This window comes from Schistocerca americana, chromosome 2, assembly GCF_021461395.2.
Source record: "Schistocerca americana isolate TAMUIC-IGC-003095 chromosome 2, iqSchAmer2.1, whole genome shotgun sequence".
In the NCBI taxonomy this organism is placed as follows: domain Eukaryota; kingdom Metazoa; phylum Arthropoda; class Insecta; order Orthoptera; family Acrididae; genus Schistocerca; species Schistocerca americana.
Genome location: NC_060120.1, coordinates 77079497 through 77223675, shown reverse-complemented (window position 1 = coordinate 77223675; position 144179 = coordinate 77079497).

The following is a 144179-nucleotide window of genomic DNA, read 5'->3' as shown; positions in this document are numbered from 1 at the left end:
AAGATTTCTCATATTTCACACACATTTCAAATGGGAACCCCCATTTTTTATTGCAGAATCAGATTCTACATAAAAAACTGCGTACATTTTATCTGAAACATTTTGTTTAGATACTTGGTAGTTGGCGCTGTAATCAAAGAAAATCCATGTTCTCATTATTGCGTGGAAAATGGTTACGGATGGATAAAAAATACTTATTTACTTCGTAGGGTTTCTCCTGTTTGGGAGCTATTATAAGACACTATGGCCAAAGGGAAAAAGATATTGGTGCTAGATTTTTGAGGGTGCAGAGAGCCATGTAACATAAGAGATCAGTTATTGATATGAAACAGTGGAATAAGCTACTGAAAGTGTATGTCTGAAGAACATGAAACGATAACTGCTAGAAACCTGGAGAAGAAGAATATGGAGGCATTCAGGAATAGCAACTTTCCGCTAGACAGGATAGTAAAGGGGAAAATTTATAAAAGCAACAACCACTAGATTGTGCAAAGCAGATTCTAGGGGAGGTAGGGTGTAATTGTTACTCAGAGATGAAGACATTAATGGAGAACAATATAATCAGTTCTCTGTGCAAAATGTACTAACTATTCTGTTCAACGTGTCTTCTAAGTCTCTCTCATTTTCATCAAGACGACTGTATCTCTCGCGCATCTTAGCAATGGTATCTGATCGTGACTTAATCCAGGACACGGTATATTAAACGTACCATCTGCTACGCCTGTTACTTTCTCAAGATGCAAATACAAAAAGAGAAAAATGAGCTAAGCAGTATGTGTTAAGTGAAAGTTACTAAGATGTTGTAAATAGTTTTCGAAAATACAGTTAATTGTAAACAGCTGTATTCTCATTTTATTATTTAAGCAACAATTCTTCACTCACTGTATTCGTAGCAGACATGCTGCTGTTTATTGTCCATTTCATTGTTTAGAACTTGCCTTCGGCATTTTCGAAGGCATTTCGGCTTGGACAGACATATGACACAAGTTTCACCGGAGGATGCTGTTACTAAATTGTTCTAGCATACTTCGTTACAACGTTTAGAAAATGACAAATCCTTTGGCATAGTTGCTAGACCGAAGCTAAACAGGGTACTTCCACGAGAAATATTCAGAAGGAGCATTGAAAATAAACATATAGGATAGTCAAATTAAAACGAGGCAGAGGGAAAAAAGTAAGTAAACTGTTCATTATCTCAAAAGTAATCATAACTGTGAGACAAGACGTCAAGGCTTTCGTGGAAAAATGTTGTGGTTGTCTACGGAGCTGTAACTGTACCCAGGCGTGCTCCTCTTCGTCCGAAGCAAGTCGACGCCCACGAATGTCTTTCTTCAGGGCTCCAAAAATATATAAATCGCGTGAGGAGGTACTGGGGCTGAGTGTAGAGTGTTTAAGGGCTTCCCAGCGAAACGTAGCAGCGTAGTTAAAACAATCTTGACAGCATGTGGGCGGCTGTAATCTTGCAACAGAATAATGCCTTCCGTCAACATTCCTGGGCGTCTGTACTCGATGGCGCACTTAAATTTTTGCTAAGTGTCTACGTACCGCAGTGCGTTAATTGCAGCGCGGCGTCCCAGGAACTCAATGAGCGGCGGGCACTTGCAGCCAAAGAAAGAAGAGATCATCATGACTTTCAAGGAGACGGGGAGTCTGTTGTTTCGACTACGTCGCGGAAGCTCCTCTAGGAAACCCTTGCACATGCTCCGTAAAGACCCGATCTCTGCTCAGCGATTTCCATAATTTTGGAGCCCTAAAGAAAGATACTCGTGGCCGTCGACTCACTTCGGACGAGCAGCTGCACTGCTAGTTGCAATCATGGCTCGGCAGGCAATAGCAACCATTGTTGCATGAAGGCATCGAACGTCTTTTCTCACAGTATTATAAGTATGTTAACGGTGATGGGGGTTACTTTTGAAATAGCAAAAGTTCACTTTTTCCCATCTGCCTCGTTTTAATTTTACTGCCCCTCATAAATTTCGTAGCATTTCATGATGTCGGATTGTTACGTACCAAGATAACGATTATTGTACCTGTGCAGCAAGTATATATATATACTTGTAGATAAAAGGCAAGCTGCATTTGGGGAAGGAAATTGGCCGTACCCTTTCAATTTTAAATGAGACAACCAAACATTTGCATTAAGTACAATGGTCAAAATAAATGTTGCATAATGCTGAAACTATAATACTGAACGTTGTGATAAGGAATACAAATTCTTCCAATCCATATGTGGCATACAACAAACCAGTGCTTAACAGTACTGGTTAAAAACAGTCTTGGTTGCAATTTTAGTTTTTTATTTTTCAACGACTCGTTTCGCCCTATTTAGGCATCTTCAGGTTATCTTTTCTAGATGGACGCGAGAGGCACCAACATCTGCATAACGCGTTCCCATTCACAGGCGCGAGTAACAGAGTAAGATGGGGGCTCAGGTAGTCACTACCTGACAACCAAGACTGTTTTTAACCAATACTGATACGGAATACGTTATTATATCGACACTTTGTTCTGCTTGTAATGTACTTCTAGCAAAAATAATCTATATTTGTAACGTGAGGGGGCAGTATGTGCAGTCTACGGCAAACGTGTCACCTTTAAACTTTGCAGTACCTCTGATGTGTCACATAACGAGAGTTGTGTTGCTTCAGTATCGATTCGACATGAATAATGTACGATCATAGGCACCATAAGTCACTCTAATGGAGTAGGGAATGAGGCAGGTGGACGCCGCAGAGACGTTCACTGCTGCTCTAAGTGATGTCTCTCGAGAATGAAACATGTGTCCAGTTACGGGATCAGTTAAGGGTAGTCACAGAAGTGGCAGCGGAAGAGAAAACCGGGTGTGGAGACCGATATCTGCGCATAAAAGCAAGCTAAAGCCCCCGCAGCACAATGCTTCACATGTACAACTGGAATTCCAAAAAGTTGCATGTGAGCAGGTGTCAAAACAGAAAATACGAATTAAGTTCCATGAACAGAAATTACGTGCCAGAAGACCTCTCAAGGCTCTGAATCGGATTTGGAGAGGGGCCCGCGGCAAAAAAATGGTTCAAATGGCTCTAAGCACTATGGGACTTAACATCTGTGGTTATCAGTCCCCTAGACTTAGAACTACGTAAACCTAACTAACCTAAGGACATCACACACATCCATGCAAGAGGCAGGATTCGAACCTGCGACCGTAGCAGCAGCGCGGTTCCGGACTGAAGCGCCTACAACCGCTGGGCCACATCGACCGGCTGGGCTCGTGACATATGGGCACGAAACCAATCTTTGTGCACTAGGCAGCAGTGGGACACAGCACTCTTTTCTGATGAGATCCGTATCAGTCTCCACCCTGACAATACCGATATTCGTGTGGAAGCAACGAGAATAACGTTTGCTGCGCAATGTGACCGAGCGGTTGGGGGCGCCATGTCGCGGATTGCACGGCCCCTCTCGCCAGAGGTTCGAGTCCTCCCTCGGGCATGGCTGAGTGTGTTGTTCCTAGCATAAGTTATTTTAAGAAGTGTGTAAATCTAGGGGCCGGTGACCTCAGCAGTTTGGCCCTTAGGAATTTACACACATTTGAACATTTTTTGAATAACGTTTACACTGTTACTGTATTATAGATTGCCACGCTTAACAATGCAGTTGATTCGTGTTTCGGGGTGGAACCACGTATGGCCGTAGGAGACCTCTTGTCTTGTGACAATACATGTGACGTCATCCTCCCATTCATTGTTGTTCCATTTGGTGAACATATTGGAGTGGGATTCACACTGATGGACAACAATGCACGTCCGCATCGTTACAACATTGTGAACACATTCCTAGGGGAGCGTAGTATCATTGGGATGGCAAGGCCTCCACATTCTTCACATCTTAACTGCATTAAGAATGCATGAGCCATGCTAAAATGAACTGTTTGCAATCGTGCTGTCCTGCCAGAAACCGTAAAGGGCATCATAGGAGATGTTGTGGAGGAATGGAATGATGCCCCACAGACGTGTTAGAAAAATTTGGTGAGGAGTGTGCCTAGCCACATTCAAAAGTGTCTCCATTTACGGGGAGGGCCAATTGGTTCATAACCAATGCGTTATTCAAAAGGGCAGTAAAAAGAAATCGTAGTTTTTGCCGCGAAATCTTTGCAAGATTTTGTTTACTTTGTTTGTTTGTGTTTATTACGTGGAAATTTTTTTCTCTTCTATTTTTGTTTACTTATGACTATACCTGTCAAATGGTTCAAATGGCTCTGAGCACTATGGGACTTAACATCTACGGACATCAGTCCCCTAGAACTTAGAACTACTTAAACCTAACTAACCTAAGGACATCACACACATCCATGCCCGAGGCATAATTCGATCCTGCAACCGTACGGTCGCGCGGTTCCAGACTGAAGCGCCTAGAACCGCTCGGCCACTCCGGCCGGCACTATACCTGTCAGATCAAAAACAGTTTTGTTTCCTGTTATTTCCAGTTTTGACAACAGAGTAATATGCATCATTATTTTGACCACTGTTTTACAAGGAAATGACGGAAAACAGAACGAGTAGTCATCAGATTCTTTCTCTTATTGCAAGTTCGTACATTATACACAACTGGCCACTAAAATTGTTACACCACGAAGATAACGTGCGACAGACGCGAAATTTAACCGCCAGGAAAAAGATGCTGTGATATGCAAGTGATTAGCTTTTCAGAGCAGTCACACAAGGTTGGCGCCGGTGGCGACACCTGCAACGTGCTGACATGAGGAAAGTTTGCAACCGATTTCTCATACAGAAACAGCAGTTGGCCGGCGTTGCCTGGTGAAACGTTGTTGTGATGCCTTGTGTAAGCAGGAGAAATACGTACCATCATGTTACCGACTTTGATAAAGGTCGTATTGTAGCCTATCGCGACTGCGGTTTATCGTATCGCGACATGGTTGCTCCTTCGAGATCCAATGACTGTTAGCAGAATATGGAATCGGTGGGTTCAGGAGGGTAATACGGAACGCCGTGCTGGATCCCAAAGCCTCGTATCACTAGCAGTCGAGATGACAGGCATCTTATCCTCATGGCTGTAACGGATCGTGTAGCCATGTCTCGATCCCTGAGTCTACAGATGGGGACGTTTGCAACACAACAACCATCTCCACCAATAGTTCGACGAAGTTTGCAAGAGCATGGCCTATCAGCTCGGAGACCATTGCTGCGGTTACCCTTGACGCTGCACCAGAGACAGGAGCGCCTGCGATGGTGTACTCAACGACGAAGCTGGGTGCACGAATGGCAAAACGTCCACGTTCTGTTTACAGCATCATGATGCTCGCATCCGTGTTTGGCGACACCGCGGTGAACGCACATTGGAAGCGTGTATTCGTCATCGCCATACCGGAATATCACCCGGCGTGATGGTGTGGGATTCTTTGGTTACACGTCTCGGTCACCTCTTGTTCGCACTGACGGCACTTTGAACAGTGGACGGTACATTTCAGATTTGTTACGACCCGTGGCTCTACCCTTCATTCGATCCCTGCGAAACCCTACATTTCACCAGGATAATGCACGACCGCATGTTGCAGGTCCTGTACGGGCCTTTCTAGATACAGAAAATGTTCGACTGCTGGCCTAGCCAGGTCATTCTGCAGATCTCTCCCCAACTGAAAACGTCTGGTCAATGGTGGCCGAGCAACTGGCTCGTCACAATACGCCAGTCGCTACTCTTGATGAACTGTGGAATCGTGTTGAAGCTGCATGGGCAGCCCATCGAAGCTCTGTTTGACTCAATGCCCAGGCGTATCATGGCCGTTATTACGGCCAGAGGTGGTTGTTCTGGGTACTGGTTTCTCAGGATCTACGCACCCACATTGCGTGAAAATGTAATCACACGTCGGTTCTAGGATAATACATTTGTCCAACGAATACCCATTTACCATCTGCATTTCTTCTTGCTGTAGCAATTTTAATGGCCAGTAGTGTAGAAAAAAGGAATAAGTATTTCTTCTCGAATCCTACAATTCCATTATTAACAGTCAAAGAGATCACTTCTGACAGTCATGTTCCTGCACATATGAAATTCTAAAATACCGACTTCTCAAATTTTATGCTGTTCCTGCACAAATGCAAAATTAAAATACCGTTAGCTACTATTTCATGCGGATTGAAAATAAAGATTTATCTTGTCTTTAAAGATATTTAAGAAATAAAGGAAGAAGAGGAAACCTTATACTAATTCGACTGTGGAAGTAAGTAGAAACAGCAGGGAGATAGAGAGGACAACGATTTTACAAGGACGTTCCCCTCTCTGGGGGAGGGCGAATTCAGGAAGCACTGGAATAAAGAACGAGCGTCCGGAAGGCAGGGCGGCAGGTGTAATGGAGACATTCTACGGGATTACGCGGGTTCAAGACGCAGGGGGAGGAAGAGCGCCGCTCCGAAAAGAGGAAACGAGGTATCAATTCAGTGCGCCGAGGGCTCGATGCGGCTCAGGGCCTGCACAGGCGAGTCGCTGGCAGCAGTCCCCTATTCCTAGGGCTAATGGCATCTCCAGCCGAAGGAGTCCACTTTTTCTTCATTTCATTTCATCTCGCCGTTTCCTGACGAACTTGCGTCCGCCACAGAAGATAGAAGTATGTTCGTATCACATTAATTATAAACTCATGCGGAAAAAATGAAATGATCGTATGGCATTGTTGGCCGGGACGCCCCATGCTGGGGAGTTCGTTCGCTGTATTGCAAGTCCTCTTTAGTTGACGCCACATCGGCGACTTGCGAGTCAATTATGATGAAGGACACACAACACCCAGTCCCCTGCCGGGAATCGAACTCGGGCCCCCTGGGTGGTAGACGGTAACGCTTCCAGTACGCTACAGATGAATTACTTTAACATGAAATGAGGGCACTGTGGCATAACTTTTGAAATATAGAAAGGTTTTGACCACAAAATCATTTACTAATAGTTACAGGTTTCGAAATTTCATAGTTACACTGAAGCTGTGGAATAGAGTGTACAAGAAATTTAACGATATCAAATATGTACACACCAACATAAGTATACACTTAGTAATCCATATCCAAAAATTTCAGTTAGTATCGTACTTACATTTAAATAAAACTTTAGGAAAAGTCTGACGAAACCGAGGACATAGACTGAATATAATATTGATCTCATCTCATACAGGCAAATTTGACTGCGCTGCTGTCGGCACTAAGAGAACCAGTGAAAAACTGACTGTGATGTCTGAGCTATCCAAAAAGTAAACGAAGGCCCTTATTAATCACAGAAATTACGTCAAAGAGTAACTTTACAAACAACCGTACACTATGATGAACTACGTGTCAGAACATCATGGCCGGCCGCTGTAGCCGAGCGGTTCCGGGCGCTTCAGCCCGGAACCGCGCTGCTGCTACGGTCTCAGGTTCGAATCCTGCCTCGGGCATGGATGTGTGTGATGCCCTTAGGTTAGTTAGGTTTCAGTAGTTCTAACTCTAGGGGACTGATGACCTCAGATGCTAAGTCCCATAGTGCTTAGAGCCATTTGAATCATTTTTGAACCAGAACATCATGAACAACTTGGCAAAGACACATTTACGCTGACTTGTATATTGATAACATGAAATGTGCGTCGTTAGAAATAGTGCGTCGTTATAGAAATAGTCGCTACTCAATAGCCAAAACAGAAGGAATATTTTCCACCAATAATTGGTGTGGTTCGATATAGACCTATAACTGGTACAGACAAGTAATAAAATATATGTTGGGAACGAATAAGTTTACAACCATCGTTAAATGAAATGTTACATCAGTATCACCAAATGTAGTCATACTACAGTAGTTCAAAATATAAGTGATTGTACCGATATACTGTACAAAATATTAAAACGTTCCACGAAAAGTCAGACACAAAACAGAGTAAAATGAAAATAGTAAAAAACGCTGAAAATGCGCATGCAATTAGCTCTCATAATGGTAATTTATAATAAAATGAAATAATAATGCTACAAACAGACCGTATAAGATAACTGTATAGGATATCTGTATTAATTATTCTTTTACTCGCTGGCGAAAGAAACGAAAAAGACCAGCGGTATTACTCTGTGTTCTAGTCTCGAAGCTAACACACGCTACGGCGGCCATTTCACATAGTAACTGTAAATTTTTAAGTAATATATGTTAATTTATGCTAATTGTGGATATTTTCTTTCGTATGCTTAGTGACCTTCATGCAGAAATAAAAATATCATTTCTTAGATATCCTGCACGCTAGATAAACGACAAGGATGGTGGAACAGTCGCCCATTCTTGGCAGACATCTTGCATAGAAAGAATTTCATTCGAATTTCTTTGCGTTCCGTCGTCGGAAGACTTGCACTTAATTATCGAGAGAAGGAAACGTGAACATTCAAATTTGTGTTCTATTTAAAGTAAAAACTAAGAACATTACGTTCAGATCAGATATTAGCCGCTTCTCGGCAAGACGAAGAATAATATTATGTTAAAAAAAAAAAGAAGAAATGCTTTCTTTCATTACAAGGTTAACTTTACTTATTTTCTCTACAGCAAGGATATCATGCAGCAATATTTTAATATGCTGAGACGAGATACAATCCCTGAGATTATGTTTACGTTTTCTTTCTTTTTGGTATAAGCGCTTCACGTGGACATCAGACAGACACGTAGACAATTCTGAAAGCGCCTCACGCAGCACTATATTAACAAGGCGGTGAGTCGTGCGCTGTTAAATAATCAAAGAATTATATTACGAAAGTATTGATTCAGGTCCCACATATTATCAAGATTCTTTCTTGTGTCCGCCAAATAAGTGCTTCACTCACGCTCTCATCGGGCGTAATTATCAGTAAAGTACACTACTGGCCATTAAAATTGCTACACCAAGGCAGACCGCTTGCCTGGTGCAAGTCTTTCCATTTGACGCCACTTCGGCGTCTTTCGCGTCGATGGGGATGAAATGATGATGATTAGTACAACACAACACCCAGTCCCTGAGCGAAGAAAATCTCCGACCCAGCGGAGAATCGAACCCGGGTCTTTAGGATTGACAGTCTGTCGCGCTAACCACTTTTTTTTGTTTTCTTTTTAAAGACGCTACCCTTTTTTTTTTTTTTCAAAAGAAAACAAAGACTCCAATTATACTGGTTTCCCCTTCCAGTAAACAAAAATGAGTCTCCTTCGTCTTGTTGGCGAAGAAGCAATCTTTTGGAACAAAAAAAAGTTTCTCAAATCCAAAATCAAATTTCTTTTTCCTTTAAGAACAAATTTGTTGTTGTTGTGCTCTTCAGTCCTGAGACTGGTTTGATGCAGCTCTCCATGCTACTCTATCCTGTGCAAGCTTCTTCATCTCCCAGCACCTACTGCAACCTACATCCTTCTGAATCTGCTTAGTGTATTCATCTCTTGGTCTCCCTCTACGATTTTTACCCTCCACGCTGCCCTCCAATGCTAAATTTGTGATCCCTTGATGCCTCAAAACATGTCCTACCAACCGATCCCTTCTTCTACTCAAGTTGTGCCACAAACTTCTCTTCTCCCCAATCCTATTCAATACCTCCTCATTAGTTATGTGATCTACGCATTCAATCTTCAGCATACTTCTGTAGCACCATATTTCGAAAGCTTATATTCTCTTCTAGTCTAAACTATTTATCGTTCATGTTTCACTTTCATACATGGCTACACTCCATACAAATACTTTCAGAAACGACTGCTTTCCTTGCTATTGCCAGTCTACATTTTATATCCCCTCTACTTCGACCATCATCAGTTATTATGCTCCCCAAATAGCAAAACTCCTTTACTACTTTAAGTGTATCATTTCCTAATCTAATTCCCTCAGCATCACCCGACTTAATTTGACTACATTCCATTATCCTCGTTTTGCTTTTGTTGATGTTCATCTTATATCCTCCTTTCAGGACACTGTCCATTCCGTTCAACTGCTCCTCCAAGTCCTTTGCTGTCTCTGACAGAATTTACAATGTCATCGGCAAACCTCAAAGTTTTTTTTTCTTCTCCATGAATTTTAATACCTACTCCGAATTTTTCTTTTGTTTCCTTTACTGCTTGCTCAATATACAGATTGAATAACATCGGGGACCGGCTACAACCCTGTCTCACTCCTTTCCCAACCACTGCTTCCCTTTCATGTCCCTCGACTCTTAAAACTGCCGTCTGGTTTCTGTACAAATTGTAAATAGCCTTTCGCTCCCTGTATTTTACCCCTGCCACCTTCAGAATTCGAAAGAGAGTATTCCAGTTAACACTGTCAAAAGCTTTCTCTAAGTCTACAAATGCTAGAAACGTAGGTTTGCCTTTTCTTAATCTTTCTTCTAAGATAAGTCGTAAGGTTAGTATTGCCTCACGTGTTCCAACGTTTCTGCGGAATCCAAACTGATCTTCCCCGAGGTCCGCTTCTACCAGTTTTTCCATTCGTCTGTAAAGATTTCGCGTTAGTATTTTGCAGCTGTGACTTATTAAAGTGATAGTTCGGTAATTTTCACATCTGTCAACACCTGCTTTCTTTGGGATTGGAATTATTATATTCTTCTTGAAGTCTGAGGGTATTTCGCCTGTCTCATACATCTTGCTCACCAGATGGTATAGTTTTGTCATGACTGGCTCTCCCAAGGCCATCAGTAAATCTAATGGAATGTTGTCTATTCCCGGGGCCTTGTTTCGACTCAAGTCTTTCAGTGCTCTGTCAAACTCTTCACGCAGTATCTTATCTCCCATTTCGTCTTCATCTTCATCCTCTTCCATTTCCAAAATATTGTCGTCAAGTACATCGTCCTTGTATAAACCCTCTATATACTCCTTCCACCTTTCTGCCTTCCCTTCTTTGCTTAGAACTGGGTTGCCATCTGAGCTCTTGATATTCATACAAGTGGTTCTCTTCTCATCAAAGGTCTCTTTAATTTTCCTGTAGGCAGTATCTATCTTACCCCTAGTGAGACAAGCCTCTATATCCTTACATTTGTCCTCTAGCCATCCCTGCTTAGCCATTTTGCACTTCCTCTCAATCTCATTTTTGAGACGTTTGTATTCCTTTTTGCCTGCTTCATTTACTGCATTTTTATATTTTCTCCTTTCATCAATTAAATTCAATATTTCTTCTGTTACCCAAGGATTTCTATTAGCCCTCGTCTTTTTACCTACTTGATCGTCTGCTGCCTTCACTACTTCATCCCTCAGAGCTACCAGGAATAAATAAGGAAAAGCTTTTTAAGTCGTCGTGCGACTTGTAGTTCTTACAGGGGCTCCTGAAGTGTATTCGCCTACAGCATGCCAGCTCGCCCAAAGGTGTCTTCTCATGGCGTAGGCGTGGGTTCTGGGTAGCAGATCATTTCGGTTCGGTTTATACAGTTTTCAGCTTCTCAGGGCTTGGACGTTCCAGCTACTAGGTGGGTCATCGAAAGTGCTCCGTAAGAAATTGGAAAAATATTGTTTATAGCGTGGGTTGCGTATCAGGACGCAGTGTCGTTCGTTAAGTCCAATATCCTAGCGTAGACTTGTCGCCAGAAGTAAAAAGATAGCGGATCGTGTGGCCACAGATCCAATTCACAGAGTTAGTTTTGGCGGAGGGTTAGAAAGTCTTATCGGGGTACAAAAGCATGTGGACGTCGATCTGAGCCGGTGTCTGGCGAGTAAGAAACGCCAAAATTCGCCGCGCAAGTTTCCAGACGTCTAGCGCTGTGCCACAGTGGAACCGGTGGACATCCGTGTCATCCACTCCACAGTGGGTGCAGAGGGATGAATCGGCGAGATGGATGCGGTGCAGACGATCTCGGTTAACTTGTTTGCCATTCACGGTGATGGTGATGTACCACGCTGATTGAACGTCTGATTCGAGAAAACGCGCATGGATCGCCTTCCATATGTGTCGCCACACGTACTGTGGATACTTACGTTCGATTGGGTTGGACAGGCGGCACTGTTGTAACAATTCTGAGACTGTTTTCGTGAGGTACAAACGTGTAAGTGGTAAGGACCGGTAGATTTAACTGAACTCCAGGAAAAATCGTTGGATGTAATAAAAGGGGGTTGGAATGGTCGATACCAGTACTGGGGCGGACAAGGAGGCCGGTGCAAAGTTGTGAAGCAGGAGGCTAGTAAGGCTCTGCGGGCAACGATGCCAAAGTTTGAGTTGGGAGCTGACGTATAGTGCCTTGACACGAGTCGGCACGTGGATGAGTCCCACCCCGTCACGATCTCGTGGCAGTGCAAGGGATTCATACTGCACCTTGAATAACATCCCCGAGCTGACGAAGGAGCCGAAAGCCATCAACAGTCGTCGCGCCAGGAGATTTGGGACTGGTAGTACTTGAGCCACGTGTGGTATACGGGAAGCATGATACATGTTCACGTATTGCGCGCGTTGGATAACGTCGAGAGCTCGTAACCGGTGATCTGCGAGATTTGCTCTGATTGTCTGTAGCAAGCGTCTACCATTGATAGTCGCTGAGCGGCGCAGGTCTGCTGTGAAATCAAGTCCAAGACACCGTATGGTGGCGGCGACACTAAGGGGGGCAGCGCATCTCTCCGGCAAGCCCTCACCAATGACCAGGACCTTGGATTTTGACACGTTGAGGCAGCTCCCCGACGCTTCGCCGTAAGTCGCCACCCATGTCAGTGTTGCTCGTACTTCATCTTCACTGCGCAGATATAGTACTATGTCGTCTGCGTAGGCTGTACAACAAAAACGGTGGCCTTGCACAGCCATGCCTTCCAAACGTTGGCGCATGCCCTGGAGCAGGGGTTCCAAGTCGAAAGCATACAAAATCGTGGAAAGAGGGCATCCTTGTCGTACAGATCGTGCGATGACCAGGGAAGGTGTAAGACGACCATTGCACAAGATTTTAGAGGTTGCACTACTCAACAGGCGCATAACCACTGTGACAATACCGCCAGGAAAACCCATATGCTGAAGAACTGTCCGTAAATAGAAGTGGTCAACACGGTCGAAAGCCTGGCTAAAGTCCAGTGAAGCCAAGGCGCCAGGGAGACGCTGATGATGCGCTAATGCTATCATGTCTCTGTAGCGGCAAAGGGCAGTACGGATGTTGTTGTCGCCTCCTAGGGAAGTCTGGTCGCAGGATGTGACGTAACGGGCGACCTTCTTGAGTCGCGATGCCAGTGGCCGTGTGAATATTTTCATGTCGCTGTTGAGCAAAGTAATTGGTCGATAGTCCTGAACCCTCGATAACCCGCGCGGTTTATGTATGGGGATAATAATTCCTTATAGAAAGGCTCTCGGGACCACTGTCATCGGTGACATCAGCTCTTGTGCGATTGCCGTCCACGTGGAAGCCAACAAATAGTGAAAACTTTTATAAAATGCGATGGGTATACCGTGAGGTCCAGGACATCTGTTATCGGAAGCCGCCTTAATAGCGTCTAGCACTTCATCTGTGGTTACGTCGTCTTGTAGGTCATGCACTGATCCTCTGGAAGAGTGTTCGTAGTAAGCTGAGCGACTTCTGTGATCAGTGCTGCAGAATGCGGTACGGCTGCGTATAGCCCGGCAAAATGAGCATGGAGAGCACGACCGATGCTTTGTTGGGTGTCGTGCCGGCGCCCTTCCACATTGGATCAGAGCTCGTCGTCGTCGTTGTCTTTCCTGAAGGAGGTGGTACATCGACGGACGTTCTTGAGGGATTCGATTAGAAGCTCAAGAACGGACTACAGTGCCTTCCAAGTTACGCCGCATGATCAAGGAGATCTGCGCCTTCGTGCGATGGACGATCGACTGCCGGGCTGGCGAGAAAGGCGTCGTCGCACAGTCACGTAGAATGGTGTAGTAGAAGTGCAGGGTATTAGTTTGCCACGCCTTTAATTCCTTCCCAAAACTCATCAGAGTCTTCCTGAGGGTCGGCTTTGCACAGGAGAGCCACCATGATAAGGTGGAGTCATAGGCTTCTCGACGATGGTGGCAGCGTGCCCACGCTTCTTCGACCATACGGCGACAGTCTGAGGAGGTCAGATGAGCGACATTGAGTTTCCACAGACCACGACTATGCCACACTTGCTGTCGGGCGAGAGTGACGTCACAGAGGTACGCATCATGGTCTGAAAAGGCCAAGGGCCAGACTTCCGCATGACGTGTGCCATCAGCAAGGGAGCGGGTAACGTAGATGCGATCTATGCGACTTGACGAGTGAGAGGTGTAGAATGTACAGCCCAGTTGAATTCCGTGGAGCTTCTTCCATGTGTCAACAAGTCGGAGACGGTCGATGACCACTGAGAGAGATGCACAAGGGGAATGTCGCGGGAGTTGGTCCGCGGGCTCTTGTGTCGAGTTAAAATCCCCACCGAATACCAAATCGCCCTGTGGACCGGTGAAGAGGGGTGTGACGCTTTCGGCAAAAAAAGTTTGTCGGTCATGACGGCGGCCAGTGCCGGACGGAGTGTAGATATTTATAATACGCACGCCGAACAGTGTGAGGGCCATATCTCGCGCAGTGGGGAGGTAGATGACGTCCTCTGCAGGGAGTCCGTCGCGTAGCAGAATGGCGACGCCGCTACCGGTATCGGATGCGGGGGAAAAATGGGCGATGTATCCGGTGGGAACTAGGAAGTCAGCCACAAACACCTCTTGTAAGAGTGCTATATCCACATCCGCAGAGTAAATAGTGTCTCTGAACATGGCCAGTTTATGGGGGGCACGAATGGTGACAAGATTCATCGTGGCGATACGATATTGCTGTGTACGGCCATCCTTAGTATTTACAGAACGTGCGGTAGAAGTAGACGGCAGGTGGAGACCCGCCGGTGGTCCCGCCGTGGTGATAGTTACTGGCGGGGCGCCAGCCCCAGTGTCACCGAGGTGGACTCCTGTGCAGACACGCTGACGACGTACTTCCGGAACGGGTGTTGTGGATTCCGCAACATGAGTGGCAGGGGGACCACCGTCATCATTCGTTGACAACGGCGAGGACACGTCCCTGGCTGGGAGAGTAGGCGTCACAGGAGGGGCGCCTGTTGCTGCCACATCGCGTGACTGGATGCAATGTGGGAGATCACCGTCAGACATCAGGTCGACATCTCGTGGGGCCGTCTGAGAAAGGGCGTCATCGGAAGGCGTTCGTCGTCGTTTCCTGTGTTTGCGAGGCGACCGCTGTTTTCTGATGTGGCCTTCTGAATCAGAATGTGGTCACCCGTCGTCTGACGCCGAACCCGTCTGGACAAAGGCAGACGTCGGCACGACACCGAGGTCGACGTCCATGGTTCCAACAGGATCATCGGTTTCGGTCTGCAAACCGGACGGTCCTGAAGCGAGCACTGGAGGTGACGCCGTGCTTGTGTCCTCGGCGCGTTGTGCTGCGGCGGGTGGCGTTGACGATGCTGCTGGCGCAATCGAGATTGGTACGACGGGGTCCTGTGCAACCTTGGCGTAGGTGATGGGTAAGGACGTAACCGTCGAAGCCTGGGTCTCTTCGCGTAACGGCGTCTGTATTAAACGGCGGTGTAAGCATTCGGAACGTACATGTCCCTCCTGGCCACATCCTGCGCACGTTCGTGGCTGTCCATCATACATGACGATGGCCCTCACACCGCCAATCAGCAGGTACTATGGGACATGTTTCGTCAGCTCAATTTTTATTTGCCGGACGCCATTTAATACGGGGTAGGTCGTAAATGTTTGCCACTTCTCCGCGACGTGATCCAAGACGGTGCCATATGGTTGAAAAGCGGCAATGACCACAACCTGAGGCACCTCGAACGGGAGCTCAAACACCCGCAATGTCCGGAGACCGAATTCAGCATGGGCGACTGTCGCAGCACCCATATGTCCATCAGAGTGTTTAAATTTCAGTCCGGTGGCATGACGGTGAATTATGTCATTGCAAAGTTCCTCCGTCGACATCTTGATGTAGACAACACTTCCAGTGATGGAAAAATGTATGCCTGGGGGTTCAAACGTAGATCCTCACGTATGAACTGTTTGACTACGAAAGCTCTGGGTCGTGGATGTTCGGCCTGAAACGTTACTTTGATCGTTGCACGGCGGTACGAGTGCGCCATGGTGTACGTTAGTACTGGACTCGATAGACACAAACACCGCGACGCGGAAGTAAACACCGCCGAGAGCGGAGCGTCACACGGCGCGCGGAGCAGCTCCGCACGCTAGCACGGCTGCGAGCCGACCTACTACTCAGCTACTGGGGGGCGGACTAGAACTGAAATGTGATTACATTTTCACGCAATTTGGGTGCATAGATCCAGAGAAACCAATACCCAGAACAACCAACTCTGACCATCATAACGGCCTTGATACACCTGGGCATTGAGTCAAACAGAGCTTGGATGGTGTGTACAGGTACAGCTGCCCATGCAGCTTCAACACGATACCACAGTTCATCAAGAGTAGTGACTGGCGTATTATGACGAGCCAGTTACTCGGCCACCATTGACCAGACGTTTTCAATTGGTGAGAGATCTGGAGAATGTGCTGGCCAGGGCAGCAGTCGAACATTATATGTATCCAGAAAGGCTCGTACAGGACCTGCAATATGCGGTAGTGCATTATCCTGCAGAAATGTACGGTTTCGCAGGGATCGAATGAAGGATAGAGCCACGGGTCGTATCAAATCTGAAATGTAACGTCCACCGTTCGAAGTGCCTTCAATGCGAACAAGAGGTGACCGAGACGTATAACTAATACCATCATGCCGGATGCTACGCCAGTATGGCGATGACGAATACACGCTTCCAATGTGCGTTCACCGCGATGTCGCCAAACACGGATGCGAGCATCATGATGCTGTCAACAGATCCTGGATTCATCCGAAGAAATGACGTTTTGCCATTCGTGCACCCAGGTTCGTCGTTGAGTACACCATCGCAGGTGCTCCTGTCTGTGAGGCACCGTCAAGGGTAACCGCAGCCACGGTCTCCGAGCTGATAGTCCATGCTGCTGTAAACGTCGTCGAACTGTTCGTGCAGATTGTTGTTGTCTTGCAGACGTCCCCGTCTGTCGACTCAGGGATAGAGACGTGGCTGCACGATCCGTTACAACCATGCAGATAAATGCATGTCATCTCGACTGCTAGTGATACGAGGCCGTTGGGATCCAGCACGGCGTTCCGTTTTACCCTCCTGAACCCACCGATTCCATGTTCTGCTAACAGTCATTGGATCTCGACCAACGCGAGCAGCAATGTCGCGTTACGATAAACCGCAATCGCGATAGGCTATAATCCGACTTTTATCAAAGTCGGAAACGTGATGGTACGCATTTCTCCTCCTTACACGAGGCATCACAACAACGTTTCACCATGCAACGCCGCCCAACTGCTGTTTGTGTATGAGAAATCGGTTGGAAACTTTCCTAATGCCACCACGTTGTAGGTGTCGCCACCGGCACCAGCCTTGTGTGAATGCTCTGAAAAGCTAATCATTAGCATATCACAGCATCTTCTTCCTGTTGGTTAAATTTCGCGTCTGTAACACGTCGTCTTCGTGGTGTAGCAATTTTAATGGTCAGTAGTGTATACTTACGGCGGTGTCCGGACCTTGTCGGCAGCGGCACATGATGACATACAACAGAGTCATTTAGATGAGCCTAGATTCGTGGCAATAAGTTGAAACAAGCTTTTTTAATTTTTTGAAAATACTTAATGGTATCGTCTTAGATCGTAAAAACAGTCCGACTGACATGTAGTTCACCGTAATGTATAGTTGTCTGAAAAGTTACTCTTTGACTTCATTTCTATGACTGGTGCTAGTGGCAGCTACGGGCCTTTGTTTAATCCTTAGATAGCTCAGTCGCCCCAGTCAGTATGACAATGCTTCTTTTCGAGTAGACAAAAAAATGTTCAAATGTGTGTGAAATCTTATGGGACTTAACTGCTTAGGTCATCAGTCCCTAAGCTTACACACTACTTAACCTAAATTATCCTAAGGACAAAAACACACAACCATACCCGAGAGAGGATTCTAACCTCCGCCGGGATCAGCCTCACAGTCCATGACTGCAGCGCCTTAGGCCGCTCGGCTAATCCCGCGCGGCACTCGGGTAGACAACGGCACTGTCAAAAATGCCTACATGAGATGAGATCAGTATCGCATTCAGTCTACGTCCTCACTTTCGTCAGACTTTAACTAAAGTTTGATTTAACATAGTACGATATTAATTGAAATTTTTGTAAATGGACTACAAAGATGTATACTTATGTTGCTACGTACATATTTGCTATCGTAATTCCGCATCCTCAGTCTGACGATGAAATTTTGAAGAACTTGACGATCAATACATTTCGATATTTTGAAGTTGTGCCAAAGCTGAGTGGTCGCTTGCTTCTACCACGGATGTATTTGTCTATCAAATAATGAAGGTTGTTTTGGCCGTTGGAGGAGATTGGTGAGATTGATATCTAGACAAACCATAGACTTCAGAGTGCTGAATGCCTTTTAACCATTTGAAGAGATAACCTGTTTCGAGAATGAACGTTTCTCTCCGCAGAATTTTTCACTATGCAACGTAGTGTGCACTACTTTGCAATTTCCTGAAATATTAAAACTGTGTGACTATTTCACCCGTAATTCTTGTGTAGGGCCATGCTAACCCAGTCAATACTAATTAGAATCACTATAGATGTACTGATACGCGCTCAATGGAGAGAAGTCTTCCGAAGTAAGTGTGATTTCAGGTGTGCCACAGGGGAGTGTCATGGGACCGTTGCTGTTCACAATATACATAAATGACCTGGTAGATGACATCGGAAGTTCACTGAGGCTTTTTGCAGATGATGCTGTGGTGTATCGAGAGGTTGTAACAATGGAAAATTGTACTGACATGCAGGAGGATCTGCAGCGAATTGACGCATGGTGCAGGGAATGGCAATTGAATCTCAGTGTAGACAAGTTAATATGCTGCGAATACATAGAAAGATAGATCCCTTATCATTTGGCTACAAAATAGCAGGACAGCAACTGGAAGCAGTTAATTCCATAAATTATCTGGGAGTACGCATTAGGAGTGATTTAAAATGGAATGATCATATAAAGTTGATCGTCGGTAAAGCAGATGCCAGACTGAGATTCATTGGAAGAATCCTAAGGAAATGCAATCCGAAAACAAAGGAAGTAGGTTACAGTACGCTTGTTCGCCCACTGCTTGAATACTGCTCAGCAGTGTGGGATCCGTACCAGATAGGGTTGATAGAAGAGATAGAGAAGATACAACGGAGAGTAGCGCGCTTCGTTACAGGATCATTTAGTAATCGCGAAAGCGTTACAGAGATGATAGATAAACTCCAGTGGAAGACTCTACAGGAGAGACGCTCAGTAGCTCGGTACGGGCTCTTGTTAAAGTTTCGAGAACATACCTTCACCGAAGAGTCATGCAGTATATTGCTCCCTGCTACGTATATCTCGCGAAGAGACCATGAGGATAAAATCAGAGAGATTAGAGCCCACACAGAAGCATACAGACAATCCTTCTTTCCACGAACAATACGAGACTGGAATAGTAGGGAGAACCGATAGAGGTACTCAGGGTACCCTCCGCCACACACCGTCAGGTGGCTTGCGGAGTATGGATTTAGATGTAGATGTTAGTGTGTCGCGACTGATTTCGACGCATGGAACATCATCAAGGTACCTGCAGTGGAACAAAACAAAAACTGCGCTAAAAGCTGTAGAAACTTACACTCATAAATCATGTGCAACTCTCTTTGCCAGTAGTCTTCATAAAATCTTCTTGTTGTGCTCTTTTGTGTCTACGCACTTTTTGCAAATTTTTTGAACTACTCTGTAGTGCCTTTTACACTTGAATGTAATTTCGTCTTTATTGGTAAGGATTGTGACATTCCGCAAACGATGAAACCCACTCAAGACAGGTCAGCCATTATACTGTACAAACCAGACCACGCTATTATTGCTCTCGGCCTCCCGCGACCGTCATCGGAAACGCGCGGTTGCGTCAGAGTAAAATGGTATATTCGATACTGAGGGAAACGCATCACATTGCGAATTATTCCAAGACAACGTGAGACCTGAGTTTCTGTCGGCGTATACAATGTTCAAATAGCTTACGGGAACGCAGCCGGGTGACGTAGTCGACAACGGCCGATATTTCGACTGGAGCACACCCTGCCATTTTCAGGATAGCACCGTTCTGCCTTGGCGTCGAAATATTAACTGTTGTTGGCGACGTCACCCGGCTGCGTTCCCATAAGTTATTTGAAGGTATCAAGACAGATGCGCTTTATAATGTCAAGGTGACCAGCGTGTCCTCGTGAAATACCTGTATCACACCTCACAATAAGCCCACCAAAATGCCCTCACTCCCAGGTACAATAATATTGTGGTCGTTTAATACAGAGCATGCCTTGAGACTTCCAGTCGCTGCCCACCGTCCTTCTGATTGGGGGTCGACGGAGTGTTAATACTCGTAGAGGTAGGGGTGTAAATGTGGAAACGTCTAGTATCTGGCCTGCACTCTAGTGGGGCAGCCAGAAATTGTTGCTATAGTTCCTATTTGTCGCGGTAGATGGTTATCAGTCAGTTGAGCAACACACGGCGTGACAGTGACGCAGTTTAGGTTCGAGCATTTTCTAAACATTTTTTGAGGTAAGTTGTGGTATTATATTTATCTACATACTGTGTAGTTATCTTTATTTACGTCTGATAGCTTATAAAAGGAGGTGCATAGAAAGTGTCAACCTTAAATGAATAGTTGCTTAATGTAATCTATCGAAATTTAAAATGGCCATTGTGTAGGTATTGTGGAAGCACACATATGATGGCATTGTGGAAACGTTCCCACAATATCAACATCAAATACATTATTTCTAATACGTTTTGCGTCTGTTTCTATATGCCACTAAAGCTAACTGATAGGAAACCAAGAGCTATTGTGAAGAAGTGGGATGCTGAAAACATGATTAAGGCTATAATAGCCTTAAGCCAAGGGAAAAGCAGATGGGGTTAACAAGAGCAGTAAAAGCTTTCAGTGTACCTCAGACGACACTTCAAAGCTTTGTGCATAGTGATATGTCACCTGAAGAATGTGTTTCTTTGAGACTTGGACAGAAGCCTGTACTACCTGATGCTATTCAGAAACAGTTGGTACAGTATATCATTGAAATAGATAATCGCTCCAGTGGCCTTATCAGATTAGATGTCAAGAGAGTGGCGTATCAGCTAGCGGAAAGAAATAATATTAATCATCCTTTTACTTCAAATGCTGCAGGTAGAGCTTGGTTTGACCTTTTTCTTAGACGACACAGAAATAAACTCACAATCCACAAACCAATCCAGAGCACAATACCACATGCAATTGGACTGAAAGGTAAACGTCAAGCAGGTGCTCTCACATCAGCAGAGCGAGAATTCCTGGTGACTGTCATATGCTGTATGAGTGCTGGCGACCTTTCATACCACCAATGATTACCTTCCCCAGAAAGAGCTGGACTGATACTCTACTGAAAGGAGCACCACCTGGAACAATTGGTAAATGCAGTCCTTCAGGCTGGATTCAAACTGAGCTCTTCTCCGAGTGGTTTAACCACTTCATTTATAAGGCACATCCCTCAAAAGAATTTCCTGTGTTGTTAATCCTTTATGGGCATAACAGTCATGCCAGAAACCTTCAAGTTATAGAACGTGCAAGGGAGAACCATGTTACAATCGTGAGCATCCCGCCTCACAACTTCATAAAACTCAGCGACTTGATAAGACCTTCATGGGCACTCTAAAAACCTATTACGCTGAGTATGATCGCCAATAGTTGCGGTACAGCAGCCGGCCCTTAGGACAATATGACATATCTAAGTGGTTTGGTAACGTTTACCTAAAGTGCCAGCCTGGCTCTATTTCTGCAAAAGGATTTTTGGAGACTGGAATTTTCCTGCGTGACAGGACTGTTTTTGCAGAAATCGACTTTATAGCTGCCACATCGGCATTAGATGAGGCCAGAAGTCTGAGAGGAACTTGTGAGAATCCAGCATCTCCAGGTGGAAGTAGTGACCTCAGACAAGAAGACACTCAGAACGTATTCAGACCTGTGACAACTGACAGCCCAAGTGAAGATGGCCAAAGAGAAATCAGAAGGTCAACATCGCTGTCAAATACCTCATCAAATATGTGTGTGTCTCCACAATTTATCATGCCAATCCCTCCTCTAAAGAGGAAGGTTTTCAACAGAGGTCGTAAGCCAGATTCATCAGCAGTTTGACATCTTCGCCTTATAAAACACGCCTTGAAAACTCCTTACTAAAGGGCAAACAGAAGCTTCCTAAGGCACCTGCCTAAAGCAAGAAAAAGCGTGATGCTCCTCCTACAAAAGCGTGCATAAAACTGCTTAAGTTACCTGAGGACTCAGGTGAAGAGCCCAATGCACCAACTGTCTCTTCAGGCGAGTCAGATTTGTATCTCCCAGTTTGGGAACAAAAACCTGCTGAAGAAGATGCCATTTGTATTTTTTGTGGAGCTGCATTTTCCAAAGAAGTTCGGAGACAATTGAGGATTGAGTGTGTAGTGTGTGAGGAGTGGAGTCATTCTTTGTGTGTCGGAAGCGAAGGAGATATTTACATATGCGATTTTTGCAAGTGAACTTCGCTTATGAAGCATTTTTCTACTACTGTCAGTTACAATTATTTCAATACGTCCGTTATATTACCAGTAATTCATTCCTCTGCGATACGCTTCATCACAAAAGTGCTCCTCCGATAAGATATACACGAGAACTTCAGCAAAGTTTAGAAAGCTGAAGAGATAGACTGACATATTCGATGTTTTCGAGTGCGTTTCATGCATGAGTAGTTCAGTCACTCACTGGAGAGAAGTATTGGTGGGTGAAAATTTGTAAAGATGTGAATCTTGACTGGTAAGCTTGGCCGATAAACCAAGGTTCCGGGTTTGAGTCCCGGTCTGGCACATCGTTCTAACCTGCTTGGACCTTTCAAAACCGTTGTCGGTTTTTACCCTAGCATCAGTCAGTTAACAATTATGCCTTCTCACTGTCTTGTACATTCTGATTAGGGGAGTAAAGCCGAAACTATTCAAATAAAACAAAACGTGACCGGTACTATGAACACTACGATTTCATTACTTTAAATCTGGATTAAAGTGTCTATAGTGTTAAGTGGTTGGAGTGAAACAGTGCACGGAAGGACTGCAGAAGATTTATTGACGATAACTTAGTCATTGTGTTCTATGTTTCGTTTGCTGTTGGCAGGGTGTTAGTACAAGTCCAATTGCCATACTGTGTTGGGTCAATATCATTATGATACTACTTTAAATACTTTATATAGCAGTATCTGTTATGCTTCTTTGGACTTTATAGCAACTTCGGCTTCTGTCAGTTATCGAGAAAGCAGAGACAACCAATGAATCCTTAGCACTAGTGCGATGTAGTCCCGAAAAACAGCGTGCTTGTTAAGTTGGACTGGGTCTCCGGTTTTCTCAACACTGTTTCTCAGTCTCTTCAACATCTTATGGTTCATATAGCTGTTTTCATAAATGCAATAATTCAAAATTTACAGAGTCGCTTAGAAAGAGGGAAGGTGCAAAGTATTACAGGTTCAAATGGCTCTGAGCACTATGGGACTTAACATCTGAGGTCATCAGTCCCCTAGAACTTAGAACTACTTACACCGGACTAACTTAAGGACATCACACACATCATTGCCCGAGGCAGGATTCGAACCTGCGACCGTAGGGGTCGAGCGGTTCCAGATTAAAGCGCCTAGAACCGCTCGGCCACTCTGGCCGGCCCAACTATTAGTCACTGATGTGTAAACTGTTCTTGAAGGCTGGAGAGAAGATACTTCGTACTGTGCACTGTGTTTCGTCCGGTTTAGATTGTTATTTATGAATCGAAGACTGTTCACGACTACAAACGGAAGGAAACCTGTGTGATAAAATCCATTACACCAAACTCCAGCTTTCTGCACGCTGTAAGTAGTTCTTACATCCATCATTTTAAAAATCTGATAATGAATAAGCGGAGACATAGATGTCAAATCGTTAACTGAATTGTATAAATAATTGAAGATAAATTTATTAGATACTAGATTATTGCATGTTGAGCGGTTTTGTTACATTATTGTTTTGTATATTGAAGGTCGTTTAACTGCATGATGCAGTTTCCATATAAATCAATAAATAAGAACAAATACACTATTTCATTCACAAATATCTTGTACGCCCTTGGTAATCACATTTAACTGGTATCGATTTTGTTGATTAATCACAAAAAAGTTCTAGAAAAGTATTGGGTGATCCAGATTCATAATGTCAAATTTCATGAAAAATCGTGTTTTCCAGTTCCGCAGTGTCAAATTCATTAAAATAGTGACAGTGGCAGTAAATTACTTCGAATAATAAATAAGAACAATAATCACGTCACAATAAGAACAATAAGCACGTCACACATACAATTTCTCAGTGTTGTTACATATTTTTTTAAGTTATTTATGCAGAAAAATACATGTGGTGCAACCATATGCGGAATACTAATAGTCTGCGAAACCTTATATTACAGCGACTGCACATTTAAAAGTGGCCATTTGATGTTGGTTTGGCGATCACTTCATCAGGTCTTCACATCAGCTTCACTTCTGCGACCTACAGACAGGGACGAAACCTCTTCTTTACTCCAATCCCTCATTTGAGCAGATCCCGTTGCATACCACCCTGTAACATAAAAAGAGGCAGAAGGAAATGAAAATTTCATTGAAGTTTTAGAGCGAGTTCTTTGTTCTTGCCTCCTGCATAATCACGAACAAACTAACTCAACACATTTATGACGCTCCAGTCGAAAAGACAAATTATTACTGTCGGAGGGAGAGGGAAATTTTTTCTGAGACTCGAAGACAAAATTCTGATTCCATATTTAGGGCACTGTGGTACGTTTAAAAATTAGTAAAACCTCTGTAGGAGCACACGTGACTGAAAAACTATTCAACAAAGTAATTACACTTTTCTAATTCTTCTACTATAGCTTACGACAATCGTAGCAAACAAAAGTATTTCGTAGCGCATTACAATAATGCACCCCTCCCCCCAAATATAGATATATTACTTTTTTAGACACAAAAAAGTAAAAGAATTTAATGATGTAAGTTTTATTGTGACACAGAAAGATTTGTTTAAAACGCACTCTGAGATGTTAAAAGGCATAAGAAACGAGCTTAAAATTGTTGCAACATAGAGGTACGCCAGTGGAACGATCCACCAGCTGAGGAGTAACCCTCCATTTGGGGAATTTTAAAACTCCTCAGTGAGAGTTAGTGTGTTGTCAGCATTGTTGCCATGTTAATCATTCTCCCACCACCTCCCACTATGACATCATCGATCATATCCCACAAGCTTTTCGGGTTTCCCCTTTCCCCCACTCACATCACAGACCAATAGCCCTATGTATAAAATGGCGGAAAACTACAAAAATCTGAGGACGCAAACAGCACAACTGTTCTAAGTACGAAACCCAATATGGCGGAGTTGAGCACAACCTCAGTGACGTCAAAACCCAGTATGCTTACCGGGAATATGAGAACAGACAGCTTGGTTGTTATTTTTCTGTTTTTTCCCCATCCCAATGACGTCACAGTACAACCCATGTATACTGATGCAGTATGCATGGCTGTCAGATTTCACATGTTCCATACGTAGAATCAAAGATGACCAACGAGTTTCCCTTAAGTCACAGATGAACTAAGTTTAAAATGATGGCAAATTCAAAAATCAGTGGCTTTTCCTAATCTTATGACGTCACAGTTCAGAATCCAAATGCCCTAAATTGGAAACTGCCCAATCCGTATATTTGGAATGTTTGCCGGCCGAGGTGGCCGAGCGGTTCTAGGCGCAACAGTCTGGAAGCGCGCGACCGCTACGGTCGCAGGTTCGAATCCTGCCTCGGGCATGGATGTGTGTGCTGTCCGTAGGTTAGTTAGGTTTAAGTAGTTCTAAGTTCTAGGGGACTGATGACCCCAGCAGTTAAGTCCCATAGTGCTCAGAACCATTTTTTTTTAATGTTTATGTCTTTATTTAAACACTTATCATGCAGAGAGGGTCTGTTCCAAGCCAGGCGATACGCATAAACCCACCCAAGATAGATCACTGGGCGATGACGGTACTTGCTAGAAGTATCACAGAGTTATTACTTATGTGAATGTATATGCCCTGACGTGTTTTAGACATTCTCTTGTGAAACTTTCTTCAGAACACTGTAGGTAGACTTCGGCCGCGAATTAAATAAAGTATACTTGATTGTTCGACACAGTATCTACATATATACTCCAGAACACAATCTAAGGCACTTACAGTGATATAACGGCTGGTTAATGTTCCTGCAATGAAACTTCTCGGAAATAAAAACAAGAAATAAGTATTGCGACAACCCAAACAATAGTTTCTAGCTATACTTACATTGTGTGGGGCGGCGGGTGGACAATAATCTGGAATTTATATAAATATTTGTCGCCGTCATTTACAAGAGCCTGAAAACTATTTTTGCGGTCAGCCAGAAAGCGATGGAGAACATACTGACCATAATTTCGAGTCTGCAAGCTCACTAAATGTTCCTACTGGCTATTTAATCATCGGGATCGGGAACTATGACTATAAATAAAAGTTTTGAGTTCTAGCTGATTAATATATTCAGTAAATGTTCACAAGCACAAACACAGTAATATTCCTGATAATAATAATAATAATAATAATAATAATAGTGTCCCTATCATCAACAGCACTATGAGCAGTTCAGAGGCGACCTCTACGGTAAGTTTCAATTAAAATGGTCTTTCGCCCTGACTTCTAATCATCAAAGTGAACTGCTAGCGACAAAAGTGGAAAATATTCTTACCACTTGCCACGTGGTTTCATCAACAATACGGACGGCACACGAACAGTTACTTCCGTGAAATGTAAGCGCGATCCAGGGCGGTGTACAGTCCTGGCGAGTTCACTTCCTACTTGTGCCGAAAACATGCGTTTGGTTGGTGCCTAGCTGTGATGCCATCCGAGACACAGCGTAAGCCGGCGCTGACTGACGCGGACCGGTTGGCAGCTCGGTGCGAAGCGTGTGTTCTTTTGCCTCTCTGGCCGTGTTTATATATGGACGCAGCGGACGGCCGAACAGAACATCTGGTGTCAACCGCTTCATGCCCAGGTAGCAGCACCTAAATGGCGACTTTCTCGGACACGTATTATTTAGTAACTCTGTTGTGTGTCAATTTACAATTTTCGTAATTTTTAATAATTAAAGTTAAGTTGGCTTTAGCCACTGAAAAAATTTCAGCTCGACTGCATTTCAACTTTACCGACTAGAATTATTATAACGGAACCAACAGTAGAACACGACCTCCGAACTACTACTTTAATAGTCCTTGTATTGATTGTTATTTATGTTGGGACTTGGCAAGACAGCCAAGCCACTAGGAGGTAGCCGAAAGGCACACGTTTAAGCTCAGGCAGGCTGGCGTGAGGTCTGGAACAGTTAAAGGAGTTGAGTCTAGTAAAGAAGTACGTAGCTTCTGGAATACTTAACTTTAATCCATAATTGGTAAACATCGGTCTGACGGTACATGCTTCACAAGATAAATAGCAAATGATAGTGGTGCCTTGCTAGGTCGTAGCAAATGACGTAGCTGAAGGATATGCTAACTATCGTCTCGGCAAATGAGAGCGTAATTTGTCAGTGAACCATCGCTAGCAAAGTCGGCTGTACAACTGGGGCGAGTGCTAGGAAGTCTCTCTAGGCCTGCCGTGTGGCGGTGCTCGGTCTGCAATCACTGACAGTGGCGACACGCCGGTCCGACGTATACTAACGGACCGCGGCCGATTTAAAGGCTACCACCTAGCAAGTGTGGTGTCTGGCGGTGACACCACAATTTACATTAAAGTCTTGAAACTTGGTATAACTTTATTATTTGATGGATGGAATCAAATACTGTAACTAGAAATTTCTATCATTACTACAACTGATAGAAAAATTCTACGAATTCAATAAGGATCTACACCTCATCTTCATCGATTTTCGACAAGCTTATGACAGCATTGACCGCGCCACGTTATGGGAAACGTTAGAGGAACTTGGCATCCCATCAAAATACATCCGCTTAATTGCTGCTTGCTACTCTCAGTCTACGGCCCAAGTGCGGTTTGGTAATCAACTATCACCATCATTCAGTATACAAAATGGATTGAGACAAGGAGATCCATTGGCGCCAATATTATTCAATTTGGCCCTGGAAAAAGTAAGCCGTGACACTTGTCGAACCAGAGAGATGGAGATGGTGGGAGCAGACACAATCTTGGCATTTGCTGATGATGTTGTGATCCTTGGCGACACTCTAGAGCAAGTACGCAGGGATACTTCCCGATTCCTCCACAATGCAGAGAAAATTGGGCTGGTGGTGAACGAGGAAAAAACTAAATATCTTGTTGTATCACGCCGCCGAGATCTCCCTCCTTCCATTGATGTCGACAGGCATACCTTCGAACGAGTTGAAGAGTTCAAGTACCTGGGCTCCATACTAACAAATAGAAGTGAAGTAACGAAAGAAGTACAGCAACGTATAACAAATGCTAATCGCATGTTCTTTAGCCTGAACAATCTTTTCAGATCTCGGCTGATATCGCAGAAGAACAAGATCCACCTATACACGACACTGGTGAGACCAGTACTTTTATACGGCTGTGAAACTTGGGCAACATCAGCAACAGCAGAAGAAGCAATATGTGCATTTGAAAGGAAGGTACTTCGGAAGATATATGGACCCATCTACAATGCCATGGAAGGTAAATGGGAACGAAGAAAAAAAGAAGATTTATACCAGCGGTATGGAAAGCCACACATTGGACGAATATTGGCGCAGAAGAGACTCCAATGGTTTGGCCACATCCTACGGGCAGACGGATCCCTTCCAAACAGAGTCCTCCACTCTCAACCCACAGGAAAACGCCCTAGAGGACGCCCAAGAACTCGATGGAAGGATAGGATAACAACGATCCTGAAAGAAGTGGAACCAGCAGCCGTGGAGGAGGACGCCAACGACCGGATGAGATGGACTGCCATCTGCAACAGCTCCCTCCTCTCGTGTAATTGACAGACACTGCGTGTGTGTGTTTTTTTTTTTTTTGTTTTTTTGTTTCTGTAATGTATCCCTCTTGCCTTTTAAACCTTTGATTGAATGCCCTGTTTATTTTTTCGTTTTTCTTTAAGCTGTAATGTACATATGTAACTTTTACTACTGTATAGAGTACTTTTGTAAGTCTTTTTGTCTTTACTTTTCCTTTTGTTCTTCTTGCTGTAGGCCTTAAAGGCCCGATAAGGCAATAAATGATGATGATGATGATGACTACAACTGATACGTAATTTCCTGGAAATTAACAAACATCTTGCTCACAGTCCAGATCTCATCCTAAATGACCAGACTCAACTCAACACTTAATTTCCTGGAAATTAACAAACATCTTGCTCACAGTCCAGATCTCATCCTAAGTGACCAGACACAACTCAACACTTAATTTCCTGGAAATTAACAAACATCTTGCTCACAGTCCAGATCTCATCCTAAATGACCAGACACAACTCAACACTTACCCTCTCCTAAACTTCATATAATCATCTTTGTTGTTCATTACTTCCCACACTCTCTCTTCCCACATATTCCCATTTTCCTGTAGTCATTAAGTCGTTTTATTTGTTGCAGTTGTCTTTGTATTCCACATATGCTGTAGTTTCAATAGTTAAGGGTTTGCTTTTAACCTGTACTTGTATTACTGTCCATGTTTAACTCCCCTTGTAGTTTTCTCATCAAATACTGTTCATATTTTACTTTGCTCATTTATTTAATGTAAACTGGTATACAGCCACTGCTTTGATTATAATGTTAATGTTAAAATGCTGTACCACCACACTCTCAAACTGTAGGTTCCCTCAAACACCTCAATTTTCCTGCATTTATTAATTTCTGTTTATCATATTGATATAGCTTAAGTTCCTTGTGTATTCTGTATTTACATTGACAACTGTCTCTTCTTTTTTAATTGTTTGTGTATCACTCTCCATGTTTCATACCTCTTGATGCAGCCTTGCCTAGTACTAATTTTATCTTATTTCAATAGTTTGTTTATCAATAGAAACTGTTATGTAGGCATGCTATTCTTATTTTGTGCTAAAGGTTTTCCTGTCAACTCCATTGTTATTTATGTACTGTTCAGTTTTTACTATTTCATTGCAAAGATGTTGTTCACTGTATGTTTCTACTTCACTCTAGATGTGTTACTTCTCTTCCAATGTGGTCTGCTATCATTTAACTTCTTTGGTGATAATACCCAGTAAATGCCTGAAGATGGCCTTGTCAGCCGAAAACCGGTTAGCAATAAAAATAATATTGTAGAACAAAAGCAAACCGGTGCTTTTCTTTTATTATTAAGAGTATGCTACTGCAATTTAAGCTGCATATAGGACTATGGTTTACGATCGTTGGTAGCTTAAATATTCTAGAAAAATAAAGTTACAGTAGTTTCTTCCATGCCTCCAGAGGTGTCTGACTTCATATGTCTACACAATTCTCTTAAATTGCAGATAAAGATCTTAGTCCAACAACGTCCCAGATACATTCAGATCAGAAAAGTGAGTCGCTGAGACGTAAACTGAATGCTCCCCTAGTACTACAACACGATGTGGCCGTCTATCACAGTCAATTACAAAGGTGCATGTGTGGGAAAACGCACTATAAAAATTCATACAATCATTTGATCAATGTAGCCCAATTAGAAAACTACTAGTATTTGGTGTAATAGTAATTCATTCCATAGATCCAAAGAGTAGGTTCCATGGCGAATTCGGTAAGGCTCATGCATTAAATTTATGCCGCAGGTTCACAATAGATTCGGAACTAGCTGTAGCAGTAGAAGTGGTGGTATTATAGATTTATACCGTAAATTTTAATAGATGCTCAAATAACTATACTGCATTCAACATGCATTTTTTTTTATAAATGACAATGTTATTCTTTCGCCAACACTGATTTTCGCAGTAGTTAGGTCATAGTGAGATGGAATTTTGACATCAATGTAGATAATTCGAAAAAGAGTAGCAAGACTATCCCCAAATATTGGGAGATTTCTAGAGTGATACCAGTTTTTAAAAAAAGGCGACAAAAGCCCATGCAGTAGCTATAGAGGGATAAGTTTGTTAGACTCACATACAAGATATATGCTAAGATTTTAAACACAAGACTTAGAAACATAAAGGAAGTAGTTCTGCATGAGGAACAAATGGGTATTAGGAAAGGACGCTGCACGATGAATGCAGCTTCTATTTTACAACAAATAATACAAAAAAAGCAGAGAATACAATAAAGATACACACATTGAGTAGATTGATTTTTAGAAAAGCTTTTGACTGTCAATTGACAGAAAATATATGTAAGACAATGAAGAATCGCTGATACCCGAAGCATCTAATAAATGCTATAGAAAGGTTTACATTAGAACACGAGTATCACTCTAGATCTCAGCGGAAAAATGACTAATGAGGTACCAACTAACAAGGGAGTACAAGGCCGCTGTCGTCCCCAACTTTGTTTAACATTTCTGCATATATTGAAAACAGAATTTCAAAAAGAGGTATACCTAGACAGGAGAACCCTTTTAAATAACTTACTATATGCTGACGATGCAGTGATCATAGCAGATGAAGGAGAGAACCTTCAGAAAGGAATTTACTTACTGAAAGACGGAAAATCTAAGACAATGGCCTTCATGCGGAATAAACACATTAGGAACAAAATAGTGGTAGAACAAAACATTTTAAAACAAGTAAACCTCGTCAGTTACCGAGACGTAAGGTGACGTATGGATACCACAGATGTATAGAAATTAAACTTACTAAATTTAGTCAGGTATGTGGAGCAATTAACCGAAACCTTAAAAACAAAACTAGGAGAAATGCTCAAATTAAATTCTACGAAACAAATGCAGTCCCCACACTGTGCGATGGAAGTGAGACCTGGATGGTTAGTAAAAAGCAAGAAAGCCGTATTCTGGCACAAGAAATGTAATTCCTGAGACGAATTCAAGTTTGCGCAATAGAAGACAGACCAACGAATCAAGGTATCAGAGAAGAAGTAAAATTATTTAGTCTAAATGATGAATTTCTGGCGTACATAAGAAAATGGATCGAACACCTAGAAAGACTAGAGAGTGGCAGACTCCTTTTAAAAGCTAGAAATTTAAGTGCCAAGGAAAAAGAGACAGAGGAAGACCCCGAAAACGACTGGTACCATAACAAGCAATTCGGCTTAATACCTGAAGAGAAGAAGAATAAGAGGAAGGTAATACGAAAAACTCCCACCACCCTTGCTATAAAGAAAAAGAGATGCAGTGCTGAGGCTACCATTGATTTTTATAAATGATTTTCATGAATTAATGGCCTTAGGTGTTCTAAATGGAGACCATCGAGAAATATGAAGGTATGGGCGATATGTGAAAGATCTTTTGTGGTCGTAATTGACCGGTGGAGTAGTGGAAAGTCTGTCTGCTTGCAAGGTGTTTTCATGTGACAAGCTTTGAAATTTCTGAAAGATTTTGAAATTATTTTTGCCAAATGTCAGTAGGGTTCCTTCAGCAAGGGCGCTTGTCGCGGAAGTCTTTTGCCAATCACTGTAGAGAGTGTCAGGAGATGAATCGTGAAAATGGAAATGGGGAAGTTCTGCAAGACCGCAAGTTTGTGAGACACTGTAATGTGTTACACTGCGAAAAAATAGTGATCGTATGGCATTTACTGGCCGGGATATCCCCTTCGGGGTTCGGCCGCCGTATTGCAAGTCTATTTAGTTGACTCCCCCTCGGCGACTTGCGTGTCAGTGGTGATGAAAATGATGACGGAGGACACACAACACCCTGCGAGAATCGAACCAGGGACCCCTTGCGTGGTAGGCGGTAACGCTACCGCTGCGCTACGGAAGTAGAGTTACACTTTAAAATATTTCTGACAATTGTGGAACTTACAGTTATTCAAGGTCATCGGTAGTTTAATTTTATGAAAGCTACTCTGAAATGTTTCCTGCAAAGTTCAAATTTTGTTTCTATATTACGTGAACTGGGAATACGGGAGGAAACTGAATAGTTTACAGGTTGATCAAGCGCCATTTAAACTACATCCAACTTGCTTTGAATGATTGTGTTGACGAATTAACAAATGCCATTGATTCATGGTGATGACTTGTGCTGAATCCACCCTGAAGACTACATGAGAATTCACCTCATTTATCTTCATGTTACAGAAAACTGTAACGAGTTGTCCTACATTATAGCACAACTGTAATAACATGTTGCAGCATAATTGTAACAAACTAGCCCATTTTACACTGAAATTGTAATAAAATACCATGTTCCAGCGAAACTGCAACAAATTATCCTATATTCTAATATTCTAAAATTTCAACAAATTGTGTCAAAATTGCCCAACGTTACAGCAAAACATTGTAGCAAAATTCGTCTGTTACTGTAAAATTACAATGAAAATGTGTCAGCGGAACTCTAATCTAATACACCATGTTACAGAAAAATTATAAGAATATACCCCATTTCACATCTAAATTGTAAAATACCTCTTGGGTGTAACACAGTCTTACCTTACTGGGGTTTTCCCTAATGTCAGTTGCGAGATATACTATATTTATAACTCACAATCATTCCATAGTTGGAGCAGTCAGCACGTTTGCCACAGTTAATTTGTCCTATTGGGTTTTCCTGTGGCACTGCAGAGAAAGTAGGTCACTTGTGTTAAGTTCAAAATCAAAAGTGGGCACTTGCGAAATCAAAGCTGACTATTAAGTAGAAAATCCACATGACTGACCTTAGCACAGCCTGGATGTTGGGCAGTGTAAGATAGTGATTCAGATGGAGGACATTTATTCTAATGTCACAAGCCATTTGTGCTATGTATAGAATTGAAGATATCCAAGATGGTGGATCTCAGCACAGTCAAATGTAACAATCCCATATTGTGATCCATGATGTCACTGATGAGTTCAGAATCTAAGTGGCCAATCCAAGATGAAGGACCTAGGGTATGGGCACAGCCGCTGAAGCTGCTAGCCCATATTAGTTGTTTCAATTTCTTTGTGCTTCAGCGATCTGCCCTCACCAGTCCACCACAGTGTCCACTCAACCGGTGATTAACCCTCATGCTCTGTGCACTAAAGCGAAAATTTGATCATCACGAACTGTCACTGGAGATCCAGCACATGCAGACAGGAAAAACTAGTAGTAGGCCAATTTCGATTCTGAGCAACTTTTTTGTGTGGGTTGCATACATTCTGTGGAAATCATGCATACAGAGGCAAACCTATTGTTATACTATCTGATTTCTGATGAAATGGAGTTGATTTATTACCCCCTGAGGATAATGCATCCTTCAGAGAAACTCCAAACCTCCTCCTGCACCAACCTTCTAGAAAATCCCCGACACTCCCACCTTGTCGATACAAGCATGCTTTTGATGTCAAATCAATTGGCTAATTAATTAAATTGATCAATTAATGACCCTCTGCCTGTCTGGGAAATCACTCAGCACTCCCCCAACTTCCCTCTCATAATACAGAAAACATTTGTGGGAGAAAGTCTGGCCAGCCGGAGTGGCCGAGCGGTTCCAGGCGCTACAGTCTGGAACCGCGCGACCGCTACGGTCGCAGGTTCGAATCCTGCCTCGGGCATGGATGTGTGTGAGGTCCTTAGGTTGGTTAGGTTTCAGTAGTTATAAGTTCTGGGGGATTGATGACCTCAGAAGTTAAGTTCCATAGTGCTCAGAGCCATTTGAACCATTTGAGAAAGTCGGAGCCGAGCTGCTGGAGAGTCTGTGCTGAGCTACTAGACTGGAAGGTGGAAGTATTACCTTATCCAGCAACTAGGTGCCCTAATTACATAATGTCACTGATGCTGATTGGTGTTGTCTTATTTGATAATTGTCGTGTTTTAGGTCACCATGATGTGCAAGGACTAACTGAGCTATTGTACAGTGTTACAACCAGAAAACTTCCGAAACTCCACAGCTTGCAACCTCCCACCCACCAAGAAAAAAAAAAATTGGCAAGCAATGTCGCAGAGCTGATGGACTGTGAGGATTCCATACCAGGATATTCAATTATACTGAAGACGACATACTAATAAATAACTATAATGTACTGTTTAATTATAAAATTCAATTTATGAGGGTTGGATCCATCTTTTATTTGTTGGGAAAACCACAAAATACAGGTCATGTGGAATACATAAAAAAGTAACTAAATACGTAAATAGATCGCTTTTTTCTGGTAATACAAGGAATGCTGTCATGAAATCGATGTCAGTATCAAATGGTTCAAATGGTTCAAATGGCTCTGAGCACTATCGGACTCAACTTTTGAGGTCATCAGTCCCCTAGAACTTAGAACTACTTAAACCTAACTAACCTAAGGACATTACAAACATCCATGCCCGAGGCAGGATTCGAACCTGCGGCCGTAGCGGACGCGCGGTTCCAGACTGTAGCGCCTAGAACCGCTCGGCCACCTCGGCCGGCGATGTCAATATGACTCAGCACATGTAATTGTACTGTTACAGATTGCGCTGATCTTATCAGGTGGAAAAACTAGCTTATTTGTGCACCCTGGCTGCAGACTACTGAGCAATGATGGGATTCGTGACCGCACATACGTTGAACAGTGGGCAGTGACTGTGGGAGTGGTGGACCACCACCAGTAGCAGCAGCCGGTCGCAAAAAAGCATCAGATGCCAACGTGCCTTTGATAGAAGACTCAGTTCTTGAAACTTTCTGGCAGACTAAAACTGTGTGCCGGACCGAGACTCGAACTCGGGACCTTTGCCTTTCGCGGGCAAGTGCTCTACCAACTAAGCTACCCAAGCACGACTCACGCCCCGTCCTCACAGCTTTAATTCCGCCAGCACCTCGTCTCCTACCATCCAAACTTCACAGAAGCTCTCCTGAGCTGTAGAGTGAAAATTTCATTCTAGTCTCAGTTCTTGTTTCGCTACCAAACACACACCTTCCAAACAGTCAGAGGAAGCAGCAGCTCTATGTACTCGCCCTGCTGTGCAGAAACTGACTGCATTAATTCACAATACCATCGGCAGAGGATGCTGGGAGGAACAACATCCAAACCTCTACTCCCTGCAATCCCCTCCTCACCTACCCTTCACTTTGTGTCTCTGGTTACTTCATGATGTACAAGGCATCAGGAGGCTGAAACTCTTTAATGTTAATACCTGAGAGACTCCTGTCTAAACACATCATTCCTCTCTCTCCCTCCCTCTCATCTCTCTCTCTTTCTCTCTCTCTCTCTCTCCAGTGGGTACTTCCTGCCCAGAGAGTGTCATGTTCCACTGGAAACTACACTAACCACTCTTTTGTCCTGAACAAAATAGTGAATATCTGATAAATCCCCAGCCCTCACCAAAATGCTGGGTTAAGGATGTCTTTCAAATAGTCCATTTCCACAATATCCGCTCAATCAGTTTGATTAATTAATTAATTAAATCGATACCCACTGTATGGGACAGTTTTTCCTTGCTTCCTATTGGTGGATGGTACATGTGAAGAAGGTAGACGCGAAACTGAACGACACAATGCGCTGCATTACTGGTTCCATCAAATCAGCCCCATGCCACTGGTTACCTGTATTGAGTCACATCCCTCCACCCCACTTAAGGCGCAAACAAGAAGCTCCACTGAGGGAGGCCAAGAAAATCTCTGCATCACCCTCTCTACCACTGCACCAGGAATTCTGTCATCCGCCACAGCAACGATTGCGATCAAGAAGACCAGCAAGTGTTACTGCAGAATAATTCATCGCGGATGGTTTTGATCTAAAAGATAGCTGGAAGCATGAAAGGTCAACAAAAACATTGGGAACAAGAACCCATCACCTTGATCCCACAAAGAAGCCAAAAGGTTTTGACCTACTGAGGAACCTCTGGTGCCGCCTCAACAGGTTAAAGACTGGACATGGTTGCTGTAGCTACTTCAGGTACAAATGAGGCTGGATGAGTTCACCAATGTGTGAATGTTATCAAGAAGAACAGCTAATTGAACATCTAGTCGAACGCTGTCCACTTCATTCATACCCTGGAATTCCGACGACTTGTTCACTCTCACACCCAGCTTAATTAACTGGTTGAAAAACACGGAGTTTAAGGTTTAATCTTGTCTTATATGTATATTGTATAAAATCAATTGTCTTATACCAACTGTATATTGTATAAAATCACCATACGATTAAACAAATTGGTGGATACTGGATAAAATTGGAATATTTGGCGGGAAGTTCTAGGATTCAACTCCTCAACTACCCAGTTTCCAAACCCAACTCTTCCCCCCTTCTGAATTCTTCCCTTCCACCTTGTTGGTGGATACAGGCATAGGTAGGCCATTAGGCAGGAAATCAATTATGTTGGAGGTAGATGAAATGGTAGTGAGAAATTCAGATTTCAGCTCAATTGTGCTATGTCCTTAACCAGTTTGCAGGAGACAGGGCAGGGGTTTGACTGGAGTGTGTTTACACTACCACTATTGGGAACAGCAAATTGAAATTTTGATTGGAAGCAGTGCTGTACAATATTATAGCTGTAATTTCAAATTTCAGTGTGAATTTATGCCATCATGTTTGTGTAATTCCTGACCACCTTCAGATTTTCTAAGTGTATTTTGAAAACTCTATAGAATTCCTAAGTTGTGTCTCTCTGCTACACCAGGAAGAAGAAGGAGGGGAAAGTGCCCACTGTGTGACAGTATAGTAACAACAACAAAACCACAATTACTTAAACAAACACCACTCCACCATTATGCTACAAGACGGAGTCCACTGGGATTAATTGAGAAGCACTCAACGGCGTACACAGCAGCCATCAGCAGATGGAAAGGGTACTTTGTAAACACATAGTCTTACTCGTCTATCCATCCCATAGCAATTGCCATGATTAGATGTCACTGATCACGGAAGCTTCTATAGGCCACCTCTGAGCATAGGGCACACCAGCAGCTACATGAACATCCCATGGCATCCACATGCTGGTCCTACTTAATGCTCAGAGGCCAGAGAGACTGTCAACAAACAGCAAGCTGATCACTTTATGTGGGAGGGGGATAGGTGTCCAGTGAAAAAACGTGGCATACTGAATCTTCTCATGCAACACACACGTCCACTTATGTTGGTGCTCACCAAGCAAACTGATTACTTACTTTGCACATCAGTCATCCAGAGAGCGCAACCACTTGGACATGTTACCACGGCCGTGGAAAAGACCCAATGGGTTGGAGCAATCTTTGTACCTACTCAACGGCCAAATACCCGTGCCTACTCGAGTTGCAGGCTGCGAAGCACTGCGAAATAAACAGACCCGTCTTGGACACTTGGGCCTAATTGTAATTCCACCCTCATATACTCTGCAGTTTGTCCAATCCGAGACAGGGAAGTTGTTGACCAAAGACCTCTAATATTTCACGTGAAATGTGCATTTCCCCCTTTCATACGAGTTATTTTCAAAGATAGGAGAAATCGGTACTTATATGTGTTTTCACATCGCTAAGGTACCGTTACTTGTTGCGGTAATTCCGTAACAGTAGAGCGTAGGCTATATTTCCTCCAAGTATTCTCTCAAACAGGTACAAAAATCTGTTCTAATCAGCTTAATATCTGTTACATGCTGCATCACAAGCACATTAAACTCATTTTAGGCTCATGACGGAGTCCTTCGAGCATGCTCTACCTTTGTCACAGGACGCTTCCCCACATTCGAACTCTCTTAAACTAACCAAGGTAACAACACAGAGGTGTTGTAAATATCAGGTTTGTACTACGTACCACTTTATAAATTCAGTTTAACATCTAATTTTATTACAATGGTCATCTTTCCCTTTATAAGTAGGAGTTTGAAATTCTATTAGACGATCTCACCCCAACGAAAAACCGCCTGATTACTGCTGCAACTCCCCAATAATATCTGTGGTACTCTAGTTCTCTCTTACACCCACCCGGTGCATGTCATTGATATCAAACTAATAGGCACAATAATTTAATTGATTATGAGAGTCACTTTGAATGAGGAATAATTGTTTCCAGCAGTCACATTACACTCGCCAAGTAGCTCAAATGGGAATCCCTGGAGGGAACACAATGTTCTATTCGAGGAACACTATGGAGATATGACATCGCAAGATGACTGCATAATGATTCTGCAGCGCCAACATACCTTTTACATAAGGTCCACGAACATAAGATTTCAGAAATTAGCGCTTAGAAGGAAGCATATAGGCAGTCTTTTCCCTCACTCTGTTTGCGAGTGGACTAAGAAATGGAAAGAGTAGTAGTTGTAGTGGTCACCCTCCGCAACATACTGTATGTTGTCTTGCAAAGTAAATGTAAGTGTAGTTTATATTAAGATGTCGCTCCATCTATTTCTAGGCACAAATAACTCAAGGAAAAATGTTATCTCTTATTTAACAAGAAAACAGAAGCTGGAAATGCAGCTGCTGGTTGTCTCTTGGTAAAAGCCTTTGTATTAACCTCTAATTTTCTCATTGCATTCACTTCGCGAGACGTGATGTGAGAGGTTGTAATATGTTTGTCCACAACACTTAGAAAAAGCCGTATAGAGCTCACCTCTCAATTCCCCTTTCGTCAGAGCATCACTTACCTGCCTTAGAATCCTCCAGTCTTCGATATATAGCAATTGAATCCACACTATGTAGCGGACTAAGAGATGGCGCCAGGCAAGTAGCCGGCCCCTACTAATTATCTCTAAATCCCATCAGTTTCCTAGAACACTATTTCGTTAGTTAGACGGCTGTCTAGTCCTCCATCCATCACTGACTAGGTAGAGAGCTATCACAACGAGAAAAATAGCACACTAACGTACAGAAGGAAATTCACGATCATGCACAGTATGCATAACACTTACAGCTCGTCACTATCGAGTGACAGTCTATAAATATTACCCTATATATGTCTTGATCTCCTTTATCGTATTCTTATGATACGACAGTATAATGTTGTGAGAGACTTCGTTGACTGCACAGGTTCTCTCTCTCTCTCTCTGTCATCATTATTTTTATAACGTCAAACAGGGTAAAACTGCAAACTATAAAAACTTCGCTAATGTCAACTGATAGAGAACTTGATAAGATATATCCTCCGATATATCGAAAACAAATACCGTTTGAGTATTGGCGTCGAGAATATGTGGTAACTCTATTAAATAAACACGTATTGGACCACTGGACCAGGTGGCCAGTGATCGAAGTCGCCCATACTGTAGCAGGACCACACCCCACAGACTATCAATCACAAGAGAGGGTCCCCATTTCATTCTTTCAAAAGCTGTTTAATAAATCGTTTTTCTGCTGTAAGACATAACTGCAGTGTATGACTACAAGTTTATATACTGCCATACATTTTGTTTTTCCACCATGACTTTGAGGTCTACGTCAAGTGCTAAACCGGCATTAGCACATTTTGATCCATCAGCTCTCACAGAAAGCTGGACACTACATGGTGTAAGTTAAGGTGCCCCCACAACTCACAGGATGGTTGAAATAAATGACAGGGGTGGTGTTTCTTATTGACAAATATGTGGAAGACATCGCAACATATGGAAAATGGAAGAGTTTGCTACATTGTGGAGCGTCTCCAACCAGTTCTCCGAAGGCGCTGACCTCTATATTTAAATTCATGTTGCACAGAGACGGGGTAGCAGATTCGTTGGTGTTCTGTTTTTGAAGAGACCCAGAGCACTGATTCCTTATTGTGGTGGGGCCATTTCCACCTAGGTATGTGCTAACTGTTTTGGTGTGCTAGGTGGGGTCAGCAATGTCTTTGGACATTGCGTCTTTCATTTTTCTGGTTTACAGTGCATAAACACATGTGGAACAAGGGGCTATTCTGCAGGAATATGCATAGTATGGGCCATCATTTGTCAATCGCACTGGTGGAGGAATGGAATGATTTCCATATACCCACGTGAGCATGTAGGTACCCTCATTCACCCATATTTTCATGCTAGCTACCTCAGTTTTACGTATTTTCATCAACTTTCATAATTTTACCAGGCTTCCCTCACTGTAAACACATTTTACCCAATTTCTTGTGTTCCAAACCATCACACTCGACGACTTCTCATGCCAACAAAACGTCTCACAGCGTCGATCTGCTGATGCTGTCAGCCAGTGATATTGCAGCATGGTTCTCAATTTCTGAATCATTGCTTAACCGACCCCCTCCATTACTTTGTGAGGCCTATATACATGTAGATGTATCGCAGACCATGTTACACTGTCTGCACCACATAACGCAAGTACTGTTTCTTAGTGTAGGAAATAGTCATCAGTAGAGAGGAAGTGCAAAAACTACGTTCCTTAGACGAAATACTTTGTAAATTCGGTAAGATTTTATTACGATTGGTCCTCTCTCTCTCTATTTGGATGGGGGTCACAATGTATTCTCGCGTTTGTAAATCCTGAGCAAAAGTCTACATGGTCTCTCTCTGCATCTTGTAACTGTTCCTCAGTCTTTACCAACCCTCCCTCCAGTATTGTTTCCTACTAAATTTGAAACTGACCAGAAGTAGAGGTGCACTGTTTCAGCTACATTCTACGTCTCATTAAGGAACAGAGCAAGTTGTGTTCCACGTAATCAATACACTAAGATACCGTATTTCGGAAAGAGCACGACACGTGTTCCAAACTACCACAACCGACGGACGCCTGTGATACTGACCGGTATTCTCACTCCAGTACTGTAACTACTGCCCCACAAAGATAGTTCGGTATCAATCTTAATCACAAAACCCATCCAATTACACACGATCTCTCCAGATGCAGGCATGTTGAGGAGGTTAGCACTCTTTATCAGTGTGTAGTAGTTATGAGCGTGATATATTTGAGACTGTTGTGGTGAAACGTCAGACAGTTAAGAAGAAGAAGGAACGTATACTTTCTGAATGTGGAGCTTTAAACATAAGGAGTTTGAAACGTTTTACGTGCTATCAATTCTGTAGTGTTGTTTTAGTGTTTGCATTCCATACCAAGAAAGTACTGGAAAGAGAGAAATGATTGTAGAACATAAACACAGACTCCAAAGGCTGCACGGTTCTGCTCTTAAACATGCTACAATGCTAAAGCAGTCTAATTTCCGATATATTAGTCAGGTGGGATAAAACACTGCGAATATTTGAATGCAGGAAACATATTTTCCAACTCCTGACATACATTCACTCACAAGTTTTCTATCCCTCTATCGCCCAAAGTCACGCACAGAATATGCAGCTGTATACGAGTGAAACGCAGGTTATAACACACAACTGATGCCACCCCAGAATACCCCTTGCTCCATATGTGGCTATGCATTGTAAGCCAAAAAAATGAAAGGCGCAGTGACCAAAGATTTGGTGGTCATGATGACTCCCACCTATGACACTGAAACAAGGAGCATATACCTGGGTGCACTCATCGGTGAAGAGAACGTGATGTCAATCTTGAGCGGTACATTCCGTATAATGTTGGGACCATCTGTACCGCGCTGCATGGTGTCGTGCTTACAAAGATGGACCTCGCCATGGACGTCGGGAGTGAAGTAGCACATCATGCAGTCTGTGGCTTCCCACGCCCGAGTTCCCGGGTTCGGTTGCCGGCGGAGTCAGGGATTTTCTCTGCCTCGTGATGACTGGGTGTTGTGTGCTGTCCTTAGGTTAGTTAGGTTTAAGTAGTTCTAAGTTCTAGAGGACTGATGACCTTACATGTTAAGTCCCATAGTGCTCAGAGCCATTTGAACCATTTTTTTTTTTTTTTTTTTTGCAGTCTGTTGCGAACAGTTTGAGTCGTAACACGATGTACTGTGGCTGCACGAAAAGCATTATTCAACATGGTGGCGTTGCTGTCAGGATTCCTCCGAGCCATAATCCGTAGGCAGCGGTCATCCGCTGCAGTAGTAGCCCTTGGATGGGCCGAGCGAGGCATGTCATCTACAGTTCCTGTCTCTCTGTATCTCCCCCATGTCCGAACAACATCGCTTTGGTTCACTCCCAGATGCCTGACAATTCCCTTGTTGAGAGCCCTTCCTGACACAAAATAACAATGCAGAGCGATCGAACCGCGGTATGGACCGTCTGGGCATTGTTGAACTACAGACAACACAAGCCGTGTTCCTCCTTCACGATAACATTCATTGGAAGAATCCTAAGGAAATGCTTGAATATTGCTCACCAGTGTGGGATCCGTACCAGATAGGGTTGATAGAAGAGATAGAGAAGATGCAACGGAGAGCAGCATGCCTCGTTACAGGATCATTTAGTAACCGCGAAAGCGTTACGGAAATGATAGATAAACTCCAGTGCAAGACTCTGCAGGAGAGACGCTCAGTACCTCGGTACGGGCTTTTGTTGAAGTTTCGAAAACTTACCTTCACCGAGGAGTCAAGCAGTATATTGCTCCCTCATACGTATATCTCGCGAAGAGACCATGAGGATAAAATCAGAGAGATTAGAGCCCACACAGAGTCATACCGACAATCTTTCTTTCCACCAACAATACGAGACTGGAATAGGAGGGAGAACCGATAGAGGTACTCAAGGTACCATCCGCGAAATACTGTCAGATGGCTTGCGGAGTATGGATTTAGATGTAGATGGAATGACTGGAACTGATCGGCTATCTGAACCCCTTCGTCTAATAGGCGCTGCTCATGCATGATTGTTTACATCCTTGGGCGGGTTTAGTGACATCGCTGAACAGTCAAAGCGACTGTGTCTGTGATACAGTATCAACAGTTAACGTCTATTTTCAGGAGTTCTGGGAACTGCGGTGATGCAAAACTTTTTTTGATGTATGTAATAGCAAGTCTTCCGGTCCAGATTGTATACCAATTATGTTCCTTTCAGAGTATAATGTGCAATAGCTCCGTACCTAACAATCATATGCAACCGCCCGCTCGACGAAAGATCTGTTCCCAAATAATGGAAAACTACACAAGGTGACACCAGTATTCAAGAAAGACAACAGACAATTACAGGTCCATATCCAGCAGCGTTGTGGAACATATATTATGTTCGAATGTTATGAATTACGTCGAAGAGAACAGTCTATTGACATATAATCAACACGGATTTAGAAAATATCGTTCTTGTGAAACACAACTAGCTCTTTACTCACACGAATTGTTGAGAGCTATTTCAAACTGATTTCTAGATTTCCAGAAGGCTTTTGACTCTGTACCACACAAGCGGCTTGTAGTGAAATTGCGTGCTTATGAAAGATCGTCTCAGTTATGTGACTGGATTGGTGATTTCCTGTCATAAAGGTCACATTTCGTAGTAATCTACGGAAAGACATCGAATTAAAAAGAACTGATTTCTGGTGTTCCCCAAGGTAGTTTTATTGGCCCTCTGCTGTTCCTTATCTGTATAAATATTTTAGGATAAATCTGAGCAGCCACCTTAGGTTGTTGTCTGCAGATGATGCTACCGTTTACCGTCTGGTAAAGTCATCAGAAGATCGAAACCAATTGCAAACGATTTAGATACGATATCTGTGTGGTGCGAAAATTGGCGGTTGACCCTAAATAATGGAAATTTATGAGGTCATCCACGTGAGTGCTAAAAGCAATTTGTTAATACTTCCGTTACATGGTAAATCAGCCAAATCTAAAGGCCGTAAATACAACTAAATACTTAGGAATTACAATTAAGAACAAGTTAAATTGGAAAGAACACATAGAAAATGTTCTAGGGAAGGTGAACCAAAGACTGCCGTTTTATTGGCAGAATACTGGAAGATGCAAGAGACTGAGTATACTACGCCTGTCCATCCACTCTGTCGGGCGGGATAGCCGTGCGGTCTCAGGCGCGTTGTCACGGTTCGTGTGGCTCCCCCCGTCGGAGGTTCGAGTCCTCCCTCGGGCATGGGTGTATGTGTTGTCTTTAGCGTAAGTTTAAGTTAGATTAAGTAGTGCGTAAGCCTTTGGACCGATAACCTCAGCAATTTGATCCCATAGTGCTTACCACAAATTTTGCATCCACTTGCAGAGTATTGCTGCGCAGTGTGGGATCGTTACCAGATAGATTAATGGCGTACATCGAGAGAGTTCAAAGATGTGCAGTACGTTTCGTATTATCGAGAAATAGGGGATAGAGTGTCGCAGACATGATACAGGATTTGGGGTGGACATCCTTAAAACAAAGGTGTTTCTCGTTGCGGGGGAATCTTCTCACGAAATTTCAGTCAACTACTTTTTGCTTTCAATGAGAAAATATCTTGTTGATGCCGGTCTATATAGGGAGAAACAATCATCATAATGAAATAAGGGAAACCAGAGCTCGCACAGAAAGATATAGATGTCGATCTTTCCCCAGGCTGTTCGAGAGTGAAATAATAGATAATTGGTGTGAAGGTGGTTCAATGAATCCTCTGGCAGGTACTTTAGTTTGACTTACAGAGAAGCCAAGTAGATGTAGGTGTATGGATTTTACGGAAATGTCTGACATGCCCTTACAGAATCAAAATACTCCAGAAGAAGTCTTTGCTATGAATTTCGCTGTGTGCTGTGTTTCAGTATCCAGTATAGCAGGTGGCGACTATTGGGAGGCGTGGCAGATGGATGGTGTGTCAGCAGGTACCCTCCCAGATCGCCGCTTGCCAGGTCCTCAGGGAAGAGGAAGTGGTTGTAACATGTGTGCGCCGGTGGGCGCAGCAAAAGAAGAGAGACTTTTTAACCATTTTTTTCTGCAAATACACCTCTCCTCTAGCGATGCTACGGCGATCCTCTGCCGCTGCTTGTCCGGGTGCGCCGCCACCGCCCGGCAGCTACTCAGGAAGTGGATGCTGCGTCTCCACCCTCCACACTCGATGAAGGTGGTGCGTGCGTATTTTGCTTTCACACGCTGGCCTAGGAGGTCTTCGATCCCCTCCCGTAACTGTGGCTTATCTCTGCTCTCTGAACCGCTATGACGGTTGTCGTGTGGTGGAGAAGTGCGCCTTTCCTGACCTTCCGTGCAGGTAGGTCCCCTGGCTCTCCTGAAGTGTCAGGAACGCTGGAGTCTTGGCCCAAGTCGACACGGAGGACCCCCAGGTCTTCCCACCTGCATTGGAAGCTGTAAGCAGCGCCGAACTCATGACTGGTGCTTACGGAGAGGAAGACATCTCTCTGGTGGCTGTTGGCGGTACTGAGTACGAGCGGGAAATCTACAACAGACTTATACCCAGCGTTAATACCGTGTCAGGGAATCGAGTGAGCGCGTCCTGTACACCACAGGTCCCTCTGACCAACTACCCTCTGAACTCAAATGCTGGAGTATTTATAGTGTGAAATAGCAGCTGGTGTTGACCGAGCGTCACTTACATACGCTTTCACGAATGTACCACCGATTCATATCGCGCCCTATTTGCTTAACACATTTGTTATACCAACAGACTGGTCCGTAACAATATTCAGTACGCCTTCTTGCGTTAGCGATGCGGCTTCTTACTTCACGTAACAAGGTGACGAAGATACTTCTCAGTCGTATTGCTTTACTAAGCTCCTGCTGATGTTAACTACCCAGTTCACGCCAAGTGCTGATGTCCTGGTTTCCACCTGACCTGCGACCGTGCTGACACGCTGTAATTTCGTGTCGCGCTTGTTGACACTACCGCAAAGAATACAAAGTGAACGAGATCTCGCAGTTACGAAATTCTGCGGCCAGCTGCCTGATACAGAGTTGGTACGTAACACTACGTATGATACTTCAGCATTCTCCAGGTAATTGCTGCACCACAGATACTAGATGAACTATTTTGGACTGTTAACCCTCAGATCAACCATCCTGTTACAATTTTGTTGCAACTTGGAGAATTTTGTTCCAGTTTCATTACAACATGTCCTCAATTTGTCACAATTTTGCTGTAACGTGTAGATGTATCGGGTGTGGTGTTATAAAGCCTCCACTGTGCAGTGCATGAATTGTTCAATTTCCCACCGTATTCCTACTTTATATAATATGTTCAAAGTCCAAAATTTGTGCAAAATATTTGAGAGAATCCTTCATAAAATCGAAGTTCCTGTGGCCATAAATACCTCTAAGTTCTCTGCAGTGCAACTACTGTTGTAGTTGGCAGAAGTGCCAACACCGTGTTACTAGAGGAGGCCTAAATGCACGCGTTTTAGCTCACGCAGGCTGGCGTGAGGAGGGAAGGACTATACTGACGTGAGGTCTGGAACATGACAAGGAATTAGAATTCAGAAAGCGTACGTAATTAGTTTGATACTTAACTTTAATCCATTAATAATAAACGTCGCTCTTGACGGTATATGGTTCACAACATTATCTGTTCAGAATACATTCATAGTAACTGAATATGGCGCCTTGCTAGGTCATAGCAATTGACGTAGCTGAAGGCTATGCTAAACTGTCGTCTCTGCAAATGAGAGCGTATGTAGACAGTGAACCATCGCTAGCAAAGTCGGCTGTACATCTGGGGCGAGTGCTAGGGAGTCTCTCTAGACTAGACATGGCGTGTGGCGGCGCTTGGTCTGCAATCACTGAATGTGGCGACACGCGGGTCCGACGTATACTAACGGACCGCGGCCGATTTAAATGCTATCAACTAGCAAGTGTGCTGTCTGGCGGTGACACCACAACTACAGTGCAACGTACATCAACGTCCCGCAAACTAGCATGACGTTAGACGGCTAGCCCTTAACTGGGTGCAATCCTCACTTAACCGCACTGGCCCACCGTGAATTATCAAAAGCGGTGGGTGAGACATGGTCGGCCATGATCCCCCAGTACGTGTGGAGACCCTCCGGGGAACGTAACTCGGGTTTGAGTCCCGCACCGTCTCGATGATGTAAAACTCCACAACATAAGACCCGGGCCATTCCATCATTTTATCACATCATCACTCTCATAACACCTCCGGGCTGTGGAACAGTGAGGGTTGTCGTTGTTTCAAGGAAGGACGTTAAACTCCCGTCATGGTAGGACGTTAAACGCCCCCAACCCAAGGCGAAAGCGAAGGGTGCGTGGCACAGGGGGAGCTGTGTCTGAGGGACAAACCATCTGTCCCTCAATTCGCAGGGCACAAGACCAGCTGGTGCTCTGCATGCCAGCGACCTCGTTTGTCGGCGTGGGACCTCGGCGCGAGTCGGCAAGTGCACTTCGCCGCGCCCGTGGTTAACCGGAGCGTGTTCTGCCAAACCCAGGGGGTGGTGACATCGCTTGGGCCAGGTTAGCTGGGTCCAGACCGTCGAACGACTGGGTGACCGGCCCGCCACCTGAGTAGGAGCGGGTCCTTGGCCTGTAGGTGGGAGCTCGGGCTAGTAGGCGGCGAAGGGCGAGAAGTGGATCCGCTTCTCCGGAGTGCGGGGTGCACTTGCCGAGGAACACTGGGAGAAATCGTCGGTGACGGGGCCACTGAAGGGGATCAGGACACTGGCAACGGTGTGCTGAACTCGGCGGTTCAGAGACGCCCTTGACCTAGGGACAAGGTTGGTGGGCGAGCTGCATCTTAGTCCCCCACCCCATGCCAGAGGAGCCGGTCCGGGGTTAGAGACGGGCTCCCAACCCCCCTTTTTTTTCGCTTGTCAATCATGGCTGAACCTGAGACAAGCGAATCGTGTGCTTCCGCGAGAGTTTCGATGCTTTCTGCTCCCGACCCATCGGGGCAAATGGAGGATATTGACGAGAGTGTTACAGAGAGACACAACAGAATTACACAGCTGTTGGAGTCCAACGTTAAGAACGGCAAGATTAGTCAAACCGCTATCTTGGCCATAAAGAATGAACTTGCCTCCTGGGCGATTGCTCATGCAAGGGTTTAGGGGCGTGTGGTAGAGCTGCAACGGGAAAATTTCACCCTTAGAAGACAACCAGCTAGGACGTGGGCAGGTGTAGTGGCTCAGGCTGCCCCCAAGTCCCAAACAACGAGAGAGACGATAGCGAAAGTGGCACAAAAGCCGGACACGGCGGTCTTTTTAAGACCCCTGCCCGGCCAAGACACAAAAAAGGCTCAAGAAATTTTCACAACTGTAGTTAACCCAGTTAAGGATAAAATAAAAGTTAACAAAGTAAAGGCAACAAAAAATGTAGTGATTGTGGACGTAGCGACCGAAGAAGATAGAAACAAGTTCCTAAATAATCAAAATTTGTGGAAGGCAGTCAGGTGTGAACCCCCAAAGAAAAGGAATCCACTCGTAAGCATGTACGATGTACCGGTTACGATGGACAACAATGAATTGTGCAACACGATTAAGAATCAAAATTTCGATGACATGACTGATGAACAATTTAAAAATGAATTCAAATTAAAATTTAAGACAGGACCACGAGACAGGCAGACAGTACATCACGTAGCAGAAGTAACAGGATCTATGTGGAAAAAGCTTACATCTATGGGAAGGATATACGTTGGGTTTCACGCTATCAACGTTAGGGACTACTTGGTGGTGCCTCGCTGCCACAATTGTGGAGATCTAGATCACATCCACAAGTACTGGAGCTCCAGATGTGGAGCGGAAGATCATATAAGAAAAAATTGCACCAAATCTGGAATCTGTATTCCATGTACAAAGAGAGGCAAGAAGACCTGCAATGCCTCAGGTAGGAATTGCCCAACTTATAGGATGTTGGAGCAAAGGTTAATTTCAAGAATTGATTATGGCTGAAACCGCAGCTGTGAGCAGGATGCCAAAAAGGAAGTCTGCGGGGAAGAGGCATAGGGACGCGGCTAGGGCTGCTAAATTCAGGCAATTCTTAACCTTCGTTGAAAGAAGTAAAACAGAAAGAACAAGTATGGTAGATGTGTCCGTCCAGACGGATCCGTGTGAACGAGAAGCTACCGCTCTCCCCTCCCTCCGGAACTCGAGACCGCCAGAAGATCGGGCACCCGTAGTCAAGCGTCCTGCAATAGCGGGCCAAATTAAAAGTAGCTCCACATCCGAAGGACCAGTTCAAGTCAACACGATCAGTAGTACAATAGTTACCGCTACCTGTGACCAACCGCTAGTTAAACGTCTAGAGGTGGATCCCATCAGGATCTACCCCAATCTAGAACACGCTTTGCAACTTTCGCGTCTGGAGGAGCCGGCTGTCCTGACCACAGCTTTAAGGCATATAGTGCGGGTGGGACACCAGTACGGACGTAAAGTCACCTTCTCGGCCATGGAGGCTGTTGATAGAATACAGTTAAAGACCATGAATCTCCCCACTGACTTCGGCGCCCTGCGTGACCTTGTTCAGAAGGTTTTCCAAAGAAGGAACGAAAAATTCGATCTAGATGAAATATACAAGCAGGCTGTCCTAGCCAATGGAAGGATAGCTTTTGACTGGAGGAAGACCTTTCCAGAACAATGCGTACACACGTATTTCCCATGACAATTAAGATACAAATAGGACAACCTAACGCACATAATAGTCGATTAGTTATGCAAGAGCTACGAAGGGTGGTGGAGGAGATGAGTCTCGACGTACTCTGTCTACAGGAGCCATACTCTCTTGCAGGGAACATAGCTTTCGTCAGTGTCAACTGGCAAATAGTATCCTTTGGAGATGACCCTAAAGCCACCACTATAGTCTTAAATAAAGCCATACGAGTCACAGTGCTGGCTCATTTCTCAAATGAACACTGTATCGTGACCGAACTCCAGACTCCAGTCGGGGTCATTCACTTAGTCAATATGTACTACCAATATGGCGAGGACATTGAGGCCTATCTAGACCAACTATCAAGAGTCACAACAGCATTAAGAGGTAGAAAGGTAGTGGTGGTGGCAGATGTCAATGTGAAGTCCCCCCTGTGGTACAGTGGCACCCGGGACGGCAGAGGGGAGAAGATGGAGGAAACACTAATGTCATTACAGTACTTGGTCGCAAACAGAGCCGGGAATCCCCCCACCTACACAGGCGGTGGAGAAGAAGGAACTAACATAGACATAACATTAGTATCACCAAATTTTGCTGGTCATTTGAATAACTGGAGAGTAAGAGACCAAGTAACGACAAGTGACCATAATCTAATAACATTTGAGCTTACAGATAGGGAATGCCACTGGGACATAGGGTGGGAATTTCAGTTAAACTATAATAAAACCAATTGGGAGCGCCTTGCAAGAGAGTTTGTTCTTCCAATATGGCCGGAGGGTGATGAAGACGTCGACAGGCATGCTGTAGAGCTGGTTAGTGCCATCACAAGAGCGGTAAAGGCTGCAGTACCAACTAGGAGGAGGGCTGTCGCGGCCTCCCCGGTACCATGGTCAGCTGAACTAGGGCAGATGCGTCAGTCGGTCAGGAGGGCGAGGAGGTACTACCAGCGAAGTGTCGTCGGGGAAGAAAAACAGAGATGGCTGGAAATCTATAGGAATGCCAAGGAGGAGTTCCAGAGGGAGCTCAAAAGGGTCAGGCTAGTAAGCTGGGAGAAGTACGTCCAAAGCCAATTGGCTATAGATCCCTGGGGTATTCCATATAAAATAGTCAGGGAAAAAATTAGGTCACCTATGGTACTATCAACCATCCGGGATGGGAATCGGATGACAGGGACATGGCAGGAAACTGCTGAAGTCCTTCTCCGGTCCCTACTTCCGGATGATGTGGAAAATGAGGATACAGAAGAACAAGGCCTAATTAGGCCAACCCAGCTAGAAGAGTACCAAAACAACACCTTGGTGTACCCTTTTTCGGAGAACGAGGTGGCGGAGCACATTAAAGCACTTAAGAGAGGAAAGGCCCCAGGACCAGACGGCATTATAGCGGAGGTGGTACAATACTTCGCTCCTGAACTAGTAGCACCTCTAGCCAGAATCTACAATGAGGCCCTAAGCCTCAAAAAGTTTCCTACTATCTGGAAACAAGCAAATGTCGTAATAATAAAAAAGGGACTGGATAAGGACCCAAAAGAGGTCAAGTCCTACAGACCCATTTGTCTGTTGGATCTGTTGGGAAAATTGCTGGAGAGGCTGCTGGCTGACAGGCTGATGGCACACTGAGTGCTTTGTGGAATGAGCAGCAGGCAGTTCGGCTTTAGGCCGGGGCGTTCTGCATCTGACGCAATCGCCATGGCGGCTGAGGTCTGCGGGTCGCCCACACATAAGTACATAGTTGGCATCATGGTGGACATCAGTGGCGCCTTTGACATCCTGTGGTGGCCTTCGCTTTTCTCTCGCTTGCGAGAGAAGGAGTGCCCAGGGCCGCTATATGGCTGTCTTAGGAGCTATTGTGAGGACAGGGAGGTTTGGCTATTATCCCCTAGCGGAAGAGTGGGCAAAAAGATAACAAAGGGGTGTCCACAGGGCTCTGTCCTGGGGCCACTCTTTTGGGATGTCAATATGGAGCCTCTTCTTGAGACCTTGGAGAGCTGTGCAGATGTGCTAGAGGTGATAGCTTATGCAGATGACCTCCTCCTGTTGGTTGGCGGTCGGAGCCGAGAGGAACTGGAACCAAAGATAGAGAGAACCATGACATTACTCTCACAATGGTGCCATAAAAGTAAGCAAAAAATAGCACCGAACAAATCCACTTATCTACTCTTAAAGGGCCAATTGGTCAGAAACCCTACAGTTAGGATGGATGGCACGCCAGTTATACGTCGTCGAGAAGCTAGATACTTAGGGTTAATATTAGATGAAAAATGGAGTTTTGGTGGGCATATCGAGGCAACTACACATAGGGTATTAGAGGTGCTAAATAATCTCATCAATATCGGCCATAGACGATTTCATCTTCCACCAAATCTCATCAAGTTGTATCATAATACCATTCTAGTTTCCATTGTGGGCTACGGGTCTGGGGTCTGGGCCCACAGGCTCACGAGGGTCGTTCCTGCCATGGCCGTGCGGAGGGTGCAGCGAAACATGATACTTCGATCTGTGGGGGCATATAGAACGTCACCAGGGGGAGCATTACTAATACTCATGGGTCTATGCCCCCTTGATGTAAAAATCAGGGAGCAGGCTGCGTGGTATTGGGTAAAAAAGGGGAAAATTGAAAAAACTATGGATATAATGGGGGTCAGAGTGGGGGACAAAATTACAATTAAAAGAAGGGGAATGGAACTTTGGCAGGAAATTTGGGATGGGGAAGAGACCGGAAGAAGAACGCACCAACTATTACCAAATGTACAGGAAAGGCTACAGATGAAACACTTCCAGCCAAGTAAGGGACTGCTGCACTTCCTCACTGGGCATGGCCCGTACCCGGCATATCTTTGCCGGTTCGGGAAAAGAGCGACACCGTCGTGTGACTGTGGTGCCGAACTGGGCACACCGGATCATGTGGTCTATGAGTGTCCGCTTTTCGACGACGTTGCAATGGATTTACGAAACTCACTGCCTAATACAGACACCTTCCATCTCATTAGGGACGCTACCACCTTCACCATCATTGATAAACTGGCTAGCGAGGTATCCGCCAAGATCCTAAGGGAATATAGAAGGGAAATTGAGTAGATAGTATCCAAAATTTTCTAGACATAACGCATCATCCCATTCCGCCAGGGTGCGTACTGGCCGACCGTCAAAGACGATCGGGATCCGACGCATCCAGGATTAGGGGGAGGGTGCGACCATACCGACTAAGACTACAGCACACTACTTATGACTCATAATAATTATTACTATGGTTGTAGAAGTAGATTGCAGAAAATTTTGTTTTAGACCTGCAGCGATTGTTGGAAGGCCAGCCCAGTGCCAGGGGCACGCCCACTGGGGTTAGCTCGGTGGGCATGGCCACAAAATAGTAGCTTTATATTACATACTGGCACACCTGTAACGCTGCAGGATGTAGATATTAGTAGTAAAGTAGATTAGAGTTGATAGTATGATTGCCTAACAGTAATCAACATAGATACCTGTAGATAATGTAGTTACCCGTAGACTGAACTAACTTCCTGTAGCTAATAATAACAATAGAATATAACAGATAAAGTAAATGCTGCTGAGATGTAATTTATAGCTAAATTCGACCCACTAATGATTTCAGGTGGTGGGTTAATTATGTATGATATTGAGTTTTTAATAAATAAAGATTTTAAAAAAAAACTAGCACACTTACAGAATTTCCGCAAGTCCGTACACACTGTCATTTCACAGGTCATCATTCGTCACTTCCCACCTTGATGAGCAAAAGACTTTCTGTACAAGCACCCATGTTTGTTAGAAATGATTTAGAAGTCATGTGGAAACGTGGAAACTGACCAGATGAAACCACTTCTTAACAAATAGAACTCCACTACCCTACCAATTAATTATAACCACAAAAAGCGTTTCGCATATTGGCCATACCCATAGATTCCTCATTTGTCTCCATGCAGAAATCCGCTGGAAATGTTACATTTACTATGTACAACGTATAATACAGTTGGTATGAGGGATCACTTAAGAATCAAACATGCAGTGTTATGCTAGGCATTAGGTCACTTTCAGTTTTTAGGAAACATGAAGCCAACCACAGCAAAATTCAATGTTAGTTGAAGAATAACAATGCTGTCTATCAAAAAGATAAATATCGTCATTACAGTACAGTTATTTGAGCGTCCATTAATATCCACGATATTAATCTTATACTGCCACCACTATTACTACTGCTACAGCTTGCTGGGAGTCTATTTTGACTATATGGTATTAAATTATTGCTTCTACTTTACCAAATTCACCATGGTAACTACTATTTGAGTCTATGAATTGAATAGACATGATCCAGTCACATCAACGTGACCACTGTCTATGTCTGGTGTCAACACATGCAAATGTCCACCCACTGATGATGGCATGTGGCATAATAAGTAGTGCAGGGTATATAAAGCGTGTTGAGGGATGCAAAAAATAGCGCAGTCGTTGTCGTAATGCAGAAACGGATTGATTTATCTGACGTCCAAAAGTCAAGCACGGAAATATTTTCGAAGTGGCAAAGTTGATAACTGTCCACATACTGCCGAGGTTGAAATATTCTGTGGGAGGCAAATGGTGCTATCCAAAATAGGTGTAACGTCTTACACCAGGGGACATACATGAGAGTGGTGAATAACAGGTGCAACACTGACCACCCAGACGAACCAAGGGGCTACGATTCGTGAACGTTGCTGTACATGAATCTATGCAGCAGGCACCTGATCATGTGCTGAAACTGATGGCTGACCATCGACTACGAAAGATGGAATTTGCATGCCAGTACTGCAGCTGGACATTCAGTGAACATCGACAGGTCGCCTTTGCAGATGAATCATGCTTTATGCTTCATTGGACAGGTGTCCATTGGTGTGTACAGCATGCAACATCTGAAATCAAAAGTCTTGCATGTTTTTTGAGCTGGGGAAGGTTTTTGTGACATTCCCTGGGTAATCTCATCATTCTGGAAGGCACACTGGATCAACAGAAGTACGCATCTGTCCTTGGGGACCAAGTCCATCCCTACATGCAGTTTGTTTTTCATCGTCATGATGGCATCTACTAGTAGGACAACACAATTTGTGACACAGCTTGCAGTGTATGTGCGTAGATAGGAGGACATTGGGATATGATTACCATACTTCCCTAGCCACCAGACTCCCCAGATTTAAGCCCAGTTGAGAATCTGTGGGACGAAGTCGACCAGGCTGTTCGCGTCATGGATCCACAGCCGAGAAACCGAGCACCACTGGCCACGCCACGGTAGTTGGCCTGGCTCCAGATCCCTATCAGTACCTCGCAGAACGATTCCCAATGACTCTTTTCCTGTGCAACTCACAGCGATCTGTGCTGCCAAAGATGGTTATTCAGGCATGCTGATACATTAATGTGACTGCACAGCATACTACGACACCAACCACTTGTACTTTACCAACTGCACCACGCTGACCATCTGTATGAACTATTATACCACGCTTTCTTCCACACACACCTTTATAACTGAGTGGAGAATAAGGCTCATATCGTTTTACAGTCGTTTGAGGAGCACTCATGTTGATGTCTCAGCCATTGAATTCGTTTTATCCGAATGCATGTGGAATGTTATTGGAGTCAGCTCTGTACCGGAAGTTTTGGAGAAATATGTAAACATGTCATGTCAGTTACCTATGGGAACCTGGAAGCATCCGTTGGAGCATTGTTTTGCTAACATGTTTGATGTGCCAACAATCGCAAGACACAACGTGATATCAAAAATCAAGAATCTTTATTCATCATAAATCATTTCACGATGATATGGGTTTCGTCAATTTGATATAACATAAAGTATATACAATGCACAGAAGTACAATGTGTAGCATTAAATATTAGTTCTACAAAGTATATGCAGTACATAATAATACAATTTAAAGTAACAGTTTTTAAAAGTTAATGATCTGGTAAATCACAATATTCTGTAATATTATAAAAAAGGGTCTAAATTGAAAGAAGATTGTATACATGGAAGAAACCTGGAGATACTGACAGATTTCAGATAGATTATATAATGGTAAGACAGATATTTAGGAACCAGGTTTTAAATTGTAAGACATTTCCAGGGGCAGATGTGGACTCTGACCACAATCTATTGGTTATGAACTGTAGATTAAAACTGAAGAAACTGCAAGAAGGTGGGAAGTTAAGGAGCTGGGATCTGGATTAACTGACTAAACCAGAGGTTGTACAGAATTTCAAGGAGAGCGTAAGGGAACAAATGGCAGGAATGGGGGAAAGAAATACAGTAGAAGAAGATTGGGTAGCTTTGAGGGATGAAGTAGTGAAGGCAGCGGAGCATCAAATAGGTAAAAAGACGAGGGCTAGTAGAAATCCTTGGGTAACAGAAGAAATATTGAATTTAATTGATGAAAGGAGAAAATATAAAAATGCAGTAAACGAAGCAGGCAAAAAGGAATATAAACGTCTCAAAAATGAGATCGACAGGAAGTGCAAAATGGCTAAGCAGGGATGGCTAGAGGATAAATGTAAGGATGTAGAGGCTTATCTCACTAGGGGTAAGATAGATACTGCCTACGGGAAAATTAAAGAGACCTTTGGAGAAAAGAGAACCACTTGTATTAATATTAAGAGCTCAGATGGAAACCCAGTTCTAAGCAAAGAAGGGAAAGCAGAAAGGTGGCGGGAGTACACAGAGGGTATATACAAGAGCGATGTACTTGAGGACAATATTATGGAAATGGAAGAGGATGTAAATGAAGATGAAATGGGAGATACGATACTGCGTGAAGAGTTTGACAGAGCACTCAAATACCTGAGTCGAAACAAGACTCCGGGAGTAGACAACATTCATTCAGAACTACTGACAGCCTCGGGAGAGCCAGTCCTGACAAAACTCCACCATCTGGTGAGCAAAATGTATGAGACAGGCGAAATACCCTCAGACTTCAAAAAGAATATAATAATTCCAATCCCAAAGAAAGCAGGTGTTGACAGATGTGAAAATTACAGAACTATCAGTTTAACAAGTCACGGCTGCAAAATACTAACGCGAATTCTTTACAGACAAATGGAAAAACTAGTAGAAGCCGACCTAGGGGAAGATCAGTTTGGATTTTGTAGAAATATTGGAACACGTGAGGCAATACTGACCCTACGACTTATCTTAGAAGTTTGATTAAGGAAAGGCACACCGATGTTTCTAGCATTTGTAGACTTAGAGAAAGCTTTTGACAATGTTGACTGGAATACTCTCTTTCAAATTCTAAAGGTGGCAGGGATAAAATAATGGGAGCGAAAGGCTATTCACAATTTGTAGAGAAACCAGATGGAAGTTATAAGAGTGGAGGGGCATGAAAGGGAAGCAGTGGTTGGGAACGGAGTGAGACAGGGTTGTAGCCTCTCCCCAATGTTATTCAATCTGTATATTGAGCAAGCAGTGAAGGAAACAAAAGAAATATTCGGAGTAGGTATTAAAATCCATGGAGAAGAAATAAAAACTTTGAGGTTCGCCGATGAAATTGTAATTCTGTCAGAGACAGCAAAGGACTTGGAAGAGCAGTTGAATGGAATGCATAATGTCTTGAAAGGAGGATATAAGATTAACACCAACAAAAGCAAAACGAGGATAATGGAATGAAGTCGAATCAAGTCGGGTGATGCTGAGGGTATTAGATTAGGAAATGAGACACTTAAAGTAGTAAAGGAGTTTTGCTATTTGGGGAGCAAAATAACCGATGATGGTCGAAGTAGAGAGGATATAGAATGTAGACTGTCAATGGCAAGGAAAGCGTTTCTGAAGAAGAGAAATTTGTTAACATCGATTATAGATTTAAGTGTCAGGAAATCGTTTCTGAAAGTATTTGTATGGAGTGTAGCCATGTATAGAAATGAAACATGGACGATAAATAGTTTAGACAAGAAAAGGATAGAAGCTTTCGAAATGTGATGCTACAGAAGAATGCTGAAGATTAGATGGGTAGATCACATAACTAATGAGGAGGTGTTGAGTAGGATTGGGGAGAAGAGAAGTGTGTGGCACAACTTGACTAGAAGAAGGGATCGGTTTGTAGGAGGCATCACGGGATCACCAATTTAGTATTGTAGGGCAGCGTGGAGGGTAAAAATCGGAGACCAAGAGATGAAAACACCAAGCAGATTCAGAAGGATGTAGCTTGCAGTAGTTACTGGGAGATGAAGATGCTTGAACAGGATAGAGTAGCATGGAGAGCTGCATCAAACCAGTCTCAGGACTGAAGTCCACAACTACAACATAAAAAGGGTGATCTGTTAACGAGTTATATCACTTATATTTAAAACTAAGTGCATCCATGATCTGAGCAAAGACTGGTAACTTATTGAAAATTTTGAGTGGGTTTACTTTGTGAGAGATGTGCAGTATAAGCCAAAATAGCAGACTCGCACTATAATGAGCATTGACAAGCTTGGTCAGCGAAAGACTTGCTGCTCTCATCGCAATCACTACACTAGTGGCAATAAGTTGCCTACATTTTCAGAAGACTTCGATCACGTTGCTCACGCACGTCTTTGGGTTCCTCGGCTGCCTCCAAAGTCACGTGAATATTGTAAAATGTTAGTTTTTGTACTGGCTATTTATAGGAAATATTTCGTTAAAAGATGTAGAAACCATGCTACATTTATTGTGTGTCTGTTGAGGCAGCAAATATTCCATCGCATTATGTTTACGTGGCATTAGATGAAGGAAACTGCAGTTTGGACTGTCACACTACTTATTTCTTGTTTTTATTTCCGAGAAGCTTCACAGCAGAAACATTAAAAAGCCACTGTTCTTTAGAATGTGTTTTGGAGTATACAGGGTGAAAAGTATTTAAACCGACAAACTCTGGGAGGTTGTAGGGGACATCAAGACAAATATTTTCCCCTAATGTTATTTTTTCCTATGAAGAGTATTTAAACCGGTAGAGGAAGATTTCTCTGGAGGCAAATTAATTAAACCAACAAACACTTTTCCATTTTTTTATTACCAAGAGACAACACATTAACACAACCCAACTTCAATTACAGTAGATTTTCAAAAATGCCTCCATTGACACGTAAACAAAGGTTACACCATCGGATCATGTTCTGTCTGACACGGGCAAAAACCCCACGAGTATCCTGAATTGTTCCTGCTGCTGCTACTAATCCGGGCAACCGGATCTCTCCCCACACAAAAAAGTCCAGAGGGGACATATCTGGGGATCGAACAACCATGGTACAGGACCACCTCTGCTAATCTACGTTTCTGGGAACCGTCGGTCCAGGAATCGACGCACACGACGACTGAAACGTGCCGGCGCCCCGTCATGTTGGAACCAAATGTGTTGTCTTGTAGGGAGCAGGACGTCTTCCAGCAATTCTGGCAATGCTCTGTAGAGAAAATTGTAATAGTGTCTGCCATTTAATGGCCCAGGTAGCAGATACGGCCCAATTAAACAGTCCCCAACAACACCGACCCACACATTAACGAAGACCCGCACTCTATGAGCGCTAGTAACTGTGGCATGTGGGTTATCCTCACTCCAAACATGCGAATTGTGCATATTGAAGACTTCATCACGCCCGAATGTTGATTCATCGGTAAACAACACAGAGGATGGAAATGTAGGATGTATTTCACACTGTTCCAGGTACCACTACGAAAACTCTGCTTTGGGTGGATAATCAACTGGTTCCAGGTCGTGGACACGCTGTAAGTGAAATGGACGTTACAATTGCTCTCGAAGGACTTTTCTTACAGCCGTCTGATTCGTCCCCACGTTACGTGCAATTGTACGAGTGCTGATTGAAGGATCGCGCTCCACATGCTGCAAGACAGCTTCCTCAAATTGCAGCGTTCTTAAAGTGCGACGGCGTCTCTGTCTAGGTAATCTGCTAAATGACCCGGTCTCACGCAGACGTTGGTACACAGCAGTAAAGGTCGTATGATGCGGGATACGGCGATTAGGATGTTTTTGTTGATAAACCCGCTGTGCAGCTCGTCCGTTGTGGTGCGCTGCGTAGTAGCGAGTGAACTCACTCCAGGTGTATCGCTCCATTAGTAAACAGAGAAAGTGCACTACTACACTGGTGGACAGCAGTTGCCTACAACTAAAGAGCGTAATACGCCCTCTAACAACTAAAGATCGCAATACGGCCTCTAGCAACTGAAGAGCTTAATACGGCCTCCACTGGTTTAAATAATCCCCATAGGAAAAAATGACATTAGGGAAAAATATTTGTTTTGATGTCCCCTACAACCTCCCAGAGTTTGTCGGTTTAAATACTTTTCACCCTGTATATGTAGATATTGTATCCAACCATGAAGTAAGCAAATTTCATTCGCCGCCAAAGCCTACCGACAGTGCACTGAATAATATTTCACGAAAGGATGTCAGCGGCATGTCATGGTGCATATATTCACAAAAGTAATAACACAGCCGTACAGCTAGTGATGGCCTGCAATCAAGCCCTGACGTTGCCTTGTGATGTTGCTTGGGAAGGTAAACGTGCCTTACCTATTCCGGACACAGAGACTTTCTGCTTTGCACTGTTCAACATTTGTAACCGGACAACATGATGTGTTACTTCGCTTTGTGTGCAATGCTATGTCGCACAATCCTTGTTAGCCGTGCCGGCCGCGGTGGTCGTGCGGTTCTAGGCGCTGCAGTCCGGAACTGCGGGACTGCTACGGTCGCAGGTTCGAATTCTGCCTCGGGCATGGATGCGTGTGATGTCCTTAGGTTAGTTAGGTTTAAGTAGTTCTAAGTTCTAGGGGACTGATGACCTAAGATGTTAAGTCCCATAGTGCTCAGAGCCATTTGAACCATTTTCGGGTTCCCGGGTTCGATTCCCGGCGGGGTCAGGGATATTTTCTGCCTCGTGATCACTGGGTGTTGTGTGATGTCCTTAGGTTAGTTAGGTTTAAGTAGTTCTAAGTTCTAGGGGACTAATGGCCATAGATGTTAAGTCCTATAGTGATCAGAGCCATTTGAACCTTGTTAGCCGCCTATAGATCATTTATTTAGGTGTAACCTCTGCATTAACTAAATAGGGTTTCACTCTGTCGCTGATTGTAGCATTGTCTTTAGTGTCAGAATGCCGCAAACAGCTAGTTTCTGACTACTACTACCATAATATCATGTTTTTTGTCGTGTGATTAGGGCCTCCCGTCTGGTAGACCGTTCGCCGGGTGCAAGTCTTTCGATTTGACGCCACTTCGGCGACTTGCGCGTCGATGGGGATGAAATGATGATGATTAGGCCGACACAACACCCGGTCCCTGAGTGGAGAAAATCTCTGACCCGGGCCCTTAGGATTGATATCCTATCACGCTGACCACTCAGCTACCGGGGCTGACTATATTTGCGATGATTTAGAGAGTTAAGATTCTACTTACAAATAAGTATAAACGTGTTTTGTTCTCAAACATTTTCGGTGCATGGTGGATTCATATAAGTTTGTATGTTTCGACTGGTCTGAGGAAGCCGGCCATTTAGGCGACCCACTTGTTTTAATAGCTTCCACCCATCCCTAGCATTAATATTTTGTGGTGAGTGTGTGAGAACCCTGAAATTCATTAGCACAAGTCTTCTTCAAGGATGATGGGTGTACATCCCCCTGCAGACTGTATGTGTGGGTTATTAGTCATTTTAATTTTAGCTCAATTTCGAATGTGCTGCCATTTTAAATTTAGTGAAGGTGTGGTAGGAAAGCAGAACGAGGATAATGGAATGTAGTGATGCTGTGGGAATTAGATTACGAAATGAGACGCTTAAAGTAGTAGATGAGTTTTGCTATTTGGGGAGCAAAATAACTGATGATGGTCGAAGCAGAGAGGATATAAAATGTGGACTGGCAATGGCACGGAAAGCGTTTCTGAAGAAGAGAAATTTGTTAACATCGAGTATAGATTTAAGTGACACGAAGTCGTTTCTGAAAGTATTTGTATGGAATGTAGCCTTGTATGGAAGTGAAACGTGGACGATAAATAGTTTAGACAAGAAGAGAATAGAAGCTTTCGAAATGTGGTGTTACACAAGAATGCTGAAGATTAGATGGGTAGATTACCCAACTAATGAGGAGGTATTGAACAGAATTGGAGAGGAGTTTGTGGCACAACTTGACTAGAGGAAGGGATCGGTTGGTAGGTCATATTCTGAAACATCAAGGAATCGCCAATTTAGAGGGTAAAAATCATAGAGGGAGACCAAGAGATGAATACACTAAACAGATTCAGAAGGCTGTAGGCTGCAATAGGTACTGGGAGATGAAGAAGCTTGCACAGGATAGAGCTGGAGTTCTGCACATTCACTCTGATAGGAAGAGGTGATGTTTCCTCCCTTAGTTTTTGTTTGACTGAGCATTTATGACGGGAGTAAGATAGGAATGTTTATAACTTGGAGAACGTAAGCTCATGAGTTTCAAAGTTAGGGTGCCAATCATTCACTCTGTGACATAAGATGGACTAGGGGGAATTGTTTAAATTTAAGACATCTAGGCTACCACCGCTTTAAACTTAACACTTATAGTATGTAACATCGGGAGAAATCTCAAACTTGGGTAAAATTTCCTGCAATTTTGTAGTTGGCACAGGATTCTAAACTTAGAACAGAAGAAAGGTAGGGTGAGTCAGGTCCAACATATTGGATTTGACATCATAGGGCCGGGAAAAACCCATAAAATCTGATAATTATGCAGGCTGCTCCTTTATCCTAAGGTCTGCCACCTTGAATCGCCATCTAGTATTTTCATGCCGAACAGATATGCCCCTATTATCAGGTCTGCATTCTTGAATCACCATCTTGGAGACATGGCTGGCAGCACTGAAGTGATCTTCTTGGTATGGTATTTGTTAAATAAAGACATAAATATTTGTTAAATAAAGACATAAAGATTCCTCTCCCATCCCATCTGCGGTAACAGCTGTTTAAACATGCAGGCTACACTGTCTTAAACTGAGGGCAAGTGGACTCTAAACTGTAACATCATGTGAGTGGGGAAAATCAATGATTTTTTCAAATTTCCTGATATGTTATAAACTTAACAAAAGAGATCTGTGACGTCAAAGGAAAACTCAGAAGTCATCTTAAATTTTGTACTTAGATCACGTTAAATCTGAAAACCGTACAGGCTGCACGAATATCCCTGGCTTCGCCATCTTGAATTGTGATGTCATAAGGCTGGGAAAACCCCAGAAAAACCGACAATGTCTAATCTGTATCGATATTCTCAGGTCACCATCTTAGGTTCTGACAACATAGAAGCTGTCCTCGGCTTTACCATCTTGGGTTCTACACTTAGTACAATTGGGATAGGTCCATCTTATTGGATTTTTTTAATTTCCCTCCAATTTACACTTAGCAAAATTGGGCTATTTTGAATTTCCAACCGTTTTTTAATTTCACGTTATTTTATACATGAAATAATTGGCCTGTGTTGTCAGAGAGCTCGAGGTAAACCTGAAAAGCATTGCTTGACATTATTGATGACGTTATAGAGGGAGTGAGCAATCTGTCAACAGCGCACACTACACCCAGACACTCACAGCTATACTGCTATCGTTTCTTCATCGTTTGTTTATTTACTTTTAGCTTCGTACAGAGCAAAGTACTTCAGTGGTTAAGGTAGAGAGAACTTTGATGCCATAGCCAGGAATTTGATCTGTACTATTTTAGGCCTTTCTTCAAAGCTGAGGTACATCTATTAAACAAAGGATGTCAGATACATGGATGACATCCGTTGTTTAATAGATGAACCTCAGGCAAAAATTGACCAGTTGCATACAGATATAAACAGAATACACAGAAAGATAAGATTCACAATGTAAAAAGAACAGAACAACCAAATAAACTTTTTAGATACAACCATTAAAAAAGTAAACAATCAACACAGCTTTGAAATCTACCGTAAACCTACAACAACTGACACAATCCTACACCAGATTTCTAATCACCCACACTCACAGAAACGATCAGCACCCAGATACATGCTTCGTAGACTCAACACAGTACCTCTCAACACAGAAAATTACCAGAAAGAACTTGATATCATCACACAAATAGCAACAAACAATGGGTACAATAGGGATCCAGTCACCACATTAAACAAAAAAATTAGAAAACAAATACAGTCAGTGAACACACTACATAAACACCCACAAACAACAGTACATCAAAACACTACACAAACAGGCACAAACAGTGACAAAACAATAACGACAGAAAGAATACAGGAAAACAAGAAAGAAGATTCAAAAATGGTCCAAATGGCTCTGAACACTATGGGACTTAACATATGTGGTCATCAGTCCAATAGAACTTAGAAATACTTAAACCTAACTAACCTAAGGACATCATACACATCCATGCCCGAGGCAGGATTCGAACCTGTGACCGTAGCAGTCACGCGGTTCCAGACTGAAGCGCCTTGAACCGCACGGCCAAAAGATGATTCAAGATGGTACACAATGACATACAAGCACAAAGTCACACATAAAATAACAAACATTTTCAAAAGACAAGGGATAAACATAGTGTTCAAAACAGACAATTATATCCAAAGGAACATTCCAAAAATGACAAAAAACACGGATATCTACCAAAAAGCAGGAATATGCCAACTACAGTGCAACACATGTGATGGAAGGTATGTACGAAAAATCAGCAGAACATTTGACACCTGGTACAAAGAACATATTAGAGCATGGAAATGTGGAACGAGTCACTCAACTTTTGTAGAAAATTTGAGAGAAAGTAAACATAAACCTACTACAAGAGAAAACGATATGGAAATAATTAGAATAAATAATGAAAGACATTTAACATTAAAGGAAAATTATCATATATACAAAACAAAGGCTGAAAAGAAACAACTACTAAATGACCAAGTAAATATGACTAACAACTCGCTGTTTACACTCATTGATCATATAATAGACCGAAATCCCAACAAATGATTGCACATCTGATTCCTCTCATAACTATTACCAGGAAAATATATAAAAAAATCTCTCTCCCTCTCTAGTACACACACACACACACACACACACACACACACACACATTCAAAAAACATTTGAATGCAGAAAAATTGAAAATGTTGGTAACACTTAGAAAAACCAATGAATCTCTGTATTACAAAGATGGCAGTTAAAAGTGATGTGTAACGTAAACAGTGAACTGAAAGTGAACTGTAAGATGTCCACCTGGCTGCCAGATGAGAAAAAGCAGTTTGCTTAGATGCAGTGAATCAGAAGTTACCCGTAAGTACCTTTCCATTTCATAAAAAAACGGCAGGGAACTGTTTTTAAATCTACAACCTAGATGTGAAACCATAACCTATGTGTAAAAATGGACAAATCAAGTAATGTTTCAGGACACCCACTGAAGATGCCTTGTAAAAAAGGCGAAACGCGTCTGGGTGCATAAAAAAATAAAAATTTCGGTGTGCAGCATGCAAAAAAGGCATTTTCTTTGAAACAACCGCAATTTATATACAGCTACAGCGAAAATTGCCAGCACAAGAAACGTGTTAAACAAAATTAATTTATACAGCGTACATGTTTACAATAAGGAAAGTACTTGTATGCATCTATAGAAAAAAATGTGAAAACTATGAATGAAAAATTATGACTGTAGTGTTTATGATATGATAGCAGAAATTATCCCATTAAATCAGTAAAATATGACTTCATACACTCTAAGTTATTAGATGACTTATTCAGCAACTTAATTAATTTTGACGTTATCAATGTGTATTTTGTGTAAATTTGCACATGGAATAAGGTTGTTTGGTAGAGAATAGAGAACTAATAACAACAATAATAATAATAAAGTAGATAATCTTAGTCTTTCTATGTTGTTGTTCCATGTTTGTGCACCATTTAATGATGGAAATGTTTGTTGATATCGACCTTCGGGGTCATTTTGATGCTAAATCTTGTAAGTAATTGTATTGTCGATTAAATACGATAACAGGTGACAAATTACATTTTATATGTAGCTAAATTAGGTTCAAAACAAACAACTATCTACATCCACTGATCGAAATTGTAATCTAACCCAGTGATACATCTGAAGATGGGGGGTATAAGCCCTCGAAATGCATCTTGAAATAAAATGAAAAAGAATGATAGATGCAGTTTTTTTAATTTATCTTTTATTTCACTGATGATGTTAAACTATAGAAGGTCTGTGACCAGTTATACGATTTCAAAAACATTTCCGTGTTTTCCTCCCAAGTAGCTTGTGCAGACGCAGTACGGCGGCGCGGTTCTTTCCGTCCCTTTACGACGGACCTGCACCTACCTGTGAACATTGTCTCAGCAGACCATCAGTAGGGAAGCCGAGTGAAACCTACTGTACATCGACGTGAACCAGTTACTAATCCGCGTTTCGGGAGAAACACGAAATGAAAGGTTGGAAATTTTGTCCTCAATTAATATATTCTGAAACTTAGGTGAACAAGTATCACTGCCAAGCCCGTGCTAGTCTTAATACAGTCACTCACAATCCCTTTCACTCACGTTAGCAAGTTTATGGTGTTGCATTTCCCGAAAACGTAATAGCTACAGAAATACTGATTGTTTTTGATTGATAATGCTCGCCAAATATTAAGTCTGTCGGTACCAAATGCAGTCACAGTTTTTAGCCACCGACCTGCTCAATACGCTACGCGGAATATATATCTTTTCTCGTCACAAAAGTCACTTAAAAATTTCGAAATTTCTACACACACATCGGAATAATTATGCCGTTACTTTCCAACACTTTTGATGTACGAAACACTGCTAGATCCGGCAACTTATCATTTCCATCGGAACTACTACTACACACGTCCGAACTGTTTCATGGCTAGGCTCCGACTCTTCTCTAGACTACTCCAAGTCTTCTCTGCCAGCAGAGCAAGGCGCGCGAAGAATATTGCTTTACCATTGGTCAGTTTACTCAACAGCCAATAGCAAAACAACATTCTCCCGCGTCAGTCCGCGCTTTTCATCAATAACCAATCGCAAAATAGTGAACCTAACGACTGCACTTTTTACCGACGTAACTATCTAATATGCTGAAGTTTCGTTTATGCATAAAGTTATTTACTGTTGTTATTTATTCCTGAATTAACTTTCTCTTTTCCATAAACATACTTTACCAATCTATTCTACAAAAATCCCCTTTGTCCATATCCATACTTCTTCGAAATGTTCCCACACTAAATCCTATTACATAACTCGTTAAACAATTATCTTCATATTTACCTTAAACCACACTCACTCATCATTCATACTGCTAAAACACATTTATAACATTTTACATACACAAAAACACATAATAACACTTTATGAAAATACTGGAACAGTTTATGAAAAACATTCTATTACTTTAGTGCACTCTAGTGGGCACAGTCGAAACTAAAATCACAGTCCCCCTATTCAATATTGTCCTCTATCGGCTGATACATAAACTACGTGCGCGTCCAGTCTCGCGTCACCATCTGTGACTATCCAGCTCTGAGACACATCTCCCACTTAACCAAGACAGGATCTTTATACGGCGCTACGCCTCAACAGGGTCTTTTAGAAACGAGCGAGAGAGTTGTCTGTTTCCATAGATAAATATATAATCGATGAGAGCAAAGTTCGAAAGAAGCTGCGAGAGAGAGGAACCAACCTAGGCGACCACGACGGCGACGTAGCGAGTGGCTGGGAAACGAAGCGTTCGGCGCTATCGGATCCCAGTGAGAGTGAAAAATAATACAGGCAGAGGAGAGAGAGGGCTGGGCTGCCGCAGCGGCTGTCAGTGCATTGTCGCCGGCCGCCTCGGGTTTCCACACAACACAGTAGCCAGCCAGGTCCGCCCGCGCCGAGCCGGGTCGCCCGCTATCGGCCGGCCTCCTTACCTTAACGCGGCGCCCTCTGTCCCCTCCCGGCGTACTGCGGAAGCCGCCGTGAGGGACCACGAATAATGCCGTCCCTCTGCAGCGACGCGACACCTGGTCTCTCTTGCTGCTGGACAGGGACCGCCGATAGGCGGCTGGATAAAACGATGGGAAAATCGTATTCCCATGTACGCCACTGACCTCTGATACATCAACACCGGGAAGAATAGTAAATATCGAGACTTTACTTGTTGTGACTATACGCTACTGCAGGAGCCAAACATGACTGAATTTGCGGGTCATTTGGGGTATACAGGGTGCGACAATTTGGCACAGCTGCCACTATAAGCAAGCGCGATATTGAGTACAGCTGAGTGACAGATACGACTGTGTATATTGTAACACCCCACCCGTCACTTATCTGGTTTTGGCGTGTGTTCACCCCAACTAATTGACTAACAGATCAACCGAGAGTGCAAAACTGCCGCAATATCGGATAACGCAAAAAAGTAATATGGCCCTATGACTCCTGATTGAATTGCGGTGGCAGTGTTGACATTAATTTATTCAGAATTGATCACTTTTAATTAAAAAGGGGTGCACATTGATGTTATATACAGCTATTGAACACCAAATGCAAATGTTGAACATAAAATTAATTAAGAAAGTGACTTGGGATTTCAACTACTTAATTGAAAACAGATGCAGTCAATTATCACAAATTTATTTTTTTTAACTCCCGACCTTCAATCATGACATTACAAGACTCTTCTATCAGGCAGTGGTAATAAATTGCGTTTGCGTGGAGTAAAGTAATTCCTATCGACTGACCCAGGCGTAATGCGAAGTGCGAGAAGAATTCTACACGGCCCATGAAGTTCTCGTGGAAACTTTGCCGACGTGACCCAACAAATTAATCAGTGGCCGGAGCGGGCGCAATATCACCGAATACAGCGTGGTGGAGCGGCGTCGTTGTGTGGACATCGGCCGACCTCGTGGTGCTGCAAGGCTGCACTCGTCTATTCACTACTAGCTATCTTGCTCAGTACATAGCTGAACCAAAACTTTCTATCTCCAAGCTCAATCGTTCCATTTGCTAAGTCCTAAACTGCAGAGATGCTCACTCTTTCTCAGGCAAGCTCAGTAAAGAAGGCCACATCCCCACTCTAGGCAAGCTGGGAACGGAAGACCTCTACAGAGACTTCTGCCAGTCCACTCTTCGCCTCGGTTTCCCCTCCAGCAAAATCACTTACACCATTTGCAGTGCCAGTCGCGTTAATTATGCGTCGCTTCCCAGCGCCGACCAATGCCTGCCCTGGGAAGTGAACAAATACCCACAAAATTTCCCTTCCTCTCAACTTCTGTTATTTACCTCCTCCCAGGTCACCCATCAAGGTTAGTGTCTGCACAAACACCAATTTTTCCGGAATTCTGACTCCCAGGAGAATACTTCAAATTCCTCGGTCCTACGTTCCCATCGGAGGCCGGCGTATTTCATTCTGTCGCTCTTCACCGGATTTACTTCAGACTTCGCGGACCGTGAATTCAGCGCGAAGTTGCTATAGTCACGAACACGCATATTTTGACCTCTGTTGACCGCTCCACCGTAGCTTTGGGCGGCTTTCTTGCATGTTTCACTGAAAATGGGACGACGGACATTTATCAACAGGCATACAAGTTCTCTGTCTCCTTCCCGGTACACCAGCATGGGGTCGGGGTCAACCACCCACTCACTGTCACTCATCTTAAGGCGGCTGGAGGCCGCGCCCCATTACCGCTTTCTCAGAGCTTGAGCCCCCCTAAGCTGCCTACTGTCGCTTCCCTCCGCCACTCCCCAACCACGCGCTGCGGTCATTTCTGGGTACTTCCCTGGGATAAACTAGCCTCCAGTAAATCGACGCGTTTCCACAAAGTTTTCATGTCATGTGAATTACTTTAAAACCATCACCCAACAATGATTATTCCAATATGTCCATACTATACCATCTACAAGATGCATTGTGCCTCGTCAGTTAATTTGTTCAGCCCTACTGTTCGCTCAACGTGAGTTAGGTGATGACTTCATGTAAGGGGCATGGTTCTTGCCATCTTACAATATCAATATTACTTAAACTCTGTGTCACTGTTATCAGTCATAGCGGCTGGTGGTGCCAATCTCTCGCCTCTTTAATGGGCAAGAGATTTGCAGAATGTGCTCGCCAGGGCAACTGTCCAACAGCAAACATCGAAGTCCTCGTGGCTCCTTACGCAGCTACGCCAACTGTTTCCCCCTTCCGATAGCATTTGTGGCGAGGCCTACCAGAAAGAAAGGTCGCGGCGCGTATCTCACGAAGGTTGGCCCGCGTTTGCTCGGTCGCTTAACTCAACAGGCAAACTGCGTTTCCACGCCCGCCAACTCGTATCTAGGTGTGTATGTACTAACGAGAATTGCAGCTCCTACTGGAATCCGCAGTTATGGAGTCTTACTGTCATTAGTCCAACAATGATCGGAAGTCCATAGGCCTATTTATACCTTGTTACGACTGTACTGGGGTACAATAAAATTAAATTCATGCCAAAATGGTTACCAGTTGCATAAGTCACCACTTCTTGTGTGAAATGTGAACAGTTAAGCAGAAGAGACTAAATGCTACAAACAAGCCGTTCTTCTACACTACTGGCCATTAAAATTGCTACACCACGAAGATGACGTGCTACAGACGCGAAATTTAACCGGCAGGAAGAAGATGCTGTGATACGCTAATGATTAGCTTTTCAGTGCATTCACACAAGGTTGCCGCCGGTGGCGACACCTACAACGTGCTGACATGAGGAAAGTTTCCAACCGATTTCTCATACACAAACAGCAGTTGACCAGCGTTTCCTGGTGAAACGTTGTTGTGATGCCTCGTGTAAGGAGGAGAAATGCGTGCTATTACGTTTCCGACTTTGCTAAAGGTCGGATTGCAGATTATCGCGATTGCGGTTTATCGTATCGCGACACTGCTGCTCGCGTTGGTCGAGATCCAATGGCTGTTAGCAGAATATGGAATCGGTGAGTTCAGGAGGGTAATACAGAACGCCGTGTTGGATCCCAACGGCCCCGTATCACAAGCAGTCGAGATGACAGGCATCTTATCCGCATGGCTGTAACGGATCGTGCAGCCACGTCCCGATCCCTGAGTCAACAGATGGGGACGTTTGCAAGACAACAACCATCTGCACGAACAGTTAGACGACGTTTACAGCAGCATGGACTATCAGCTCGGAGACCATGGCTGCGGTTACACTTGACGCTGCATCACAGACAGGAGCGGCTGCGATGGTGTACTCAACGACGAACCTGGGTGCACGAATGGCAAAACATCATTTTTTCGGATGAATCCAGGTTCTGTTTACAGCTTGATGATGGTCGCATTCGTGTTTGGCGACTTCGCGGTGAACACGAATTGGAAGTGTGTATTCGTCATCGCCATACTTGCGTATCACCCGGCGTGATGGTATGGGGTGCCATTGGTTACACGTTTCAGTCATCTCTTGTTCGTATTGATGGCACTTTGAACGGTGGACGTTACATTTCAGATGTGTTACGACCCGTTTCTCTACCCTTCATTCGATCCCTGCGAAACCCCATATTTCAGCAGGATAATGCACGACCGCATGTTGCAGGATCCCTACGGGCCTTTCTGGATACAGAAAATGTTCGGCTGCTGCCCTGGCCATCACATTCTCCAGATTTCTCACCAATTGAAAACGTCTGGGCAATGGTGGCCGAGCAACTGGCTCGTCACAATACGCCAGTCGCTACTGTTGATGAACAGTGGTATCGTGTTGAAGCTGCATGGGCAGCTGTACCTGTACACGCCATCCAACCTCTGTTTGACTCAATGCCCAGGCGTATCAAAGCCGTTATTACGGCCAGAGGTGGTGGTTCTGGGTACTGATTTCTCAGGATCTATGCATCCAAATTGCGTGAATATTAATCACATGCCAGTTCTAGTATAATATATTTGTCCAATGAATACCCGTTTATCATCTGCATTTCAAATGGCTCTGAGCACTATGGGACTTAACACCTGTGGTCATCAGTCCCCTAGAACTTAGAACTACTTAAACCTAACTAACCTAAGGACATCACACACATCCATGCCCGAGGCAGGATTCGAACCTACGACTGTAGCAGTCGCGCGGTTCCGGACTGAGCGCCTAGAACCGCTACACCACCGCGGCCGGCATCTGCATTTCTTCTTGGTGTAGCAATTTTAATGGCCAGTAGTGTATTTACATCGAGAACTGATCTTAAAATTAAATTTTGTTGTAGTACTGTTAATCATTAAGACTTTAAAATAACAGATTTCAGTAGATGATGCAATTCTCATTAGTACGTACACGCCCTGCTGAGATTTAAAAGGTTTAGAAACGCATTTTTGCCTGCGAAGCTGAGCGATCGAGCGAGTTCAGGTCTACACCCGTGACGTACGCGCCGCGGCCTGTCTTTCTGGTGGGTCTCGATCTGCGGTAAGTGACGTCAAGCCGATGTGTCACTTGATGCGACAGACGTCATATTGGTTTCGACGTGTTTCTGATTATCTGTGTCATAGCTTGCAGTACGCCATTTCAAGGGAATGGCGCACTGAAGATTAATCACATACTTGTCACCATTGGCGGAATTCCTTATAATTAAATGTCAGTTAATGACACATCGGCGGTAAAAGTCTTTTGGAGAATATAAGATGAACAATAATGTTGTTGATTGCACTTACCAAACGTAGCTAAAAAGTTACAGATATAGAGCCACGAAACTTAAGGAAGCAGGTTAAGGACCTGCTGAAAGCGAAAATTTTGTTTTTCATCTCCGTCTTTTGCAACTGATTCTGGAACCAACAATAACATTTGTATTCGTCTTTGTACTAAGCTAACATGCCATATTTGGTGGATTCCATATTTTTTCTTGAGAATTTTGAAAATACACGTTTTCAGTGATACATCATATTAAAGATCTCTCCAAAGTGTATTCATTTTCAGTACGATTTGTACTTCTGAAGTGTCGGGAAACATGTGGAAGTGGTGCCGTTAGCACCAAATTGGTGTTCCAACTTACCACTGGTACAACTGAGAATGGAATTTAAAAGCACAACACGAATTACTGTCGACTAACGGAACCTGATGAAAGACTACTACCAACACGCTGGTTATTAGGAAACCGAGAAATTTAGGTTAGTTATTGCTTTGCGTTTCAGTAGCTGCTACATATGAGATATTTTCTCATGCATGGAGTGACACATGGCACTTCAAGGATTTTTTATTGAAGTACTTATAAGGAAGATAATGTCAGTCAAACATGATTAAATAAAAAGTTAAATATACATACGACGTGTCACGTAGTTTTGTTGATAAAATCTGATGTATGCAGTAGTTTGCTAGAGAGCAGATAGCATGATCCTGGCTAAAACATTTTTATTTGTCATCAAGAATCTCTACCATAACAGCGGGACATCATTCATGTAATAGCATATACCATGAACGTACGCAACGAGGATGATCAGATGTTTCGTACATTTAAAATTTTAGTTAGCATAATAGGTACATATTCGCACTTGTTTACTTTCACGGAAATTTATAGTCTACTTCCTTTCTAACAAACGCTTGTGGTTATTTACTCCGTTTCCATCTGTTGCAAGCATCTACATTGAAATTTATCATCTTTCTCACGTTCCCAATCGGAGCAAACTGCTGCGAGTGAAATATTTAGCTGTCGTTTATGCGGTTTTCAAAGATCCACTCATCCAAGGGAGACGGTGATGTCCGTGTCACGCTCAGCTTATTCTAAATGTTCTGCTGGACACGTACAGATTATTTTGACGTGAGTTGCGAGTCTACCCTCCGGAGATGCGCAGGCTTTAAGCAAATGTCTTTCGAACACCCTCTGTACTGAGATAGGTCAGCGCGGAATGTTGTCGAATTGTTTTTTTGGCAAATCTGTGAAGGGTTCCAGCTGATAAGAGTGCTACTGGTATAGCTAAGGCTCCGAGAGTTCCGGAACCTGTACAGAAAATTGAAAAGGGGATCAACATAAACATCATTTCCGTCCTTATTATTGCTCATGAAAACCATACATTGCTTGTTGTACCACCATACAGCGAGACCTTCAGAGGTGGTGGTCCAGATTGCTGTACACACCGGTACCTCTAATGCCCAGTGACTACCACGTCCTCTTGCATTGATGCATGCCTCTATTCGTCGGGGGGCATGCTATCCACAAGTTCACCAAGGCACTGCTTGTCCAGATGTCCCATTCCTCAACGGCGATTCGGCGTAAATCCCTCAGAGTGGTTGGTGGGTCACGTCGTCCATAAACAGCCCTTTTAAATCTATACCAGGCATGTTCGATAGGGTTCACATCAGGAGAACAAGCTGGCCACTCTAGTCGAGCGATGTCATTATCCTGAAGGAAGTCATTCACAAGATGTGCACGATGGGGGCGCGAATGGTCGTCCATGAAGACGGATGCCTCGCCAATATGCTGCCTATATGGTTGCACTATCGGTTGGATGTGGCATTCACGTATTGTACAGCCGTTACGGCGCCTTCCATGACCACCAACGGCGTACGTCGTCCCCACATAATGCTACCCCAAAACAGCAGGGAACCTCCATCTCGCTGCACTCGGTGGACAGTGTGTCTAAGGCGTTCAGCCTGACCAGGTTACTTCCAAACACGTCTCCGACGATTGTCTGGTTGAAGGCATATGCGACACTCATCGGTGAAGAGAACGTGATGTCAGTCCTGAGTGGTCCATGCAGCATGATGTTGGGCCCATGGTGTGGTTGCCAAGGTGGACCTCGCCATGGACGTCGGGAGTGAAGTAGCGCATCATGCAGCCTATTGTGCACAGTTTGAGTCGTAACACGACGCCCTGTGGCTGCACAGAAAGCATTGTTGAACATGGTGACGTTGCTGTCAGTGTTCCTCCGAGCCACAAACCGTAGGTAGCGGTCATCCAATCCAGTAGTAGCTCTTGGGCTGCCTGAGCGAGGTATGTCATCGACAGTTCCTGTCTCTCTGTATCTCCCCCATGTCCGAACAACATCGCTTTGGTTCACTCCGAGATGCCTGGACACTTCCTTTGCTGAGACCTCTTCCTGGCACAAATTAACTATGCCGATGCGATCGAATTGCGATATTGACCGTCTAGGCATGGCTGAACTACAGACAACACGAGCCGTGCACCTCCTTCCTGGTGGAATGATTGGTACTGATCGGCTGTCGGACCCCCTCCGTCTAATGGGTGCTGCTCATGCATGGTTGTTTACGTCGTTGAGCGGGATTAGTGACATCTCTGAACAGTCAAAAGGACTCTGTGATACAGTATCCAAAGTCAACGTCCATATTCAGGAGTTCTGGGAACCGGGGTGATGCAAAACTTTTTTTTATATATAATACTTTTTTGATGCTTAATGAATAACAGTTTTACAATATAGTTCTATAAAACTGTCTTCTTACTTTTGGTATGTACAATTTCTTTGTATCTGACTTGTGTCCTTTTGGATTCCCTGATAATTCGAACAAATATCACCAAATCTTCAAAGCCAGAACTTTAACATGCCAACATTTATTTCCTTCGTATGATATTCTGACAGGTTGGCGTTTCCCTCGATGAACGAAATGCAGACGCTACTAGCTTAAAGCACATTGTGGAAGATTATAATGCAACTCCACTATTTACGCCTGATAGTGTAACGAAATCGGAAACAATGAATAAATTATATTCCGAGTAGTTGCTCTTGTTGGAGATAGTAGACCTATGAACGAAACAAAGACGACCGGATGTCAATCTTGTATGAAACGGACACATACTCAGAAACAGAGATAGTATATTGAGAATATCTGTAAAGGTTTTCAGCACCTGAAGGAGCAAAGTGAGAAAAAAATGGAGACAAGATTAAAAATCTGACTGTCAGTTACTGTCAACTATTTGCAAACATACTTAATGCGCGTTCGGTGGTGTTAAGCATGATGGCCGTACCTTCGTGGTCTACCAATGAAGCGCTCGAGTGCGATGTCGCAAGTTCAGTCTTTAGTAACGCTCATTTGAAAGCGCTGTGTTCACAGCAACGATAGGGAAATGTTAGCTGCTGATGACTCACCATGTGTAACAGGAGGACAACAGAAAATGAGTGTCCAAGAGGTGGGGACGTCATCCTTCTACCTCATGTTTGTATTATACTTCACAAAATGGAAATCGACGACGCTCATGAAATTTTCAAAACAAACCATTAACTTGCACGATGAACACCTAATGAAAAATGGAGTGCCACAGTGATCACAAGGTTCCCACCTTAGAGATCGAAGGCAAACTCCTTGGTGCTTACAAGCAGGACATTCAGCTAGGTATCCACTCTTAAAGAAAGTATATAAAATCATATTGGTGCATCAGGATGATGAGAACTGATGGGATGTGATGCTATGCAACCGAATGTGAAACAGTCTGTCGTGCAGCTTATCGTGAAACTGGCTATCCTGTAAGGCGTAGCTGCAGATAGAGCGATCGTATATTTCATAAGCACGAAGAAAACAAACACCCAGAGGCTTTTCGAGCATATATATATATATATATATATATATATATATATATATATATATATATGTTACGAACTTATTGAAGTGTCTGTCATTTTTCTTTTTAAAAAAAGGGAACGAATATCCTGAAGGGTCAAGTGTTGAATTATTCTTGTGTTTTACATGCTTACTCTGTAAGTTTATCTAACACTGATATCAGGTTGTCAGTTCTGCAGGCTGGGCTAGTTAACCATATTGTATGCTAGTCTGACTGCTGGTTGTCCGACCGACCAACAAATTGTTCCGGTGTGCCTCACCAGCTAGCCGACCTGATGACTGGAGAGAAAGTGGGTGCGGTTTTGGGTGGAGGTCGGTACTAGGATCTCATTTTGGCTGCTATTCCTTGCCGACCTGCGGTTACGCGTCGTCTGTCACTTAAGGTAACTTCTAATGCTCATTGCGACGCTCTGACCTGGGGACCTTCTTAATTTTCCGTTCCTCTTTAAAGTGCCATTGCCTGCCTTCCCCTCCTGGAATGAGACCTCAGAATTGTGGAAATAGGAAGGTTTCACAAGATCAGACTGATACTAAATTTCATCAAGTTAAAATCTATTGCAAGTATAGTTCACCACAGACATGTATATATGTATTTCGAACTGTTGCGAATTTACCAAACGAATAAGCTGCTACAGGCCTGAGTGCTGTCGTTGTTTTTACATTTGTTGAGTTCCTGATAGCCACCACCGTGGCCTCGATGTTTGGAAGCGGGGCATCTACTCTCTTACACTGCTTTGTAAGAATTGTAAAGTATGTTGGTCTATTTCTGTTAAAGTGTTTATTTTAATTTTTTTAAAGGGGAGTATTTCTAAGCCTTCTGGGGCTCTGTATTGATCTTGACCTTGTTGTAATACTTAAACGTTTCAAGGCAATTTCTAAGCCTTCTGGAGCATGGACATTACTGATTTTGATCTCGTTGTGAATTTTTTGCAAGACATAATTTTAAAGTGAATTCTAAGCCTTGTTGTGACTATTAATTTTTTTAAAAAAGGATGAATTTCAAAGCAAATTTTAATCCCTTCTGGCGCTATGTTATTATTGGTTGTTGTTGACTGGCTTTTCGCTTCATTCCATCGTAAAGGAAAATTTTAAATGTTTTCACGAAATAAATATTGATGTTGTCAACCACAAGAGTTGTTGAACGTAGGGCTTCGCCCTTCCATGAATTCCTGCTACCACCAATGAAAGAACATTTCACGGAACTTGCAACATGCCATCTTGCACTCTCAACGTCACGGTGACCTCGAAGATAGAGCATAGCCATGGGACTTAACATGCCAGTAAATGTAGTATCTGCTGTCCAGATGTCCAGCAGCGTGAGCCAGAGGTGATTCTGTTGTGCACCCCACATATTCGCGCCAGATCCCAGACCCATATGACTTTGACGAGTGCAGTCTGGCAAATTTTGCTCTCCTCTAGTCTCCAATCATTGATTCTTCCATAGAGGTACTATACGCAGGATTGGGACTTGCCTGAAAAAGAAAGAAAAAAAGAGCTTTGTACCATGCTGCGTTATCGTTGCCCCTCTCTCTGTTGCTGTATCAAAGGAAATCCAAGACTGGCCTCAGGGGTGGCTGGCCGTGGTGTTCCAGACGCTGTCTCTGTGGTGTCACTGCCAGACACCACACTTGCTAGGTGGTAGCCTTAGTATACATCGGACCCGCGTGTCGCCACTATCAGTGATTGCAGACCGAGCGCCGCCACACGGCAGGTCTAGTCTAGAGAGACTCCCTAGCACTCGCCCCAGTTGTACAGCCGAGTTTGCTAGCGATGGTTCACTGTCTACATACGCTCTCATTTGCAGAGACGACAGTTTAGCATAGCCTTCAGCTACGTCAATTGCTATGACCTAGCAAGGCGCCATATTCAGTTACTATGAATGTATTCTGAACAGATAATGTTGTGAATCATATACTGTCAAGAGCGACATTCATCATTAATGGATTAAAGTTAAGTATCAAACTAATTACGTCCGCTTTCTGGATTCTAATTCCTTGTCATGTTCCAGACCTCACGTCAGTAAGCTAAAACGCGTGCATTTCGGCCTCCACTAGTAACACGGTATTGGCTCTTCTGCCAACACAACAGTCTCACCGTCTGCGTGGATATTTAAAATGCTGTAGGCCACATCATTTCCTCACTCAAGGTATGTCGCTACGTGATTGTGCTACCCTGCGAACAATATATCCTAGTTCCATGACCCATCTGAGATCTTGCATGGCATTGAGTGATACCCCTCTGAATACGACGATTCCTTATTCAGATAACAGTTGTGGGATCTAGACCAACTGGAGGTGCAGTATCACGGAACGGAGATCTGCAGCCTCTTATAGGCCACGATGCTTGCTGGTAGACATTCCTCCTCCTTACAGGAGGCATGACACGACCTTCTCACAAACCAACATCATCTGAAAGTGATTTTTGAAGGAGAGACCCGCTGCGTAACATTTATATTTCCAGATTGTAGAAGGCATTACACTTGACTACTTTCTGGCGTTCCGTTAAAATTATGATCATTTGCATATCCAAGCATGTAGGATGCATCATACCAGTTTGAGTTTTTTTGTATGCCGGCTTCGTAGTATCGCAATTTTAACTGCCAATTGTGAAATTATATGTCACTTGACAGAACGGCGATTCTCTTATACGAGGGCAGTTGGGAAGATATAGTCCGATCGGTTGCGAAATGGGAACCACAGTGTAACTCAAAATGTTTTATTTGCAACAGGCTGCCCCCCTTGCAGCTGCTTCTCTACGTAGTCGCCGTTCCGACGCAGACATTTGTTGCTTTCCATTAACGTCGAATAGAAGGTACCGCCTGTACTTTCCGCCACTTCTCTACGCTGATCAGCGATTCGTTGTCTGTGCTAAAATGTGATCTTCATAGCCAGCAATTCTTGCGAGCAGAGACGCAGAGAGAGCCATGTCCGGGCTGTAAGGCGGATCATCAAACACTTACCTTCGAAAAGGGTGCAGGCGCGTTCTCATTGCCCATGCAGTGTGCAGCCATGGACTGTCATGAAGAAGGGAACAGGTTCGTTATGTGGGGTTGCATGAAATCAGGCGTAACTTCACAGCGGGCACCCATACTTGGCGGCAGACACTATTGTTCTAGGTTTCTTTACGTGTTCACTGTGTGCTCAGAATTGAAAACAGCGACGTGACCCGATAGTCAAACATACTAGAAACACTGCATAACACATTTCTGCAAAACTTCATCGGGTTTTCACTGTCGTTTCCATTTTGCGACCTGTTAGGTTTTACTTTCCGAACAGGCCTCGTATTTCATCGTTTTGACACTGCATCTGCCTAGCAGACAGTGGCGTAAGAAGAGTATGGCATCCGAGAAGTGGAAGCATCCATCCCTTGGGCGTCATCTCGATTGGGCGCAGGAGGCGGGGAGAGGGGGGCGTAGTTTTGTGTGACAGGCGAAAAATATGAGAGAGGGCGAAAGCGAAGTGGGAAAGAAAGGGCGAAGGAGGAAGAAGAAGCAGGAAAAAGGAGGAATTGGAGAACACTCAGCTTGATGGGTGGGAGGTGGAGGGAGGGGATGCGGAAATCGTGGGGAGATTCGGGCTCGATTGTATTGAGGAACAGTTTCATAAGACCTACCTCTCTCCCTTTTGTTGCTTTGTTCACCAAAGTACTGCATGGTTAGGCAGTTAATCGTTGAAAAAAAATCGAGTTATTGTTGCAAGCAGTGGCCTCATCGACTGTGTTTCATAACAAAAAAAATTATCGAAAATTCTCTGACTTAATTATACCTAATTACTCAAGCTAGGTCTCATTACATTCTCTGAACAACTTACAAGACTAGACTGCTACCTTGTTTCGGAGTTTAGAACTGGAAGATTTGTATCTTCTTGTTGAAAAGTTTATCCAAAGAGTTCCTGGCCTAAAATTTTTCTTGATTAAAAAAGTTAACTTTTATTTAAAACAGCATACACTGCAATTTTGCGTTACTGATGCATGAAAATGTATCAAAATAACAACGTGCAGCAATTTCGAGCGAATTTGGCGTATATATTTGACTTGAGGCAAATAAAATAGGGAGGGGAAGGAGAAAAAAGAAAATAAGGGAATTTTAAAAGTGGATTTCCTCCACGGGATCTGGATTACGGAGGTTTGTATTAAGTTCTGCAGCTGTTAAATATTTGCGACAACCGTTGACACATATTCTAAATAGTTAACATCAGTTTCCAGGGTTCCTTACATACACGTCTCCTCTTCATATCCTGATTGGCCACAGTTGAAAACAAATTACTACAAAACGATGGGATAATTTTGCTATCTTATACACAAATTTTCAGGCCGATTCCGCAGTTCGCTGTGCGTCGTCAAGTTGTCGCTTTGTTTGAAATTTTGTTATCTTGCGTCTTCCAATTCTGTAGCACTGTTTGAAGTTAGGCAACCATCTAGTGCTTCCCTTGAAACCACTGTAATCTATGTCGCTTAACGTAGTAGGTCACTGTCATGGGCAACCTGTAAATTGTATTCAGCATCCTTGAAACGAGCAAACACCAGTTTCTGTAACAAGTGCACCTTGTACTCCATTGAATAACTGTAGTTTTTCTTATGCACAACACGGTTATCTTGCTGCGGACTTATTCTAAACATGTTCACAATTTTTTTATAATTTTTATATGTTACGGATCATCTTCCACGTATGTAATTACGTATAGTACCCACTTCTTTGACAACGATTGCCCTTTAGTACGTTTTCCTGTCCGACAAGGATGGTGAAGTATATGGCCCGGCACCTGTTTCACTACCACTTTCAATTGTTAAGCACGTATTGTTATCATTGTACTCCTCATGTACATTGTCCGCATAGTGGAGCGTATGCGACATCATGTATTACACTGACTCATCTTGCAGAAAAGCTAGTATTTCATCTACCACTTCTTCCTCACTCTGCGAACTTCCTTGGGTTCTTTTCTGACGAAATGTCAACTTCGGCAATTGTTGTAGTAAACATAATGCAATGTTTGTTTTGATTATCGTTGCCATTTCTCTGAAATGTAACAACACTACCGGTACCGTAGCACTGTCGTGAGTAACTCGTCGACTAAAAAGTTCAACTACGCACCGTAGCCTCATGCTGTGTTCACCATTGGATACCTGCTGCCATTTTGGTTGCTCGGTTGACAATATACGAGGCGTCGAAGGCCCTAAACGTCGTAGGCGTTTTACAGCCACGCACTCAAGCGGTTCCATGAATGATTACTGCGCCCCAGCGTGTCCAGGCACACATTCACTGGCTCCTAACCAAATTTACCAGAGATCTAAACTACTTTTCTCCACTAACAAACATGTTATATTACGTATCTCCTTGCCCTATTGTTATCAGCTGGGTTTTAAATAAGCTATCTCAACCGACTAAATACTGCACGACATCTTAAAAAAGCAAGCTTCTCGCTTTGAAGCGCTGTTGCTCTGGCCATGTGGCCCTCCGCCGTTGATATAAATCACGGCAGTCATCTGATGTCTACGAGTGAATCCATTCTGTGGAATCAGCGCAACGTCAAGACGTGACAGATTGTCAGGAAGGAACTGTCGCAGAATAACTGGCCCTGGCCACACCATGGCTCAAGCGGCCACATTTATTTGTATATCAAATATGGACTGTGCTACGAGTCTACAAGGAATGGTGCGCCACTCGTTGCCAGCTAAATCGGGTTAAGAACAGTGGTCGCAGGAAGATCCTACCCCAAAAGGGCCGGGACGAGTGTCACCTCAGCGGAGGGGTCTGCTGTTAGTGAATGAAAGTCCATGCCAACAGGTCTGCGAGTGGACATTGAGAAGCAAATTGTTGGCAATGGACACCTGCAGTCGATCATTTCTCAAAGGTCATTGCTCACAGCAACTCACAAAATTCTATGTTTTGAATAGGAGCAAACGACACAGGCACTGTACAGTACCTAACTAGAAGCATGTAGTGTGATCCAGTGAGCCACGGATTTGCCTCATTTCAAATGATGCATGGCACCGAGTGCACCAACGACCCAATGAGGGTTTCAGTCTGCAGGGTACGGAGAGATTATTTCATGCTCCAGGTAGTTCTGTCCCATTTTATGGGATATTTTTATTGCGTAGCTTAGAACCACTGACTCAGATTGCCATAAAATGACAAACAGTCGTCGTTTCTTCTACAGCTACAGGACGAGCGTGCTGTGGGCCCTGTCACCGTCCAAAATGGCAACAGCAGTGTTTGTCGAACGCTCTCGCACCCCAGCGCTTTCGACTGATCTGCTAAACCGCCAGATATTAATTCCACTGAACATGTCTAGGACTTTTTGAAACAGCGGTTGAAACGCAGCAGACAAAATCGCCGCAGTATGGCAGCTCCGCGGGATCTAATACTAAGTGAGAAGCTTCATCAAAATATGCCATACTTAAAGACTCTTCTTCACCAAATTGAGGTCACTATCTAGCCTACAGAGCTGCTACACGAATTTGGATGGTATTTCTTAAGAATAGGGTTATTAGATGAACAACAAGAAAAGTAATATAAGGGTAATGGAATGCACCCAAATTAGATTGGGCCATGCCGAGAGAATTAGGCTAGTAGGTCACGTTTACTATTTGGGAGGACAAATAAGTGACGACGGCTGAAGGAGAGAAAGAGCAAGATGCACACTAGCTATAGCGAGAAAAGCATTACAGAAAAACAGGTATTTCTTAGTGTCTAATGTAAATATAAGTCTTAGGAAGTCTTTCACAAGAATTTCTCTGGAGGATAGCCTTGTCCGAACGTGAAACATGGGAGATAATCAGTTCACACAAGAATAGGATAACACCTTTTGAATTGTGGTGCTACAGGAGAATACTGACCGAGTGTCTACTGATGAAGAGGTATTGAATCGAATTGGGAAAAGAGAAATGTGTGCACAACTTGAGTAAATGGAGAGACACATGTTAAGCCATCAACGAATCGCCAATTTAGTGATGTAGGGAAGTTTAGGGGGGTTAAAATTGTAGAGAGGGTCCAAAAGATGAATTCCGTAATCAGGTTCAAACGAATGTAAGTTGAAGTAGTTATTCGGAGCTAATGGGTCTTACACAGGACAGGCTGTAGTGGAGAGCTGCATCAGACCAATCTTCATACTGAAGACCACAGCAGAAACAACAGTACGCATCAGACACAAGGACCAGAAGAGACACCTATAAGATTCTACAAATATTGTGCCAAACAACATATTCCCCCTCTAGCAGCAAGTTATCGAAGATCGCTGGAGCAACGAAGGGTGCCTAGCGAGTGGAAAAAGTGGAGATCATTCTCATTCTCAGGAATGGTAGTAGGGCAGATATACTTAATTATAAGTCTGACGTCAATATGTTGTACAATTGTGGAACGTGTTTTATGCTCAAGAGGTATGACGTTTTTCCAGGACGAAAGTCTCCTTTATAAAAATTAACATCGATTCCGCAAACAGATATCTCGCGAAGTTCTAGTCACTGTGTTCCTCAATGTGATTCATAGCGCTGGAGACGACGGCGCTCTGGTTGGTGCCGTTTCCCTGGACTTCAAGAAAAGTATTTCAGACTGTCTGGCACTGCCATTTAGTGAAAAAAATACCAGCTTACAGTGTATCGGACCAGATCTGCGACTAGATTAAAGACTTACTTTCATATATAACTGGGCAACGGCCTTGCCGCAGTAGATCACCGAAGTTAAGCGCTGTCGGGCGTGGTCGGCACTTGGATGGGTGACCATCCAGGCCGCCATGCGCTGTTGCCATTTTTCGGGGTGCACTCAGCCTCGTGATACCAATTGAGGAGCTACTAGACCGAGTAGTAGCGGCTTCGGTCAAGAATACCATCGTAACGACCGGGAGAGCGGTGTGCTCACCCCAAGCCCCTCCTATCAGCATCCTCCACCGAGGATGACACGACGGTCGGATGGTCCCGGTAGGCCACTCGTGGCCTGAAGACGGAGTGGTGATTTTTCATATAGAACTAACAGGTTGCTCTTAACGGAACTAAATAGACGTGTGTAAATCTTATTTCCAGAGCATCCCAAAGAAATGTGATAGGACCGTTGCTGTTTACAATGTATATTCGCTGATGAGCCAAAACATTATGACCACCTACTTGGCTCTGAGCACTATGGGACTTACCATCTGAGGTCATCAGTCCCCTAGAACACAGAACTAATTAAACCTAACTAACCTAAGGACATCACATGCCCGAGGCAGGATTCGAACCTGCGACCGTAGCGGTCTCGCGGTTCCAGACTGAAGCGCCTAAAACCGCTTGGCCACACCGGCCGGCCTGACCACCTACTTAATAGCTTGTTTGTTCATCTCTGGATTCTGGGTATCAGGGATCCGATAGTTTGTTGGTAGATTTGTGGAAGTATGTGCCATTAGATGTGATGGCGCCCGATAGCTAACCACATAGGATTTCCACCAGGCGAATTTAGTCACCGAGACATCAACGTGAGTTCAGTATAGCGCTCCTCAGACCTCTGTAGCGCGGTTCTAGCTTCAAGACACGAACATAATCTCCCGAAAGATGACACCGCCGTCAGGGAAAACATCAAGCATGAAGGGATGCAGGTGGCGGGGTTCGCAGCTGTCAGCGTGTCTTCGGTTACTGCCACAGCTCCCAAGAAAACCCAAGAGAATGTCCCCCATAGCATAATACTGCTCCAAGCAGCCTGCGTCCGTGCCGCGCTGCACGTTTCGAGCCTCCGTTTACCTCGATGGCAGCGTTTGAGGGACGACCATCGACCTGGTGTAGCAAAAATGTGTATCACCCGCAGAACTGACGCGTTTCCATTTATCGAAGGTGGAATTCTAAGGGTCTCGTGTCCACGGAAGTCGTAACTGACGGTGTTGTTGGGTCAAAATGTTAACACGTACGGGTGATCTGTTGCGGAGCTCCATGTTCAACAATGTACGATGCACAGTGTGCTCCGAAACACTTGTGGGTGCACCAGCATTGTGCCCCTTCGGCAGAGATGCCACAGATCACCGTCTATCCTACTTTACACGGCAGACAAGCCTCTGAAAGTCGTGTTCTATGAAGAGTCGTTGACATACAACAATTTAGCGCCTAGTTGTAGTTTCACTATCCTTCTACCTCTTTTCGTAGATGCTCGCGACGGTAGCAAGTGAACATTCGAGCACCTTCGCCGTTTTCGAGATGCTCTTTGACAGACTCTGCGTAATGATAATTTGCCCTTTGTCAGCGTCACTTATCTCAGTGGATTTCCCCATTTTCAGTCCATATATTCGCAAAGCTGACGTCCGTCCGTGTCTGCTCCTCTTACATAGTTTTGTTACCACGTCAAGTGCCCGCAACGCCACCACGAGGCATCCAACATCACGCTGGACAGTGGTCATAATGTTTTGGCTTATCAGTGTAAATGATATAGAAGAAAGCGACTTAAGCTCTTTAAAAGTGTTCGCAGAAAAGGCGGTTGTTTGTAACATGGTAGCAACGCCAGAAGATGCTACACTGCATCTGCCGAGAAACCTGCAGAGGACTCTTGAAGGGTCTGGCAGTTGGCCTCGAACGTCAGGAATTGTAACAAACTGCGCATACACAGGAAAGGAAATCCACTACTGTACAACTACACAATTGACGACAAACTGCTAAAAACAGTATATGCCGTAAAATATCTACGAATAACTGTCCATTGCGACCATAAGTAAGCTGGCCACAATAAACAGACAGCAGGAAAAGCAGCTGCCAGACTGAGATTCATAGAAAGAATATTAAGGAAAAGTAACTCATCCACGAAGTAAGTGGCTTATAAGGCACTTTTTCGACCGAGTCTTGAGTATTTTTCATGAATGTTGGATGCTTACTAGGTGGGACTGATAGGAGAGATAGAGAAGATCCAACGATGAGCGGAGTGTTTCGTCACGGGATCGTTTGGACGGGGCGAGACCTTTAATGAGATGCTCAACAAACTCTAGTGGCAGGTGATACAAGGGAGGCGTTGCGCATTAATGAGAGGTTTACTATTGAAATGTTGAGTAAGTACTTTCTGGTAACAGTCGGGCAACGTAATACTTCCTCCTACATACATCTCACGAAATGACCGCGACGAAAAAATTCGAATAATTAGAGATAATACAGAGGTTTACCGACAGTCATTCTTCCCACATGCCATTCGTGAGTGGAGCAGGCAAGGGGCGATCAGTTAGTGGGACCACAAGTACCCTCCGCCACACACCGTTAGGTGGCTCGCGTAATATGAGGTAGATGTAGGTATTAGCATCATCCTTCCTGGAGCTGACAAATTTTTTGTTCAAAGTGCTTATTACCTCATTTAGAAGGCGAAAAATAGAAGGAAAAACATTACAATGTGAACTGAGTGTGTTTAGCAACCTTAATGGTGGAGCTTCGGCCGTGTAAGCTCGCCTGAGTAGTGTTAAAGAAGGAACTGGAGAAGATCGGTTCAGAAATAGAGACGTAAGGAATGAATTACAAGCTGATTCAGTGCACAGGAAAATAGACCTAAACAGGAACAGACGATGGGAAGGTGTAGACAGAATGCACGAACATAGGCTTCCAAAAGAAATTATTGATGCAAACCTAGAGGGACAAGAAAGAAGGGGAAAAAACCACGGAAGAGATGGCTGGAAGAGCCTACCTACTTGATTACCGTAGACGGGTTCAGAGTGCAAAAACGCTGTCCCGGGAAGGCAACGGCGTTGCAGCAGTAGCAGCCTCTTGTGCAGAATAAACAAAATGACGACCGACACAAGTCTTAAGACGAGCGCCGAGAAGTCTGCATACGGACCGCGCGCTGCGCTGCGGCGAGCCGACACCCCCGCTTACTTGCGACTTCTCTCCCCAAGGCTTAACGCGCTTTCTCTCTCTCTCTCTCTCTCTCTCTCTCTCTCTCTCTCTCTCGCCTATTCCAACTTTCCCTTCGTTTCCTCACTCGTCTCTCCCATGTCCATCGCCCCTCTCTCTTCTCCCTCTTCGCGGCGCACTCACCCACGCCTGCACTTGCTCTGCCTGGAGTGGGGCGACGGTCCCAAATAATCCTCCAGTAACGCCAAGAAGGGGAGAGCGTCTCCGTCTTCATTCATCGTTCGATAACAACTCAACTTTTCGGAAGGTTTCTTCAGTCAGCTGCTGACGTCCAAACGCGGAGCCGCGCGTTTAATGCAGCCTAACGAGGGGCGGGCCTCGTCAAGGGATTACCACAGTTTTTTTATAGACTCTTGAATGAAAAGGTGAATGATCAGTGTCATGGTGTTCGAACTTTCCTCAGGCCTATAGCTACAGTGGAATGTCACTCAGCGAATGAACCGAAGTTCTTATTAATAGTTGTCACCTAACACGTTTCTTGAGAATTCCATAAAAACTAAGAAGCAACTGGGGACGGTACAGTCCGAGACTCCCGAGCTCTACACAAAAAAAGTAATTTTCTCTTTAGCACCAGCAAACGCACGACTCACGTGCTTCGGTAGCTCAGTTGGTAGGGCACTTGCCCGCGAAAGGCAAAGGTCCCGAGTTCGAGTCTCGGTCGGGCACACAGTTTTAATCTGCCAGGAAGTTTCATATCAGCGCACACTCCGCTGCAGAGTGAAAATCTCATTCTGGAAACATTCCCCCAGGCTGTGGCTAAGCCATGTCTCCGCTATATCCTTTCTTTCAGGAGTGCTAGGTCTGCATGGTTCGCAGGAGAGCTTCTGTAAAGTTTGGAAGGTAGGAGACGAGATACTGGCAGAAGTAAAGCTGTGAGTACCGGGCGTGAGTCGTGCTTCGGTAGCTCAGTGGTAGAGCACTTGCCCGCGAAAGGCAAAGGTCCCGAGTTCGAGTCTCAGTCGGGCACACAGTTTTAATCTGCCAGGAAGTTTCAGGAAAGAAATTGATGACACAACGGACCTTTTGACAGGCGTCAAGGAATTGTCAGTTTTGTAGTGGAGGGAAGTATGGGGCGTAAAATTACGGAGGAAGACAGGGCTCCGGCTTGACCACAGTACATAGATTCAGTCAGCTGTGTTTCGATATACTAAGAGTTATGCAGAGGTGAAGGGATTTGTACACGAAAGATTAGCATGGGAAGCAGCATCAAACCAGACTGAAGACACATAAAAAAAGCACTCCATCTTCAGGCCATGAGTGGACTACCGGGACCATCCGACCGCCGTGTCATCCTCGGTGGAGGATGCGGATAGGAGGGGCGTGGGGTCAGCACACCGCTCTCCCGGTCGTTATGATGTTATTCTTGACCGAAGCCGCTACTATTCGGTCGAGTAGCTCATCAGTTGACATCACGAGGCTGAGTGCACCCCGAAAAATGGCAACAGAGCATGGCGGCCGGGACGGTCACTCATCCAAGTGCCGGCCACGCCCGACAGCGCTTAACATCGGTGATCTCACGGGAACCGGTGTAGCCACTGCTGCATGGCCGTTGCCGCAGACACATAACAACAAAATTTATATTTATGAAGTACATGAATATTTTTTTTTTTTTGAGTCAACTGTCTTGTGATAGGTTTGATTCGGCCCGCCACGAATTCTTCTCCTGCGCCAACCTCTTCCTCTCAGAGTAGCAATTGCACCCTATGTCCTCAATTATTTGCTGTATGTATTCCAATCTCTGTCTTCCTCTACAGTTTTTGCCCTCTACAGCTCCCTATAGTACCACGGAAGTCATTCCCTCATGTCGTAACAGATGTCCTATCATCCTGTCCCTTCTCCAATCAGTGTTTTCCACATTTTCCTTTCCTCTACGATTCTGCGCAGGACCTCCTCATTCCATGTCAGTCCCATTTTCAAAATTCTTCCGTAGTAGCACATCTCAAATGCTTTGATTCTCATCTGTTCCGATTCTCCTGCTCCCAGTGAATAACTACATGCAATGCTGTGCTCCAAACGTACGTTCTCAGAAACGTCTTCCTCATATGAAGGCCTACGTATGACAACAGTAGACTCCTGCTGGCCAGGAATTCCCTCTTTGCCTGTGCTATATCCTCCTTGCTTTGTCCATCATGGGTTATTTGGCGCTTTGCTTCCAAGGTAGCAGAAGTTCTTAATTTCTAATACTTCTCAAAGCTCTTCTCTTTGTCCGTTTTACTCTCGGTCCATATTTTGTACTCATTACACTGTTCCATTCAACAGATCATGTAACTCTTCTTCACTTTCATTGATAATAGCAACGTCACCACCCTGAATTTTAATAACATCCGTCGTTGTTTCTTCTATGTACAGACTGAACACTTGGGGCGAAAGATTGCATCCCTGAGTTACAACCCGTTTAATACGAGCACTTGGTTCTTAGTTGTACGTATTGTACTTCATATCACTAGCTTTACCTGTAGCTTACTCCTATTTTTCTCAGGATTTTTAACATAATACACCATTTCACACTATCGAACGCTGTTTCTAAGTCACCAAATCTTATCAACGTATCCTGATTTTTTCTCAGTCTTGCTTCCATTATGAAGCGCAAAGCTAGAGCCACATCTCACGTGCCTTTAGCATTGCTGAAACCAAACTGATCGCCATCTAACAGATTCTCAAGTTTTCTTTTCCATTCTTTTGTATATTCTCCTTGTCAACAGCTTGGATGCTTGGGATTATAAACTGATTGTGCAGTAAAGTTTGCACCTGTCTGCTCTTGCTGTCTTCGCAATTTTGTGGATGATATTTTTGCGGAAGTACGATGGTACGTCGCTAGTCTTATAGATTCTACAAATCAACATCAATAGTCTTTTGGTTACCATTTCCCCAATGATTTAAGATATTCCGATGCTATTTTATCTATCCCCTCTGCTTTATTTGATCTCAAGTCTTCCAGAGCTCTTATAAATTCTGACTAATAATGGATCTTCCTTATTGGCTGCAGTCTTCTATCAAGATATCGGACAAGTCCTCCCCATAATGGCGGCCACGGTGGCTGAGCGGTTCTAGGCGCTTCAGTCCGGAACCGCGCGACTGCTACGGTCACAGGTTCGAATCCTGCCTCGGGCATGGATATGTGTGATGTCCTTAGGTTAGTTAGGTTCGAGTAGTTCTAAGTTACAGCGGACTGATGACCTCAGATGTTAAGTCTCATAGTGCTCAGAGCTATTTGAACCATTTTGAACCATCCTCCCCATAACAGAGGCCTTCAGTGTACTCTTCCCACTTGTTTCCTCTTTGCTCTGTGTTTAACAATGGAATTCCCATTACGCTCTTAATACTTGTCACCTTCTTTTTCATTTCACCGAAGGTAGTTTCGACTTTACATGTACTGAACAAGTCCTTCCGACGATCATTTCTTTCTCGATTCATTCTTTTATTTTCGCCTACGTTTGCCAACATTTCATTTCTGTACTTCCTACTCAACTGAATTATTCCTTCCGATGTTCTGTTAGCCAAGGTTTCTTTGGAGTTACCTTCCTTGTATGTCTGACTGTCCAACATCTATGACTGCCGTAGTTAGCGATGTTCATTCCTCTTCGACGGAACTGCCTACTGTGATAACCCTTATCGAAATATCCACAGCCTTAACAAATTCCAAACGCCTCGCGTCATTCCTCAGTACTTCAGTATGAGACCTTCTTCTACGTACGACTACCTTAAACTTCAGTCTTCTCTTCATCATCACTAAATTACGATCCGAGTCCGTATCTGATTTCGAAGTTTCTGTCTGGCCATAACGTGAATCAGATCGAACCTTCCCGTGTGTCCCGCGCTTTCTCTTCTTGAACGGAGTATTCGCTATTACCACCTCACATTTATTGCAGAACTCTATTAGTCTTCCTCCTCTCATTCCTATTGTCAAGCCAATGTTCTCCCGTAAACCTTTCTTCTGTTCCTTCCCCTACAACTGCGTTCAAATCCCCCATGTCTATTAGATTTTCATCTCCCTTTACGTACTGAATATATCAATATCACCTTATATTCTCTCTGCTTCTCCACCTGCTGCTTGCGTCGTTGGCATGTATACGTGAACAATCGTTGCCAGTGTTGGTTTGCTGTCGATTTTGATGAGAAAAACTCTAACTGAACTGCTCGCAATAACTCACAGTCTCTGCGCTATCTTCCTTTTTATAACGAATCTTAACCCTGTTATACTATCTTCTACTGTTGTTGATATTACCCATATTCTCCTGACCCTAAATCGTTATCTTTCCATTTCACTTCACTGATTGATTCTCTGCATTTCCTTTCGAGATTTTCTAGCTTTACTGCTACGTTCAAATTTCTGACATATCACGCCCCAACTGGCAGAGCGTTATCCTTTCGTTGGTTATTCAATATTTTTCTCAATGTCACCTCCCCCACCCCTCCCGTAGATCCAAATGGCAGACTAATCCGAAATCTTGCGAATGGAGAGAATATCGTGACACTTTTTTTTTCAAATACAGACCTCATGTCCTGTGGACTCACATTATATGTCTTTAATGCAGTGTTTCTCATTCCTTCTGTATTCTCATACAGTTTATCATTGCTTTTTGGGGCAGTTTCCCACTGCAAGGTCAGGAGAGTGTCTGAACCTCAGTCCACTCTTCCGCCCTCTTTTACAACGCCGTTGGCAGAATGAGGGTGACTTCTTACGTCGAAAGTCTACGGCCGCCGTTACTGAAGATGTTTACTGAAAATCTAAGCAGTGGCTGGTTCTGAACCCGGACACAGGACGTTTTGCTTAACCGTGGAAGCCGCAACCCCTAGCCGACAGTGTTATATATATATACGAACTACAAAAATGAACTTGGGGAAAAAAATACTCCAACGTAACGAAATGTGTGAGTGCAGATACAGTATTTAGTGATGTATCACGTAGATTGAAAAATTAAGTGTCTTTTTTTGTAATTAATTGGGGGGGGGGGGGCAGGGGTTCTGAATGTCTCAGCTGTATCGGACACCTAGACGTGGTCTCCAGTTTAACATACGCAAGCGAGTTTTGAAGTGTTCTGTGTTATCGGTATTGCTGTAGGAGAAAGCAATACGTTTTGAACTGCCGGTACAGGTTACTAAGGGGTTTTTGACCGAACACTTGTACAACATTCTGTTATTCTACAGAACTAAGAATAACTTCAAGTTCATTACTTTCTCTTGGCGCGTTTACAGTATAAGTTTGTTACCAGGCGGCTATTTAGAGGAGTTACCAACGGACTTGCCGCAGTGGTAACACCGGTTCCCGTCAGATGACCGACGGTAAGCGCTGTCGGGCTGGGCTAGCACTTAGATGGGTGACCATCCAGTCTGTCGAGCGTTGTTAGCAAGCCGGGTGCACTCAGCCCTTGTGAGGCAAACCGAGGAGCTACTTGATTGAGAAGTGGCGGTTCCGGTCTCATAAACTGACATACGGCCGGGAGAGCGGTGTGCTGACCACATGCACCTCCATATCCGCATCCAGAAAAGCCTATGGCTGAGGATGACACGGCGGCCGGTCGGCGCCGTTGGGCCTTCATAACCTGTTCGGGAGGAGTTTAGTTTATTTAGAGAAGTTATTAATCACTTTAAGCACATCTATCAGCTAATTTATAGTGTAGCATTACAGCGAGAAGCGCATTTCTACCTGCAATGTGACTGACGAATATCGTAATCAAATACGACCTTCTTCTTCTTCTTCTTCTTCTTCTTCTTCTTCTTCTTCTCCCTCCACGGATTAGGCGATCCACCTGCCCCGATTAACAAGGTCCAGTCATCTCTTCCGTGGTTTTTCCTTCTGTCTTGTCCCTCTACGTTTGCATCAGTAATTTGTCTTGGAAGTCTATTTTCCTGCATTCTATCTACACGTTCCCATCATTCGTTCCTGTTTAGATCTATTTTTCTATGAGTTGAATCAACTTGTAATTTTTTTTTTCTTGTTGTTGTCTCTGGTACACTCTTTAATACTACGAAGAAATCTCATTTCCGTGTCTCTTGCTCATATGTTTTCGCGTGAGAAACCAGCTTTCACATCCCTAGAGCGTACGTAGCTGGTTATGTCACGACACCGTAAAACTTTATATGTGTCTCTTTCGTGCTCTGTTTTTGTAGTGAATTCAAATTGTTTCACAGCTTGCGTTAAATTCTACGATATTGTTATGAACTTCATTATCGAAATTTCGCTTTGTGTCAGAGCCGAGATAGTGAACGTGGGTTGTCTGATACAGTATCGCATTACTTATTACAATTTTAGAAAACTCAGGCGATTTTCTATTGAATCCCATAACCTTTGATTTATCAGAGGAGATGCTGATGTCATATTTGGAAACTAACAAAGTAAGATGACACTGTTATCCTTCAAGATTATCTTCATTTTCTTAAATTGTTATTTGATCATTTACGTGGGGTAGAGTATTAAAACACTTCTCTCCATTGCTCTTTGGACGCGCTTATTATGTGTTGGAGAGAAACGAAATAAAGTTAAATGTTGCACTTACTGCCTGTAAATTTTCGTGTTGCTAGTGGCGATACTCGGAAATAATCGTCCGCAACCCGTGGTGTCGCGATCGCGTTCTCGCTTCCCGAGCACGGGGTCCGGGTTCGATTCCCGGCAGGGTCAGGGATTTTCATCTGCCTCGAGGTGACTGGGTGCTGGGCGCTGATAACAGCGCAGTTGAGCGCCCCACAAACCAGACATCATCAGAAACAATCGTTTGATGCCGATTCCCGACTGCCACCACTGTATCCTCGCTTGTCTTTTGCATTTACCTGACTAATTCTAGGAGTGTACACGAAACTCGCAGACTTCCATTGGGAGCTGATCCAAGGTCTACTAGCTTTTAAAAGTGGAGTGGTTACCCATTACAGTATTCTAGTCCAATCTGAACAGATATGATGGATTAAGGGCTCAACTTATGACATGTTTCTTTCTTTCTCACTGAGTAGATTTACTTTGCTGCATGAATGTTTTTCTGTACATTATTTCCTTGTTGCGCTGTGTACTGTATGTGCACACTACCACCCGTTCTGAGAAAACTGGACTGTAGGCTTTTTTACTTAGTTTGTGATTTATTCTAAATGGTCAGCTGAAGATGAAATTATTATACTCGAAACCCTTCAATGGCAATGAGATCTTTATGTGCAGTAACTAACTGCTAACATGAACTTACTTCATATCTGTGAATTGGAAAGCCGGCCGCGGTGGTCTCGCGGTTCTAGGCGCGCACTCCGGAACCGCGCGACTGCTACGGTCGCAGGTTCGAATCCTGCCTCGGGCATGGATGTGTGTGATGTCCTTAGGTTAGTTAGGTTTAAGTAGTTCTAAGTTCTGGGGGACTGATGACCTCATAAGTTAAGTCCCATAGTGCTCAGAGGCATTTGAACCATTTTGTGAATTGGAAAGCAAACAAAATGTTGCAGAGTAACTTACTAAAGCTTGCTGGTAGCATGAATATGGATTAAAACTAACAGCTCTTTCTTCTGAAACCTTGTAAGTAGACAATATTCTGCATGTTCATTGTTTCCGTGCAGGCTTTTTCATTGCTATTGTTTATATCTGTTCAAAAGCTGAATTCACAATCGGGTGTCTTTTACGGCCTGTATTTGATAAAGAAATGTGCAAGTGGCTGTCTTCATCACATGCGCTCAAGGAAATCTCAACTAGCGACAAGAACAGTCTTCTCCGACGTGCAAGAAGGTTATATGTTATCGTAGTTATAAAAGGACGTCTGGGAGGCAGAAAAGGTACCAGAAACATGGAAATCTCTCCTAATACACACTCTCCACAAGAAAGGAGGAAAAAAGACCCTAATAACTATATAGGGATTTCAGTACTGCCCGCGACATACAAAACTTTATCCAAAGCCCTAGAGCATAACATGGAGCCACAGACAGGAGAATACGAAGGAGGGTTCAGAATGGAAGGATTATGCAGTGAGCAGATCTGGTGCTGACAACAAAGAAGTCCAGGAACACCACAATAACATTCATCGACTTCAAGAACGCCTACGGTTCCTTAGACAGAGAAACACCCTTTAACACACTGTAAGAAATGAAAGTGGACAACAAGGCCATAAAGCTAATCCAGGTTACATTAATAGATACAACATCCAAAGTGAAGTTGATGGGAGAGATCTCCGGAACCATTTGAAGTCAAGAGTGAGACGGGGAGATGGCCTGTCACCCATTCTATATAACTCGGTTCTGGAGAAAAATAATCAGGACATGGGTCAAAGGAGCCAATGGAGAAACGATGGGGAGACACGAGGATAGAACAGTCAAAATAAAACATCCGGCCTTTGCTGATAATACAGCCATCATAACAAGTAACAGAAAAGAAGCCAATGGATCTCTAGAGACACTACAGGAAATTTCAGCCAAAATTGCACTACAAATCTCATATGAAGAAACTCATTTAATTTACCTAAAATCCACTGACGGGCACCCACTGGTAACGGAGTGCGGAAACATAACACAAGTAGCAAGTTTCAAATACCTGGGAGAAATTATACAGAAAACAGAACTGAACTTGACAGCGAATGAAGAAAGGATCACAAAACTACAAAAAGCATACAGAGTTACCTGGAACCAGTAAAGCAAAAGAAGTACGTCTATCAACGCCGGATTAAAACACTACAGCACAGTAGTGTTGCCAGAGACCTTGTATACCTCACAAGCAATAGTAATCAAGGGAACAACGAAAATCAAGGAGATAGAAAAACAAGAGAGGAAAATACTGAGAAGATCTACGGGCCGGTTCAGAGAGAGGGGATCTGGATGAAGAGACCGACAAAAAAACTGTACGAAAAGAGAGAGACGATTACAAGTAACATCAGGAAAAGAAGGGCAAAGTTCTTGGGACACATACAGAGGGTTAAAGAAAACAGACTGACCAAGGAGATATTTAACAAAGTGACAAGTCATACAGTGAAAACCAATTCGCTAAAGAAAATCATGGGGGATCTCACGAAACTGAACAGCTCCACAGGAGGGACAGGGAAACATAGGGAGAGAAAAAAAATCACAAAGTAGAAATTTCAGCAAACTTCCAAAGAGAAAAAAAGGGAAAAACGGACAGAAGAAAGGAAAAAGAAATACAGCGAATATACGAGAGGTTTTGGGAAGAAAAAGGAAACAGACAGAAAAAAAATGAAATGAAAATTAATCGTGTAATAGCGCTCTCCTTGAGGAGAAATTAACGACAGCAATAATAATAATAGTAATAATAATAACAGAAAGCGGTTTACACTGAGCGTCAGGTTTCTAATCAGAAAGTGTCTCTTGTTTCTCGTGTTCTGAGTGAAACAGAATAAAATAAATATGTGATATGCTTGGACAGATTCATGTTGTAAAAAAACCAAGCAGATCAAAATAAGCAAACAAAACTATAGCATGTCGATTGCGGAGGAAGGAGGAAGACCACAGCTCAAGTTGAGTCATTACTTGCTGGTGCTAAGCATGGCGATGATGTAATTTGTAAAAAAAAATTGCAGTTAATAGTTGGCGTAATTTAACGATAACTGTGTTATTAGCAGTAAAAGGCGGTAGGAAATGATAGTGGTCAAAATAAATAAAAATTAAGGTCGCATTAGTCACGCTCTGCGTTACCCGTGAGTCTGTAAAGTAACGCGTAACTAATCAGAGAAACGGTTCTTAAGACGTTGGCGTTTCACGTCTGCAGAGCAGGAAATAGCGTGCCGACTTTCTTCCCGTCGTTCCTTTTCGCCGGCAACGCAGCTGCCATGGCGCAGCGCCGAAAGAAATCCGGCGCGGGGAGTAATTTCGGAGCATTCGTTACTTCATTACCGCTGATTATCCGCCGCCTAGAGCCCCCAGTCGGACGCCGTCCGCCTGCGCAATTTGCATATTCTTATTCGCCCGCGCTCTTTCTGCTTGTTTATCGCGCTCATTTCCTGTTCTCCTCCTCCTTCTCCGCCTCCTCTTCCTCCTCATATTCCTTAAGCCGAGCCAGCTTTCTCCGAGGAGGTCGTATCTTTTACTTGGCCCTAATCCGGTCATGGACCCGCCCCTCTACACCGCGATTTCTCGGCTGCCACACACGTTTAATTAAACGCAAAATAATATTTCATCCGCCGGCGCTTTACGCCCGTTCGTACCGCATTCTTGCCGAGAGGGCGTGGGAATGTCTTCCATTGCACTCCGCCGAATGTCTTGATTGTTAACGAGACTTGCCTTCGTATAGTGCACAAATGACAGCTCCCGGTCAAGCTATTCAGCAGGACACAAAGGAATGTTTGGAGTATCCAACAAAGTTGCGTGAACTCCAACATGAAGAAGAAGAAGTGGTCAATTGTCTTTCTGCATCTACCGTTGTGACGTAACAAGACTGTTACGCCACACTGAAGTAGCCGAAAGAAAGGCACGCGTACACACATGCCGACTGGCGTCAAGTCTGGAACAAGATACGTTATGACTGCTATCAAGAAAATACGTAGCTTTGGAATATACTTAACTTTATTTATTCCTTGTGATACATCTCTCTTGGCTATACAAATGAGACTCGTAAGATACATGCACTGTTACAATTGGCGCCTTGCTAGGTCGTAGCCATGGACTTAGCAGAATGCTATTCTAACTGACTCTCGGCAAAGGAGAGGAAGGCTTCGTCCGTATTGTCGCTAGCAATGTCGTCCGTACAACTGGGGCGAGTGCTCTATCGTATCTCGAGACCTGCCTTGTGGTGGCGCTAGGTCTGCGATCACACAGTGGCGACACGCGGGTCCGACATGTACTAAATGGACCGCGGCCGATTTAAGCTACCACCTAGCAAGTGTGGTGTCTGGCGGTGACACCACATCTACATCTACATCTACGACACTATTCCGCAATTAAGTGCCTGGCAGAGGATCCATGGAATCATCTTCAAGCAATTTCTCTTCCGTTCCACTCTCGAACAGCGGACTGGAAAAACGAACACTTAAATCTTTCCATGCGAACTCTGATTGCTCCTATTTTAGTACAATGATGATTTCTTCATCTGTAGCTGGGCTCCAACAAATTATTTTCACGCTCTGAGAAGAAAGTTGGTGTTCGAAATTTCATGAGAAGCTCCTGCCGCAATTCGCGTATCGTTTTTGTGACACTCTCTCCCTTTTTTGCAATATTGCAAAACGAGCTGCCTTTCTTTGAACTTTTGACGTCCTCCGTCAGTTTTATCTGAGTTTTAGCTGACGCAGATCCCACACTGCGCAGCAGTACTCAAGAAGAAGACGGACAAATATAGTGTAACCGGTCTCTTTAGTAGATGTGTTGCATCTTGTAGGGGTGCTGCCAGTAAATCACAGTCTTTGGTTCGCTTCTCTCACAACATCATCTATGTGACCGTTCCAATTTCAGTTATTCCTAACTGTAATCTCTAAGTATTTTATGGAACTTACATCCTTCAGATATGTATGTTTTATCGTATAGCCGGACTTAAGTGAATTCCTTTTCTTACTCATGTGGATTTCTTCATATTTTTCATTACTTATACTCATTTGCAACTTTTCGTGCCTTACAGATAACTTTTATAAACCATTATGAAATAGATTTTTACGTACTGATGACTTTACTAGGCAGTGAACCACAACACTATCTGCAAACAATCTGAGAGGGCTGCTCCGACTGCCTCCTAAGCCGTTTATAAAGATCAGGAATTGCAGAGCGCCTCTATCACTTACCTGGAGAACGCCAGATGTCACTTCCATTTTACTCGAGACTAACAGCCAATTACTAGGAACTGTGAACCTATCTGACAGTAAATCACAGATACGGTCACACAACTGAGACGATATTCAGTAGGCACGCAATTTAATTAAAGGTCGTTCGTGAGTAACGGTGTCGAAAGCCTTTTGGAAATCCGAAAATACGCAGTCAATTACAGATCCTCTGTCTATACTTTCACAAGTAATATCCTGTAATCTGGTCCGATAAGGAGCTCCACATGTAAAGTGAGTTTGGGAAGCTGCTCGATTCTACAACTTGGCTCTCTTATTTCTGAGTCTGCCTGTATTCCTCTGCTCAGCTGTATGGGAAGGACGGAAACTGCTGGACGATACCACTCGCATTACTAACGAACTTCCATCTGTTCACACGGAAGAGATAAGTCTTTGCTGCTTATTCCTTTTGCAAAGTCCGTCTGTTGTAAACTATCACCGCAGCAAAATTACAAAACGCTCTTTCTCGTATTGTGTTTTCATTGCCTGTCTGTTGCTGTAATTTCTTTTTCCCTCGAATTTTACGGCCGACGGATCTTCATTAGAAACGTATTGTCCCTAGCCTCTACTCGCATAGTCTCTTCAACTGTTGTTATCAAGAGATAGAACATTCAGCTTTCTTTGTTGTGAGCTAATAGAAAATTAACTAGCTCTATGGGGGCTTTGATGGCCGGTTCTCACACCTGTTGGTTGTGTGGTCGTAGTCCATGAAAGTTTTTTTGTTCCTGACGTTTCGTCAAGATCTGTGTTGGACGCCTTCAGATGCACTATTGGTTCCGCTGATTGTGAGTCTTGCCGGCTGAAGGATCGGGCGTCGGCGAGCGACATGAATACAGTGAAAGAGGGGCTTGGTAGAAGTTTACACGCGATCGGCAGAGACTTGAAACTTTGTGATATATGGGCAATACCTCTACAGAATTGATAGGTAAGGTCTATCTTTGATGAACCTCAGTTCGTTAGTTCAGTTCGATCTCTGAGAGAATTGTCTTTGCCGATCACATGTAAACTTCTTCGATGCTTTTCTTTCATAGTATTCATGCGACGTCCGACCCAATAGTCTGCAAGACTCCGCTGAACAAAAAGCGTGTCTGAAGATGTCTAACGCAGTTCTCTACAAAACGTCAGTAACGAAATAATTTCATGGCCCATGACTATGCAACCGAAGACTCAGCAGCAGCTAAAACTATCTCAATTACATCAGATACATCAGATGTATCGCCGATAAATCTTAATATTTGCTTGTGATGTAAATTTAATTAAGTATTGAGAAAACAAAACAAAAAAGAGAAATAGATTACCATAACGATTCAAGTAAATGTGATTTTATGTGCGACGGTCCCAATGTTGTCATCAAGAAAATTGACTAGAATAAATACTTAAAAGAAATTTGAAAAACAAAATACGCGCCTTTGTTATACTGGAGAGGAGGGAAACGTTTGAGAACGGGAGAAGCGAACGGGGAGGCTTGAAGAGGGTGAGTAGCTAAATGCTTTGGAGTGTAAACAGCTGTTGCAGAACGGGTGTTACTTCATTGCCTTATCTTTCTCTAGGTACCCTTCACTAGTTCGACACTCATGTAAAGATGATCAAGAACCAGAATTTGTCTCCTGTGACCAAAGAATAAAAATTCGCCAGATATTTTCATTCAACTTACGCCAATGATTCATTAAAGTGGTTTATGCAGTAAGAGTCAGCTCTTTCATATTGATCTCTACATCAATAAAACAGTGATTTAATAGGACTAGGTCATCAATTACTGTGTGCCGTTAATGTGCAACATTTTTATAGTAGTGTGTATTGATTAAGAGCTTATCCTGATTTAGCCGTCGTAGAATGTGCTTTGTATAGGGATGGACTGTATGAGCGGACAAGTTACGCAGCGAGTCATCTAGAAAACTTGTACAGCAAAATACCGGGAAAAACATTTAGCGTCCACTTGTTTTGCTTTCAGGCAAAAATACATTCTGTCTAGGAGAACATCGTGTTCACTTCTTGTGTCAACAGAATATTTATCATCCGTCAGGGTGAGAAGTGCATCTTTTTTCGTGGCATTTATCCCTTCCTTTTGCCTTAACAACCGTCTCCAGTCGTTCCACTACTACTGTTACGACTTATGAACTCACTTCATAAGCATATCGTATGTTGTGTTATTACAAAATAGTTCAGGGTACCATGCGATACACGTTGTAATGGATGATCTGAAATCACTGTTAAATAGCGAAACCGGCAACAATATAGCGGTTCTGGTCGATAAGGCTACTAAATAAGCTGTTGATTTCCTTTTTCTTTAGGGGAGATGAATCGGTACTGCAGATAACTGGAAAACCAGAATCAATGTTAAGCAGCTGCAGCTAGAATTACTAAACAGTGTACTTTTCTGACCGCTACGGTCGCCGGTTCGAATCCTGCCTCGGGCATGTCCTTAGGTTAGTTAGGTTTCAGTAGTTCTAAGTTCTAGGGGACTGATGACCTCAGATGTTAAGTCCCATAGTGCTCAGAGCCATTTGAACCATTTTTTGTACTTTTCTCACAGTTGCGTGTTATTTCTTCGAATTCAAGGCCATAACAAAAGAAGACAATGGACCCCTCGTCTCCTCTCTACAAAGAGTTCTAGGAAACAGTATATTCCTAGAAAAGCTACAGATGCGAATTGTAGTAATTCACGTTATCGTCGACGGAAAGGAGTCTGTGGAAACTTCTGAAAGTGAAAATACAATAAAAATACAATAAGAGAAACAACTGAAAACAGTAAGAGTATGAAGGACATGAAAGTAGAACATATATTAGATCATTCCAATAAAGTAGATAGCACAGTAATTGTCAGTAGATAGGTAACTGTACGAGAATTCCAAGATATCATTTAATGTTATTATAGAGCAAGAGAGGAACCAGAACCACGGATAGTTAATTATGATGCTAAAGATATTCCAGAGGTAACTGTATTTTTTATAAAGCCAATCGAGTTGTTTTGAACGGAAAGGTGCCGGGAGATGACTCTCTACAGAGACGATTAAAGCCGGAGGAAAGATGATGCAAAAAGTGCCTGCGGAGGACAATTCCGCAAAAGTGAAACAATGGTGGTGTTATTCTGCTTCACACACAGTGTAAAATAATGTATAGATTTGTTGCCTCCAATCCTTGATATACAAAACGTCAGCTAAAACTATCGCAAACACATAAAATTTTAATCAGAAAAAGGAAGAAGCTGGATTTAGAAGTAGACATAGAACAATGAATGGAGCAATTACAGAACAAAGCTATAAGTATGAATAATTATTTTCCCACTAACTCAAATTTTGAGGAAGTTTAAGACTTAGTTCCAATAGCATATGTGTTACAGTACTTGATAAAACAGTTACTATTTGACTTTCGGTTAGTTGACTGAGGAATATATATTCCTCTGTCAGTGCTATAGCTGTCATTACGACTCATAAGGATAGTGGAAAATTCAGAACTGAAAGGTCAGGTGACAATATTCCATTTAACTATTACCAGTAGTTCAAGAAGAAGTTTTCAGATCCTTAAACTTGAAAAACTAACAGAAAATAGAAGTTAATGGAACATATGTGAACCACCGTTTTGCGTGTTGTTGTGTGTGTCTAGCGCAGATAACTTTTAACGACAGGCAAGACCATAATGAAACAATTTTTACTCTAGGCCTGAAAATCATTTGCCGTAGGTTTGCAATGAATAGATAAAAAATAAAGTAGCATGAGTTGCCAATCAAGTTGCACAACCTATTGATGAATTTTTGTAGTAAGGACAGCCGAACCCATTGACCGGGTGGCCAGCAAATGAACTACAAAAATGGTTCAAATGGCTCTGAGCGCTATGGGACTTAACATCTGAGGTCATCAGTCCCCCAGAACTTAGAACTACTTAAACCTAACTAACCTAAGGACATCACACACATCCATGCCAGAAGCAGGATTCGAACCTGCGACTGTAGCGGTCGCGCGGTTCCAGACTGTAGCGCCGAGAACCGCTTAGCCAAAATGAACTGCACAAATGAGCAAGAAACCACCTGCAATGATTTTGGTGAACTGAATAGGGTTTTAAAAGTAAGCTTCCGATGTGTTGGAAAAGGGATGCTTAATGTCGGTTTGTATTGCCTGTTCTGACTTAAAGCACTAGATACGGACATTCCATCCGAAAATTAAAAAAAAAAAAAAAAAAAAAAAAAAAGATGAGGCTAAGGGCTGCTCATAGAGCAACTGGGAGATTCATGTTGGCAATCACTAGGGGAAACAGAGAAACAAATAAATGAATCAGGGAACGGACTGTAGCGAAAAACATGATTTTGACTGTAATGAAATGAAAGTTGGTTGGACATGTACACAGACGAACGGATGATAGTGGCGTCAGAAGTTCTTTGTCAGATTCCAAGCGATAACAAAAGACCGAGACGTCCAGCAAATGGACAACAGGTAGACGACTCTGGAAAACATGTTTGAGAATAGCTGAGGACCGTATTCAATGGAGAATTTCAGAGAAGGCCTTTATCAGACTTTGGGTGTCAGACGGCTAACGTGGCTGTTAAGCTTCTGGGCAAATTTAATTGCTAAATTTCTCGTTATTATTTCGGAGTAGCGCTACTGTATGTCTACTGTGAATATTTCATACCCAGGTCACCACAGCAGAGAAATAACTACCTCTATGGGAAGTTTAGGCTGAAAGTTTCCCTAGAAATAATGATAACTGAAATCTTTTCGTAGTGGAATAGGTCGGATCCTGTATATGTGGTTTACCTTGGTATACCGTCAACGATTCAGTCACTAGAGCTGTGGAACAACGGCCATAAATAAGACATCAATGCTGCGCTTCAGTTTCAGTTTCTGATGTGCTTGAGCAAATCCGTAATTGTCAGGAATGTATTCAGTGTCAAATAGCTTGTGAAGGAATGAAGCGCTGTAAACCATATCACTGAAACGCCATCCTGGAACGCGGAACCTGGAAACCAGGTTCTGTTTGCAGGATAGGGGTAACAAAAATCCAATTTTTAATATTTCGTGTAGTTACTGGCTGAATCTAAAAATTCAGTATTTGAGAATGAGAGCACTTGGCGGCTTTCAACAAACTTCACACACAATTTCAAACCTTCACGATACTTTTCCTCCCTGACAATCTCCGCAAAATGGTGAAAGGAAAAATGCTTCTGGTTAACTACATTTTGTTCATGGAGTAAAATTTGAGCAATAGGCATGCCGTTTTAATTTACTACTTCTTTACTAACTCTATTCGCCCCACAATTTGCAGGTGGTGTCCACATATGCTACTGAATATACATGAAAAATTGTATCATTATACCATAAATAGTTCATGAGATATGACGTTATGAACAGTGAGATTTGTGAAAAACTAGCTTTTGTTTTGAAATGGAGCGCAAATTACTCATCTTATATTCATCCACCGTTTCATAATCAGCGCACTTAGTGACCTAGAACAAAGTTTCAGATTAATTTCACACTTCACGAAACTTTTTCTCGCATAAATGTTTAATTACTTAACATAGTAACTCATATGTTAAATAATCAGACGTTTTAAGCTCTTTTAGACATGGCAGTTGGTTTTTTTTTTTTTAATCTCGGGTTTACTGGCTCTAAGTCACAACGTTTTTGTCTACAGTTGGAGTAAATACGTGAAGTAGTGCAGAACAGTGCTGTGCTCCAACGAGGGATAGTGGAGAATTCACTTTTTAGTTGTGACACCGATGAGTGAGCTTAATGTATCATGATTATCAGCCCCTACTTCTAGTGCTCTCTTTTCCACGGAAATGCCACAGTTACATCCTGAAGATGTAGCGATAAAGTAATGTTAGCTGAATTTCATACGGAAAGTTCCAAGTTTTCACCACCGCCTGTGCCTTATCACCTCCAAGAGGACTTGCTCGTACTGTTCTTATCATTTTAGATGTATGCAGTACGAATCTACTCTTGCCAGTTGCAAGCAAGATCCAGCTCATAAAAGGAATTGAAACGGATCACGTGTTTTATTTTATGTGGCCATATTATGACAGTTCTCTTATGTATTCTTATGTAAAACTACACAGTTCTCTTATGTATTAAATATAATTAAAAATGCTATTCACGCCAAATAAAGAAAGAGGACTGCTAACGCTAAGGGTCACTATAAATACATTTATAGTAATAAATAATAGCCATTACCAAATGATAGAGAACACTGAGCAAATGACACAGGACACTGAGCAAATGACACATGCAAATAAAAAAATTATTCCACATGCTTACAAACCACAGTCTGCCTAATCTTAATTAACACTTTCACTGATTCCGCATATTACTTCAAGAGCATACTAGCATGGATTCAACTTACTTACAGCCCATTTCATTATCTTATTCGTTTTGAAAAACTCATTTATTTTTCGAGTCTGGTAGAAAACAACATGTATCGAAAACGAGAAGACGAAAAACATGATTTGGGATGATTCACAGTGATAAAAATTTCTGAAATTGCAGCAGATGTTATCTCGGATTCATTCAGGTCCCTGTTCTAACTGAAGCAGCAGCTTAGCTGGCTACGGGAGCTGACGGCAGCAGGGGGAAGAAAGCTGCCGAAGATTCCGTTTCCTGGTCAGTAAAACTGCGAAGCAAAATTGTGCTACGTAGTTGAGGCCGCGGGCGCTGTTTCCCATGCCGTACCACGTCGAGGTGGGGCTGCGTGGAGTTCTTTCGTCCGCACCTTGGTGTTATCTTTTATCTACTTACAGCAATTACGCTTATTTTTTACAGAAAAATTCACGAATTTGGAAGTAAGAAATTAAAAACTTATGGAATAAAATAATTTATATATCTGTGTTGTCAAGACATAGTGCTGAGCGCTGTGCGTACAGAAATACTGGAAGTAAGTAATTGTTCTTGCTTGACTTCTACATATTTTTTGATGTTGCCAGAAAAATACGTTTATTTATTTATTTACACATCAAGTTCCGTAGGACCAAATTGAGGAGCAAATCTACAAGGCCATGCAACGCGACAGTACATGAAATTACAACATAAAATTAATAACAGATAAAAATAAAATATTTATGAACCCGTAAAAAATCAATCCATAAGTTTAAGTAAACGCAGTCAACAACACACCAAGAATCAGCTTAATTTTTCAAGGAACTCCTCGACAGAATAGAAGGAGTGACCCAAGAGGAAACTCTTCAGTTTCGATTTGAAAGCGCGTGTAGTAGTGCTAAGATTTTTTAATTCGAGTGGTAGCTTATTGAAAATGGATGCAGCAGTACACTGCACACCTTTTTGCACAAGAGTTAAAGAAGTTGCTAACAAAAATGACAGTAAGGAATGTAATGTTGAGAGGCCAATGCCAAAATACCCATACTTGCGAACAGGAGTCGATAAGGGATTCGTGACCTTACACCACTTATTTCTCGAACCGCCCGTTTCTGAGCCAAAAATATCCTTTTAGAATGGGAAGAGTTACCCCAAAAAATAATACCATACGACATAAGCGAATGAAAATAAGCAAAGTAGACTAATTTTCGTGTCAAACGACCACTCACTTCAGATATCGTTCGAATAGTAAAAATGGCAACATTAAATTTTTGAACAAGATCCTGTACGCGGGCTTTCCATGACATTTTACTATCTATCTGAACACCCAGAAATTCGAACTGTTCAGCTTCACTAATCATATGTCCATTTTGTGAAATTAAAAGGACAGGTTTTGTTGAATAGTCTGTTAGAAACTGTAAAAAGTGAGTCTTAGTGTGATTTAGCATTAGTGTGTTTTCTACAAGCCATGAACTTAGGTCACGAATTGCAGAATTTGTAACCGAGCCAATGTTGCACACAATATCCTTTACTACCAAGCTAGTGTCATCAGCAAACAGAAATATTTTAGAGTTACTCGTAACACTAAAGGGCATATCATTTGTACAAATAAGGAACAGAAGTGGCCCTAACAGTGATCCCTGGGGCACCCCCGCCCCCCCCCCCCCCGCCCCACTTGACTGTACCCCACTCAGACCCCACACCACATTGTGAATAATGACCTTTTGCTGTCTGTTGCTAATGTAAGAGGTGAACCAATTGTGAGCTACTTCCTGTATTCCATAATGGTCCAGCTTCTGGAGCAATATTTTGTGATCAACACAATCAAACGCGTTAGTTAAATAAAAAAAATGACTAGCGTTCGAAACCTTTTGTTTAACCCACCCAGTAACTCACAGACAAAAGAGAATATAGCATTTTCAGTTGTTAAAAGACTTCTAAAGCAGATCTCCACGTTTGATAGCAAATCGTGTGATATAAAATGATCAATTATCCTTACATGCATAGCATTTTCAATTACCTTAGCAAACACTAATGGCGTAGAAATAGGTCTAAAATTATCTACATTGTCCCTTTCTCCCTTTTTATAAAGCGGCTTTATTACTGAGCACTTTAATAGTTCAGAAAACCGGCCATTCCTAAAGAGAAAATTACAAATATGGCTAAATACAGGGCTAATGTGTACAGCACAGTACTTTAATATTCTGCTAGGCACTACATCATAATCATGAGAGTCCTTAGTTTTCAGTGATTTAATTATTGATTCAATCTCCACCTTGTCTGTATCACGGAGGAGTATTTCAGACAGCAAACACGGAAAGGCATTTCCCAAGAAAGTTATATGATTTCCTGTAGAAACTAATTTTTTTATTTAATTCACTAGCAATGCTCAGTAAATGATTGTTGAATACTGTACATATATCTGTTTTGTCAGTAACAGAAATATTTTGACTACGAACGGACTTTATTTCGTCGATCTTGTGCTGCTGACCAGACACTTCCTTCAGAACTGACCATATGGGTTTAATTTTATCCTGTGAATTAGCTATTCTATTTGCATACCACATACTCTTTGCCATCCTAATAACATTTTAAGCACCTTACAGTACTGTTTGCAATGGGCTACTGTAGCTTGACTGTGACCACTTCTAACATTTTGATATAATTCCCGCTTTGTTCTACACGATATCCTTATCCCACTAGTCAGCCACTCAGACTGCCTTTTACTGCTCGTGCCCCGTTTAGAACGTTCTAATGGAAAGCAACTGTCAAAGAGCATGAGAAATGTGTTAAGGAAGGCATTATAATTATCATCTATGTTATCGGCACTATAAAGATCCTGCCACCCTTGTTCGTTGACAAGCTTTAAAAAACTCTCTACTGCTTCTGGATTAACTTTCCTACATAGTTTGTAATAACATGTGACATTTGTTTGAGTACAAAATTCTTTTAGTGTTAAAATTTGTTGATCATGGTCTGAAAGGCCATTCAGCCTTTTACTGACGGAATGCCCATCTAGTAATGAAGAATGAATAAAAATATTGTCTATGGCTGTGCTACTGTTCCCCTGCAACCTATCTGGAAAAAACACAGCTGCATCAGATCATACGAATTTAGATCTATCAACATCCTTTTTCTTGCACCATCATACACAAAATTTATATTGAAGTCACCACATATAACTAATTGCTGGTACTTCTTACAAAGCGAATGAAGAACGCTCTCTAGCTTGAGCAGAAATGTTCTGAAGTCAGGGTTAGGGAACCTGTGCCACAGTTAGTGCGACTGTCATTTGAGTATTTAAGGAGTGACACATATTCAATACCGTGAATTTGGTTTCTTGTACAATAATAATGTAACGGTAATTATGATTAGGTATGTATAGATATGCAGGTAACTACGACGGTATAGGAAAGCCGAAGTCTGGACGTGAAATGAAGAACAAGTTCATCCAGAAGCACCATATGGTGATTTATTACAAACCACGCCCTCTATTTGCACAAGTTACTCCACAAGTCACTGTGAAGTAACGGCAGAGCATAATTCTCGTTGAACCATAGGTGAGGTTTTCTTCCCGTGCTTTTCGTGAATGTAGGGCGGAGATAGTGGCTAGTTAAAAGCCCTGTGTCAGATATAATTACACTTATTTTGTCTCCATGGTCCCCGCGGCAGTAATGGAGTGATGCAATAGATGACTTTAGTTTATTGCTACATACATCACTTAATATTGGTTCGTAGAACTTTCTTGACAACTTTCTCAAGCATCTGCCATTTCAGGATTTACAACAATTCTTGATGCTCTCCTTTGAGTCACAAAAACGTGAGACCATTCGTGTACCGCTTCTTTGTATACATCCGAACCCCATTAGTATCAATTACGCGCGCTACCCACACATTTTTAGGGTGAGTCGCACGAGTCTTACGCTAAGCAGTGTACTTTGTACACATTCCTTTTTCCCAATATCCTACGAATGTAACGAAATCCACCAACTGCCTTGCCTACGACTGAGCCCATATGACCATTGCATTTCATATCCGCACAAATTGTTATTGTTATTTTTTAAGTTAACTGATTCCAGTTGGAGCGATATTGTACCCTTGAAGTGCTAAGTTCTTGCATTTTTTAAAGTAAACAGTTATAAATTTTTCAGTGTTGAAATCAAGTTGCCAACCTTAGCACCACTTCAAACTCTTGTCAAGATCTGACTGGGTATTTGTGCAATTTTTTTGAGTGGTAGTTTATTATAGTTGATAATTCTTTCTTCTGTAAAAAGCCTGTGGCTAGAGGAAGGGGAGGAGGAAATTAGTGTTTCAAGCCCCGTTTACACCGAGGTCATTCGAGACGGAGCACAAGCAGGATTAGGGAAGGAAGGAGAAAGAAAGCGGCCGTACCCTTTCGACAGAACCATCCCGGCATTTGCCCCAAGAGTTTTAGGGAAATCAAGGAAAACCTAAATCAGGATGGCCGGACGCGGGTTTGAACCGTCGTCCTCCCGAATGCGAGTCCATGGTGCTAACCACTGAGCTCAGTCTGGAAAACTTATTAATGAATTTCGTGCAGTGTCATTATAACATTTTTATTATGCCGAGTTTAATTTCGAAGTCACATCAGAGGTTTCTGTTGTCTGTAAGAATCTTCAGTCCGATGTCAGCACGGCAGAAACGCGGATCTGGGAATTTCCAAAATTTCTTTCGCGTATGAACAAAATTCGCAGATAACACCAGTTATGTTTCCGATTAGAGCGCTCCTAAACACGGTTTTAGGGAGTTCCTTCATAAAATAAGACCAAGTAAATATTCCAGAATTCGAATCAATAATAGTTGCAAACATGAATAACTTAGAAGTAGATATCTTCGCTGTAGTGAAAGAACCTAACACGTCTAATAAAGATAAGTTTCCTGGTCCAGGCTGTATACCAATTAGGTTTCTTTTAGAGTATACTGAAATAACAGCTCCATACTTAGCAGTCATATACACGACTGGAAAGCACACAAGTCACATCATTGTACAAGGAAGGAAAGCTACACTGGTCACACGAGTATTCAAGAAAGGCAACAGGAGTAATCCACTATACTACAGGCCCATATCGTTAACGTCTATACGATGTAAAATTTTGGAATATATACTGTGTTCGAACAGTATCATTTACCTCGAGGAAAACGATCTGCTACTACGTACTGTTCTTGTAAAACACATCTAACTCTTTATACACACGAAGTGATAACTGCTGTCGGCAGGGGATCTGAAATTGATTCCATATTTCTGTATTTCCAGAAGGCTTTTAACTCCGTTCCTCACAAGTGACTTCTAATCAAATTGCGTGACGATGGAGAATCGAGTCAGTTGTGCGACTAGATACGTGTTTTCATGTCAGAGAGGTTACTGTTCGTATTAACTGACTTCAGGAAGTGTTAGGGGGGTTTTGCTATACCTAACCGCTATAAACTACCTAGCAAGGAATATGACCAGCACTTTTAGATTGTTCGCTGATGATGTTGTCCGAATACCGTCATCAGAGGGTCAAAGCTAACTGCAAAATGATTTAGACAGGATATCTGCATGGTGCGAAAAGTGGCGATGGACCCTAAACAATAAAATGGGTACTAAAAGGAATCTGTTTAATATCTCTTACAGGACGAATCATATAAATCTGAAGTGTGTCACACCACTTAAATACCTAAGGCTCACAATTACAAAATACCTAGGTGAAAAGATCGCATAGATAATGTTGTGGGGATAGGGAACCAAAGACGGCGTTTTACTGGCAGAACAGAAGATGCAAGAGATCCACTAAAGAGCCTGCCTACGCTAGGCTTGTTCGTTCTCTGGAGGGTCCTGCTGTGCGGTATGGGATCCTTACCAGATACGACTGACGGAGAACATGGAAAACGTTTAAAGGAGGACAGCTCGTTTTGTACCATCACGAAACAGGGGAGGCAGTGTCACGGATATGATCCGTGAATCGGGGTGGTTATCATTAAAACGAAGGCGTTTATTGTTGCTACGAGATCTTTCCGAGAGAGAAACGGTAGAGAAATACTTTGCTTGGCAGAGGGTTCATCGCAGATCAGTCACGTAGGTGTAGATTTAATACCCGTATCTGTTGGACTGACATCGTAATGAATGTCCCTGACGACGAGGCTGTGACTTAGAAACGTACAATTGTATAATAAAAGTTCTGTGAAGACAGCAGACAGATTTTATTATTAAGTTTACGATTTATTTCACTGTCTCGGTTTGGTAAGAATAACCACTACGACTGTACGAAATTATTACTCGCAGATATGGCTAAATGTCTCGCGGTGCAGTCGACAGTTTATTCATCAACAGTTCCGCGGTTTAGAAACGGGATAGCCTGCGAGTGGCTTCCCCCGCACCTGAGGAATGCCGCGTGTAGGTTAGGCCTGCAACCACAAGGAGCCGGTCGGGCCCGGCGTGTCCTTGACAACCGGTGGAGGCGGGGGGGGGAGGGGGGGGGGAGGGAGGACGCAGCACCACCACCCCACCCCCATAGCCGCTGACACACTTCCTGCCGGCCGCCACCGCACTTATTCATCCTCCTCGTGCCTGCGTCCGTTCACATTACACCTCACTATTCTGAATAGGCCTTGTTAATTTCGAGGAAGGCTCTGTGGCTCAGAGCCCGTTTCCAAAGAAGGCAAGCAAGGCACATTAAAGGGAGAAAGCGCACTCTCACGATGTCTTTACCGAAAACTGAGGTGTGAATGTGATACAATGTACCTAATTATTTATAAATTGGGATTATTTTCTGTTATTATGACGTAATTGTCTGAAAGGTTATACCCATACCTACATGACGACTATGTAATTCGATTGTCACCACGAAGGAGTCTTCATCCTGCTAATGAACGAACATACGCTTGTATAATCAGTGCAATATGTAAATTGTTTTATGTAACAGTTATTTTATGCTTGACTTGCTGATATGCTATTGTTCTCATGTGTATGAAATATTGTACTGTGGCATGATACGATATACGATAAATATGGTCAAGACTCAGTGAAATTTGCTGCAAAAGATCTGATGATGGCAGCTTAGTTTGCTGAAACCAGTTATCACAATAAATGCTGTACATTAGCGATCTTAGCTGTTGGAAGTTATACTTCTGTTTCTGTTCCAGTATGAGTTGTACGTAATTCTAATACCTAGGTATTTAGTTGAACTGGCAGCTTTTAAATTCCTGTAATTCATCGTGTGACCGAAATTTAACTGATTCCTTTTAGTACTCCTGTGGAAGACCTCCACCTTTTTGTTGTCAAGGGTCAGTTGCTACTCTTCGCACCATGCAGATATCTTGTCTAAGTTATTCTGCAATGTATTTCGATCTTCTCATATCTTTACTAGACGGTGGAGGACAGCATCATCTGCGAACTGTCTGAAAGGGCTGCTCTCTTAATTCTGTCACATACGTTAACAACAGCGACGGGCCAATAACATTTCTTAGGGACATATAAGAAATATAATTTTATAAAAAAATAGTAATAATATAAAAGTGATTGCCCTTCGGGTTGATGACACCTTTACTTAATCCCACTTCCTTCAAGAGTAACACTCTTTGTCAGCTGTCTTCAACTGCACATGTGTAAATATATTTGATGAATTCTACTGAAGACATTTCAACGCATTCACTTTTGTGATTGTTAACAAAAATCAGCTGAAAAATACAACAATTTCACTCTAGGGCACCGTGTCTAATTATTTCCTGTACAAAATATTACGGAACATCCGAGCAGTAATCATATGTCTAAGTCTCATGGGTGTGTGGAAGAGAATTTATGGAAAGAAGAGCAACAGTAGATCGAGGACAAGCAAACGCATGTCTTTCAGTAATCTGAAAGTAGATACGAAACAATCGCATTACATAGAGATGAGAATAAAAGTTCAAAATCACTGAAGAATGTGGAAATGACATTAGCCGGGAATTGCGACTGTCAGTCTACCCGTCGAATTAAGGAAGGGAAAAACTACTTTCAAAAAACCAGACTAAGACAGTGAAGAAATTTGGTCAGACGGAGAAAATGGTAGGACCCGTAGCAACAAAAATTGATTTATAACAGAAGCGAAGATAATGTCAATGACGAAATATTAAAATTTCGGCCCAACCGTCCAGTAGTTACATTTTACGAAAATAGTCAGGAATGTCCGGACAAAGGTATGGAATCCTTAATGAATATTTGTTGTAGTTAACCGATCTAGAAACCTCTCAGTATACCACTGTTTACTTCCCAGTTTTTTCTACATGTTTTCGGATTTGAGACTACAGAACCTAAGGTAAGTATCTGCAATAGGAAGGAACCATCATTTCTTCATAAGATGGATGACACGATTATCAGCTTATAAGCAAATTTCAGAACCTGAAGTATTTCACACCGTTAACGAGCCCGTGTGTTCGCGAGCCCTGGGGAGAATATGAGTATCCCATTTAGCTGTACTGGGGAAAGCCTTACAAATTAGTCTCGTTAGTTGTAGTTTCCACTGTACATGTGGAATGTTGGCAGACTGTGGCGATTATAGCCTACGTTGTAGTTTGTGTTGTATTGTTATGACTGAGCACGGTATGAAGGAAGATAAAGGCTTAACGTTCTCCATTGGATTGTGAGTGTGAGCCCGGATTGGGAAGGACAGGGAAAAAAAATCTGTGTTTTCTATGTTTCAAATGGACCATCCGAAATTTGGTTTAAATCATTTAGGGTAAGTACGGAAACTGAAACCAGTCGATAGGACTTCCTTCCTTTTCTCTGTGTAACGTTGACACCCTCAATTTGTCATTTTGCTTTATTTTTCCTGTATTTACGTTGTTCTTTTGTCATTTTCCTATTTCCCAAAGTAAACAGTATAAAGCCTGTTTTTCATCTCGTCGAGTTGTTATTGCAAGGTATCTGCAAATAAACAGGTTCCTCTTTGATTCATTAGAACAAAATTGCCTCACACTTGCACATATTTATCATATTCAGACACAGCGGGTTGTCGTAACCGTCCAATGTAACAGGTTGCAAATTCCCTCACTTAAAAATGTAAAGTGATCATTCGAGTTGATTAACGGTGGTGACTTTATTACATTGTATTAATGTAGCCCCGATTTCTCTAAGATCTTTACCAATAAAGGCCAGTTGACAGCTTTCTTCTGGGTTCGTGCTATCTGAGTCGATGCTGCAGAACTTTTTTTCTCCTTCTCATTTGACACCTCCAAATCGTATTTTTCTTTGTTATTTCAAGATTTTAAGATCTTCTTGCCATGTTTAGATTTTGTCACTCTTGTTCATGTTCTACCATATTTTCTTTTGTATGACAGACTTGGCTCTAAATTTAATATTTTATTCGTGGGATGTTTTCTTATACTTATTTCTTATTCTTTATGTTTTCATATGTTATTTGGTTGCTGTGTTTCAAGTTGGTGATTGTTGTGTAGTTATTTTTTCTCACTAAAAAACAATCAGTATTCACTTTAAAATTCCCCTGATGTTCCTCTGTTCTCGTAAATTTTCAGTTTTCATTAACATAAAAGAATCAAAAGTCCTTTACTACTGATACTTCCCACCTGTGGAACAAGCTACACTGTACAGTTTTGTTCTTAAAATCGAACCACCTTCTTTCATCAATCTCCAACTTTTCCCTAATAAATTAATATATATCGCCAGTTTCGATCTGTCAAAAGGTAAGGAAAAATTAACATTTTTCTCCCAATTATGTGCCTTTGTGTTTTCTTTATTTCTTTGACCCTCTTGTTGTTACGTGACTTCTACTATTATTTCTGCTTCTCTGCGTCACTCTTTGTCTTATGTCCATTACTGGCGGTGCTCTCAGTTTGAATCTAATGACTGTATTCTTAATCTGTTCTTCTACTTTTCAGCTACTACATTTCAAAATTGTTTTCATTACAATTATTTATAAATGTTCAGTCCCGTTTTAATCACATGAATTCTTATAATATTTATGTCATAATGCACACGATGTAAAATATGTATGATACGTGGTTAGAGGCAAGAGAATACCTGAAGACTTCAATATTATAAGAGTAAATAAATTTAAAAAATAATGAAATAATTTTAAATTACTATTTCGGTCAACAGTGTTTCCATTTATTATTGGTTACTAACCACCCCAGTAACATAAACGTTCTGACAGCACTGCACCTGACTGTTCCTAATACAATTTTTACTGTAGATGTGGTTACTTACACTGAATGTTCTTTTAATTCTGAAAAGCCCATATACTTATTTAGTTTGGACAAAATATTGAGTTATATTCGTTTTAATGTTATATTTTGTTTCCTAGCACATATTTTTGTGTATTTTTATGCTCGTCATAAATAGTTTTTTTAAAGAATGTTCTCAAATCAGCTCTGTCCTGTAGTCTTTGCAAAAAGTTTTGATGTTTGTCCTACATTTAAAGTATTTCTTCCTTCACTCTATCTCATTTTCCGTTGGTAACTTATGATCCTGAGCAATAATCTTTGGTTACTCATCCTGCTAATGTCTTCATTCCCTTTTGTTCTGTTTTCATGAAACTTACTTCCTAAATCATATTCCTCCTAATTTATATTTCTCCAATTTATTTCTAACGTCACGACTTTTAATTCCGTCTGCTGTGGTACATCCTTAACTAATCTGGAATGTCTGATTTATTGCTGTCTCGCTTTTTGTATGTGGCCCACGATTCACTACCATACGGTAAAGTAGTAACAACCGTGATCTTACAACATGTTGATCGTTTCTCTTTTTATTCGGGCTCCTATTTACTATCCATGCATATTTGAGAATGTTTCTCTGTAAATATGTTACATTCATATGCAATGGCACAGCATAGACAACTATTTAGTAACGTTCACGTAACATGATAGGTTCTTAAAATTGATAAACCCCACTTATAAATTCGTTTAAACGTTATATCTGAGTAATTATTTCATCCATAAATGGGGGTGTAACGGGCACTCATCTTATTCGAATAAAAATACTTTGCAGTGGAGAAAAAAATATCGGTTCTCCTGACTGGTATCTCTAACGGGGAAAAAATCAGAACTGCAATTTCTGAGATGTGATTACGACAGATTTAATTTTTTTTTTTTTTTTTTTTTTTTTTTTTTTTTTTTTTTTTTTTTTTTTTTTTTTGTGCTGGTATAGCTGTTACCAGTCACCGTTTCATGGGGTGGATTTACATTAGTTAGTATGACATTTGTGTGTGTGTGTGTGTGTGTGTTGTGTTACGATTTTTTGGAGGAACATGTGGCACTGCCTCCAGTGGTCACAGGTTCCTTTCGCTGTCGTAACACATCACAGGTATAATGTCACATTTGCAAACAAATATAACAGCTACAGATGTATTATCACATTTAAAGTGCGCAGAAAAGCTTTAAAATAACTTTTGGGAAGTCTAAAGTTCATGAACAGCCCTCCGCGCCAGAAGATCAGCATACCAGATTTTTTTTAATTTATTTATTTTTTAATTTATTTATTTAATTTTTTTTTCAAGGAGGAGTTTTCTTCGTCAGTCAATCCCTCATTTTGGCACTAAGCACGGTTCACACCGTCATTTTCAGCTTCAGCATTACTTTATTACATTCTTGTTATTATTGTAGAGTAGAGATTTTTATTATATTCGTCTTTGGTGACGTAATTCATTTGTGACATCTGTTAATAAAAATACTTCTTGATGAATGCGAAAATAACTTTTTTTTTAATATTTCCAACAATATTGCGATCGCTGCACTCCACTGGCGATGTCCTTATTTCTTTCAATTTATTTGAATTCGTTTGTTTAATCAATTTTTCGTGCCTGTGGACCACGAGTACAGTGCTTATAATCTGCTATAAGAGTTGGGTATTTTCTGTAGCGTGTACAGGCACGGTAGGCAGCGTTCAGGCCCGTGCAGATTAAGTTTCCTTGAAGGGTGAGACGGCGCGCGCGGCGCGGCGCAGCAGTGCGTGGTTGGCGCGCTGGCTTTGCCGGGCTGCGAGGCGCCGGCAGCGGCTTGCCGGCCCTGGCGCGCACCGCACCCTCCACCGCTGCCGCTGCTCGGCGTTCTTCTAGCGCGCTTTCCTCTGCCTTCTGTCGCATTCGGCAAATTCTTTCGTCTCCGGTACTAATCATGGGCAGCGCGGACAAAATTGCTAATGTATCGCACGGAACGAAGAACGCAACGCGGAGTGGGAAAGGATATATCGAAACGGGGAGGGGCACCTCGTTCGGCAGCCTGTCAAAGCATCGGCAGCATCCAGATATGATTTTTTTTCTCCCTCTTCCTTCCCTCATTTGGAGCGAAACCCGCAACCGGGCAGCGCGCTCTCATTACGAGCAGCCAGCGCACCCGTCGATGAAGAATCTATGTAACACGCGACTCGCTGCCGAATCCCATCGCGGGAGGGGGAAAAAAAAGAGGCAAAAAAATATATGATAATCGATATTAATTTTGTCTCATTTTTTTTTATTTCCGTATTATTATTGTTATTTTGTTTTGGGAGTTTTCTGGCCTTTTTTTCCCGCCCCGGTCAGCATGGCCGGCGGGCTGTATTTTGGCAGGCCGGCTCGCAGCCCCTGACAACATGGTTTCGCGCACTGACTCCGCCCTCCCCGGCGCGAGGGGCGGAGCCTAAAGCCCGCGGGGGTTGCGCCAACATGGCGCGCGGGGTGGCTACCCCCCTACCCCCACCTGCGGACCCGGCGCGGCGCGTGCACGCCCAGGTGTTTCGATAGATCAAGAAAATTCGGCGCGGCCGGCGCGTTTAAAATACACTTTTCTGTCTCGTTTGGGACGCCTCCTCCCCCCCTCCCCATCCACAGGCCGGCAGCGTGTCAGTCGCGGCGGCTCTTTCCTTGTCGCGACTTCCCGCCTTCCGCAAACAGCGGCGCACGTCCCCAAATAAAATAACACAAATATAACTAACCAGGATATATGAAGAGGAAACGAGTTGACGTATCAAACCAAAAATCCATTCATCACCAGAAATAACATGCGCTCTCCGGCTACATTACGCGGCTTACTCCCGTCTTTTTCTTTTTTTTTTTTTTTGTGCTTCGTAGTTTTATTCTAGAATTATTGTTTGTTTCTGTAAACAAATTTCGCCTAAATAACTTCACATTACAGTACAGCGGGGGTGCAAACTCTTATGGTCAGCCCTAGGCTGAGGAAAGAAACCACCGCAGTTTTACTTCCAAACGTAAGGACTTTCTAAAGACTTGGTAAACTGAGCAAGCGCATGGAGGCTGATGAGCGAGATTTGCAAAGCAATTTTGAAAATCTAGAAACAAACAAGAGTATTCTTCACTTCATGAAAGCATACTAATAGAATAACGGCGAAAGAAAAAGCAGCGAAAAGATTTCTTCAACAGTTCCTTCCGTGGGGCTTGTTTTAGGAAAAGGTAGACCAGCGCAACTGAAACTCTTCGTGCGATTTATTGCTTAAAGTTCGACAAAAAACACTCAAAATGTAAACTTCACTATTGTCTAAAGAAGACACCTTTGTCACTTTCGACTGGTCAAATTGTTTCTTCTTAAAACGCACTGTAACAATTTCAACCTTTCGGCACTTTCAAGAGAAACACTGAAATAATTGCTTGCTTCAGACACATCAAAAAGTTAAATATATCATTTCCCTATTCATGACACAGTCACAAGGGCAACCTTCATTGCCTAGAAATATAATGTTACAGTTTTCAGCATTGTTTCTACAAACAACAGATGCCAAAAAAATGTAACAATGTACACCCAGCCAATGTAGATGACCACTGTCAAGCTGGCACGTTTACATGTCTTAAAGATTTAAGTTTTAAAGTATACAATTGCTGCTGTTTTGTCCTAAGAAGTGGGTAAATCACTCAGATGTAATTGTCCATATTATAAGTAAATAATGTCAATAGTTGGAGGTGACAGTGTCCTTCACAAAGTTTCACATTAATGTTAACACTGTGAACCCCAACAATAAATAAATAAACAAAGCAGATAATTTTAAAAATTGTGAAAACTGTGATTCATCGTTTTAAAACTTAAAAACCATTCAAAAGCCAAGCTCGCACAACATTTTTGTTCTCAATACAAACGGTTTCAACAGTCTTAGCTGTCATCTTCAGGCCTTTAACTTTTACTTGTTTTCTTTTTCTAGCGAAACATCTTCATTTTACGCTCAGCTCATGCACAAGATGTCAAGTGGATAAAACTCCACTTTAAGTGGACTTGAACTGTTTAGTGTGTGCCCAGCATAAGTAAATACATGTGATACTGTGCACCGTATTTGTAACATGCAAGAACCTTCTGTGTGCAATACGTATATGGATATGGTCTTTTGGTCAAGATGCTACGTGTTTTTAAATATTTTAGCGATGACTAAAATTTATCTTACGCATGAGATCAGCGTAAAATGAACATGTTTTACTAAAAAAAGAGAAGAAGAAGAAGAAGAAGTTGGAGATCTGAAGATTACAGCTAAGACTGTTGAAACGCCGGCAGCGGTGGCCAAGCGGTTCTAGGCACTTCAGTCCGGAACCGCGCGACTGCTACGGTCGCAGGTTCGAATCCTGCCTCGGGCATGGATGTGTGTGATGTCCTTAGGTTAGTTAGGTTTAAGTAGTTCTAAGTTCTAGGGACTGATGACCTCAGATGTTAAGTCCTATAGCGCTCAGAGCCATTTGAACCATTTGAACTGTTGAAACCGGTTGTCTTGAATAATAAAAAAAAATTGTGCCATCTTGGCTTCTGAATAGTTTTTTTAACAATTAAAACAGATCGCCCTTCAATACCCCCATAATGAGAATATTTAGTTTCACTGTTTTGTTTGAGCTCAAAGAAAGTGTCATTGTAAAGTCTACAGCGGCATCTACAGAGAATGGGTTTCCCAGTATTTGGAACTATGCGAATTGTAAAGCATATTGACATCAGGTTACTAAGGAAAGACGTGGCAAAAGAAATAAAGGTAAATGTTCCTACAATAAATTTGGATCGTCGTCAACTGCCTGAAACATTTAGTGTCACTTTTGCAATCATCAACTGCAAATGCAAGCGTTTATCTGAAAAGGAAGGAAATATAGTAGAGTATTGGGTGGCAATCATCATCAATTTAACCGCTCCTCTGTTAAATTATATGACCACGTTTCTGGGATTATACACTTATCTTCTTGGAGTTATGTTTCCGTTTACTTAGTCCAAGTTAATACGACGCGGTGTCGATGAGAGCTATTTTCTAATGAGCAGCGAAAGGTAATAAACTCATGCCAACGTTAATACCTGTAATCTGTTCACATACTTCTAAACACTGTACACTAGACTCTAAACTAATACAGTGGTACTACCTGACTACAATATTACTGCACTTGGCCTGCCGTGGCCGTTATCGGGTACACGCGGTGACGTTGCAGTAAACAAGGACAATGGTGACTAAGAAAAACACATCGCTCTGTGAATGATTTCAAGGCAGCTGTGGATATGCTACAAGTGGTTTAGCGTGTCCTCGTGAAATACTGCTATAAAAACTCACAATAAGCTGACAGAAGTGCCCTCAATAACAGATGGAATAATATTTCGGTCCACTGATACTATCAGCGTGCGTAGTCATGAGAAGTTTCGATTTAGTATGTCTCCAATTAAAATTATTCTTAATTGGCGCGCAGTGGTTAGACACTGGACTCGCATTCGGGAGGACGACGGTTCAATCCCGCGTCCGGCCATCCTGACTTAGGTTTTCCGTGATTTCCCTAAATCACTCCAGGCAAATGCCGGGATGGTTCCTTTGAAAGGGCACGGCCGACTTCCTTCCCCGCCCTTCCCTAATCCGATGAGACCGATGACCTCTCTGTCTGGTCTCCTTCCCCGAAAATAACCAACCAACCATCTTAATTGCCACGGTCGGCAACCATCTGTCTGCACTTGAGGTTAGGTACCACTCCACAAAGTTCAGGGTTGGGGGGAGGAGGGTAATTCCGTGTAGACAACGACATTATAGTCCTCGAAGTTCAAATTTTCGCAAGTACTGCCTTTACTGAGATGGAAGGTCCAAAATGGTTCAAATGGCTCTGAGCACTATGCGACTTAACTTCTGAGGTCATCAGTCGCCTAGAACACAGAACTAATTAAACCTAACTAACCTAAGGACATCACACACATCCATGCCCGAGGCAGGATTCGAACCTGTGACCGTAACGGTCACGCGGTTCCAGACTGAAGCGCCTTTAACCGCACGGCCACAGCGGCCGGCGAGATGGAAGGTATACGAGCATTTGCGTAGTAAATGCCGGTAATCTAGAGTTTGTAGAGGTTTTTCGCAGTTGTGGAGCCGTGACAGTAAAGTCAAAATACGTCACTTTTATCTCTCCAGCTAGACACATTCGACTCCACGTTTAATTTTCATATTACCACAGCACTTTTCGCTTCGAACAACTTGTCTCATCTTTTCAGAACGAATCTTTCACAATGCAGCGGACTGTGCGCTCTTGTGAAACTTCCTATCGAATTAAAATTGTGCGCCGGACCTGCAGTTGAAACAGGAACCTTAACCTTCGCAGGACATCATCTTAGCGAGAGCGCTCCCAGCTTTAATACCGCCAGTACCTCTCTCCTGCGAAGGCGGTCGTGGGTCGTGCCTAGGTATGTCTGTCGCTAGGACTATATAGCGCCAAATTAGATCGTTTTCAGGTTCGGCTCACAATTTTAATCTGCCTGAAAGTTCTCCTATATTTTTTGCTATAGTGAACTGCAGTGTATTGTAGATTAAAATTTAACATTCAAAACGATTGCAGAGGTAATGTTAGGGCTGGATGATTGTGACCTACAGCTCAGAGTTCTGCAGAAAGCGACTTCGGTAACTATGTTGTGATTCTGTGTACAGTCTGTAAAATTATGCAGTTCGTTACATTTCACAAGAACGGACGTGTGTAACAAGTGGAGCTTTCGTGTACACTTACAGCAGTATTCTCGGTATCTAAAATGGAATTCGTACTAGTGGTCAGTCGAAAATCACTTGCACCATTGAAGATGTTTTTTATTTGTGAATGAAAGACGGTGTTGTGAGGGAAGGAACTGACGGTCAAGGGGAATATTTGGCGTGCAAAGTAAATAAGCAGTCGCACCGTAGCTATCAACTCGCAGCTGTGGGAAGGTTTCCACTGAATTATGCTCTGTGTGGAACTGGTTCTTTCGGTCGAACTGGATATTCAACGCTACAAAGAATAGATAACTGTGTTACATGACCGAGCTGCTCATCGTTGGTATGTCTCACTCTGATTTGGGTTTCCCGTATTTATCTTAGTCTCCCATCTCCCACGCCAATAATGCGACGGCTCCTAATAACAGAAACACCTTCCGTAGCAGCTTTCACTCACTTAATACTCGGCAGAAATCAGACCTGCATTTGACCGGACTTCCTTAACTCTTGTGCAGAAAGGTGTGTAGTATACTGCTGCATCCATTTTCAATAAGCTACCACTAGAATTCAAAAACCTTAGCAGTAAACCACGCGCTTTCAAATCGAAACTGAAAAGTTTCCTCATGCGTCACTCCTTCTATTCTGTCGAGGAGTTCCTTGAAAAATTAAGCTGATTTTTATTGTATTGTTGATTGCGCTTACTTAAACTTATGGCTTGACTTTTTTCGGGTTCATAAACATTTTATTTTTATTGGTTATTTCTTTTATTTTGTAATTTCATGTACTGACACTTTCCATGACCCTGGAGATTTGCTCTTCAATTTGGTCCTACAGAACATGACGTGTAAGTAAATAAAATAAATATGTTTCCCACTGCTCAAAATTTGAAAAATGAAGTATATTCTTATTCATTATGATTTCCGATGCTATTATTGCTTTCATTTTTAATTTCTCTTTTACATTTCGAAGTTAAAAGTTTCACTGTTTTTCTTGATATTTAATGTCATTGGTAAGAATGTCAAAAATAAACCAAAACAAAGACAATCGACAGAGTAATGTTCAGTGATAACTAAAAAAAAAAAAATGGGTCTGAGCACTATGAGACTTAACATCTGAGGTTATCAGTCCCCTAGAACTTAGAACTACTTAAACCTAACTAACCTAAGGACATCACACACATCCATGCCCGAGGCAGGATTCGAATCTGCGACAGTAGCAGTCGCGCGGTTCCAGACTGTAGAACCTAGAACCGCTCGGCCACCGCGGCCGGCGTGATAACTAAGATCATCTCTGTATTATTTCCGTTTAAGCTGTACATCTACATTCTGTGCAGCTTTTTACGCGAGTTCACCTGATATTTCAATAAGAGAAGTTCCCTTGAGCTTTATGAATTGCATAATCTGGACGTACGAGGACAAACTCATCGAAATATACAGGCAGTAGTAATGCAAGAAAAAATATCGGTCAGTCGTCCATGAAGCATTGCTCAGCAGCAGAAACAATTACATATTGGCATTATCATAGACAGGGTCACTTGAAATTCAAAACGTAGTGTTAGAAGACGTAAACAAATATCCACTGATGATGTCACAACCATTGTGTTCGAATTTAAGCAATGAATCACAATGGTCGCACAAGCAGCTGGCGCTTGTCAATCATTCTGACTGAAAGTATTTACACAGAAGGTTAAGTCTGAATTAGTAGAGACTACGTTCTAGCCGAAGTTCTGTATTCGCACCGGGTCACTTCCCTGTTTATCTGATATCTGATCCATAGTTAACAACTTAGAAAGGCATTTTCTACCTGTCTCACAGCACTGTAGTGGGCTTTCAGAAGATGTGCGAATGTGTGGCAGATGAGTGCCTTCGTCAAACATATTTACTGGGACGTTTCCGATGATGAGCACATTTCCACCTTTGTAGTCCGTATTACTCCTTCTGTTTTTTTGACCAACAGCTACCTGCTGCTCGGCTGGCTACAAACTGCAAATTTGTATTCAAACCAGTGACAAAATGTATGTTACATTTATGCAGGAGAACATGAAGTATTTGAGAAAGTGTATGTTTTCTCTTCTAGAATATCTGTCTTATTATTCAGCACTAATCCTAATTTGATTTCAACATTTACTGAGCTGAGTCACATAATAGCAAAAAATGTTCGCCACGTCTGAAGAGTTCTAAGAAAAATACTGCTGGATGGCGATGTGCGCTGAAAGAAAGATCTAGCCAGAAAAGAAGAGATTATATGCTACTGGAGACGAAGATACCGATCTCTTTAGAATGAACAAGAAACCAAATCCCTGTGTGAGATTACGGATCTGTAGCAGTACCAAGGAACTGTATTCATTTTTTAAATAAGAAGCTTTTGCCCAACATATAACAAAAGAAAGTAATCATCTACAAAACGTTGTGGAAACTGGGCGTTCAGAAAATCAGGAAATGGTGCGACACCATTAAATTATAGACGCAGAAATAACTTCTCAATGTGTTTCTTTTGTTATACAGTCGCAAAACTTGAACTTGGTTCTAACTGTTATCTGAATGAAAATGTACTTCTGGTTAGTTGCCGTCACTCTGGGAGACGGAGAAAGCGATACAGAGCTTTAAGCATTTGCTGAAAACTGGACGAAATTCAGTTGTGTGAAATGTACACTATCTTACATGAGCGGACTAAGATGTTATGTCCCGTGTTTTTCCGACTACTCTGCTCCGACTGTCTGTTACCGACACAATGAGCTCAGTCAACCATGAGTTAACGAGTGAACTGCACTAATCAGCTCAAAATGCGAAACATTTCACAGTGTGAGCAACTTTTACTGATTTCTGCAAATGATACCAGCTAGAAACTCGGAACATGCAACAACCAGATGGTAAAACTAAGTAGTACCTCAGTAATCTATTCTCTCTACCACAGCTTATAGCCCAGTTGCCGAATGTTGTGTTGTAATCTGGCAAATCATTTGTAATACAAAGAAGCCTGAAATCAACTTCCAGGAACGGGTGAGAACTATTACAGGAACACTTAAGCCAACTCCTTTCCAGTGGTTGCACAATACACCACTGTTCCACTATGCTGACAAGTGACAAGAAAAAAATCATCCGTAGGGTCTCTCAGAATATGAGAGATGCCATCCATCCACAACAGCTGAAGTATGGCGAAATGCTTCGCATAATCTCAACACTGAGGAATTCAAGCATCATCATCTGGTAGATGTTTGAAGCTCTTTGCACGTTTTATCCTGTGTTTGGAAACTAAATTGCGGTTTTAAAACTCCGCCTACTTTCTCTGTTTAGACAAATATGCTTCGACAACTGGGTGTCACTGTCTGCGCGTTTCGCTTTGTTTCTGAATAAATCCAATATGTTTCTCAGAATACGGAGTTTAAATAACCGAATTCACACATAGTTAATCTTCAAGGTGTCACAGACATTAAGGACACTGTTTATAACAATATGTGGCCTAGACTTAAGAGAATGAGGGCAGATTATTCCTGGGATAAAATAAAAAAAAGATGTACCATGATGTTATTCTCCAAGTGGGACCGAAATCGGTAGATGTGGTATACATGTAAAGACAAACGACGACAATTTCCGAAAACTTGCACGATTTATTCAACAGAAAGAGTTTCGCAAACTGGGTGGTAAAAGGTATCCGTTAAATTTCGGTTACACGATAAATCAGTCAAATACAGAGGCCGTAAATTCAACTAAATACCTAGGAATTACAATTACGAACTACTTATATTGGAAGGAACATATAGATAATGTTGTGGGGAAGGCTAACCAAAGACTGCGTTTTATTGGCAGGACACGTAGCAAATGTAACAGATCTACTAAGGGGACTGCTTACACTTGTCCGTCCTCTTTTAAAATACTGCTGCGCGGTGTGGGATCCTTACCAGATAGGACTGACGGGGTGCATCGAAAAAGATCAAAGAAGGGAAGCACGTTTTGTACTATTCCTAAATATGGGAGAGTGTATCACTGATATGATACACGATTTGGGGTGGACGTCATTAAAAGAAAGGAGCTTTTCGTTGCGACGGAATCTTCTCACGAAATTCCAGTCACCAACTTTCTCCTCCGAATACGCAAATATTTTGTTGTCACCGATCTACATAGAGAGAAACAATCACCACGATAAAGGAAGGGAAATCAGAGCTCGTGCGGAAAGATATAAGTTTCGTTCTTTCCGTGCGCTATACGAGATTGGAATAATAGAGAATTGCGAAGGTGGTTCGATGAACTATCTGCTAGGCACTTAAATGTGATTTGCAGAGTACCCATGTAGATGTAGACGAGCAAGTCAATAACGCGTTGGTCCAGCTGTGGCCCTTACGAAAGCAGTTATTCGGCTTGGCACTGGTTGATAGAGTTGTTGGATGTCCTCCCGAGGGATATCTCGCCAAATTGCGTCCGACTGACGCATTAGACCATCAGTATCACGAGGTGGTTGGCGGGGGGGGGGGGGGGCTGCCCATAATGCTCCAAATGTTCCCAATTGGGGAGAGATCTGGCAACCTTGCTGGCCAAGACAGGGTTCGTCAAGCACGAAAAGAAGCGGTAGAAACACTCACCGGGTGCGGGCGGGCATTATCTTGTTGAAATGTAACCCCAGAATGGCTTCCCATGAAGTTTAACACAACGGGGCCCAGAATATCGTCGACGTACAGCTGTGCTGTAAGGGTACCGGCAGCGGATGACAACCAAAGCGGCCCTGTTACGAAAGGAAATGGCATCCCAGACCGTCATTCCTGGTTGTCCGCCCGTGTGACGTGAGACAGTCAGGCTGGCATCCCACCACTGGCTGGGGCATCCCCAGGCACGTCTACGGCCTGGAATCTCATTGACAGTAGAATTGTCTTCAGTGACGAGTACCGCTTCGGAACGACCCCTATGGCCAGCCAAGACTGGTCCTAAATAAGGATTCCGAAGCGCTCCAGCCCGTCCCTGCAAGGCATGTGAATAGACCGTGGTACACCTGAGCAAAGGAAGCCCTGAGCGGATATATCCTGTAAGCTTTTTTGAAACCACAGCGTCGGGACTCAACTGGCTCTAATCGCTAAATGTAAATTCCTGGCCGAAGCCTCCACATTGTAATTCTATATGTTTCTTTTTGTACGTAGGTATTATTCACGCGTCGGTGCTTGACAGTATATAACGACATGTTAAACAGCAAATACAATTCGTAGACAAATTATCGAGAGCAAATTTTGCAGATCGTCAGAAAAGTGTTTCCTATCTGATATTTTACGCATTGCTTACCATGGTATTTATGAGTCACAGATTTGCTAGAAACAGCAGAAAATTTATTAGGTAATATAGTGAAGCAGCAGAAGAAACGTAGCCACAGCAGAGCACAGTAACGAAGGTACTCTTACGAGAGGTACTTTCACGAGTGAGGTTCATGACCTGTTAACATATAGAGGAAGCGTTTTCGGGCTTTTAGGCGGACAACAAATGCAAAACGAGGATAATGGAGTGTAGTCGAATTAAGTCGGGTGATGCTGAAAGAATTGGATTAGGAAATGAGACACTTAAAGTAGTAAAGGAGTTTTGCTACTTGGGGAGCAAAATAGCTGATGATGGTCGAAGTAGAGAGGATGTAAAATGTAGAGTGGCAATGGCATGGAAAGCGTTTCTGAAGAAGAGACATTTGTTAACATCGAGTATAGATTTAAGTGTCAGGAAGTTGTTTCTGAAAGTATTTGTATGGAGTGTAGCCATGTATGGAAGTGAAACATGGACGATAAATAGTTTGAACAAGAAGAGAATAGAAGCTTTCGAAATGTGGTGCTATAGAAGAATGCTGAAGGTTAGATGTGTAGATCACATAACTAACGAGGAGGTATTGAATAGAATTTTGTGGCACAACTTGACTAGAAGAAGGGATCGGTTGGTAGGACATATTCGGAGGCATCAAGGGGTCACCAATTTAGTATTAGAGGGCAGAGCGCAGGGTAAAAGTCGCAGAGGGAGACCAAGAGATCAAGAGATGAATACACTAAACAGATTCAGAAGGATGTAGGTTGCAGTAGGTACTGGGTGATGAAGAAGCTTGCACAGGATAGAGTAGCATGGGGAGCTGCATCAAACCAGTCTCTGGACTGAAGACCACAACAACAACAGGAAGACAAGTTAGGAATTCCTCCTGAAGATATGCCTGAGAATCGTGGAAACGTTGAGTAATGTAAGAGAGATCTGGAATACTCCGTCTACGTTTGCAACTCCTAGAAAACTCTCGACGACTCATCAAATTACGCAAATACAGTGTGCAACATCCGATTATGAAGAGGTACGAGGTGAAAAATTCCAGGACAATGTAGTCGAAAGAAATGATTGGTGAACTCTGACTGGGAGTGCAGCTGGCTTTGTGCCCGCCTGCTGCTCCGGTGCGTCTAAGCGGAGAGCGGGGAGAAGCGAGGCGATACAAGGCAGAGCCGCGCCCGATAAGCAAAACAGTCTCGTCGGCCACCCGCTGCCCGGCCTATAAAGTAACACGGCGCCCAGCGATCGCTGGCCCAGTAATCTCTATTAAAAGTGAAATACGAGTCGCCTAACCAATCGCACCGCTTGTGGCCGCCCAAGTAAGTCGATATGACTTGCTCAGCGAACGGCAGCATTTGATAGAAAACAACGTTGCGTTTCCGTCTCAATATCCTCTTATCGAAATACTATATTCTTTCATTAGTGGAGTCTCTATGAAGCTGCCGAAAGTTCTCTTTCCTGCTCATCGCGGGTTCGTGGCTATTTCAATCTGTTCGTCTTCAATTGACAGTACTGGCGTTAGACTTTATTTTTAAGAACTAACTTATGCTAATTGTTAGACACACCGGGACTGCATTTGTACACATGAAATAATACTGAGAGCAACTAATGTCACACAAAAAACTTAAATAAGCGAAACAATTGTGTTACACCGATAGGAGACAAGTTTTCTCTCGCATCAATTCAAAATTGAATCAAACACTGACGTGATCGTTTGTCATACGATTCATAACGGAATTTATAGAAATGTAAGCAATACTGCCTTGTGTTTTGCATTTAACCCACGCTTAAGTTAATTTCGACTTCTCGCACAAACTCTGAAAAAATATCCTTAAACAGGATAGAAACAATTTTCAGAAAAAGCACTACAGCAAGTATAGTGCATGACAGCATCCTAAGTGTTACCCATGTTGCTCGAAATACGAAGTATTACATTCAGTTAGTCATTTATTCAGAGCTTATAAAAATCTGTCGTCATAATGTGGCTTCTTATGTGAACTGTGAAAAGCTATGAACCTATACTAGTAGACAGTGTTTTAGAATAGTACTGTATACAAGTTTAATGGTCTGTTAGATAGTAATAAAATATCGAACACACAGTGAAAATGTTTTATTTTAATTATATTGTTACGGGACATGGAAACGATGTATCTGAATGTACAAGCTTGTTGCCGTTTTGTGCTGTAACACTGATCAAATAAACTGATGTGTGTTCCCAGTAGGCACGCAGTTACCAGAATTGCTGAGACGAAGTGCTACTTTTCATCCTAACAATCACCTGATGATCGCACCATTAATTTGCAACCAACTTGAATCAGCGACTTATCCGAAGAAGGAAATCACAAGGACGAATGACTTGTTGCTGTGAGGAACAGACACACAGAGCAGGTGACGTTGCTACCTTTACTGCGAGCTCTGTTAATCACCAGTCTAAAAATTTGTCTATATAGTCCCATTATAATGTCTAACAGAAGTCATAAATCAATCGTACTACCGCTGCAACCGAGAATCTGACGACTAACAGGAATTTAATTTTCCAGTGACGATCTCACATGCTGATATTGTTCCAGCACTTAAATAGTTACAGTAAAATATTGATCGCGCAAAAATTTTAAAAAGACTTTATCGCAGCTATTTAGATGCTGATGAGAATCATCGCATCAACCACCTGGACTTCATTTCTTTTGTGAACGTGGCAGCAAACCTTTTTGCCGGATTAGTTTCTGTCGTCCAGAGCCTCAGCCAGTTGAGGATCGTGTGTAGGTGTTCCAGGGGTTTACTAGTTAAGATTACAACTGCTCGCATCTGACAGCCATCCTTGCACTTCCATCAAGATTCTTAAGCTCTTCCTCCACTGTAAGAATGTTCGAAGTTAGTTATACCAGAGGCTGTGTCAGTAAGACAGCACAGAGTGACAAAGACTATCAATAATTTGATTTTAACCGTCGACGGCTATTCTTGCCAAAATCGAGGCAGTCAAACAAGTTGAAAGCTTAACAATGCTAGAGCGTTTTCACTCCGCTAGTGTGTGTTTCAGAACACAGTTTCATTAATAGGGTGTCACTTAGTTATTGAAAGACATACACTGCATGTCAACACGCTATAAAGTTTAACTGTGGGAGCTCCCAGCGTAATTTAAAATGAAATTTGGGAAGTTGTGGAGAAACATACACAGTATCCTAGAAGAAGATACGTGAGGTTTTGTAAGACTACATACAGTACATTCTCCTGTAATTCTGTACACGTTCCACGACATCTTCGCAAATTCCATTTAAAAACAAGCTATAAAGTCCCCGGTTTCGAATCGAGGATTCGGTTCTCGGGTAGGGGGGGAGAGGGTGGGGTTGAGAGGGAGGTGGTGGGGGGAGTTGGTACTCATGATGTCGACTCCCCATTCTCACCCCAACGTTTGCCTCACTCCCCACTTTAAACGGCCACAGATTTATACAACTATAACAATAATATCGTTAAAATCTATAACATGTTTCCATATTATGCTAATAAAATGTTTAGCTACCATAAAACGTATCCAGTATATTATTATTACTATAATTATGTGTCAACAGCGCCGAATAGTGCATCGCTTTTCTATCACGTACAAGAAAGAATGCAGTTGCAAAAAATATAGCCTTTGGAAAGCATACATTCGAAATCTGGAGAACGTCTTTAACACACAATTGATTTAAGAACTGTAATTGGATCGAACTGTCACAGTTCTGATACCGTTATAATTTACACAGTATAAAATGGAAGTGTGTACTGTCAATTATCAGTGTTATACAAATGACTACGATGGTGAGCAATGGTTTGACTATGGCAATACGAGCAGGTACATGAGAGAAATGTTGTTTCTTTCAGTAACTTCTGCCTACATTCGGCGACTCAGACTTCCTGTTACTTATTTTCTTAGTTAAGGGTTTTTCTCCTTCTGTCTTGTCTTACTCAGATCCCTGTATGATTTACTGGTTCTATCCCTGGACTCACGGACGGTGTTGGGTCTGTTGCTAAAATTACTTGTAGAATTTATTGCCATTACAGAGACTTAGTCGTCATGCTATGTCATCTGTCGAAAGTTTCCTGCGAAATTTAGAAAGTCCTACATTTAAAAATATAAATGCTTTTAATGTAATTTTTTTGGGTGGGGGGAGGAGGGAAGAGGGGGGAAGAGAGCGCCTTGACCCATCCAAACACTCCTCATTCTCCTTGGATCCGCTCCTGAATCCCTCACATATTCTGGACTACTAACGTCGCAATGAAGTTTCCTTGGTAACTACTTGGATCGCTGATGATGTTATTGTGCCCCGAAATGTAGACTGCTTTGTAAAAACGCTATTGGGACAACAGCGTACAATCATTATTAAGATATCCATCATGAGCTATGCTGCTGTTCTGATCTTCAATCCGAAGACTTGTTTGATGTAGCTCTTCATGCTGTTCTATCCTGTGTAGGCCTCTTCATCTCCGAATAACTACTGCAACTTACATCCTTCTGAATCAACTTATTGTATTCATCCATTGGTCTCCCTCTACGGTTTTTACCCCTCACACTTCCCTCCAATACTAAACTGCTGATCTCTTGATGTCTCAAAATGCGCACTATCAACTGTTCCCTTCTAGTCAGACCCCAATTCTATTCAGTATCTCCTCATTAGCGTGGCACCACATTTCGAAACCTACTATTGTCTTTTTGTCTAAACCGCTTACCGTCCGTGTTTCACTTCCTTACATGGCTACACTCCAGACAAATACTTTCAGAAAAGACTTCCTAATACTTAAATGTGTCCTCGATGTTAACAAATCTCTCTTCTTATGAAATTCCTTTCTTGCCATTTCCTGTCTTTCTCGCTGTCCAAATTGCAAAACCCATGCATTACTTCAAGTCTCTTACTTCCTTACATGGCTACTACACTCCAGACAAATACTTTCAGAAAAGACTTCCTAATACTTAAATGTGTCCTCGATGTTAACAAATCTCTCTTCTTATGAAATGCCTTTCTTGCCATTCCCAGTCTTTCTCGCTGTCCAAATAGCAAAACCCATCTATTACTTCAGGTATCTCGTTTCCTGATCCAATTCCCTCACTATCGACTAAACTCCATTGTCCTTGTTTGGTTTTTGTTAATGTTCATCTTACATCCTCCTCTCGAGGTACTGTTCAGTCCATTCAACTGCTCCTCGAAGATCTTTGTTGCTCCTGACAGATTTACGATGTCATCGGCGAACCTCAAAGTTTCCATTTATTCTCCCCGAACTTTAATTCCATCTCCAAATTTTCCTTCTGTTCTGTTAAACAAGAAAAAGTTACGTCTGCACTTAAAGGTGACTGCTAAGGATGCGTTCGGATACTCCGCTCACGGCAGGTACTGCTCTCCCACTACTTGTGCAGAAGCGCGCAGGGTAGGTCGTGGGTCGGCAGCTGCGCTGCGCGCCGGCCACACAGCTGTCGCCGCGCGCTCGTCTTTCGAAGCGGCCGCGCACCGCCTCGGTTTCCGGCGCCGCCGGCGAGGGCAGCACCGGCGCTGCCGCCGCCGCCGCAGTTATCACGGCGGTAAAAGTGCTAATTAATTATGCAGACTCAATTACTGGCGGCGGGGCAGCTCGCCGGGTGGCCTGCCTCGTGGGGCAGTGAAATCGATCACCGGACACAACCGCAATCGACTGAATGTCCGTGCGACCACTCGCATCGCATCGCATCGCGTCGTATCCATTCCCCGCCGTGTTTTGCTTCACGCTTCAACGGTATTTTTCATTTTCGGCCGGAGAGAGGAAAGGGTCGACGGCATGGCCGCAGGAAAAAAAAATGTAACTCGGAATGTAATGTGGCGTGCATCGTTTCAGGAAATTTCTGGTTCGTCGTCGTATTCATTGTGACGCCGGGCGGAACGCCGAACCAGGAAGCGGCTTCGTGTGGAGTAACAGCGATCTCCTCTCAGAGGAGGCACGGCGGCGCGCCGCAAACTGCCGCACCACACGATCGCCACTTCGATCCCTCTCCTCTCCTCCGGAATGACTAATTTCCTTTGTTTTGTTCGGAGGCGCTTTCTTGAAGTAAGTGTATTTCGGCTTGCTCTAAGGAAGCTGTAGACGACGTCTGTTCATCGCTAAATTTCAACGGGGATTAGTTAAAAGAAAAGGAAAATGCAACTATCGTCCACGCCGTACACTGAAGATTTCGAAAACCTGTCGAGAATGTCCAAGAGCCGTAGAAGCGATGATTTTATCTTCACCACCACAAATAACTACTTGTCCATATACAGAATGACAAACGATACAGCCGGCCGGAGTGGCCGAGCGGTTAAAGGCGCTTCAGTCTGGAACCGCACGACCGCTACGGTCGCAGGTTCGAATCCTGCCTCGGACATGGATGTGTGTGATGTCCTTAGGTTAGTTAGGTTCAAGTAGTTTTAAGTTCTAGTGGACTTATGACCACAGCAGTTGACTCCCATAGTGCTCAGAGCCATTTGAACCATTTTTTGACAAACGATACAGCAAATATATGGACAGTGTCTTGAAAGGAGTGTGGTGTCACCGCCAGACACCACACTTGCTAGGTGGTAGCTTAAATCGGCCGCGGTCCATTTAGTACAGTCGGACCCGCGTGTCGCCACTGTGTGATCGCAGACCGAGCGCCACCACAAGGCAGGTCTCGAGATACGGACGAGCAGTCGCCCAGTTGTACGGACGACGTTGCTAGAGACTACACGGACGAAGCCTTTCTCTCATTTGCCGAGAGACAGTTAGAATAGCCTTCAGCTAAGTCCATGGCTACGACCTAGCAAGGCGCCATTAGCCTTACATAGTTTGATAGTTATCGTATGAAATGTCTCATCAAGAACGATGTATACAACAAGGAATAAAAGTTAAGTATTCGAGGAGCTGCATACTTTTCTTATTAGCATTCACTACTTATCCTGTTCCAGAATTTACGCCCATCTGCGTTAGATAGCGTGCATTTCGGCCTCCACTATCTACAAGGTGTTGGCACATTTGCCAACACATCAAGGAGCATATAAGATGAACATTAACAAAAGCAAAACGAGGATAATGGAATGTAGTCGAATTAAAGCGGGTGATGCTGCGGGAATTAGATTAGGAAATGAGACGCTTAAAGTAGTAAATGAGTTTTGCTATTTGGGGAGCAAAATAAATGATGATGGTCGAAGTAGAGAGGATATAAAATGTAGACTGGCAATGGCAAAGAAAGCATATCTGAAGAAGAGAAATTTGTTAAAATCGAGTATAGGTTTAAGTGTCAGGAAGTAGTTTCGGAAAGTATTTGTATGAAGTGTAGCCATGTATGGAAGTAAAACGTGGACGATAAATAATTTAGACAAGAAGAGAATAGAAGCTTTCGAAATGTGGTGCTACAGAAGAATGCTGAAGATTAGATGTGTAGATCACATAACTAATGAGGAGGTATTGGATAGAATTGGAGAGAAGAGAAATTTGTGGCACAACCTGACTAGAAGAAGGGATCGGTTGGTAGGGCATATTCTGAGGCATCAAGGGATCACCCAGTTAGTATTGGAGGGTAGCGTGGAAGGTAAAAATCGTAGAGGGACACCAAGAGATGAATATACTAAACAAATTTAGAAGGATGTCAGTTGCAGTAAGTACTGGGAGATCAAGAGGCTTGCACAGGATAGAGTAGCATGGAGAGCTGCATCAAACCAGACTCTGGACTGAAGATCACAACAACAACAAAGCAAATGTTGCGCAACTACTAGGGGGCATTAACCAGTATGGTTGAATTTCTTGTACCTCGTTCTTCACTAAGATGTCAAGAGCAGTACTTTTCTTTTAAGTAGCGTTCTACATTTTTTATTCGGTAATACACTACTCAGAACATGTCCAAAACCCTATCACAGTGTACTATGGACGTAAACATGACGTTACTGAAAATGTAACACAAAACTGGCTTGATTCGACTGCAGTAGCACAGCAAATTCGCTGAATAACGTTAGTCATCCACTTACTGCTGTTCACAGTAAATTACTGGAAACATACATTTCCACAGATGAGTAGCATTTCTCCCTTCTCGTCGTCCGTACGCATTGCACTCACACAACTCTTCAACTGACGCCAGTTGACTGAATGTTCTTTCTGCTGTTTCCTTGTGTTCCCTTTTGTCAGCTACAGCAAATGGACTACTTACGTTACGTCAGTTACCGGTACTGTCTGCTAGCACAGTAATATCGAAGTCAGCTTTGTGTTACTTTTTTTTAATAACGTCCTGTGTAATTGAGTGATATGCTGAATTCGTTTCTGAAAATGCCTTGAGGAGAGGACGTCAATCATCGAAAAAATTACACTCTGCTATTTATAAAAGATGTATTGCTGTTCGTATCCTCACAGCGAAGAAAGTTATAAGGAAGATAGTGATCCTAGTTAATTTCCCCTTGCTGGGAGCATAATATTTGTTTGATACGGTTTTTATTTTGCTTCCGTGCACAAAATTATTTGTGGTGGTCAAGATGAATGTGACACCCTGTGTACATGTCAGTTATATTAATTCAAATTTTGACATATGCTGAACCACAAAATTTTCGCAGCACTCCACTTGAAAATGTCCACAACAGCTGAAGTTTCGGTAGTGGGTTTTATGACTACATAATGTGAAAGGCCACACAGACATCTCCCGAAAATTTTTGCGTAACTATGAACTCCGGAAACGAAAAATGTTTCATAAATTAGTGGATCTTTGTATAATAAAAATCAATGCACTCATCAACCACAAAGCAGATTTTTAACACAACAGTCCTTGACTAGGAGTCATGAAAGTAACCAACGATGGGCAGTTGAAGACAGTTCTATCCTTCTCCTCCTTGCCTCCTCCACCTCTATGGACAAAAAAATTAACTGTCGTCTATGCAGAGCGACTTCGCATTCTACCCTCCACACATACATCAGTTCAGTACAATCTGAAAAGAAGCAGAATATATAACGGATACTGACTAGCAACGAGTGCGCCACGGGCCATTTGTCGTGAAATCTCAAAACTTTTTCGTCATTCGCCACTGTTCTTGGCCGGCCGCTGTGACCGAGCGGTTCTAGGCGCTTCAGTCTGGAACCCCGCGACCTCTACGGTCGCTGGTTCGAATCCTGCCTCGGGCTTGGATGTGTGTGATGTCCTTAGATTAGTTAGGTTTAAGTAGTCCTAAGTTCTAGGGGACTGATGACCTCAGATGATAAATCCCATTGTGCTCACAATATCAGAGAATATTAGATGGCTCAAGGTTCTAAATTCTTCAGTCCGTAAATTTTCTCTTCGCATTACCACTGTCAAGGCGTAAAATGTGAGCATGGAAAATATTAGCATGTAACTATGATAACAAAATGAATTGTACAAATCTCATATTAAATGTACTCTTTCAATTATGTCTTCGTTACAGTTTTCTTAGACAGAAGTAAATTTATTAATGCTTTTCCAGTCACAAGGAGATTGATTTACTGATGCACTCTAGCATTTAGAGCATTATCACTTCTTGCCTGTTCCTGTGCTCCTGAGGCATAACTTCCAAGTCTCCTGACTGCTTTGATCTGGCCCACCACGAATTCCTTCCCTGCGCTGACCACTTCATCTCAAGTAGCACTCGGAATTGCATTTGCACCATACGTCTTCAGCTATTTGTCGGATGTATTCCAATCTCTATCTTACCTTGGAGATTTACCCTCCACCGCTCCCTCTAGTACCATAGAAGTTAATCCGTGGCGCCTTAACAGATGACCTATCATCCCGTCCTTTCTCCTTGTCAGTGCTTCCCATACATTCCTTTCCTTTCCGATTCTCCGGAGGCTCATTCGTTAGCTTATCAGTCCACGTAATTTTCAACATTCTTCTGGAGGACTACATATAAAATGCTTCCCTCCTCTTCTTTTCTTTTCCGTTTTTTCCACAGTCCATGTTTCACTACCATACGATGCCGTGCTCCAAACGCACATTTTCAGAACTTCCTTTCTCAAATTAAAGCCTGTGTTCGATACTAGTTAACATCTCTGTGTCAGGAGTGCCCTCCTTGCCTCTATTAGTCTGCTTTTTATCTGCTCCTTGCTTTGTCCAAATTGGGCAGCAGAATTCCTTAATTGCGAGTACTTCCCTATCACCAATTCTGATCTTAAGTTTCTCTCTATTCTCATTTCTGTAACTTCTCGTTACCTTTGTCTTTTCCCGGTTTCGCTCAATCCGTATTGTGTACTCATTAGACCGAAATTCTTCTTCACTTTCACTTCTTTCATTTTATAGGTAAGAATTAGTAAACCCTAAGTATATAAGGAATCTAGCTTCCATATACAACACAGCTTCAAATATGATTACTTTATAAATGCGTTAATGTGTTCAATATTTGGTGTTAAGCCTATATGTGCTTTGAAATTAAATAAAAAAAATTGTTGTAAGTCGATGAGTGGCCTCATTATCGGCCACTACATGAGTTTAGTCCGGGTAATTTGCACTCCGTTTCAAGGAAAAGCCAGATTTTCACACATCTCAGTGTTCATCACGTAACATCTCTTGAAGTATGCATTATGCAATGATATACTTTTGCTGGACCATTCAGCATTATATGTGGACATGGTCTGTAAAATGTGCTGTGAATACAGTTAACAGTAAAGAAGTAATAAACTGCCTGATGCTGGAGTTTTACTGCATGAAGAGCGAAAAATGCGTTAAGTGATAAACGTTTTTACTTTCTTCATTTTGTGAAGAGTATCAGCGAGAAAAAAATTCTTAAAAGTTTGAAATGTTGCACCAAGTTTGTTGAAAGTCGTTAAGCGCTCTCATTGTCAAACCGTGGATGAATATACTGTGGATAATTTGCGAGTCGTGTGTTATGCTGCCTCAAGTTTCTAACTGTAATATTTGTTGTGGTAAATTTACAGTGTTAGAGTATACTGAATTTTAATTTTTTTTTAATCTTTCAATAACTATGTGAAATGTTGAAAATGAAGTGTATGTTGCCCCTGAAAGCTATTAGATAGGCCACCTGTACTAATACTTTGCACCAAAAACCAGGTCAGTGGCTTATTAATATACGCGGTTATTAATCACCCTCTGCAACTGGATTTTATTCAATATTTCTAACCAAACACATTTCACTCAATTGTGTTAAACATAGCTTCCAATCAGCTGCGTGTCGTAAACAAATGCAGAGAACAGCAAGTTGGTATTATGCAGCTGACTGGAAACTTACAAGGGAAGTTCTTGTACAAGAGCCAATGGACACCCAGAGCATATACGAGGCATAAAAGTGAGTGCTAAATTATAATAGTGCACAGGTAAATATTAAGGTAAGATAAAAGTGATTACTATGTACCTCAAAATAAAATTTAATAGCTTTGCAATCAATTATTTCTCATTTCTTTGCAGATCACCACATATGCCTAATATAGTTAGGTGAAACACGGTTTTTTAAGAACAATACAATCCAGTTGCAAAAGACTAATCGTAGATATTCTTGTGGAAAGGATAAATAGCACTGAAGTTGCAATTAAGGAAGTCTGAAAAAGTAACTATATATACTCCCTCTGATAGATACACTGTAGTTAGTAGGTATCTGTTATGAAGTGGTAGCATTCATTCGTATGTTCCAGTTTTTCAATAGTTGTGAATTTTATTGCTTAAGAAATTGTGCTTCATTTCCTTTGTCTTTCCTATAAAATTAATATGAAATACGTTCCTCCACTCTCCCCACTTGATCATTCCTGGGTACGTTTTTATGAGGACTGGATCCTTTAGTGGAATTACGCCTTGCCTTCTCCCACGTGAGAAGTGAGCCATCCAGCAGCCTACAGTTTAACTTAGAAGTTGAACAACGGATCTACATTTTATCTTTTTTTCACATACATAAAGTGATATCAAAAGTGAAAGTTATTTTTGTAATCGCCGTTGTTTTGGCTAAATTTACTCTGTGTCTCACCTGTCGCCCATAGAGTGTCAATCTCCATTTTTAGATACCCACTACATCTAACAACCAGGATAATGTCTTCCGTATATTCATATCTTTTTGTTACAAATTTTCCACTTCGAGTACTTTGCGAGCTACCCTGATGTGGCAGTAGATGTTGCAATATCCGGTTATTTCTGGTGGTATGGATTTTTTTGCAAATCCTTTGCTTGACTATTTACAAAAACACTGCTTTATTTCGAACTGTTTATTACTTCTTATGTCCCATTTTAAATATCATTTTATGGTATCACAGCTTACACAGTTTGATCTTCTCCAGATTTTATGGTTCACCTTTTTCACATCTTGACGTGATCCGACTCCTGCATATGAGGTTAATACAATGGTTTCCATGAGAGTATATAACTTTTGCCTTCACCTCCGTATATTTTTTTGCCTCTTTCTCAATTATTAAGGCTTTATGTTGATGATGCGCGTTTATTCGATACTGGGTTTTACAAAATAATTAAACAACGTAAGCCGTAGCTGTGGAAAATATATTTCCTGAAATATTATCAGCTGCGGACACATGATGGTTTCCACTGCAAGAATGGAGAACTTCGCGAAAAATGAGAGAATTTTTTCAGATACTCTGTTTTTATTTCTGAATCAGCTCAGATGTTAAGGAAGTAGTTGCGCCCCTTCAAGTATTTCTCATTACGTTCGTCTAGTCACGATATCTGCAACAAAAAACTCGTCGGAACGAATAGGGGTTAGCCCTTGCCCCATTGTAAGTACACTCATGAATAATGCAGCCTTCAAATCACACTCTCTCAGCTCTGCTTCTTAAACTACACCTGAGAGGTTTTGTATCTGTGGGCTTTCGCGAAACTTGGTCTTTCTAAATTATTTCGGAAGGATACTGTCAAATCAACAAACAAGAATCTGAGTTGACCAGACCGAGACCACTGGAACGTAGAAGAGCACTATTTTATTTTAAAAAAGGCTTAATGTTCGATTAAGAACTCCTGCTTGCTGTTAAGCAGCAAGTAAACCGTCGGAATACCCGCTGTTGTCTCACAAGCGCCTCAATTACTATTCATTTGGTGTGGTATTGCACCTTAATTTCACAGCCTACAAGGGGGCTAAGGAGGCTGGTACATACTATAGACACTCACTAAATCTGTTGGTGTCTATAGGATCACTACCAAACTCCAATTTTGGAAAAACTAAACTTGTGCATCTTCTGTACCAAGGTGTTTCAGAGTACAAATTTTTTTACGAATCTTAGTTTGGTATTGCCTCCTGGACCACGGAGACTTAATTTATGACCGTTTCACTACGAAGTCATGACGTGGAGAATAATTGTAACATAGCCAAACGAACCGATTACATTTCACAACGAATAGTAATACTTCCTTCAGTGCACCAAAAACGCAGGTTTATGAGCACAAGTTGAATAAAGATACTCAGTGCAATAGAATTAACAAAAACATGGGTCGGTTTGATAGCTATTGTACAACATCAAGAAACAGAAAAAATTAGCGATGGATACAATTTGTAAAAAAAAAAAAAAAAAAAAAAAAAAAAAAAAAAAAAAAAAAAAAAAAAAAAAAAAAGATTCTGTGGGAAGTTGAGTACATTACCGATACGGTTACGGCAGAAATGCTTTCCGGGATAACGTGCCTTGGTGCGCTGATAGAGTCGACGAGGATGGCGGGAGTGGTTACCGTGAAGTGAGAACGAGTGTTTCCCGTGGTATGCACAGCACCATAATGGGAGAATAAGGAGATCCAACAGTACGTTGCGTTCATGCGTTCAGTCTCAATTCATCTAAGTACGTTCCATCTTTCCACTGCACTGTGAGACGGATAACACCTGACTTTGATACATTTAGGCTCGCCAAAACTTTTTACGGTGTACGATTACACGGAGGTTACCAGTCAGGTGGCCATACAGGACGTCCATGAATTTCACGTATTGTTTTCTCTTGTCCCTCATAATTCTTTTGTGATTCTGGGTGCATCTCTTGTAGAGTTAGTGACCCTATCACATGCGGTGTCTGGATTCCAGCGCTCTCTATATCACACTACATAGTTGTTAAAAAAAAAATACTGGGCCTTTAATGGGCGAAGCTCTAAGATCCAAACATTTGACTGTGTAAACGACAAAATGTTTTAGACGTACGTGAAACACATTATTGCTCGACATTATCCAAAAACATTTCGACGAAGTTTTGTCTTATCGTTAGATTCTTATAAATACATTTATAAATATATATGGACACAGAAATTTATGATGTCAAAGTGTTAATCCAAGGGAACTTAGGTATTTAGAACCGATTACTAAAATTTATACTAACCAATCGCAATGCTTTCAGAGGATTGGCTTCTCAAAACGTCAGAATAGCTATTAACCACACTGTCTCGTTAGGAGTTCCAGAGTTATCTACGTTTTTATCTAGAACGTCGACTGATACATACATATATATATATATATATATATATATATATATATATATATATATATATGTATATATATATATATATATATTACTAAATAAAGGCGCTACATTCCTGAGAGCGAGCTGACAAACTACATAAAACAAATAGTCACCTGAAGATGGCATCGTTAGTAACAAATATAGTTTTCAGTGACCTGTTCTCGTAGCTTTAATAGTTTAAAACTGAGTAACGACCATCTCATTTCCCAGCTATTTCGTTATGAGAAAATTTACGAAATTTTTCACTGTTAGCGGAACGTCTTTCCTTTTTTTTTTCGTCTCTCTCTTCTCAGAGTAGCAGCTGCAACTAACCCTCCTCAACTACATGTTTTGTACATTCAGACACTACCCTCTTCCAGTGCAATTTTAACTCTCGAGAGCTCCCGCTAGTAACACGCGAGTAATGTCCTGATGTAGTAAAACGTTTCTATCCCTTGTTCTTGCTAGTGTTATTCGCATATGCTGTTTCTCGCCAATAGTGATGATGATGATTATTATTATTTGTAGGTTAGGGTGTTCAATAGAAAGGTCATCAGCACCGTAGCTTGAATTAAATGCAGACGAGGGTGGGAAAATCTGTTAGAAGATAAACTGAAAAGTCAAGTTGTTTTCGCACACAAGAATTGAAAAAGCAACCCTGACACGGTGAGAATCGTAAAAGACCATCAATAAAAATCTGAAAAAAAACACAGCAGTGTTTCTCTTTAGGATTTTCCCTGGTCTCCTGTAATACCACGTCGCAAATGCTTCTATTCTGTTCTGTTCTGGTTTTCGCGCAGTGCCTGCTTCACTTCCATGCGGTGCTGCATTGTAAGTTAACAGTAGAAAACGATGTACAAAGCCATGCTTTCACTGTACATGTCCTTCATTTTCCATACTTTTACAAAAAAAAGAAGAGATAAAAAAGGAGAGTGCCTAAATGACAACTGTAAATCTTTGGAGCAACCCGTTCTATTAAAATCAGATGACATTGTTTTTGTCATTGCGGATATGCAACATAGCCCCTGCAATTGTTTTCTGCAGAAACGAATCACTAAAAGTAAAATTATACATCGCTATTTAAATACTGCTTGTGTACTATTTCTGTGAAGCAAGTTCGTTCGAAGATTGCAGCCGCACCTTACGGATCACTTTTCAGCCCCCAAGTTTCCGATGAAAGACGTAGTCACACCACAGTTTCTATAAGCATTACCCCGGTGGCCAGCACTTATATTTAGATATTCCTTTACTTGCTCAGCTACGGTAAGGCAAATACTGGGAGGACTCTTCAAGAGGGACACTCCCGGTTTCCCTCCCCACGTCCGTTCACTCAGAACCTGAGGTTCGCCGCAATGACACACGACTGCAAGCCTCCTCATAACAGATTTTTAATACTTTTCCCGTGGAAAACACATAATGAAAGCTTTTACACCTAACCTGTATTGTCCGCCCTGCGCCATCACGTGGTCGGATTTCTTCAAGGCTAGAATTCATGTACGGTGACCCTATTGCCAGTACCGACAGAATTATCACCTTTATGATTTCTAGGAGAAATATTTCTTTTCTCTTCTCCAGTGTAAACAGAAAGTGATGCGCCTATCTGAGAAGTTATGTCGCTAGATACTGCTTTGTTTGTACGCCAAGCACTTGGAGATCGATGTGAAAACAATGAGGGTCAACTAACAGGACCTGTACATTCATTTCCACAAATTTCACAACATAGTACTGTATACGTAATACAAAAGAATGTCACCGTTCTGCCGGCCGAAGTGGCCGTGCGGTTAAAGGCGCTGCAGTCTGGAACCGCAAAACCGCTACGGTCCCAGGTTCGAATCCTGCCTCGGGCATGGATGTTTGTGATGTCCTTAGGTTAGTTAGGTTTAACTAGTTCTAAGTTCTAGGGGACTAATGACCTCAGAAGTTGAGTCCCATAGTGCTCAGAGCCATTTGAACCATTTTTTTTTTTTGTCACCGTTCTCTGACTCTACAACTTCCATTGCGAATGTGAATGAAGTACTATAGAGA